The 121,896-nt window shown below is 40.0% G+C and overlaps 1 protein-coding gene and 1 long non-coding RNA gene across 2 annotated transcripts; one reads left to right on the forward strand and one right to left on the reverse strand.

The window, feature by feature from the left end:
- The first annotated feature begins 36,008 nt into the window (after positions 1-36,008).
- On the forward strand, positions 36,009-119,791 carry NR5A2 (nuclear receptor subfamily 5 group A member 2). The gene is made up of 8 exons (XM_036387867.1): positions 36,009-36,072; positions 45,693-45,830; positions 48,185-48,303; positions 49,516-49,657; positions 52,369-53,015; positions 84,342-84,461; positions 95,300-95,447; positions 119,544-119,791. Exons 1-8 carry the CDS (start codon positions 36,009-36,011, stop codon positions 119,789-119,791), a joined length of 1,626 nt encoding a protein of 541 aa, XP_036243760.1.
- LOC118689534 (uncharacterized) lies at positions 68,762-70,707 on the reverse strand. Its single transcript, XR_004980637.1, has 3 exons — positions 70,632-70,707; positions 70,050-70,083; positions 68,762-68,815 (listed from the first exon to the last, which is right to left on the reverse strand). It is a non-coding gene; the product is annotated as an uncharacterized LOC118689534 (long non-coding RNA).
- Positions 119,792-121,896: the final 2,105 nt, after the last annotated feature.

Here is a 121,896-nt window from a genome sequence, read left to right on the forward strand (position 1 = left end):
ATGTGTTAGCCCTGTGCTGATTTTTCTGTGTCTTTCTAGTTCATGTTTCTAAGACAGACATCAACAGGGCACAGTGCTCCCTTTTAAAGAGAAGTTTACCAAGTCATAATCCAATATATGTATTCTCTATATCTCCTAGTTAGCAATAATGTCTTGAGGGAATATTTCTCTTATACATTACTTTAAATTCTATACTGGGAAGCAATAAGCATTGAGCTCATTTAAAAGGTAGTATCATTTTCACAATAAAAACTTGATTGTGAAATAACTTGGCCACAGCTACCATTTCCTATCATTCTGCAGTTGTGGTGATATTTGCTTTATTGAAAGGAAAGAGCTACAAAAATATCTACAAAAAGAACCAATTGTGCTTTAATTTATACATACCCCATGCTAGCAAAAAGTAAGCCTTGAGTCCAGAAATCTTAATCTGGACTTTAAACAGTGGTACACATTTCAATGCACATGGATAAAATAAGCAACACCAATCACAGCACACCTGCTACTGCTCTATGTTTGACATATGCTGAATCTGGGGCCTAAGCTTTCAAATGTCCCTGCATGCACAGATCCTGGGACACCAGAGATGTTTGGCTGTGGGATACTAATCAGAATGAAGAAATAAAGTACAGGTTAGCCTTGCCTTTCTTTTTCTTCTTAAATTTTGTGGGCTATAATCCAAATTCCTGTTTGCATCCTGTCTCATTAAGAGACACCATCCGTCTAGAGGGATCCTTCCATCATTTCTCAGAGCAAAACCCATCTTACCCTTTGCTGTGAAAGTTCCTACTGGGTTGAACTCCCTCACCCCCCCTGTAATTAATTCCTCTCCTTTCTCATGATATTAAAAAATGGCTCACATTACTTAAAAGGATGATCACTGACAGCCTCTCCATAGCCACCCTTCTTCATTGCTTATCCTTTGAATGCACAGCTTCCAAAACATTAAAGCTAGAGCAAAGCATGAACACCTAAGGCTGCCTTTCCACACACAGAGTTCTTCAGATAACAACCAACAACTCCCACACCTTGCTGAACTACAGAACTCATTCTCCTCCTGCATTAATGTAAAGGTTTTCTGAATATCCAACAGGGAAAAATTCCTTTGTGCATTAATTTTATTGTATTATAATGTCAGTTTGAAACTGGCACTTTCTAAATAAATATACTATTTATTATCTACTCTACAAGTAGAAATCCATCTAGTTTGTCTCAGAATGAGAACAACTTTAACCTGGTGGCTAGAATCAGTTGTGTTGCTCCTGAAAGCAGAGTGGTAGCCTCTAAATCAAGACCATGGTGCAGAGTAGAGGGGGAGCAGCAAAAGTGGAAATCCTCAACTTTACAGCACATTGGGGAGGTGGAGGAAAAGGAGAAGCCGTGAGACTGGGCTCTGACAGGGATAAACCCATGCACAGGCTGCCACCACAGAGTAAGGAAGTTGCAGTGGGGGGTTGAGCTTCCTGAAGGAAAAGCTGCTCCCAAGACATCCTCTGGCAGTGCCCAGGTTTTGTAGCACTCTGCAGGGCAATAAAGAGAGTGAGCAGAGGACCCCCAGCCCCAATAAATGCTGTACTCCAAGGTGCTGTATCTCCACTTGGAATGCTTTGAATCCAATTGCTCTGCTTCCTCGCGCCAGCCAAGAAGGTTCCAAGAAGAGAGGCAGTGCAGAGGCAGCCCTCACAAGCTGCAGAAATCTGCCTGTCCCTGCCAAAGTCTGTCCTAGGCTGTGGGAGGGAAGGTGAAAGCCAAGAACCACAGCCAGAGGGCTGAGAGAGGCACTGGCAGTGAGGACAGCGGGAGCCCAGCAACACCAGAAGCACAAGCCTTGCCCTGCATCCCCCGCTCCTGGAAGAGGGTCATGCCAGGGAGTCAGAACCAGAATGACTGATGGATAGCTCTAGGAAAAATAAAATAAGTCAATAACCATGCAGGAAGCATAGACTTCCAAAGTCCACTTGATCTGTAGAAAACTAATGATATCTAATAAAATAACTTGTCTGATTCCTTCAGAAAGGTAATGGTGGTTAAAATTCTGCTTTCAGGCAATGTGGAAAATTGTTCTCCATAGTTTAAAACAGTGCTCTGGATAGCATCATCTAACTCTGCCTTGAATAATCTCTCACCAAAAGCTTTATTTCAACTGCAATCTGACAGATTCAGGCACTGAAACTCAGCTGGTCTTAACCTAGTCCTTATCTGAGCATGGGCACTGCTATTGGCAACAACAGGGGTTTTAGGCATTTCTGCTCCAGAAACGTAAGATTGGATTTTGTGTAGCATAGGCTGAGCTCAGACTACAAAAAAACCCAGATATTTAGTTATACACATTATCCCTGAAGAACAATTAGAAAAAGCCAAACTGGCAGAGTGGTTACTCATATTTGTAGATTTAACATTGATCAAATTATTTGTACCAGGAAATGATGGCACAGGATACCAACAAATGGAAATTATTTTTTAGAAACAGAAAAATATTCTGTAATTATACAAAAATAGACTGCTAACATACAGATTCAATTCAGCAATTTGCATATCAGACATTTCAAGCTATCAGCCAAATTCTTTTGACTGTTGCTAAAGAGACAAATCCTGTGTCTCAATGATTCATCCCATCTATCTTAGTGAATGACTGAATTACTGTAATTCATTTACTGAAGGTGCCTCTTTCTCCATTGACTAGAGGGGGAGTGTAGGTACTGAGGACACACCACATGCTTGACTTTAGACTGCTCAAGTTACAAAAGAGAAATCTCTATCCTTTAACCCACTAAATTATCTATAGAGCAAGCAACAAAAGGTTTTCCAGAGGTGAAATTCCCTGCTGTGGAGAAAGCCAACATATGATCAAAATTGGAATTAAGTTCATCTATAAAGTATTAGAAGTGCAACGTAATTGCACTTAGCCTGATGAGCATTAAAAAGCAGTGTAAATGCTTTAGAACACACAAAACTAAGTGTTGGCAGGGAATACTAAACAAGTACTTCATAACATTGCAATTGCAACCATAGTGGTCAATGTCCAGTAACACAAAATGAACCCCATCAAAAAGATTTCCTCATTATCAGCCAGGGAAAACCATGCTGCTAATTCTGTCACATCTTCTCCCTTGCTGTGCTGGAGATTAATATTTTCCTTTTCACCAGTCCAGCAGAAAAAATAAAAAGAAAAAGAAAAAGTTTGTTTTCAACTTTCTGGTATCAGTAGGGAAACAAAGCCACGATAAAAAGGACAAACAGGAACTCCACACCTGACAACAATGAAGAATCTTGCTTTCAAACATCACACAATTGGCTGACACTATTTTTTTATGGGCTAGCAGCTGCGTGACTCATTTATGTATGTTTTGCCTGCCTTAGCACTAAGTGGACTGATGTAAATAGGAAGTGATGAGGAAAATCAATTCAGGGCAAACACATTTTTTTCAAGGCTGTAACAGGAAGAGATAGGAAGCCCAGGAAGATACTTGATAGATATTCAACTCTGTAGAAAAGAGGAAGCAGCATGTTGAAGCACTAAGCTGGTTATTTTGAGTTGTTGAACGGAAACGGGATTCAGTGCAGAAAGGATGCAGATAGGATGCATTTTGTTGCATAGCAACCCAGGGAACAGAAGCTCCTGCACATAACTGGAGACCATCTGCTAGTATGAGAGGGAGAGAAAAAACACGTGTTTGAAAAGGGGCAAAAAGTGCAATACCAAAGAAGGAAGTTTAACTACACTACATGAAACCTGGCCAAATCACCCCTGGTAAAAGTTTAAGGGATAGAAGAACTTAAGGAGAAGTCATTGTTTGCAGCTTCCTACTACAGTATCTTTGTGTTGAGATTGTTCTCATAGAACCAGATTAGGCTTTGGTGTAATCTGACAAACTGCCAGTGAAGATGCTGCCAGTTAACTCACTTCCACCAAAGGCAGACTGCAGCTTCTTTTATTTTCTCAGCAATGTTTACAGTAAAACTGCACCAACATTTAACATCAGTATTTTCCACAGTGCTGTAGAATACTGCCTATCCCTGGAGCACCACTCAGTCATCAGGCTGCATGGGAATATTATTCAGTATAACAACTCCAGTTCTTGGCACACCACAAATATAGTTTTGCTCATGTTATTAAATGTGATCTATAAATAAAATATGTATATATTCAAATTAAAAACATTCTTAACTGATTTCATAAGATTCCTCAGTCAAAACTAATTCAGGATTTTGTCTGATGTGTTGAATTGATGAAAATGCAGATAAAACTATTTACTAAGAATAGGAAAGAAAAAAGATAAATGCATTCTGAAGTAGAGCTTTCCATCAATAAGTGATTAGGAGAGAACAAGGAAAAGAACAGGAATTGAGTCCTGCCAGATGCTGCTGAAGCTACTGCCTTTACCTAGGAGAGATGGTTCTGATCCTGGAGCAGCTAGTACCCAGAACCTTTGAGTGCTGAAGGAGACCCTTGAGGGTAGGGGACAGAAAGCAGAACAGAAAAGTGAGACTCCACAGCAGGAACATGCTGGCTATTGAAACACTGCTGCACGGAGTGCAGGGAGAAAGGCATTCTAGAACACCCAGAGAATATTAGTCTCCAGATTGGTGCTGTATTCTGCTCCTCTTGGCACAGACCTCAGACAGAAGCGCCAGTCTCTGCCTTTGTGTGTGTGGCCACGAGAAACGAAATCCTCACTTCTCCCCATCATTGTCCCCCATATGACTTTATAGAGCACCCTTGCATATAGCTCTGATACTGCAGGAGAAGGCAAAATACAAATATTCTCCTTATTTTTCTCATTCTGATTTTCCTTTAAAAAATATTTTATTATAAAGACATGTCAGATGAGCCCACTATCATTTTCAGAGTCATTCAGTGTGTAATTGTTGAGGAGAAAACTGTTATAACCTTCATATGAAATTTATGGCCATGTACTGTGCTGCACTGAATAGCTTCCAGTAACATTATGGTGTTCCCTGGACTGTGTTTTTCCTTATCTAGGAATCATTCACATGGGACTCACAGTGATCTTTCATTAAACCAAAGGTTCTCTTCTGCTTCTCATACACACCACCCTGAAACTTTAATATGTTCTCTGACCTGCTGGAAAGCTTCTTATTCTGAAGCTAAGGCAGATTTCTGTGTCCTACAGGAAAACCTCCCCTTTCTGCTGCCAGGGGACTGTAAAGTGCAAGAGAGGCACCCAGCCCAGCACAAGGAGGCAGCAGAAGACCTGAGTGGCACTAGACTGCTGTCAGACAGCCTGTGCTGCTCTTTGCTGCATTAGAAATTCAAAGCGTTTGACTATTTCCCACCTCACTCGTGGCCTGACTCTGATTCTCCCAAGCAGGGGTGATTTCCCATGAAGTTTCAGCCATGCTTTGTATGTCTCTCAATTGCCTATGATGCCTCAGATCTACTTTTATCAAGGCATAAGAGATTATGTACCAGCACACGTCCTGGTTGAAGCACTCCTGCTTATGCCACTAGCCAAGTTCATCCCTGAGGTTGCACAAGCTGATTATTGTATGCAGGTGGCAGCATAAGCATCTACTTTTGAACACATCAGCACATATAAATAAAAACCAAAATTATCAGGTGATAGCAAGTATAAGAGGTTAGAATGAAAGCAAGTATTTAAATTCAACACCAAAGCTCTCATTGATTTTCCTTTTAAAATTCTCTTTTCAATTCATATGCCTCAGAATACATAAAATGGTGTAAAATGGGTTTAGTGGTTTATTTCAGGAAAAAAACTTGCCAGTGCTTGAAAGCAAGGACGTACAAGCTTTCACTAGTTTGCTGGATTCCCCTTTAGGTCTGTAACTTAAGTTGTTTTACCTCACAAAGGGCTTTGCCAATACAGTTAAGACAGCAGAAGTCATATGCTGCTTACAGAGGCAGGACAACTTTTCATCTCCTACCATCCTCTGAAATGTTACATGCCTCGCAAGTAAACTCAACCAAGGCTGCAGTCAGGCTCCCCACAGCTGTACAGGCTGCATGTGTGCAAGCTGATCCCCAAACATGTAGCTGCCAGCAGAGAAAAGTACAAAAGCTGTGATATCTTGCTATACTAACCTCACATTTGAGTTCATATTTCCAGGAAAAAAGCTCTCCCAAACTCATTCTCTCACTCATTTTTTATTATTGCTTTTGCATTATTGGTCAATTTATAAAATGCCTGCACACTGCACAGCTTGGCTGCCAAGTACAGCCAGATGGGTGTGAAGCCGAGCTAGCAAAGAAAAAGTTACAGCAAAATTCTTGCACTGAATAAACCAAAGACATAGATAAATTTATGAGCCTTTCCAAAGACATGCAGAAAAGAGCTGGCAATACTTACAGATTTAAAATAACTGGGACTTGACCACCTACAAGTGGTCTTGTCCAGCAGTGTTACACAAAAGCACTTGCAGAAACCAGCTGGCAGGTCTGCAAGGAACATCCACACCCAGCAAGCCTGAGCACTGTTTCACCATGTGCTTTCCCCTCTCCTGTCCCCCACCGAAAATTATTGTATAACTTCAGAAAATCATTATAATCTTGATGATGCTCCCAGGATTCTTATTCAGTTGAAAAAATATTAGTACAGCTCAGTAATGACTCTGCAATGCTCAGCTGCCCTGGGGCAGTAAAATAATTCCTAGCTTCTTCTTCTGTACACTAATTCTGTAATATCAGTATATTTTTTCATCTCTAGCACACCAGAGTGCAGCTTATTCTGATGTGACTGATGGTAGCAGTCACCCCCTTGGCCAGGAGCATATGCAAATCTCCAGTGGCCCTCAGGAAAATCTTCAACTTTAGGAGTAGAAACCAGGAACTAGCCAAGGCAGAGTTTGCTGCACTCCTTTGGGGAGCAGCAGGTACTGACCACCACTGAGAGAGAGGCACTGGCCCGGACTGAAGACTGATCCAACTGCTCCTCTATCAGCTACTCATTCTTATGGAGAGGGGGAAATCACAACCCACCTGCAACACTGAAGGAAAGAGTTCTGGTGTGCTTGGCATTTCAAACATGTGGGAGGTGGAGCAGAGACATGACCAAGCCACGACAGACACATCAGTCTGTGATGTGCAGTCTCCCCTGACACCTGATGAGAGGTGGTAAGGAAGCTGATCTGAAACAAATAAAAAAAGCCATCAGTCCTTTGGCAACTTACTGGCCCTACAGGAAAAATAAAGTCTGTCTTGTAAGGAAAATGTTTTTTTCTCCTTCAGAGCTCACATGGGATACACAGAACATGCAGACAAGATTTTTCAGTACGGACCACTGTCAGATAGGCCCCATACTACCAATGCCTTTGTATTTTTATTCATCAGTGGAGGCATTCAGCTCTTTCATGAAGGACTGGAAAACCCTGCTCCATGAATTGTCAGACAAAATTAATCTTTTACCCAAATAAAGATGATAGGGCAGCAAAACATGCTAAAGCTGAAGTCATGCCAACAATAGTGACAAAGCATTACACTGGCACAATATTTTGATTGATTTTAATTGTTTTGAATTTAAAACATCAGCTCCCTGTACTTAGGACTTCTTGTGACTTTTAAGGTCAGCTCAAACTTAGGTATTTTGCTGTATCAGTCACTACAGAGACACGGATAAAGGTAACTTTTCCTACTAGCAACCGTGTCACATGACTAAAGTAGCCACAGGAAAAAGTGTGACCTAAAGCTAGACTTCCTTGCTAGGGAAATATTACCCCAAGCTGGTGCCAGGACAGTCCAAATAGGACACATTTCTAAACAGAAGAGATGGTGTTTTGGGGATGAAAAGCCACGGGTTTTAGTGAAGTTGAACTGAAAAAAAATTCTCCAAGATCTGCATTACAATGAGACATAACAGGCTCATATAGACAGTATGTAAGCACATTTTGAAGGGCTGTCAGAGTTTAAGGCTGAATTCTCATCTTCAGTAATCTCAAGGCAAATCAGGGAAACCATGTGTTATTGCTTTTTTAGTATAAACACAAAAACACATACTAAATATGTATGTTTCCACAATGGGAATGACTTGGAAATTTTGTGATCATTAAAAAACTCTTCTACAGTACCAGCAAAACAGAACCTTAGCAGAATCAAAGTTCTGCCATCAGCTCTTGTCTCTCTTGTGTCAGGTCTAGTTAAACACTAATAATTTCTGAGACTGATAGAGACAGTTCAATTTTGTCAGAGTGTCCATAGTTCATTTTGCCCCAATGGGCAATGATTTGACATTTAACCTGATTAGGGGAAGTGTCCTAATCCTCCAAAACATTTATCTACCTAAAGAACATGCCTTTGTGTGCCACAAGTGTGCATTACACTTTTCAAAACATGGGAGAATATTCCAAATGTTGAGGGAATACAGCTGCAAAATTATTGCTACTTCTGGCTTAATGAGCAAATGCATTAAACACTATTATCTGCCTAAAGTGCAGTTGTGTGGAAAAATCTGAGAAGAAGTAGTATTCACAGAAGAAGCAGGGTCTATTGAATGACTGATGTTCCACAGATGATATTACTTTTCTGTGTGTGTAGAATACATAGGAAAAAATGTAACCAGCAATATGATAGTTTGAAATGTTTTCTTGCAAGTATAAATCAATCTTAACTGCACCCAAAGTATTTGAATTTCCAGTCAGTTTTTGTTAACAGTTCTCTTGTAAGGAATTGCTGTGAAGAGTTGGATCAGTTACTCCATGAAGGAGCACCGAGTCACATCACAGAGAATAAAGTACATAATGCAAGTTTAGGTTGTTTTTAACTGAAAACTGAAGCTCTGCTAATAAAAAAAGAACTTATTGCATCATAGGATGGGAACTTTGGCATCCTGTTCTGTGCTTCTCTAAGGCAAAGCCTGAGCTAATTGTCATGTACATCCATTTGATATTTGAGAACCACACTGGTGGATGCCAGTGGGAATGTTCCAGGATTATTTTTTTCTTTATTTTAATAGATTTCCATAATATTGCACTTCATCTGAGAAGAGAAAATCTACATTGCACATTTCTCCAACATAATTAAAAATGTAACAGGGGACAACACTTAAAGTGTGTGAATATTAATTAAAATGAAAAAAGCCCCCAAAATATTCTCTTACATTTTCTTATGTATCTTAATGAATTAAAACAAGTTGGTTCTGTGCTCCATGTCAAACTGCAGTTTTCTGATACTATTTTCTGTTGTCAGGTATGTGTAGCACCCCATGTGTTCTCCTACTTCTTGCAAAAATCTCCGCCTAGTTAAATGAAGTAATTCAATTTTAATTGGATGGATCCTTTAATTGTTTCCAGACCTCTTTTCTCTCAAAAAATAACTACCAAGAGGAAGTAGCTATAGCATTTTTACATTTTTGTACACATATTTTCATATTCATACACATGTTTACATATATCAATACTGACCTTTGTATATATTAAATTCATTTTTATATCTCTACAAACATGTAAAGAACAATCACTGTTATGCATTTGGATTTAGTGTCTATATTTAGCACAAAATTTTGTAATAAAATTGTTTCCTAAGTTCCATGGCTATAAGACAATTAGCAAAAGTGAAACAAGTAAACAGCTTAATAAGTAAAACAAATTCCTGTGTTAAGACTCGACCTAAAGCACATTTCCAAAACTTACTGAATGAGTTAGATAGAGGGATTAGAAACAGGTACTAAGCTTCTTTATAGACTGCTTTGCATAGCTGAAGTTAGTGTATATTTACACACCACAGTAAACCTTATTTTAATGTATGGGAAGACCTAGGTCTCTCTCAGTTTGGGGAGATAAATCACATACCTTCATTTTATTAAAACTTATTGAATGACTAAGAACAAGTTCAGCTCCTTCATTAACACTGCCAACACTGCTGATATCCCTTTAAGACAACAGGTGGCTGAGAGTTTGTTTGCTGCAATCATTTCTCTTATGTAAGTTTACTTGCATGGTTGGGTTTTGGATTTGGTCTTGAAAATAAGTTTGTATGAATGGTTCTCTTTGGGATTGTCCAGCTTCCTTCCACTTCCTTCTCCATGGCCCCTCGTGCAGCAGGACATCCTGCATTTTAGGAATTTCAGTTCCTTATCTCAACAGCTTTAAAAGCATTGTCTGAGTCAGGAGTTTTCTTTTATGTCTTAAGTGTCTGGTATGCAGCTGGCATCTAACCTCATACATGTGTACTCTCAGATCTGTCTTTTTCAAGTTGGTATTCAACTCGGAAGGAGTATGCAGGGAAAAGCCAAACAGGACAGTGCTCCATGACAACCACACTGTCTAGAACACTCTGGTTTATTCTTTTTCCTTCCTTCTCAAAATTCCCTAATTCTCATATTGCCAAAAAAAAACCACCAACAACAATCACCAACCCTCACAAAAGTGTTCCCAATATCCTGTGCATTAATACAGACAAATATATACAAATAAATATATTTACACAGATGAATTTAATTTCACACTTTTCTTCTTTGATAGTTTGCTACCCACAGTTATCTCTGTAAGCCAACACCACAGGCTTCACTGCCTCAAAATGATCTGTTATCTTAAGTGCTGGAGATCTATCTTAAATGCTGTCTTAAAGGGCAGTTCCAGATCTGTGGCAGAGCTCAGGCACCACACCAGGGTTAGTCAATCCCGTCCTATTCTATTCAGTTTGGTCCAGAAGTTCGCACCACAGGCTGTGCACTGGGGGATCACATCTCTTTTTTGTCAGTCAGCATTCCCTCTCAATAAATTTCTCTGGATACAGAACACTGTACCTCTCTGAAAACTTTTTTCCCACAAATATCCAAAGTGCCATCAGTACAGGCTAACAGACTTGTGCCAAAATGAACTTGGAACCAAGGCTAAAAATGGATATAAGAGAGGCACTGCCTGCTTATGACACTTTTTGTCTTTATATATTGTCAAAAGTCTGTTCATCTTCCATGTTTAATAAAGGCATTTTATTTCCTTATTGAGACTTCAGCACAAATGTTCCGGGGAATGGGTCACAGGACAGGAACCAGTACTTGAGGGGGTTTTTGGCTGTGTCATAGGGTCACTTTACCATCCTAAGCAAGTCATTGGAGCACTTCACACCCTATTGCACTAGAGTCTGTGACATGACAGTAATGTGCAGGCTCTCTATGATAACTGTTCCTGTTCTACTTGGCTTAGCACAAAAAACAATGAAGCAAAGTTATTTTTCTAACTAATTCCAGCCATAGCAAATATTTCCTCCTCCTTTTGAATAAATGTTAATTCCTAGCAGTGTAAGATTTACAAGTTACAATCATCAGCTATTCATTAATGAGTTTTAAACCTACGTTAAATCTTGCCTTATATATTAATGTGATTTGACACAAAAATTTTAATTTCCTAAGGCTGTAAGTAGCAGGTTACAGGTTTTTATTGATAAAGTTTATTTTAGCTTTTATAGTCCCACCCAGAGTAGCAAGCAAGCATTCCAGTGTAATGTGGCCTTCACAGATGCTAGAAGAGTTGAATATATTTCCTTAAAAAAATCATTATAGCAAATGTTTTAAATTAACATCTCTTCCATACTACTTATTATTGTCTATTTCACTCTTTTCCTCAACAACAATCAGAGAGAGTTCTTATAGAAAGAAGAAATGCCTAGTTCACTTTTACATGCCTGTTTAGAGTTAATTTGTAATTTTTATTGATACAAATCCAGGCTTCTGCTTTGTGCATTTACTTTGGTTGCAACTCACCATGTAAAAGCCCAGTAAACAGTTCTATGAATCAAGCATTTTGTGCTTCAATCTATGGCTCCTAAAGATGCTCAGCATCATGTCACTCCAATAATAAGGTATTTAGCAATAAAGTGCCACCAAAAAAAAAAAAAACAACCAACAAAAAAAACCCCAGAATATTCAGCAGCATTTGTACCCCATTTTAATGGTTTGAGATAAACCTAATGTCATGACATTAATGCCAGTGTCATGGCACCAGCAGCAATGACATTGGAAGTTTGGTAGTAAGGTTTAATATCCTTTCCCCTGAGGAATACTTGTTCCTTAGTATATGAAATGGTGTTCAGATGAAAATTATTTTAGGTAGGTAATTTAGTTAATAGTTCATTAAAATGAGTTAGCCATGAAAAAGTTGCTTCTGATCTACTAAAAAGTGTTTTCTGCAAAGTAGAATAGCAGTACAGCAAACTATCTGTGGTGGAAACTTGTCTTCTATCTGTGGTGGAAACTTGTGTTCTGTCTGTTCAAAAAGCTCTAGGATGACTTAAGAACAAAAATACAGCTTCAATTTCTGTATTCAAACACATTATGTTGCAGATCTGTCAACCAACCACCTGTGAATAGCTACTGCTAAGTTGATATCTGACTGCTCATAAACATTTCTGTTAAAACAAAACCCTAAAAAATGTTATAGGGATGCTATTTGCACACACACCTCAATAAACAGGGAGATTATTTAAACACAAAAGCTTGATAGTGGACCACAAAGTGGATTTCACTAATAATTTGCCAGGTCCTTTGCCATTATAAGGCTCACCATTGTATTAACCAAGTCATAAAGGCAGGGTGATTCTGACTCAGAGTTCACAGTAGTAACTACACAAAAAGTGTATTTTCAAAAGTATATTGTCACAAGAAATTCCTGTTTATACGGTTTTTGAAAACTGCCAGCCCTCCTTGGGCTTAGTGGGTGCTTATGTGCTGAGATACATTTTCTGTTCATTTGGATTGCCCCATCCCATCACAGTCACCTGCATATGCTCTGCAACATGGTCCAAAATCGATGTGCAGCTAAAAACCACCAGATTATCATCAAGTCACTTCTGCTTATGTCCTCTCAAACCAGAGATGCTGTCACAAGGTGTGACAGCAAAAGTAATCCATAAACTACAGACTTCCATTGAAGGAAACGAAACCCCATTAAGTAGCAGCAGTCACAGCTAAAGACATGCAGGAAGGAAGAGTAATTTGATTGGTGAAAGCCAAGCCTGCAGCAAGAATGCCATGTGCTAGAAAACAAGGTTGGAAACATATCTGTTCTTGAAAAACTGATCCCTAAACTAGATACTTGAGGTTTGCCATACTATTCTGGTTAAAATTTTGCTGCCATCCTGAATAGGCACATCTCATCATACCAATGACCCATACAGCAAATCTCTCCACACCCGTCTGGTGATTGTTGTAGCTGTGTCACATCCAAGTGCAGAGCTCCTGAAATCCAGATAAAAGAGGCAGTATTGCCAGCATTGTTCCTTGTTGTCCTATATTTTGGAGTAATTCTTGCATTTATTTACATGGCCCCAAAATAAGACTCCTCTAGTTACTTTCTGCCTGACCTTCCATTCACGTAGCATAACAAACAAATGAGGGGAAGATGGAAAATTAGAACAAGCATTTTTACAACACAGGGCAACCTTATATAGAAAGCTCTATCCCAATACAGCTCTTGTACTGGGGAGTCCTAAGCCCAGGGATACAGAGTCTGAGACATCAGGAGGAAACTAGCTCATGTGTTGAAATGCAAATGTTTTGAAGAGGAAGCATGTGGCATTTCTGATAGAGTCAGCTTTGGGGAATGAGGATGCTGTTCCTCTCCCCTACCCTGACTGGCCATACTCTGCTGCAAATGCATTTGATCAGAGCCAAGCAATGTAAAAGTGCTGTAAGATTGCTGAATATTATCAGTCTTTCTTAACAAAATATCAGAAATACATTGTCTTCTAATAAGAATGTCTTGGTTAGAAAGGATGCTTTGGAGCCGAATCAAGCTGAGCACATGGGGATCAGAGTGACCATAATGAGCAACAGAAGGGCATCAGAATAGCTTTGTCCACTGGTAGATTAGAGACAAAACACTAGTTTACAAACAGGGAGATAAGATTTGTTCATTGTGATGCCTCTGCATAGCATTGAGGAACATGGAGTTCTCATCATTTTACATTGTAATTTCCCTCAAGGATACAGTTAAAACAGCATTTAATTTTGACTGTAAGCTACAACCTAAGTCTCCACTGCTTCATTTGTAATGTCTTAGTTTTATCTTATCAGTGTAGCCAAGTCTCAGACAGTGATTTAAAGAGAACTTGATCACATCTCCCTAATGTCCAAATACATTTTTCCCTAATCACCGACCCAGCAGATTTTGACAGCTTTCACCTCAATTGCCTCACTGGTGACTTAACGTTCTACACTGCCATCACATGGCAGAGTACTTGCTCTGTGTATACTTCAGTGAGTCTACATGAATCACTAAAACCTTTCAGATAAATGAAGGTGGAGATAAGAACAGATTCCCAAGGGTGCAGCCCTCTCTGCCCATTCACCTCTGGAAAGACAGCCCACTTAGGCTTCAAACCCTTTTGCATGCATCTGATAAGTCCTCTGGAGATTCCAGATGCCCTGGACCACTCCAAAAGTCCTGTGAGGAAAAAAGAAAAACACTCTCAGAGCATCTCTGTCCGGCCTCCCCCTCAGAGCAGCTTCAGCACTGAATCCAGAGCAGGTTTCTTAGGGCCTTTCCAATTCCAGAAAATCTCCAGGACTGATTGCACTTGTTCCACTGCTTCATTACACTCCTATTGACTTCTTTTTCCTCACACCAAACATCCAGATTCAATTTCTGACCAGTCTTTTACTTTCTTGCCATGTAGTTCAGTGAGAGCCTGGGTTCATCTTGTGCTGCTGGGTTTCTCCCTTCTTCCATGCTGCCTTCTCTCCAGGCTGAGCAAGTCTTGGGTATTCAGCCTTTCTTCACAGGGCCACTTCTCCAGCAGCCAGAAAGCTTGATGGCCTCCTTTGAACTCACCCTAGTTCAATCCTTTCTTTCCTTTACTGGGCAGGGCCCAAAAATAGATGAAATAATGAGGTGCTCATAGTCATAGCTGCTATTTCTTCACATTGAGTTATAGTAAAGATTTTAAATCCTTCAGAATCAATGAAACAGGTCAAAGTGTTATAGCCGAATATTTTGTGATGCTTAATGGACAGTGGCTCAAGACTCCATTGTGCTTATGTTTCTGCAGAGCTTAACATCAACAAAAGAGGAGTACAGGCTGCCTGTAAAGGGCTGGCATTTTGACTTAGTTGTATTTTCACATCCTCCTGTTGTAAATGACTCTACAAGGTGATGGTCAATAGCAATTCAGGCCGAGCATCACTATTGCTTTAGAAGCATCTTCTGTTCATCGCACTTGATGGCATCCAGTCTGAATGCTCTCAAAATATGTACAAATTTAATCAAACTCTTGATCGACAGCTTAAAAGAAATATTGGCTTTGTGTTTGTGGCTTGGTCATGAAAACATTACTCAGTGACAAATATTCTAAAAGTCCCATAAAAAACAATCCTCTAGTATAAATCAAAGAGGGTAAACCTTGCAAAGCAATATCACTGATGTCTATTACCCAGATATGATTGATTAGCTGCTTGCCCCAGCCTCATCTAAGTGCCAATCTGTGGTACCCAATACAACCACATTTGTTCCTAAAAACAGCAAGAAAATTTGCCCAGATAAAACCTGGCACCTTTGTCCTAATAACACTTCACATCTGAATCAGGAATTTCTCCAAAAATAATAGGATAAAAAGAACTCTCTAGCAACAGCTATGACTTCTTGCATTGCAATTTAGAATTTGATTAATATATAGGAGCACAACAACAACAGGATCGTTCCAGACACCATTCAATGGTTTCTGTACTAACAGGACATTAAGAAATCAGAACACTTAACACATCCTCATTTTATCTGCTGAAGCAAAAACAGACTTCTGACTGGAAGTTTCACAGATAGCTAATAGTATCAACATCTATTATTGGAAATGAAGTATTATCCACACATTTGATAATAATCTAGAATCCCAGCAGTTCTGAAGCTGGATCAATGTTATGCACAGTCCCATTCACTCTTGTCCTATCACTACATGACTTTGTAAATATAGGCTTAATGGAAGCAAAAAACCCAAACCAGAGTATATAATATAGTAAATAAAAATAATAGGTAAAGGCTTTTCTGGAAGTCTGACCTCAGTCAATAATACACACACATACATATATATATATATACACACATATATATAAATAACAAAAAACATGTCTGTGCACAGATTCACAAAATTTTGTATGAAATTTTCAAGCCAAATTTGAATAAAGTATATCTGAGATATACTGGTGAGAGAACCTTCTCATTCAAAAATGTTGCTATCTCATGACAAGTTAAGGGAACCTTTTTTCCAGACTAACTTTGTTGACTCCTCAAAGTGGAAGAAGAACTGTTTAAAAAAGAGCCTAATCTTTTTAGATCATGAAAACCTCAGTTATGAAGTGGTGAGACTTCAGTTAAGTGCCTCTAGTCCAGCCCCATCCTCCACAGTGGTAAAATCTGACAGGGCACTTTGGTACAGAATTACACCAGAGTTTGGCACTGCCATGTAGTCAACAGTGTATCAATCAATAGAATTTATATTTTAAAAATAATTATGCTAAAGTAATTTCTTTAATAAAAGGGGTATTATCAAAGTGTATTTTTAAAAAGTTCTTATTTTAAATTCCTATTTTACCTTCTATGTGATTTTTATCCTAATGTCTTCATAATACCTGTAAAGTGTACAGTACTTTACCAGCTTTGATACACTAAAATGTCCTCATAAATTGTATTAAAATAGGTTTGTTAAGCATTCCTAGTACCGTATAATGCTGGTAATGCCAAATGATAAGTGATAGCCTGAATCATAAATGCTTTTCTAAATATGTTAGAATTGGTTTTTAGCATTGGATGTTCTGGTCTGATAAGACACTCCTAAACTAAGGCAATCAGTGGAAATTAGCAATTGGCATGAAAATTACTGTACAAGAAATTGCATTGGGTTTTTCTCCCTGCACTCTCATTATGCCTTTGTGAACTCTGTAAAAACAGATTAAAGTGAAAATTCACCACTAGGACTGATGGAACAGTAGGAAAATATTTTCCAGAATTAACCAGAAGTATTTTAAATTTTGAGATAGGTTTGATACCTAAGAATAATGACATAAAAAGAATTCCTCTTCTTCAATCTTGTATTTCAAAACAGGTTCAGCTGTTATTCTATGCAAGTCACATGAACTCATTGAACATACCCTTTGCAATGGATCCAATCTCTACCAACCTCACTTGGGGCCCTCAATTTGCCTTTTTTTATTAATATGATACATGCAAATCTATTTACATATAGGATAATGCAGAATAAGTAAGAGTGAGCTAAGAACGAAAGTTTGGGGATTGTTTCTTTTTTTAACCAAAGCCACTTTGGTCCTGTTACTTTGAAACAACAAAACCACATACCCCAAGTGAGTTCTGAGACACTTAATGCTGCTAACCCCACCCTGAATTTATGTTATTTATTGTTTCAACCTCCTTGGGAGTTAAGTGTCATACATATTTTCTGCATCACTACAAGACCTACAGTCTGCTGAAGGCATCTGTACTGAGGTACAGTTGTGAATTGAACTATTGATGCCAAATCTAAAATCCATTTAATTTTTAATGGCCAAAATAAACTCTTTCTCCCTTGTTTTCTTTCTTAGAACAGATGCACAGTGAACTTACTCTGCATGCTGACAGGTTTTTGGCCGCTTGTAAATCCTGAAAATATTGATCAGTTAAAAATATTCGGACGCTTGCATCCCTCAATTCTGCTTACCACAGCCTTTCTTCCTGGTCAGCTAGGAGAGCACCAGCAATTTTGTTATAATGATAAATGACCCTCATAGACAGGTCACTCTTTTTTACCTAAAGCCACAATTTTCTCCTTCCTTTAGGTCACAACCTGATTTTTCAGGGTGACAGATTTATTACTTTCTTTGTGTGCTAAAAAACAAATCACCAACAATTGCTCAAAATACAGTCCTGTCACAATAACTTTGAGCACTTCCCAGCCAGAATGATGCAACACGAGGTTTTTTCCTGTTTTCAAAGCAGCAAAATCATTTGTGCATTTACCACAGCTATTGTGAAGAGCCATTTGGCTCATTTCATAATATGCAACATGTCCAGGCTACTTGCCAAAAGCCAAAGTATTAAAAACATTATTAAAAGCACCAGTAAGACTTTCATAATAAGAGATGGCACTTTTGTTTTAAGTGAGGATCATGAAAGAGTAGCTGGCCTGACTGTGAATTAAAGACTTTTGCGTGGAAGTAATGAAACAATATTTGCCAAAAACAAGTGAGCTTAAAGGGTATTTCTAGCACATCCCAAATATCTGGACCACAGGGGCAACTCAGGATTATTATCCAGTAAAATTTGTCTTTCTAGTTCTCCTGTGTCTCCAGGAAGACTTTTTTCCAATGGGTTTGGATAACACAAGGATCTTGGAATGCCAGTCCCATGCAATGTCAAAGATACTAAGACCTCTTTTGGATATGAGAAAAGACCCAAATCCTCAGTCCTCCAAACCTTGGCCCAGCTGCAGTTACCCAAATGGCAAACTCAATTTGACTGGAATAAGGAAAGAAAAGAGCACTGCAGCAGAACTGCATGAGGTTTGGTGCCTGCTTCCCACACTGCATGCTGAGGAACACTGCACTGGAAGACACCACAGCTGGCAACTCAAGGACAGTCACAAGCAGCCCTGGACCAGAGACTGACCAGAGCCTATCAACAAATTTCTATTTGCCAATATATGAGAGACATTCAGGATCCGCAGTACTCTAATGTAGAATCCACCAATGTCCTCTGCGTACAGTGAAGCCATCACACTGACAGAATTTCATTCCTTATCTTTATTCTCAAAGTATTAAGTCTTGCAATGTGAATATTATGGGGTATATATTTTATAGGAATACAGAAACAACCAGGAAGCAAGCCAGTGTTTGGCCAAAAGTAGGTTTGGGTCATATATACCTGGTACCAGGTAGACCAGCTGTGACAAAAACCAATGTTTGTGACAAAATTGATGCTGTCTAGCAAGAATCTAGGACACAGGACCATAATCAAAAGAACTGTCAGCTTCCCATCTCATATGGTCTTGGTAAATTACTTAATCACTTTGTACCTAGACCTATCCAAGATCCACAGCAATATAGCCCTTGCTTTTACCTTTGTGTCCTAGGATCACAAAAACCTCAGAGAAAATATTAATATTCCTCTTACACACTAACAGCTATCAGAACAGGGATGGATTGGCTTGCATGCCTGGATGCCAGTTCTGTGCAACCAAAACCAACAGAGAACACCAGAGGCAGACATACATCTCTATTTCCTGATGGAGCTAGCAAATAAATGCATTATTTTCTTATTAACATCCTCTTATGTATCTGCTATCAAGAACAGTTCAGTTGTGTTTCTCAGAGGTTTGTACTCCTCAGTCATATAAGAGTCATCATCTGTTTCAGCACCCCTTTATTGTGATGTTGGCAGAGGGGCTTGCTCCAAAAAGCACCAAAATATTCTTCAAACATCAACAGTTATAAAAATGTTCAAATCATTCCAAAATATGTAATTTGGCGCAGGTAAGATTCCATAGTGCTGCCCCTGAGGTCCAGCCCTACAATCCTCACACTGGAAAAGCTCCTGCAGAGCTCAAGGTGCTTCCCCTCATAAAGACAGGGGAAACAATCTGCACTGAGTACATTTTATAGTCTGTAAACTCCCAGAGCTGGTCTATCCAAACTTCACATTTCACACAGAGTTTCAAACCCTGATTAGTTCTGGTTTTCACCTCATAACAATATGCTTTTTACTAAGCTGCTGTCCTTATACGGCGCAGTATTTGTAGTAATATGCCATTAAACATGCACAGTGTAAACACATAGTGCTGGTTAATGCATAATTTAATAGAACAAGTTTTGATAACCCGTGTGTAGTACTGTAGAGTTCATAAGGTAACAGATATGAGCACAAGGAAAGAAATGAAGCAGAATTATTTCATTTAGAAACAACTACATCCTTTGGAATATCTCCAAATAGGGTCACTGGAATGAAGAGCATTGCTGACTAAAACTTACATAAAAAGATACTCTGACAGAGCAACTGATAAAATGAGGAAAGCAAGCACTGAGAAGTCCAGAGCTAAAGCAATTAAGTGAGACAAAGAAAAGATTCTTGGGCTGAAAGACCTGCTTCTGTATGTCAATTCAAATATCATTAGAAGTCCAAATACACAGAGCTAGAGAAAACCCCATGTTTGCTGGATAATTAACATGATACCTCAGTCTTTTGGGCACAAATTGAGATGTTGTGGTCCTGTATGGCTTTTTTCTATCTAACTGTGCTTAACATGCACATGGGGATCCCAAGGTATCTCATGAGATCTCACTTTGTCCTGCTACTTACTTTTAATGAAGATGTTTGCAAACATGAGTCTTTTTCACCATTCCACAATGTACTTCCCTGCTCCTGAGCTTTACCTTACACAATTTGCAATAAATGCAAGCACTATCTAGTTGCTTTTTAAGGAATTTTGATTGCACTCCCAGCTGCAATCTTGTACATACATATGGCTGCCTCCAGCTGGCAACCCTCCATTTCAGAAGAGCCACATAATCAAACAAGTTATTTACATTTCCCCCTGATGGTTCTAATGAGTTAATCTCTGAGATGTCTTCAATTAAAAACCAAAACTATATATAACAATAAATAAAATCACACAGTCCTTAGACATGCACAACTTCCACTGATTTCCAGCCTGTTCTGTGTAAGAGTACAGCTTGAGATTCAGATTCTCAGGAACAGAGAGCATCAAGCAAGTTACACACACACCATTCCTGTACTCTTTGCAGGAAAATACAGCCTGGAAAAGGCGGCTTATCTTTACTGATGTGTAATGAAGACTATTTTCTCTATGAAGCTTTCTGCATTGTCAAAAGAAATTACTACCTTTTCAAGCCTATCCCCTGAAAGAGTTGGTGATCATTAGCCAGCTTTATTCTATTTACTCAGATAAGGCTTATAGCTCTCATACAAGACAAAACTCTCTCAAACAGCTCACACTAAACTTTTAGCACAGAAATATCAAGACATTAAAAGATGCAGTCTTACCATGACAGCTGCTGAAAGATAGAGGGGCTGACTTACTAGAAGGTAGAGAGATTGACTAAATGAGCAAAATTAACTGAGCTGTGACACTGTTGAGTCAGTTTATTGTCACTGGGTCACAATACTCTTCTTGGCAGACAATATTGTTTTGCAAGCTGTAAGAAGACACGAAGTTAAAACTGCTGCTTTCATTTAACCTGTCTTGCCCATATTTGCACAGGTCACATTCTGTGACTAAATTTCTCTTTTTTCCCCCCCTCATACCTGAGAACTGGCAAAAAACAACCAGTTTATTAAATTAGATTTCTCCCTTTCTTCCCATCAGGGTAACATGTGAACCTATACAAGGTGCTTTAAACTGGTAAGTAAACAAACATTCCCACCTGGAGTCATCAGGAGAAAAATCCTAAGACTTGCAAGCTAGTTTAAACACACAAAACTGGGGGGAGCTTCTCACCAGAGTTGTTCACAAGCATCTCAAAAGCTCATCTGCCAGGCCCTCTCATGATTACAAGCCGGAACGTGCCCATTAGAGCAAAATAAAAATCATACTGTTGTACCAATACAGTGGGAAATGCTACATTTCCTTGCATGGGTGCCAGCCAGCACAGCTGCTAGAATAAAAGTTAATGTTCAGAACAAAATCACCGTGCTGTAACCTCATTCTGAACATGGCTCTTTCCAAATTGAAGGAATAGATAGACAAAAAAAAAAAAGTCAAGAGTAGCCATAGGGGCCTGCCCTGCTCCTACCTTTGCTCTGAGTGAAGCAAAAATGTGCCTGCTAATCCAGATTAATCAATGCCACTAAACATATGGACAAACTTGAAAACAGATTTTCCTCAGCTAAACTTATTCCTGTAGAATTTTAGGAATAACTATTGAAAGCAGAAATAATCCCCAGAAACTGCACATACACCAGCTTTTACCAGTTTAACTTACTTAAACAGAAACCTTGGGAAATGCTGGCATGAGAGAAAAGTGGAATTACAGAAACTTAGGGGCAAGAAAAATTATTTTGGTGCAGTTACATTTTTGTTTCCTCACAGTAAGCTTTCCCCAATATTTCTGGCTTTTCCCCTTTGACTCTAATTGAGATCACTTCCTTGTAAGGGTGACTTGGTGCCTCTTTGTCTTTAGGAATCCAAAAAAGACAAGGAAGTCCCTAGTTAAAGAAGCCTGGCAGTTAAAATCATGGGCTTCCTTCCCCAGCTTGTCTTATACATCACTTAATGTTTGACAGTCTTGTTCACTGCTTCCCTTCCTATGATGAAGTTTTCAGTGATTTAATTAAGTGTTCACCAAGCTGTTTACAATCTTCAAATCAAGGCCCAAAGATGTCAGTTAACAACTCTTAATGGTCAGGGTTGAAAAGAATTTGTTTCATCTTGCCTCTTTCAATAAAAAACTACATCAGTGCCAAGACAGGTACATTTCCATTCACCTTGCTTCGACTACATTAAAATAATCATATACATAAATACTATTTATGATACTATATGCAAATGAAACATTCCCAGAGCATGTTTTTAACTGCAGGTTTTGGTGCACCCTAGGTAAAATGAGCAATTCTGCATTTCTGCAAGAGCCTCTAACCAGTGTGAGGGATTTTCACTCAGATTCTGTTCTGACTGTATGCACAGGGTTACCTAATGCTTGTTCCATGTTCTAACAATGCCTAACAACAGCTCAGGTGCAATGAGCCACAGACATTTGCACCTACAAATATCAGCTGCTACTTTTAGCTAGAGCACACATTTCTGCCCCTGTCAATCAGCAGGAGCCAGCAGGACACACACTTGAATTGCACAAGACACCTGCACATGCCCTGTGGAGCCAGAATGGTGAAATCCCAGCAGACAGAGATAACCACCAAATGGAAACAGTAGCACATTTAAAGCCCTGCCTGCATACGATGAGGCAGCTTTATCAGGGAAAACTGAGCTTTTGCCAGGACATCCCAGAGCACAGCACTTCCCACCCCCTCATTCCCCAGTTTAACTTCTGCATGCCTACTCTTTAAGGACCTCAGTCAAAGATCACTGATGTCAATAAATTAGAAACAGAAAATTACTTTTCCATGAAGGATCAAATCACATCAGATATTGAACCACCACAGATTTGCTGTTGGCTTTGTGCACACATAAGTCACTTACCACAGATCAGCTGTTACAGTTTGCTTGTTCCTGAGGTTATGGAGTCATGTATGTCAGAAATCAGAGTTTTGGCTTTCATTTAATGGTCTCAAATACAAGTTATGCACAGTGAACTTAAGCTCCCGAGATGCAGTCCATGTAAATCAAGCAAAATTGCTCAGCTTTTTCCATACCTAAAGCATTATTCTGACACTGGCTCCTTCCACTCGGTCTCTTTCTAGCTTTCACTGTCTCCTCACATGTTACTCAAGAGCCAGTTTTCCTTTTCCCAGGCAGCACAAGCAGGCAATATTTACTCCCTCATTGGTGTAACCCTCTCAGCCTCTTCTTGCTTCAGTGTGTATAGACTAGCAAATAGAGCAAGCAAACCTCATTGGAACAACCACACAGATAAATTCACAAGTTATTAAGTAAACAAAGCATCTAAGGAAAGCTTGTCCATACCTTTAATGGCACTAGTCATTCATACCATAATAATATGGTGTTAGCCTTTATTCCTGGGCCTTTGAACTCCTTCTTACCCTGTATATCGATCAGTAAGCACTAAAAACCACCATATTGGGTAGCCCTTTTTTTTAATTTTTACCTCCTTAAATCTTCAGTTCTCATCTCTTGGTAAAACCCATTTAAACAGGGCCCACAAGTTAATGGTTAAACTTGTTGTTTGTAGTACCATTAATATAGGTCAAGCAGCACAATAGTTACAACTGCTGAGGGGGAAGGTACATAAAGACACAGTAAGCAGTTCAGGACCTTATTACAACATGTCTATCAAATGCACAGTTACAAACAATGTGCCTGATTCATCAAAAAGATAACTTCTGCTGACAGTACACACTGTTCCCTGGAGTCTCTTACACATGGCTCAAAAATTAAAATTGGAAATGTAAACTACACAGACACATTCTTGCAAACGTGAGAATGTTTCAGCACAGTGAGCGCTTCCATGCAAAATAACAGATACAGGCAATGGGATGAATTCAGCCCTCATTTGCATCACCGAACACTGGAGAAATCAGCATCAGCTATGACTTTACTCTGCATTTTCTCTCAGGTAACCAAGGGAAGAATTTGTCCCACCAGATCCAAGGACACACATTTTTTACCATAGGATGCACATGCATAATGCCTACAAGAGGGATTACCTTATGCTTTATTCAAGAGTATTCAAAAGGACAGACCTCTATGTCTCAAAAAGTTAGTATTTCAGCAGTACTGACAGTAGGTACTGTTTCAAAACTAACAGCACCTTAAAGTTTCACTTAAGCTCAACATCAGTCATTCAATCTCTGCCAGTTTAAACAGACATCATTCCTGATTTGGGTCCCAAGACCCCTGGCCAAGGTTCCCAAATTAAATTCCCAGGTACCTCATTGGGGCAAAAGCAAACAGAATAGACAAGTTTCAAGACTGACAGAACTCACCACAGGTGGCACTGAGACACCTTCCTCTTCTCAATGATTAGTGTCATTGAGAGCATGTAGAGAGATCAATCCAATTTATAACATGAGGTTAATTCCCCCCAGGAAAACCAAGCATGAAATAAACAGCTTTTCTGACCAAGAATTTGGAAAGTACAAATAGCATTTCAAACAGTTTTTCACTTTTGAACAGAAATACTTCTAATGACTAGACTGAGGCAAAAGAATTCTAAAAACCTCTAGTCATGCCCAAAATCTAGTAACTGTAATTCCAAGAGGACAAGTTTGTCTATTGTTAGTCTGGAGTGGAGGAACCAGATTAAATTTAAGCAGGATAATTTACTGTGTATAACAAATTACAGAACTGATACCACACAAATGGAAGTCATTGCATATTGATGATGTACACAGTATTTTCTTTCTGACTTCTGTGTTTTTCATTGTTGAAAATTGAAGACAATTTTTCTCCATTTATCTCACTGATGGAATACTTTGCATTTTTGTGATACCTGCTATCCCTTATTTCAATGTACTTTATGAACCTTGGACTAGATCTTCAGCAAGTGTGAATCACCGTAGCTCAATACTGAATTTCATAAAAGTGTTTTAAATCATGCTACCTGTAGAGTGATTAAGTGATGTTGCACCCTCCTGTAGACAGAGAAGGGACATATCACAATAGCGTGACATTAAAGCAGATCTCAGGCATGAGGTCAAGAATATTTTACAAAAACACCCTGTTGAATTGCAATTTTAAAGCTTAAAACTTTAAAAGATTTCAACTTAAAACTTTTAGAACTTTAAAACTGATTAAAGTTCACCAGAAGTATTTAACAACTTTGTGGATTTTATAGACAGTAACATATGTCTCATCTGGGGTGTTTTCCATTTAATCAAATCATGTCACACAGTTAAAAATGTATTTTTGGCACTTTTCAAATTAACCCCACTGCATTTTATATATACACTACGTAATAAAGACAGACCAATAAACTACTCTGCCTTCTCATTGTGTTTATGCTGGTAGGGCAGCCCAGGTTATAAAATTGTTTGCTTCAACACAAATTCCAGCATGATAAAAGGATTTTTATGCATTCATCTGGCCATCTTTTCTATTCCATATTATAGGTTCTCTCTAATAGCTTCATATGTTGCACTTCCCTCAGTGGGATGAGATGTGCTCCACTTTAGCACAGATGTACAGGAAACCCTGCTACAGAATAGTTCCTATTAACAGAGCTGAATCCTTTTTGTACAGAAATTGTTTATATTAATGAAAACACCACTGCCTCACGCTATTGTCTTTCCTGAACATCAATAAGACTTGATTGAATTCATTTGCTAATTTAAAAAAAAAAAAGGAGAAATAAAGTAATGCAAGGTAAAAAGAAAGTTCACAGAAAGCTAAGAATAAGAAATGTAAGGGTCCAGAGAATGTGATGTAATTGCCTGTAAAAACACACAACACTGTAGGAAAATGACTGCTTCCTTAGGTACTCAAGGGATCTCTGCCCAGTCAGCCAGGAAGCACAAGGCAGTTGTGCCCTACTGATGTTCAGATTCCTAAGGGAAGAAGGAAGGGGCTTTATCTTCTCCCACAAACCACCACAACTTCACCCTAAGTAGATATCTGCTGAATTTCATCCAACATTTTATTCCATTTAAAATGGGGAAATAAGGCACTCATAAATGCAGCAGAAACTAATTTAGTTAGACCAATTATATTAGCCTCTAAAACATTGTTCTGATTATGAAGATCTGTGTTATATTTCAGTGAATTTCCCCTTCTGTTATAGTATCTGTCCTGTTTAAATGCAGTTTTAGGATGGATATAACTTAAGCTGATGATATTGCTAAAGCATTTGGTAAATGTTGACAAATCAGTACAATTCCACAATAATACTTCCAATTAGGTTAGCTGGGAGGACAACAACTCACTACAGCACTAATTTAACACCATTCTTTTGTGAAACTGGTGTTAAATTCTGAAGACCATTAAGCCCTAGTAAAACCATTTAACAAAAGCTAGTACATGTACCCACTTCTGAAACAGGCAGACAGCCCTGGAAATGAGACACTTGGCTGTGAGGAAATGCAGCGTGTACTGGAGCTGCCTTACCCAAAGGCACATGCACACTGTGTGGGGAGGGTCCCAAGAAGTTGCATCTTGAAGTCACAGAGTTTAGTAAGGATTCTTCTCTTGGCTGGCATGCTTGAAATGTGAGAAACCATTCCAAAACTACAAGTAGCAAACTATCCTTTACAACACTTCAATAATATGGTAGGACAATAGGGCCTTTGTGCTACAGAGTGACTCTAGGGCTGAATCATATCATCACAGTGGTTCAAAACTCTAAATGGCTTCTCAGAACAATGGCATAAAACCATTTGAGGCTTAAGGAGAAGCACAAAGTACCACACACTGCAGATGGCTTTCAACATTGTGAGCAATGAAATCAAATAAGATAAAGTGAGGATCACCTCCTTCACTAGCCAGCCACCTGGGTCTGTCTGCTTTTAGAATGGCTCTTTTTACCTTCCACAAGCAGAAAGCTGTAGACTTTCAGGTCTCTGCCAGGTCTCAGAGTTTCCCTATATATAGAGAGGTCTTGCATGGAGGACTCCACTTTCTTGAAGGTTTCATTTTAACATGTGTAACTTGTATTTTCTAATCAGCTCATCTCAAAGATGATTTGGCAGAATCAAAAACAGCTGTGGTACTTCTGGGGTGCTTAGCTTTTGTACCGGTTGCTCAAACACGCCATTAGATGTATTGACATGGTTGTCTTAAGTTGAAGACATCCTCAACAACCTTTTGCTAAAGGATCAGGATTAGTTTCAAATCCTATAAAAATCTAATATAAAGCCCCAGAGCTAAAGCTTTCTAGCATTGCTGTGGAGTTTGAGGTTTTTACCAACCAAAAAAGTTGTTGGTTATTGTTGAAGTTTTTTTAAAGCAGGCCAGGGCCTTTCTACATTGCAAACCACTCAGGCTGTAGTGTCACAAACTGTTCTGCTCAAATAGCCCAGACCAGGAACGGGGTCCTCATACCCTCAGCATCCAGAGTAGTCAGAGGGACTTGAAAACCAGAACATTGTGGATTTCATCTTTCCAGCAGAACCAAATGCCATACTGCAATTAAAGCAACCACAGAAGGTAAAGGAATATGCTATAAATTCAAAGGTTAAAAGCAATTCTTACTTTTCCAGACTACAATGCAAGAGCTCAGACCTAGACTGCTAGTACTGCCTATTGTAGTATTGCATATATAGACTATTTACTGTACCCTTTTTTATAGAATCATTTCTAGTAACAGCAGCAGTGCTATTACTGCAAGCAGCAAAAAAGTCTAACACAGAAAATCCCCAACATCTGTACAGCAGAAGGTTCTCTGTGCAGGTACCAAGATTTCAGACATATGGGAAGCAGCAGCCAGAGCAAAGCTGTCCACAAGCAGAGATAGTGACAGGCCAGGCAAAGAGTGAAAAATAACATCTACAGCCAAAAGGGAGGGGGAATAAAATCAAACAGCAACAGAATAAAAAAGCAAAGTATTAAAATGTTTGTGTTTGAAGTAACAACCTGTGCTTTTTATTCATGCTGTGGAAACATTGTTAGCTAAAACTATTTCACTTGAATTCTGCAAGTTTCTTAAGTTTGCTGATACTACAGGAGAAATTATATAAGCATTCCACTTAACTTGCTGCCAAAATCCTAGGATCTGTTGCAAAACTACAATAATTTTGCAAACTTTTGAAATCTCAAAACAATATCTCATCTCTTCTCAATATTTTACACAATTATAGTGCCAGTGACTTGACTAAAACAGATCTTACCAGGATAAGTTAGGAAAAGGATTCTAGGTCAATATTTCTTCTCATAAAGAAAACCACAGAGTTTGTTGAACTCTCCACCAAATGAAGCCAGTGTCTATCTGTACTTGCCTAAACACTCATCTCCAATCAGAAAGAGCTTCCACTCTATTCCAGTCCTGTTCTGTTATTCATTGTTTGCCATTTCCCTCAGTGTGCTTTGGTCAAATAATTGATAAACATTTATTATGTTGAGCTTAACAGATGCTTGCTCCAAGACAAAAAAAAACAAACCAGCAGAAACATACATAAATGTTATAGTTTGGTGCTTTAATGAGAGAATCCTATACAAGGTAAGGGTCCAGGGAAGGCAACGAGACTCCTTTCACAGCCAAACAGGAATGTCTACACTAGCATCCTACCCTCACTATCTGACTCAGAGCTTGCCATGCCGTTAATTTGAAATGAAAAATCAATAGCTATTGTTCAGCCACTATCTCCCATCAACTGATGCCCGTGTCAGACATGGCAGTGGGTTAATGGTAAAACAAGGCACAGAGGTTGCTTTTCAGAAGTATGATTGAGCTGCACATTGCAAATGTCCTGGCCCTAGCTCCTCACCTAGCAAGTACTCTGTCCCCTCTTGGGACACTAGTGAGCAGCTAGGACGGGCTATGCATCCACACAGCAATCACCTGGCTTGGAGCTACTGCAAGCTTTTCATAGGAAAGATCTTGTGAGGGTCAGTGAGTGTCCTGTCCAGGCTTCACCAGAGGGAAAGAGCACAGCCATCTTAACTGCCTCTCATTGTGAGCTATCAGAGCAAAAACTTCCCCCCTTAGAAAACAAAAGCAATTAATTAAACAGAAAAAAACCCACATAACTATACATCTATAGCAAGAAGCCTAAGACAATCCAACTGCTCTGAAAAGCCTCCACATTCTAACAGAAAAGCACTTCAAGCCCCCAACAAGTCCCTGTGCTTCCTTATTGGAGTACTTATTGCTAGATTGTAGGAAGAGATGAGGAGAGTTCCCTACAAAAAGCTTCAGGGTAAAGCAAGAGCCAGTTGCACCCCAAGAGGAGGCAAACTTGGAGCTAAAGGCAGCAAGAACATAGACCGGGTAGGGAACTCACCAACAGAGCAGAGTCCCGCAGCAGGAGAGCCAGGCAAGCAGAGCAGCACCAAGTCCTATTGGTGCTCCTGTGGTCATTGTGCAGAAGCAATGAAAGCAGCCAAGGTCTGAAGTCACACCAGAAAAGCCACAGAATAATTTTGAGAACGTGTCCTCAGCCAGCACAGCTCAGAGAAGGAGCTGCATTCCCAGCCGGAGCTGAAATGAGCAGGTGGCCCCGTGGGCAGGAGCTGTGAGGGGGACCCAGGTGAAAGCGATCAGGGTCATTAAGGCCCATTAGTGACCTGCGGCCCTGACAAAATCTTCCCTTTTTTATCCCCTACTGTTGCTTTAGTAAAGATCTCTCAAGTGCATACACATCTTTGTAAAACAGTATTTTCCAGAGGCTGTGAGCAGCTCTCCCTCTTAGCCATACACGCTGTTGTCTGGGCCAGTGAAAGCTTTTCAGTCTCATTGGACTGTTGGCAGGAGTGACCAGAGGAAAGAGTAACAATTTTAGAATGAGAATAATGTAAGTTTTTGGTTAATAAGGGTACCTGAACCTCTCTTCATTTTTCTTTCTGAGATAGAAGTATCCAGAAGCCCCAGTCTGAGACACAGAACTTGGTGTAGGCACTATACAAACAAGATTTGCATGCCATTGCAAATGCATTAACAGTCTAATTTAAAGCTGGTTTCTGAAAGTCAGGACTTGTCAGAAGTCCCAGGTGCTACTGCTTTCCCCAGGATTATAGGTACTCCAATTCCAGAGCCATCTGCAATTTTTTTACTGTGATCTAAGCACATGAAATAAGTATACTGTCCCACAAACTGTGAGCATATTGTATAAAAGATACAAAAAAATTAATGTTATACTAATCTATTATTCATTTAACTGCACTGGGGAGACGATGTTCTTGAAGGAATTAGTATTTCTCAGATCTTGTCTACTTGGTCTGTTTTTTAAGAACTGCAATATTTACCAAAAGTGGTGCCTAGATGACTTGGAAGACAATAAAAAACATGTTATTTCAGTGCTATATATGCTCCTGAAATATATCCACTGGACAGAATATATACAGCCTTCTATTATGAAGTTTACATGTAAAGTAGTTTTTGTTCAGATTTCAACATGCCTCCAGAAACCAACCACCTTAAGTTTCAAATTGCCAAGAGACAGACTAGTGCTCTGTTTAATTATTAGTGCCATAAACCAGAACAATATTTACCTGCTTATAACAGAGCTTAGGAAAATCCACTTATCTCTCCTGCCAGTTGCTACATTTCTCACAGTTATTAATAAAATGATCAGAAATCCTTATTTCTGAATGGCCTTTGCCCTACTTTTCTCTCCTGCCCAGTGTCCTTCCTGATGAAAGTCAGCTTGGAAATCGGAACAAATTCTGCACGTGCTCACTGGGAAGACAGAAAGAAGTGGGAGTGCTCCTGTACACCAGATCTGAGGAGCCACTCAAGCCTTGATTTCTCCTCCCTCTGGCTGGAATGTGGCCTGTCAAGTGTATTACACGTGGTTCTGCAGTTCATCAGCCTCCTGACATCCTTCTGTTCCTGGTGCAATAAATGAGTTTCAGCAAGGAGACCCCCTCTGCTTAGACATGAAATGCCACTGAACTGCTCTCCTCTGCCAGTCTTTCACCTTTCAGTAGCATTCAGCTTGCACTTACTTCATGGTCTCAAGCAAAGCCATCTGTGTGGTGTAGCACACATGCAGCTTCCTTCAGGAGCAGAAATTAATCAGAAACTCATCAGAGCACTCAGGGTTTTTCACAAATTAGTTTCCTGATGTAAGACTCAGTATTTCCATCCCACCTCCAACTAAGGTTTTGGAAGGTTTTTGTGGTGTGGGAACAGGGGTGGAAACAGAGTTATCCCTATATCCTATGTGTGTATCTTTAAAAAAAAAATAATCTAGATACCAAGTTCAGAAGGTTTTAAGTTCCACTTCAGATTCACTTTAAGACTCCCTCGCACCTCTTTCTACTCTCCTCCTTTCAAAGTAACAAATTCCTGATATTTTATTAATAGTGTTCTAAGAAACTGTTGTCTGTTCCTGAGTGCTGTGTGAAATGATGGATGAGTTCACAACACCTGTTACTGCTACATACGTGCAAGTCATTTCCCCCTGCCTGTTTCCCTGAAATCTGTTCTTTTCTCACAAACACTCTGGTCCCATTACCAGTAAATATCTCCTAGATAAGCTTTGTAAAGGTCCATAACTATTTTTTAACTTTCTCTTTGTACACGAATAAGATAGATTAGTGGAAAAAAAAAGGTGTACAAGAAATTTAAATTGAAGCTACTTACACAGATAGACCAGCAGATGAAACTCCTCAAGCCATGAGAAAGTTTTATCTTTCAGTGCAGAGAGTTAGCACTAAATGTAAGTCCTAACAAAGCTCATGCTATTTCTATAATTAAGACTAAAAGAGAACTTTTGTGATCCACAACTGTATCCTTCCATCTGCACAGAATTGAGTTTTCCTTTTAAGAAATCCTGGAGGTCACCTGATTGCTCAATTAACCTAAAAAAAAAGTGTTCTGTACTTACCTCCTCCTCTAGACATTAATTTATCATCAGAAATAGTCACTGAAATAATTTTTGTAATTAGTAAGGAAAAATCACAGGAAGCAATTTTATAATTCTTACATTTCATTATTCATCTCCAAATATGGTTTACATTAAATTGTATTCATCTAAACAGAGAACAGAAACATGAGAGACTAATATATACTGATAAATGTAATCAAGGAAGAAAGTTCATATTTGGACATCCATAAAGAAGGCAACATGCAGAAGCTTCTGCTCTCCAGAGCTCCTTTCCAATAAGCTGAAAATCCTGAGTAAAGGAGTAGCAGACACTTAAATGCATTTTAATGCAATTGCATTCTACTGAGATGATAAACATCATGTGTAAAACACATACAAGTAAAAAACAAAACTAACAAGAAATTTTAATAGTGCAGTTGTACCATAAGACCAAACAGGAATTAAGGATCAGCTGATGAAAATGCCTTAATAAATTAAACCTTCTATTTCAGTACTGTAACTACTGAAAAATCCAAAGGGTAAAGATCATCAGATATATCAGATTCTCACAATTTCTTTTACAGAACTACTAAGGAAAAGGCATAAACCTGTATTTTAATGACTTGGTATTGCATATGTGAAATAAAATTCATGAAGGTGGAGAAAATACACTGAAGCATCCAAAATAATTTTAAATGTTTGTGATAGATATGGAGGAACATTGGAATTACTGAAATAGAGAAAAAATTTTAAAGAGTGATTTCCAGATCAAAGAACAAAGAGCTTGCAAATCTCTTCCCACCTATGCAAAGCTCCAGCTGAAACCAACTGGGCTACTCTCAGGACCAGAGAGCTCATGCCTGGAGGGCACCATGCCAAGATCAATGCCACGTTTCCCTGCACTTTAAGTAGAATGAGAATCATGTCCCTCTTTTGATGAGTGCTGAGCTGAGCACATATCTTTTCTGAGTTGTATGAATAATAAAAACAACAATACATCGAGATGGCATAGAAAAAAACAAGGAATATGCTGAATTCAGATAAGCAATATCCAAAATGTTACAGGAAAATTACAAAATCATGACTGAGCTCACTAAATTTACACTAAGTTATACAAGTCGGGGAAAAAAGCTCTTTGAAAAGGTCATTTTTAATTTCAGTCAGTCCATTTTCAAGGCTTATTTCTTAATATTCTTATGTGCCAAAGGAAATGCCACCTGTGGAAATGCCCATGACAAGAGAAACTCATTTTGACTCCATTTTTGTGGTAAATGGTTGCAAAATAATTTGATGTGCAAGAGTCAAAGGAGGGATTGTTGCCAAGCTTTTGAAATCAGGAACAGTTTCTTTGAGGGACATTTGTTAGAGGGACAAACAAGGGACAATTTCATCACACAAGAATTGGCTAAACAAGAAAGAAACTAAAAGTTTATCAATTAATTATCTTCCTGAAAGATCTGAGACAGAAAAGCATATTTGAAACAAAATTAACTCATCTCACCTTCTCAGGATGAAAACGGGAAGGAAAGAAAGGCAGAGAAAAACAGGGAAATACAAAGTGAGTCTATAATGCTCCAACCACAGCTAGGAAAAGCTGTTCTGGGTGAGGCTAGTGGCTGCCTTAGCAGGGACTTACTCGTGAAAAGTTACAGTTCCAAGCAAAGTAATGAGCCGTGAACTCAGGTACTTCACTGGCACAACTCCTAAGCCTCATTATGGATTCGTTTCACTTGGACTCCAAATGGATCACTGCTAAACACATCGAGCTGCTGGATCACAGGCTGATATAGGCTGTCCTGGAGTTTCCCTAGGAGTTTCTTTTCCCCTACTGGACTAGGTATAAAGAAAGGCAAAGTAAGTCTGTCTGGTTATGCACCTGGCATACATTCCTCTGTCCGTGGAGACAAAGTATCAGAAAGGGAAAAATAGAACATTTTTCAGTGACCCTGACATTTGATACTGATGCAAAAAAGGAAAGGAATTACAGTGTTTGAAGCCAAAAGCATGAAGTTTCTCTATATTTCCTATGATTTAATATCTCTCTCCCCCACATACGGCAGATTCCTTTATAGAAGCTCTTGAAGATGGGCCAACAGTGCTCCAGCAATGTCTCCGATGATACAATGGAAAGTTTCTAACCGCAGTATCATTTGCAGCATTTCTCATTCATTTTATCCCCAGTCCCCAAAGACATGTCTTTTCTGATGGAATAAATGTTTCTTTCCACTTTTTATGAATAAAATTGAAAATCTATTTGATAACCAAATGAAATAAAATAGAAGAGTCCCATTATTTAGGTTTATATGAAATCTGTTTTAAAAGCTGGCTTCCAGCTTTCACTCAGTCTAAACAGATAAAAAATATCAGTGACGCTTAAAAAATACAGTACCTGTTTAAGCAGATTTGTAAGTTAATTTTTTTCCAGTGATAAATATGAAGGTAAGAATTTGAGACATCAGACCTTCCCTCTACAGCTTGTCCTCCTTATTAACAGGACATCGTCTACAGGAGGGCAGTACTGTGCAGACCAAGTGATAATTCAGGGCTCCTGGCTGTAAGGCCCAGTCACTGCTTGGTTTGCCACACCAGCCCCATTTTCAGACCAGCTCTCAAGCTCTCATCCTAGCCAAGAGAAGCAGTTCAGTTTGTGCAGGAGTTAATCTGTTTGCCACTGTATTACCAAAATCTAACCACCATGACAAAGTATATAAAAAGGCACATGCTGTTTTACAGCCCTCTGCAAGTATAAAGAGAAAAAAACTCTCACTGACTTCAAGAGGCTTCAGATCTAGCCCACAGTGGAACAGCTTCACTCTATTTTTCAAGAGAAATGAAATGTAAAATATCATCTGATTATTCAGGCTTGAGTCTGATCTCACAAAAAGTATGCAGACCTGATCTATTGGGCTGGAGCTGCAGAGGCTGTCGGTGGCACTGCAGAGCAAGGCACGCTGTGCTCAGGCTGGGAGCTGGCATGCCCTGCCCTTCCTCTGGACAGGGTGAAAGCAGAACCTGACCCACTCCCAGCTGAGCTGAAACATCACCCAGTCATCTGCACAGCTGCCCACTTTTGTAAAAATTGTTTAAAGCCAAACACTTGACAGCCATTTGACATGCTGTGGGTAGGGTTTGTGCCTCACAGCCTTAGAGGTGAGTCCAATACTCTACGTATCATAATCCTGGGATATCAATGTTTAACCATGTTGTAAAGCTCTTTAGTGAGAAAGTAGTATATGCTTTCAACTAAATGGCTACAACCTGGAGCTACTCTCCAGCCTGAGGACTGGGGCAATAAAATGGTTTTGTGTGACAAACTATCGGGAGAGATTTGCTGGTGCTGTTAGTCAGAGTGTAGAATCCCCAGTGCATTCAGAAGTCTCCCTTAAGGAATTAATGCTTGATTATTTTGCCATCCAAAGAGTGTTTACAGAAGCCAAAACAACCATGCTTGCTGTCCACTGTGCAAAGAGGTGATGACATCAAGAAGACAGGTCACAAGTCTGAGTTTATAGACATTACACTCATGTTGGTATGGCTTTTCATCCACTCAGTATGATCTTATGACCCCACAACTTTACAACCTTCCCCTCTCTGGGCTTCATAGCACCTCTCCACTCTAGGTTAATCATTTCTCTGCCATTATCTGCCAACAGTTCTTATCTCTTTTGCTGTCACTTTATAACAGGGTCTCTTATCAAGCTGTACTAAATCACGTGATGGTGCCAAACCTATCACAAGTTGCAATTCTTCTGATTAGAGACTATCATGAAATGGGATACATGGTTTACAGCAGGTCACTAATGCTGGAAAAAGTACAGAGTCCACTCAAAGACATGCTTGTTACTTTCTGAATTCTTGGATATTTTTTTTGTTGTTGTTCATCACGCCGACTTTCACTGAAGGCTATCATAGCCTGGGTCTCAAGGCCAGAAAAGTTTACAGGCTGCACCTCTCCTGTACTCAATGCTGTACCCCTTGTACCCAAGGGTACGGTATATTTACACCTAATAATGTCTTCTGGTTCTCACACAGCCACCATACAGGAATCTATAAAACATGGACTTACATCAGCTGGTAAGTAACAGTTTTCTGTTTTGAAGATTCTGCATAAATATATTAGATTTCTGGGTATCCAAACTGAAAAAATCACTACAATTGGGTGAGTCTATGATTAATTTGCACATATACTTAGGCTAGAGAGAATATTACAATACCATGTAAAAAGATAAGAAAACAGATGATGATCCATAGAGTAACAATTTTCTCTAGAGATAATGCAATTATCAAATATATATCATTGGATAATTAACAGTATTTTTATCTATTATGATTGATAATAACTGTGAAATTGTGTGTATGCATGTAGAAACATTTGCAAAAATTAGATTTAAATTGCTTCTGGCCTGATAATTCATATTGAAGAAAACCACAGGAATGGTTTCATCTTTTCAGTGATACTGTGGTTTCTGTCAAATGCAGATTCTTTCTTACAGCTGAAAATTAAGGTATGTCATTCAGTGGGAGTGGGCTGGGTAATAGAAGTCAGTTAAGACTTCAGAGCAGCAAAGAAGTGAACACTCTCAGTAGCATATGGAAACAGCACCCGCTCCCTGTCAGAAAGCCATCAGGCACAGGTTGCTCTGGCTTGCAGGCACAAGGGGCGTTGCACAGCCAGATGTCCCAGGGTGTCCCAGGCTGTGGTGGCTGTGGCTGAGCCCCGGTGGGTGCATGTCCCCACCACCTCCCTGCCCTTCTGTACACACTTCCTGTCTCAGGCCATTCTGTCTCTCACCACACACCTGGACTGAGGTGTCTTTCCTTTCCCCTGTCCCACCAGGCTGTGCCCAGGCTGAAACTGGGGCCAAGCAGGACTGCAGAAGGCTTACCAGAGGAAAACTCTCCTTCATGGAGCAGAAGGTGCTCCACAAGCCAACCTAGCAGCTCTGCAGGTTCCACAGCCCAGGGTTTTGCAAGGCTGTGCCTCAGCACAGCATTTCCTGGCAGGGATGAAAGAAGGGATCTTTGGCCCACAAGTGGAATCAGGGCACGCTTTCCTCCTCTTGCCCCAAAGTGCGTCATCACAGGGCAGGTGAGGAGTTCACCCTGATGCTGGGTGTGATGTGGGCACCTTGCCATCAAGGGAGGCTTTGGGACCGTGGGGATGGAGAGCACAGCAACAGCTGCAGGAAATAGCCTCAAACATAACTGATCTTTGTCTTCTGGGTAGAGCTGCTGCTTCTCCCAGAGAAGGGCTCCCACCTTGGACCCAACTGTGTTTCACCAGATGTCCCCTCAGAGTCCCTGTGCCTCCCTACAGGTGTGGGGTACTCCTCTGCACAGCTCTGTCCCCAGAAACACATGGAAAAGGTGGCAAGTCCAGCTTCCCCTCCAGGTCTTTCTCTAACTTTTCCTCTTTCTGGTTGCCACAGAGGGACCCTCTGGCTCTCTTTCCTGAAGAATAGTAAAATACATCTCATTTATCTGAAGAGTGGTTACTCAGATAAGGTTTCTTAAGGTGAAAGGATAAAACCCTAGAAGAAGGGAAAATAAGACACTCACCTGTGATGTTTAGACCAATTGAATGCCATTTTCATGCTTTCCAGAAGACTGGCAGGTCTTTCCCAAACTCATGTGGATATGAGAAAACAGATTGCTACAAGGAGTAGCAGAGACTCTTGTCACCATACCACTTATACATGTGCTGCATCACAAAAATACCAGGACAGATTCATAAAGCATGGCCCAGAAATAAGCAGGCCTAAATCTTGGGAAACTTTCCAAAATCCTGTGCACTCTGAGTCAGGGGAAGGATTCTGTCCTTCCATGACACTGCTGAGCCAGAGCCCATGGTAGCATCCCTGAAAAACTCACCTAACAGCCTTTTGAACTGATCACCATGCACCCGTAAGGGTTAAATGGAACCCACACCAACCTGAGGGCCTCTGCTTGGAGCTGGGGGAACCAAATAGGAAGTAGCCAGATTCCGTTCTTATTTGCACTGGAGAGTAATTCTTTAGGAGAAAAAGCTGTTCTCCCAGGGTAGAAGTACAATCAGCAGCAGGGTCATATGCTCGTACGAGTAAATCCTATCCCCAGACTTTTGATTTTGTCCTGTCCCTCCTGGCCTTCTCCTCCCCTTTTCCCCTTCAAACCAAGGCAGAGTGGGTTGGTTTGTGAGGGATTGTCACAGCCACTGCACCTTCATCCCACCAGCCCCTCAAGGCAGGGACACTTGCTGCTTCCCACCACAGAGGCTGAGTTGCCCTTGTCAGGGAGCACTTTGTGCATTTCCCCACCTGGCAATAAGTTAGTTTTTGTTATAAACCACTGACATGTCACAGCTTCCTCCCAGCAAGGAGGGCATCTTCCAGCTCCCATGAATGCAAATCAGACTCCACTGATATAAATAGCAGTGCACCTCTCCCTTGGAGGGCAAACACAACCAGCTGGACTGTGAGTGGGCACTACTGGTTGTTGACACCTGCTTTTAGGTTTATAGTCATACAAACAAAGAGACAACCAGAATTCACAAAATCTTAATAGTACATCTTATCTTCCAGATGACAAACACCATATGGACTTATAAATGTTTTTATGGAAGTGCCATGATTTTTTCCTTCTACCAGATTCTGAGGCAATACAAAGATACTTGACTAGTTTTATTTTTCCTCGAATCAGCCTCTTGTCTTAGAGTCATCAGGGACAATTTGCAAATTTTTATAAGCATTAGCTATGACTATTTAACAGAAATAACTGTTTCATTTACTTTTAAAATGGTTATATAAGAGGAAAAATAATCTACTTGTAGTTTCCAACTGTGATATTTTTCAGTTTGTAAAATACTTACTGCTGTCTTCATTTTAATGTGTCCTCAGGCAACTAATCGTATTCAAATTAGGGCTCGTGAATTTGGCAAAGTTAGTTTTTATGTTTAGTAGTAATAGGAATAGTAGCATTTTCATGTGATTAACAAAGACAGTATATACTATCTTTAAAAGTTTGGATCAGGATTTTGGCCAGCATTTATGCAGGCAAAACTTTTATAGCAGTGAACAGTTTGAGCTTTGTTAGGACTGTAAGATATGCCATAGGTTATTTTCTTATATCATAGGACTTTTGCTGTTACTCTTTTATTAATTTTCTTCCCACTTTTCCTGTCTTCATTTGCTTATACTGCAAATGAGCTATCTACAAAAGGAGCAGTACTTACATTTACATCCAATTTTTTTCTGTTAGTCTGATTTTAAATACGACAATACATGAGGCAAAGGTGATGCCTGTGTGAGGGATCTCTCCACTACTGACAAAACGCCTCAAGCTTCTTGTCTGTGAGGGTAATTTAAAGGTCAGCTCTCAAACTTGTCTTATATATATAGGGTGAAAATGAAGAAGTGTCTGCAGGAGGATTTGTGTGCATCTGTCTTGTGGGGAAACCCATTAAAACTTCTCATGGCAGATCATTATTAATGTCTAGAGTTTACTCACATATTACATGAGTACATACATATATAACCTTATATATTAATATATATTAATACATTCTTATGTGCAATGAACAGACATGCAAATGTACACAATCCTTATCAAGATTTCTCAAGTGTAAACTATGCCAAGTTTATCTTCTTGTAGTTATTATTTTACATTATGTGTGGATAAATCTTGGGACAGATAGCTGTGTATGGGCTTAAACTTTTTTCATTATAAAGATCAGCTATAAAAATTATTTTTAAATAGAGTTTTCCAAGCTTTGAAACATGAAGGAAGGGGGAGGGAAGAAGCAGACCTAAACCATCTCTTTTTTCCACCAGCAGATCAAGGTCAATTGCCTCAGCAAAAGAAATTTCATTTTTAAGCCTGTCTGTGCAGGATAGAAATCAATTATCTCTTATGATACAGAGACCGGTGCTCAGCCCTGACGGGAGCCTTGCGGTATATACAAATATATTTGGAGTTCTATTCCTAGACTAAGCTCTAGCTTTTTAACTAGAGGTTCCACACTCGGCTCCAACAGGGCAGCACAGAGAGAAACAAAATCGCCTCATCAGAACCGTAATGATCAGTGCTGGGAAGGGGCGATGGGATGGCGGCGGAGGGGAGCGTGGGGATGGTCCGGGCAGTCCCTCGGCAGCCGCGGGGCAGCGGCTCCGCTCCTGGGCGCGGAAAGGAGCCCCGCTGATGGATTCGCCTCCCCGCCTCCGGTTGCGGGGGAAGCCGCCGCCCCCGCGGCAGACAGCAGCGATCAGCGAGCGCGTTTCCCCGTCGCACCATTAATGGCAACAGGTCCAGGCAGTGCTGAACTAAAGGCGTTTTCCATACAGAATTCATGTAATTTCGGGACGGGAAGGGGAGGGGGGAATTTCTGATAGAGTCCCTGCTTGCAAAACTGGATCTTTAAGTGTTGAATGAAAGAGACCTGATGATGGGATCGATCCAGGGAAGCCGTACCGCCAGCCCTGAGCACGGCTCACCCCGTCCCCAGGGGCGCCCGGGCATGCCTTAGCCCTTCCACGCCCTCCAGTCGGTTCAGCAGAATGTCGGTCGGAAAGCTGCCTTGCAGCAACAAGTGCCGGCCATCCCAGCCGCCAGGCGTGCGGGCCGCCCCGCGGGAGGGAGCGCGCCCCGAGCGGGCGATGCTCCCCGGGCCACGGCGGGGCCCCGCGCCCCGAGCCGGGCGGGACGGAGCAGACGGCGACGGGACGCGGTGAAGTGTTACGACACCTCACTGATGACTCACTTACCAATAAAAGAAAGGCAATCAGAGCGATGCTTTACCACCCACTTGGCCCTGCTCGCTCCTCTCTCCGAAGTCTCCTGTCATTCTGCATCACGCTGCTGCCAGGTGCTCATGAGAGCATGCATTCCGGCGGGCAGCAGGAGCTTGGCCGAGCTTGAAAAATAGCTTTTCGGTCAATAATTGACCGTTTGGAAATGGCTCTCTATGCCGGACCAGAGCGGAACGACGTCTCTGTAAAGCAAAAATGAATGATTAGCTGTATAAAATGAAGGCAGCAGGCACAGACGTGGTCCTCTGTGGCGTGCGTTTTACTACAAAAGTATTTCAGTCTGAGGCATCCACTCTGTTTTGCTGAGAGTGATCAAAGCCAAACTAAACTAAACAAACAAACAAAAAAGAAAAAAAAAAGGAAAAAAAGAAGAAAAATAAGAAAATGAAAAAATGAGGAGGAAGTGGGAAGTGTATTTTTGTGCTTGGAGTGGGTTGATTTTGTAAATTAGGGATTTTTCTTTTTCTGGGTTGTTTGTTGTTTTGTTCTGGTTTTTTTTAAGAAGGGACAGTTTCTTTCCCAAAGCCTGAGTTAGAGGCACTAGCAATCTCCATTTAATGAATCCCAAGGAACTGAATGCAATATCGCCTCGGCAAAATGATGAGGAGAGGAGAGGAGAGGAGAGGAGAGGAGAGGAGAGGAGAGGAGAGGAGAGGAGAGGAGAGGAGAGGAGAGGAGAGGAGAGGAGAGGAGAGGAGAGGAGAGGAGAGGAGAGGAGAGGAGAGGAGAGGAGAGGAGAGGAGAGGAGAGGAGAGGAGAGGAGAGGAGAGGAGAGGAGAGGAGAGGAGAACTATATTTGCCACGCTTTTCCTGGTGTAAATAGTCTCGTAAAGTTGGGCGTGACAGGTGTGTGAGGTCAAGCAGCAAAATCGCGTTCTGAACTTTCCCAGCTGCATAGGGATCCCGTGCCTGCCGCACGCTGCCTTCGCCGGGGCGCTTCTCGAGGCAGCGCCACTGCGTGCCCGTGGCAGTGACAGCCTGTGCCCGAGGCTGTGTCCCTATGCCGAGGACAGGATGCGTGATACTGACTCCCTCCCCGAGCCTGGCTGAAGTCACTGTTTTCAATGAGTGATCGCTCAGAGCGGTTCTGCGCCGGCGGCAAACGGGAATGTTCAGCGGGAGAGAAAGGGAGACAGGATGAGGATTTCCCTCCTTAAATACTTCCCTTTAAGTCTTTTTGATCGGTTTTGGGTTTAGACTTCCCAGAGGAAGAGTTTCAGTCCTCCCCTTATTTATCTATTTCATTTGTTTCTGGGAAGTTTTTCTTGAACATCTACCTCTCCCCCACCCTCCCCTGCTCATCCCACCCCCCAAATGTTCTCTTCGCTACTTTGCTGGGAAGGTAAATTAAACCTTCTCTGGGACACCTCCCGACACAAAGCTGGAAGAGATCATGCTATTTGTTTCTCATCGAGAGGACCACTCCACGCTGGAAATGTCTCTGCTTAGGGAAAAAGACTTGGAAATCTGCTCAGGTTCTGTGCCCTCTTATAGCCGAAGCTATAAGCAATCAGAGCTTGCCTTGAAATATCATCACACAGAAACCTCTGCCTTGGAAACAAAGAGGTGGAAAAGCTGCAGATTATTTAACATCAGAGAGTGGGGTTTTTTTAAATGTAAATGTACATACATTTAAATAGGGAAGTATAAAGTATTCCAGGTCTTGCTCCTTGTACTAATCAAGGCTGCTGGAAGCTCCCCGAGCCATCATCTTTTATAATTATAATTACACGCGTCAATCAAGACCTTCAGGCAAAGTCAGAACAAGGCAGGCAAACTCAGGAGAGAAATCGCATTAAAAAAAAGTTTGGAGAACTTGGTAAGGAATGGAGAAGAGATTAGAAGAAAGGGTAATTAAGGTTGCTCAAGGCAATCGTGAGAGCTAGAACTCCATGTTAAATTAAATGTAGCCATAAGGGACCAGGTATCATTTATAATATGTACTGCCCTAAACTGTTACTTCGGAGAAATGTGGATGTGTAATAACCACTCCAAAGTATTTTCATCCATAGCGATAGCTCGCAGAGTCACTTTGCCATGTACAGTTGGAACTCCCTCCAAACAATTCCCTGGCAGAATGACACTAAGCCCCCGAGTAGGAGGGAAGAGCCCGGGACCGGTGCTAGGGCCGCGCCCGCGGGGGAGTGCTGCCGGCTGGGGCACTTAGCCGCGGTGCCCGCGGGGGCCATAGCCCGCCTGAGCCCCGCAGGTTTCGGGCTGGTTTCGCCTGCCCTGTCCGGATGCGGCGTTTCCTTTCCCGGCTTTTCCCCAAAACGCAGCTGCCTTCCCGGAGCAGCAGTAACGAGAGCGGCAGCACGGAGCGCCCCGTCGGGGAATCGCCAAGCGGCGTGACCCACCCGGCGGCGAGAGAGAGGGAGGGGACCGGTTGTCCCCGATGGAGCCCAGCGGGCTGCAGGAGCCAGGTCCGCAGGTGTCCTGATGGTCCACTGTAAATGTGCTTGGAGCTGTGCCCTGAGGACTCTTCTCCTGCGGGGAAGGGCTGCGAGGAGATGCCGCTCCTCTGCGAGCCGCCCGTCGGGCCCGGGCAGCCCGGCCGCAGCTCGGAAGGCCGGAGGGCCGCGGCCCCGCCGAGAAGCGGAGGCCCCCGACCCGCAGCCCTCTCGGCGGGCGCCCGAGGGAGGGAGCGGAATCGGCGCTGTGCTGCTGTCGCCGCCAGTGTTGAGCCGCCCGGGATCAGCGCAAGGCGATGCTACACGGTGGCGCCTGACAGAGGGAATGTTTGTAACTAATACACCTGGGAACAACTTCCCAAGGGCCGAGACAGGGTCTTAACACGAGCTACTTCTGTCTAGAAACGGCATCATTCTCTCTAGATGGTTTTCAGCCAACCCGTCTTAGCCGTCGAACTGCTCGGTCCCGCATCTCGCCATGTTGCTGTCCTAAAACTTATTCGCAGAGGACCTGTTTAATTGTGAAATTATAACTTGAGAAATAACGTGTTGGTATCGTTCGCCCGCTCGTGCTCCCGCCCGAAGGCGAATGGCAGAAGGTGAGAGTGGAAGAGACAGAGAGGTCCGGGCCTCTCTGAGCGTTGGATCCATCCCCCAAATATCAAACGCTGCGCAGAGAAGGGAAAAAGACTTCTTCTACTCCGGTGGTGCTGATGTTGGGTTGGCTAGGAATCTGCGCTGAGTTAGCAAAGGTGTCACAGCTACTGGTTGCAAAAAGTTAAGAGCACAGCCGAGTTCGCCCTCTGCATTTGGAGCGCCTGTCCCAGCGCGGGTTCACCCTGCGATCATCAGCACTGCTGAATACATTACAACAGCCAGTTTTCACTATGACTCTCCCAGCCGATGGGAAATGCCATACTCCGCGATGGAGACACTTCCGCGCCTCACTTTCCATCGGAAGCAGTTTTCACCGCCAAACATTTTCAGCTTCTCCAACACTTTATACAGATTAAAGAGTCAGAGGAGAACGGGCAACTGAGTGCTCGGACGAAGGGCTCGGATGCTTTCCAAGGTGCAAATATCGCTCATCCCACACCATCAAACCTATAAGGCGCAGTAGGAACGGCGCGGAACCCCCGGGCCCTCCCGGAGAGCGGGGCGGAAAGGCCAACGAGGGCAGGCAGACCTCCGGCCCGGCTCGCCGGGCGGTCGGCACCCAGTTGCGCCCGGAGCCCCCGCAACGCCGCGCCGCGGGACCGCTCGGCTCTCGCCGCTGAGGCACACACTTGCGAGAAACGAGTTCTTTAGGACAACTTGGAAAATAGTGCCGCTTGCTGCACTGTGAGCCAGGGAAGGGGGGCTCAAGCGATGGCTCTGCCAGGGCTTTGGCTTCTGTGCAAGGGAAGAGACTAGCACTAACCGATTTCGCACGACACTTAGGGAAGGGAGACCCAAAAAGCCTGAATAAGCAGAGCGAGCTCCAACACGGTTCCCACTTGCTTATTTCAGACTCCAGGGCTGCGCGGCGGCAACGTGTCCACAAGGGCAGAGGTTTCCGCTGTCCACCCCCGCCCGCCCAGAGGGAAGGCCAGGGCCGGGGTCTCCGCGACCGGCGCTGGCCGGGCGGAGGCATTGCCCCACCGGCCCCAAGAGAGATTAAGCGTGGCTGCCCACTGGCAAAGAGGCACGGCCGCTGATGGCAGTGCAGGCGTAGCCCGGCTTGGCGAGGCTGGTTGCCCGTCGGGCTCCGCTGGGGCTGGAAGGGGAGGCAACAGCCCAGACCCTCACACCGCAGCCCCGTTTAAGAACCAGGGTAGGGGTGACTGCACTGGGCCACTGTGTGTGCGCGCTGGGGGTGTTGCTCATCCCGCCTCTGCCTCATTGGCTGCAGCGGCGGTGTCGGGGCCCCCCTCCGCCGGAGTCCTCGCTCCCCACAGCCCCCGGGCTCCCGGAGCGCCTCCCCGCGGGCCCGGGGCTAGAGGTCCCGACTCGGCACCTCCGCACTTGTACCGGGGGGAAAAGGGGGAGGAGGAGGGGGAGGGGAAGGAGAAGGAGGAGGGAGGGAGGAAGGGAGGAGGGGGACGGGGGTGGGAACCCTGGCCAGCAGCACCAGCGGCGGCAGAGTGCTCCTGTGCACTGTGCCGCTCCGCATGGATCGGGGAGCCGGGCTGCCGCCGTGCTGAGCCCCGGGCGGAGCTGCTGCGGGCTCCCGGGGTTCCTCCTTCCTCCCCAGCACCCCCGGTCTTCCTCCTCCTCCTTCTCTCTCCTCCGCCTCCCGCCGCCTGCAGCTCGACTACCACTCCGCGGCTCCCTTAGCCGCGGGCACCCGGCGGCTCCTCCCGGCGGCCGGGGCCGCTCGGTACTCCCGCTGCAACTGGGCAAGGGCTGGCGTGGAGCAGAGGGAGGGAAAAACAGGAAGAGGGGGAAGAGGGGAAGAGGGGAAGAGGCAGCAGCCGCCGAGCGCCCCTTGCTCCAGCTAAATCTGTGCTGCCGTGTCCAGGTGCTGGTGTCGCGGACGGACACGGAGCCCCCAGCCCGGCCCGCAGCCGCCTTGTCATGCTACCCAAAGTGGAAACGGAGGCCCTGGGACTCGCCCGGTCGAATGGGGAACAGGGGCAGATGCCGGAAAACATGCAAGGTAAGGGGGGAGACGCAGGGCGCTCCCCTTCCGCGCACGCTCGGGTTTCCCTCGGCAAAGCGCCCCTTCGTCCTGCCAAAAAGTTTGCGGCAGTTGCTTGCGAGCTGCCCCGTCACCGCCCGCTCCGCGCCTCGCCTCGCCCCTGCTTTCCCGGGCCGCCTTTCAGGGTGGCTCGATCGAGTACCGGGGGCCGGGGTGCCAGGGCCGAGGCGACGACAAAGCCCTGCTCAGAAGGTGCAAACGGGGCCGAGAAACTGCCAAGCATCTGGCCGGCGCGAGCCTACCCTAGGGTGCCGACGTGCCGTCGGACGCTGCCTGGCCCCGCTGCAGATCCAGGGGATCTCGGTCTAATCCCCATTCCGCGCAAAACTGCCTCGAAGTTTATGGCAGGTGGAGGTACGCGTGGAAGTTCTGGCGAGCACCCCGTGTGTCACACACTGTCCCGAAACGGGACCCGAGGGCTCTGTCCCGCGGGTGCGGTGCCCACAGGTACCGTGCAGGTGGTAGCGGCGGTGTCGCGAAACTTCGCAGGAGAGAGCTCCGTGGGGGATTTGCGGGGTACCCAGGAAGGCAGAGGGATGCCCGAGCTGGGATGGCGCTGGAAATGTCTATGTCGAGTGGCGGGACCGGGCTGTTCCCGGTGCCGTACTGGGGGCCGGAGCGGTGCGCGGAGGGAGGCGGCGCAGACCCCGCCGAGGATCGGCTCCCTGCCTTGGAGCCCAGTATGGCCGCCCCGCCCCGAGCGACTCTCCCGGGGCAGAAACTCCCGTCCCGGCTGCTCTTTAGAAACTGTCCCCTTCTCCTCTTGGGAGCCTGCTGGGAAGTAGAGGCAGGGTGGGCCGGGAGTTTCGGAGCTGCTGGGAGCGACCCGACCGCCCCTTTTCTCTCCTGTGGAGGATGCTCCGTGCAAGGGCGCGGCGCTCGGAAAACCCCTGCTTTCCCAGTCTTTCCTACGGGGGGGGCAATCTCGTCCCAGACCCTGGAGCCGCGACCGCGGGAGCAGAGGGGAGGGCCGGGCCCTCCTCCTCCTCCGCCTGCGGCCGCCCCGTGTCCGCCCCACGCCGCTGACAGGAGGCGATCCCTGGCTGTGCCGAGGCGGCTCAGGAGACGTTTTGCTGGCAGTGTGAGGGCGGGATAATGCTCCCGGGAGCTCTCTCGAGCGCCGGGTGCAGCCCCTTGCCTTGGCAAGCAGGGCCGGGGGCTTCGGGCCGAGTCTGACCGCCCCGTTGCCCCCGAACTGTGGCAGCCGCAGAGTTAAAAGACAAAGAGGCGACATCCTAAGCGGTCCAGCGGCGATGCCCAGCGCCTCTCGCCGTGTTCAGGAGTCCTCCGCTGCCACAGTGCTTTTCGAAAAGGTCGGCGGTTTAGCGGCAGGGAAGGGGAAGGAAACCGGCCATGCACTGAGCAGCAAGGTTTCTTCTTAGAAGTAACCGGAGCGGCTGACTGGGCTCCTTGTGAGGGTAGCCCGGCTCGAGTGGGCACGCTCCGGGCATTCATTCCGCTTATTTTAGCCCCTCTTTGCCTCCTCACCGCCGGCTTCTCCCCGAGCGGCAGAAACTTCAGGCGGCGCCGGCGTGCAGGGGTCACGCCAGCTCCCGTAGCGGGGGACGCCGGGTCCGCCGGCCGGGCAGACCCTGAGCGCATCCCCCGAGCACGGCGGTCCCGGCTCGTGTCTCTCTGCCGACACGGGAACAGCTAAAAAGCGTTTCTCCCGGATCGCGGAGCTGCCGGCTGCGACAGCCGGGGGTGCCCGCGCACAGCAATTGCCCTGGCCCGCAGGGGTGGCGGTCATCCCGAGGCGACGGGCTTGGGAGGCGCGGAGGAGGTGATTTTAACCTGGTTTTGCGAGTAACTAACCTGGATTTCTCACGCTGCAAAAGTGCTGGGTCTGTGAGATTCAGCTTTAGTCTAGCTAAAAATTTGCGGGCTGATGTTGAAAGAAAACTTTAACGGAAAATAATTACTTTCAATATACAAGTGACAATCTTTTCGTTTTGCTTTTTTAAAGTTTGCACCTGATCATTTTCGGATTTAAATGAATTCTTTCAGTTTGTGATTCCATAAAATAAGGACTAGGCTAAAGGCACTCTATAAGTATAAATACTTAGAACATAAAACTTAGAAGCTGATGCATTTTACTACACTTGCTAAGTACCATGCAGATTTGCTGATGATGGGAAGTTGAATGTCTCCATGGAATTTGTTTTTTTTAAATAAAACCTTTTTCTCCCTATTTCACTATTTTCAGTGGTGCGCTTGTTTAAGTAAGCTTTGTCTCTAGATGAGAAAGTTGCAGAATATTTGAGTTAGTAATGTAAATTCTAATTGAATATGCTATTTCTCCTTTCCCCCAGTGTCTCAGTTTAAAATGGTGAATTACTCTTATGATGAAGACCTTGAAGAGCTGTGTCCAGTCTGTGGAGACAAAGTGTCTGGGTACCATTATGGACTTCTCACCTGTGAAAGCTGCAAGGTTCTGTACTAATCAGTCCATAAAAACACAAGTACAGCAAAAATGTTTCAAATACATGCAGAAAAAAAGGATAATGAATAAACCAGATGTATAATATTTTGGGTTATTTTTGATATGTTTCTTAATATATTCACATAAAATAATTAACCACCAAAAAGCTTTAGGATGTAGAAGTCTCTTTGAGAGAGACATCTGCACAAATGCAAACAACTTGGACTGTTTTGCTTTGTAGTTTTGTCACTGTTTTTTAGTATTTTGCTATCGTGATGTAGTTCTAGAACAACTTTCGTTGCTAACTGTGCTAAATACTGGTTTTAGTTGATTTATATTTCTTTTTCTGGAAGATAAAGTAGGAAGATTATCCTTCATGCAGATCAGCTTTGTAAAATCTAATGGAGCTTTTTTAGGATTTTTGTTTTCATTCTTCACTATTGCAATGTCAATCTCTGTGATTATAATGACCATGCACTTTTTTCATGCAAACTCTAACTGTCACTTTGACACACAAAGTCAAGTAACCAATTAACACATAAAAGATGGATATACCTGTGTTGGTCTATTGTGCTATAAGGTTTAAATAATTGTGAATTTATGTCAGATTTTTCATGTAAAAATTTTTAGAGAGTTTTTACTGTTACTTAAGCAGTGCACTGTAAGCGAAGCTCCTTTGCCAGAACAATGCAATTTAAAACACTTAGTTGCATGGAAAAATTAACTAAGCCCACTATATTTTCACTAAAAAAAATAATCAATGAGAAGTGAATGACAAGCACTTACTATGCCTCCAGCATCTCCCACTGGGATGTAAAATAGCCAGAGGTACTCTGTACTACTCTTATCTTTGCAACTACTTATTTCATGTAAAACTACTTGAAAAGGAAGACTTTAATAATTCTGCAATGATTTAAGAATGCAAAAGGAAGCAGTCAGTGTCACTATTTCTGCCACTGGTGTTAGAAACACAGAAGGCTACAGCCTTCCTAAAGTCTCACCTAGCTTTGACATTAAGTCTATAAAACACAGCACTAGCACAAGAAAACCTCTGGAATCTGGTGGTTATCTCCTGGGCTCAGGTGGCTAATTTAAAATAAACTATGTAACTTTGTAAGTGCTTGAATGGCTTCTGAAAATTATCTTACAATGATTTCCATGAAATGCTAAATGAAACACACGTTCAAACAAAACAGGCTAATTTTTGTGTCTATCATACAGGGATTCTTTAAGCGAACAGTCCAGAATAACAAAAGGTACACATGTATAGAAAATCAGAATTGCCAGATTGACAAAACACAGCGAAAACGATGTCCTTACTGTCGATTTCAAAAATGTCTAAGTGTTGGAATGAAATTGGAAGGTAAGAGCTATAGTCTTGTTGATATCTTCAACTATACTATAAAATTATAGGATAAGATGTTAATGCATTGTATTTTATATTAAAAAGTTAAATAGTTATGGCTTTGAAATGTTAATAAAAGATTACTTTGTATGGTCAGTGAAATTGTTGCTTTATGAAAAAAATCTAATAAGTAAATGGTAGATCACTACTATTTCGGAAGCAGTTAAAACCATGATCCATTTTGTCATATAAGTATATAGTTTGATATTTCAGGCTTTTCAAGTTTGTGAATTCATGGATGTAGATTGAATAATTTTGCAGCTTTTAAAAAAGACTTAATTAGATTAAATATAAAACAACTGTCCAGATTAGAAAAAAAAATACTCATTTGCTATGGAGAGTGATCTGATTTTATTTGTATTTTATCTAGGGTTGGGTTGTTTTGGTTTTTTTACATATGTTCTTCTGACATCAAGGCAGAACACAAAGAAACAGATAAAATAAAGGTTTTTCTCAGACTGACTTGCCTTTGAGATTAAGGAGCCAAATAATCTCTAAAGTTGTGTCCTATATTTTTGTGATGCTACACCTGCGAGGCTGTTGTGATGGAAAGAGGATAAGGCATATTGAAGTACACTTTTTTACTTCATTTCACTTTCTCATCTACAGAGAACAATGAAAAGTGTACAATACCCTTTGAGATAACCAAATGCAAAAATATCATCAACTTGAATTTGTGAATCATGCATGGTTCATTCTAACTTTGATATATAAAATATTAAAATTCAGATTTCACAGCAGATGACATTTTTCCTTGACCAAGGACAATCTCCTAAATTCCTTACTGTTACAACCGTATGAAATTACATTCACCCTCGACACTTAACCAGAAAAAAATCAGGCCAAGGAGGAAAACTGTAAGCCATGAAGGGAACCAGAAAGGACAAGAGACAGTCACCAGGCTCTGGCAAAGGGAAGCTGTTGATATAACTGAAGATAAACAGAAAAATCAGCCTCCTGCAGTTTGATTGATTCAATAGTGTTGTATTTGCCCACAAGACTGAGCTAGCACTGACACACTGCACTAAACATCCTGAATCATTGTATGTGCTTCCAAATTCAAATAGTACAATTACAGGACATGTGGAATCCTTTTGTCATTGTTGGCATTAAGAAGAAGGATAAAATATATTTGTCTACTCCTACTTTCAAGTACTCTCACTTGCTGACAATGATACAAGACTAAACTTTGTCTTCTGTGATTACACGTAGTTCACCTTGAATTTAAGTGGGATGTATACAAAAGCACTTGCTAATCCTATTTGGCTCACAGTTTTTAATTGCAGAGTACCTGTGAGGATACTGTGTATACAGATTTAAAATTAATTACATTTACTAGTGATAAAATTAATTTAATGCATTTTGTTAAAAGTCAGCATTCAGAAGTAATATTGGCAGCTCATTTTTCCTACAAATTCCAGCAAAACACCTGTAGTTTTAAAGGGACTGCAGAAAATGTACTTTAGCTTTCTTATCTACATATCCATACAACTTCTTTTTCACTGTTTAGGAAATTGGAAGAACATGTGTTCTCCTAATTGTAAATACTTCTGACATTTATATGTGTATTTCCCTGATAGTGATATATAAAGCCTTAAAAGTCGAGTTCATAAATTACCATGGACCAAAAAATCATTAAGCGTTAAAGTCCTTACATGATAAGGTACAGTATTATGCGTATCTAGCATTCATAATAAATTTTTAATGTCCTACTAATCCCTAAGATAAAAAGCTCAAGAACTTAACCTCCAGCAATCTCAGCAGTCTCAACATGTCACCAGGCTGTCAAAGGTTCCTCTTTCAATCTAATTGCCGTTGGGCAAGGTGGGCTTGGTGAAAGCTCCTCACTAGTCCATCACATATATCCCACGGTGACAGACACTGCGGTGACAGAGACCACCAGTATGACTCCCAAGGCAGCTGTTAAGTAGGATTTGTTTTAATTATTTCTAATTCCAGAGATATTATAAGCCAGAACAGTGTCAATAGTTTCTGTTTCACTTCTATCTTCCACGTAGAAGGCAGCAAGCTGACAGCTTTCTCTCTGCACATTCCAACTGCAGCTAAACATTTCCATAGAGCTCAGCTGACTAGAAATCTCAAAGTTTTACACCAACCTGGACACAATCATCAAAAGGAAATGCTTCCCTTTTGCCAAGAGAAATGTATTCCTCTTTGTGACTACTGAACATTTCACAATTTACATTTCAGATGTTTTGCTGTGGTGGAAGGCAGTAATGGAATGATTATAATGAGACAATGTGGTCTGCTGGATACGTCTCAGACAAATTCTGGACTTCAGCCCTTGTTTCTTAATGACATAGTAGCTTGATATAAACCCAAATGTACATTGAGATTTCCACATGATCCCATAGCAGGTGTGAAATTCCTGTAGCCATCCATTGTGTTTGTCCCTGTGTCCTAATCAATGTACAGAGAAGTCCTTCTTTTTTAGTAATATATGCATGTGACATTTAAATCACTAGAAAAAAGTGACATTTGTTAAGTCAAAATAAATCCTTTTCCTTAGGAACAAAAGTGCAACTCTGAATTTGGAAAAAAAACAAATAGTTAAATTTTTACATTTCTGCTCCTTCCTAATATCTGTTTGATTACAAATGTCAATTCCAAGTGTTAGTAATGATTTACTTGCTCCTTTCCCCTGACAGCTGTGCGAGCTGACCGAATGCGTGGCGGTCGAAACAAGTTTGGACCAATGTACAAGAGAGACAGGGCATTGAAGCAGCAGAAGAAAGCTCTTATCCGAGCCAATGGACTGAAACTGGAAGCCATGACTCAGGTGATCCAAGCAATGCCAACCGACCTGACAATATCCTCTGCAATCCAGAACATCCATTCAGCTTCTAAAGGCCTACCTCTGAACCATACTGCCTTGCCTCCCACAGACTATGACAGGAGTCCCTTTGTGACCTCTCCCATCAGCATGACAATGCCGCCACACGGCAGTTTGCAAGGCTACCAAACCTATGGCCACTTTCCAAGCCGTGCTATCAAGTCCGAGTACCCTGACCCTTACACCAGCTCACCAGAGTCAATAATGGGCTACTCATACATGGATAGTTATCAAACAAGCTCACCAGCAAGTATCCCACATCTGATATTGGAACTCCTGAAATGTGAGCCTGATGAGCCACAAGTCCAAGCTAAAATCATGGCATATCTGCAGCAAGAGCAAGCCAACAGAAGCAAACATGAGAAGCTCAACACATTCGGGCTTATGTGTAAAATGGCTGACCAAACCCTCTTCTCCATTGTTGAGTGGGCGAGGAGTAGCATCTTCTTTAGAGAACTTAAGGTAGGTAATAATTTTACATTATATTATCATTCAGCCAAGAAAAAAATACTATTTCTTACAATCTTGTACTTCAAGCAGGAAAGCATGAGTTTCGTTTTCTCCCCCCCAAGCATCTCATTCTTTATTTATTTGGTTTGAAGTAGGCAGGCTATTAGAAGGGAAACTTGTTGCTGACTTCCACCTGAGCCTGTAATTAGCTGTAGCAAAGAGATTCAATATTCAGTTCAGCTTTTCTTTACTTCAATATTTATCACAACTATTTTTAACATCCATAGGGCCTCACATAATCCTACTCCTTCCCTGTCAGCATCACTCACTATCTGGCTTGTACTCAGGGCTGTAAGCACACCTGTTCCACCATTCCATATTGATTTGTGTAATTATTTCATTACCTTATTTAACATATGGGGGAGTGCCATTTCTGTCCACCTCCATTCACTTTATATAAGTCCATATTTGGAAAATTCAGTTTCTCAATGGGATATTATTTTATGCATTCCATGCCTTATTAACCATGCAGGCTGAAACCTAAGCAGGATACACACGGAACAGAAAGCAATGAGGAAGTAGATACCTCAAGGACTCCTTTTGATTCTCATCACCACTGATACGTGAGGGATTCCTTTAGTCTAGGCTGCTACAATGCTCTTATTTTTGCTGGAGCACCCAGGAAATCCTCATGCACAGCTTTCTGGTGGACAGAAATTCACCCATTTACGTTTTTCAGACTTATTGTTAAAGCAGCTTTGTGGTCTCAAATTTCAAATCAGAAATTTTAAGCCAGAAATTTGAGATCAGACAATAGGTATGGACTACAGTTTTTAACCACTGTTTCGATACAAAAATCAGCTCTGGAAAGAATAATCTTCAGTCTCAAAAAAACCCTCAAAATGGTGAACTAAACTCACATCTGAGTTTCCCTGTTACATTGCTAGTTACTGTGTCTGTCTGCTACAGAGAGATGTTTTTGCCACATTTGCTACTGACATCTGTAAAGTTCTGTGAGTGCCTGTAATTTCTGACTACTTTCAAACTAAGAGAAAATAACTCAGCTTCCAAATATAACAATTACTGTTGGATTTCACTGAGAATTGAATCTACCTGAGTTAAGAGCACAAAAGGGAGATCCATTGAAAAGCTGCACTCGGAGAGCTTGCCACAACAGCATGTTTGTCATGACCGTAAGGACATGGACACATGACATAAAGCCAGATTACAAGAAAAGCAAGCTGTATATGCTGCATATGCAACTCCAGCTTCTTGCCTTTTGGTTTTTTTTGGGTTTTTTTTTGTGAGAATGATTGCAGGAATCACTGAAAGCTCAGTCTATTCAAAGAGAAAGAAGAGAGGAAGTTTACTTAGAGAGGAAAACCAAATGCATTAAAGACAGTAAAAGACTCGCACATGTTTGCTATCTCAGTTGTATACAATTTTGTAGTCAGCTATAAGCCATGCTACTCATTTTAAATAATTTAAAACTTGAAATTAAGAACATGTTATATTTCCAGTAGACTATGTGGCAAATATCTGAGACCAGATCTTTCTCTCCATACACTGGGGAGTATTTTAGTCTAGAGTAAGGTACTCTAGAGTTAAAAGTGACTGTCCTGTATATACCTTTCAGTGTACAAACTTTTAAGTAAAAATCTGCCCTAAAATTTCATTTATGATTAAAGTGACAAATTTTATAAGCATTCAACATGCTATACTGGGAACAGTTTTAAAGATGGCCTTCACCTCCAACTTCAGCCTGGATTATGTTCTTCAACCAACCTATGTTTACTAGTACGGACACAAAATATGCAGAAATTTGTTTATGAAAATGCTGACCAACTTCTCCTGGTTCTGGATGTATTATACATTACCATGTACACACAAGCTTCTGGAAATACACATATTCTAAAAATTTTCTAGACAGTGTCTTTGGCTTATGAACTGATTTTCACACATTTCTAGAAGGCATTGCTTTCACTTTAGTGTTTGTACCCTTTGTATCTTGGAAGCTTCGAGGCCAGACAGTTTCACACCTTCTGGTATATCCAGATTTTTTTTTTTTAGATGGACAAGATCAACAAAATTGCACAGCATTCCAGAACAATAACAACTCATTAAGAAATCCATCCACATCCAAAATTTAGGGACCAGACTATACACAATGCTATGAACTTTGACCTTTTCAGTGTCAAAAGTATGTTTAGATCAGACCCAATAGCACTGGGTAACAAAATCTCTTTTCTGTTGAGAGGACAAGAACAATATTAAACAGAAGATTTCCAGACCTGTCTTGAATGCAGTTCTCTTCTATCCATTCACGATTTCAGGTTCTTCAGATCAAGGTAGCAAAAACAGCTATTTCAGATTGCTCCACAGGACATGAATACCTGTGGGGAAAAAAAAAGCCACCTAAGACTATGACATATTTTAAATGCAGAAGGAAGGGGAGACAATTGTGATAAAAATGCAATTAGATTTTCAGAACAGCTAACTTTGTTCCCTATCTATTCACAGCTGAGAAGTAGGTATTTGCTCAAAAATATATTTTACTCTTATTCCTACCTGTCTAATCAATGGAATATTGACCTGTCTTTCAGATAAGACAGGTGCATTAGCAGATTTCTGGGACTAAAAATTTAAATTATTCAAATAATTAAACAGTACAAAATTGTAAATGTGGTTTGTATGCAATTCATCTTGGCTTTGTCATGATGAGCGATGCCTCGCACAACTGGCTGTTAGTTACTAGGAGCATGTCTACAATTATTTACTGTATCTTTTCATCATAAATTTTGTCTTACACCCTTGTCTCTTCAATTAATATAAAGGAGCAATCATTTTCCTTTCTGCTAAACGTAGAGATTTGTAGTTAGCAGAATTCAGGGGGAGGATATGATAAAAAAATGCTGTCCCAGTCCATCAGTGGTTTAGACCACAATTACCCTAGAGATAATAACAAAAACCCACCACCGAGCTACAGCTTTTAACTTTCCCTTATTTCTTCCCTTTTGTCGGCAGATTTGTTTTGGGTTTTTTTTAAGAAATCTCAAATGAAAAAAAATCTGGTTTAAAATTTTATTTTCTGAAGCTTTCACCAGTTTAAGCTTTTCACAATCTTCTCACTTGTTGATCTACAGATTTTTGTTGCCTCTTTTGGAATATGTTACAATTTGAGGATGTAAAAGGGAGAAATATGGACTGTGTAGAACTACCCACAGCGTGCATTGCATTGGAATATCACCTGTGTATGGATTTGAGTATATAATTTAAGGGTAATTTTCACACTTGCTGGGGAGCAGATCCTCTCATCTTCATGTAGGATATCAGAAACAAATGGAAAAATTAAAGAAGCCAACTAGTCAGGATTAATAATAATGTCAGAGTAAGATCCAAAGCAGCCAATTGCAATCCAGTAAATTTGAATTTAACACCTGCTAAAATCTCAAACATCCCTACATGTCTTGTGAAGTCAGAATACTTTGTAAGGAATAATTAAGACATAAATTCTGGGGGTTAATGTTACATATTACTTTTTTATTCATAATGAGATATATTTCTGTTTGGTTCTTTATACACGGATGAAATAATACAGAGGTTACATCCCAAAAGACTCAGGATAATAGTAATAGTAATAACAGTAGTAGTAATAGTAATAGTAATAGTAATAGTAATAGTAATAGTAATAGTAATAGTAATAGTAATAGTAATAGTAATAGTAATAGTAAAGAAGGCCTTTGTTTGCTATTCTGGAGTTGTTGAAAGCTCAGTAAATATAAAAGTAAGATATAGCCATCTTATCCTCAGCTAAGAAAACTCAGGAATGCCCTGGGGATGCTAGATTTGTCGCCAGCTGTCTTAGTCAGGTGAAAGGTCTTTGTACAAAGCTAAAAAGAAAATATTGCAAGAGTTTCTAAAGTCCAAAGGCTGCCTGGCCCCAAGGAATGATGCAGACAGCTTCTCTGGACTGGTCTTTCCTCATCAGCCCACATCATGGAAAATTCAAAGACTGCTTCCAGAGCTAACTATTACTGAACCCATAAAAGAAAGCAGTCTCTGCCTGGAGCAGGAGAAAAACAGGACCTGCATTGAATAACAGTCCTCAGGATACTTTCTTCTGGCTGAAGATCAGAAAAAATGAACTGAATGTTAATAGTTACAAAAGGCACTAAAAGAATAGTGACTCACAAAAAAAAACTACCTTTCCTTATTTGGCTATTTTAGTGAGGATGTCATAGGTCAAAGTACCATGTGAGCACAAACCTTGTAGAGAATGATTGCAGGATGAACCAGTGCACTTCATGGTAAAGAAGCTCATCCTACAATTATTCACCGAGTTTGCAAATCTAGACTATTCACTGATGTCAGACTGTGTCAGTCCCAAGCCAGATTTCTTGCTGTAAGTGTAAATTTGCTCATGCTTACATTAGCTGTAGCCTTCAAAGAAACAGTGGTTTATCTCCAAAGGACTCTGTCTATAGAACTTGCACTATACATGGCACCACAGATATTTTGGCAGCTCATAAACTAACAAGGGCCTAGCTTTGTGTTACATATTCCCCAGAAGCGAAACTATATTATCAGAGTTTCAACTTATTTCTGTAAGTGCAAACTTAATGTGAATAGGATTAACAGAACTCCTGGAGGCTCTTAATTTCATCTGTGAAATCAATTTACATAGATGTAATAATGTAATTCTTATATACCAGCTTTAATTTCAAATTTCAGTCCATATGTAGTTGAGTACCAAGGAATGCATAGAAAGTAAGGAATTATACAATGGAAATCCAACAATTAAATGGAATTAGCACAGAATAGCAAAAAATAGTTTTGGGTTCTGTTGGAGTTTTGTTTTTTTGAGAAAAAGATCAGCACTGAAATACCTTAAAAATTTTCAGGATGATGAAAGGTTGATACGTTATTAAGACTTAAGTAATCAAGTGCAATTTGATAACTTGAAGTGCTTTTGGACTTTGTAGTGTGTGTTTATCAGGACAGGAAATGCAACTCACATAGCTGATGAAATAAAATTTCTGCAGTTTCTTTCAGTTACAGAAGCTGCCAGAAACTGAGGTGCAGGAATACACTTGATTCCAGTAATCAGATTAGTTACTATGTTGGCATGTGTAACTGCTGATTTGTAGTCTGGCTTCAGTGTGTCTGGATCTAAGAAAAATATTCCTCGAACACTCAAAAATATAGAGGAACACATTGTTAGAATAAACTTCATGATGATCTGGCTCTTCTCTGGAAAAAGGCAAATTAAACACTGTATTTCAGCATGAGGGCATGTGATTCTGTAGCCTTTCTAAACAGGTTGTTCAGTGCTGGCACTTTTTTTAGGCATAAAGAGAAAGATGACTTTCTCTTATGCCCTTCCATGTCAGAGCTGGTACTTTAATTTCACTCTGGTGTCGGATGTTATCACCTCTGATAGCAGGAGACTGAGTTTAGTCTCTCTGGATTCAGTAATTTTTTATCTAATAGCCAGTTAAGCATCATGCTGTGACTAAGAATCATGTTCCATGTAGGTGTTTTTGGAAGCACTACCACTTCTGCACCTGAGTGCACCTGCCCCCAGCACTTCACCAGCAAAGTTACTGTGAACAGCCGTGGTGCAGTAACAAAATTTTGTTACTTACAGAGAAAATTTGAGCAAGAAACCATTCAAAAAGCTGCCAGCCCCTAAGTAGAGATGTAATAGCCTGACATATGGACACCACGAATTACATAGCTACAGCCACTCCTGCTACAAATCCTGAAGCAGACACTGAGTTAATCTGAGTTTGAGGTATTGGTTACACAAAACAGAAGTTTAATATTACAGTTTAATTGTTTTCCTTCAAAATGTAAGCTTCCAATTAAAGTTTGACAATTGCCAGCAGTGACACAGAAAGATTACTTGGGTGTGTTAGCAAATGTATATCACATTGCTGTAGGGTGAGATGAAAAACCAGTGCTCTTTAGATCTTGCATGCTGAGTAGTCCAAAGGGATGTTAAAGTTAACTCCAACAATAACTCCTGTACTAAGAAACTGAACAGGGAATGCTCAGCCATGTTGACAGACTGTTGTATTTTCATATAATTTTTAGCTGTTACTTTCTGTTGTGAAGGCCTGATCATTTTGCCAAATGATGGAAAGCTTTACATGTTGACAATTAAACAATTCCAATCTCTTGGAAAAATCAGATATATTGCCTGATTTGACTTAGTAAGGTCACATTTTTATTGTCAGAATGACAGAGCTTCACTTGCAAAGTTCTCCAGTTTTTGCAAGCTTTTGCCCACAAAATAAATACCAAAAAGAGCTGTTTTTTCATCTGCAAATTATGATATTTTTACAACCAGGCTGTAGATCTTAGAGCAGGAAGAGAACTTGTTCTGTTCCAATCCAGAATTTTTGTATAGTATCTGTATCATTCAGAACCAGCACTTGTATACAATATCTCTATCATATTTCTGATCTATGAGATGGCTCTTAGTTACAGTGGAAGTTTGCCTCTATAAATTTATCAAAGCTGGTCAGATTTAAGGATATTCTTCTGTCAACCTGTGGCCTTTAGGATCACCTGCAGTAAGGATGAAATCCCAGCCATACTGAAGTCACTTACAGACTTCCTATTAAGCCCTGCTGAAGCTGCATCATATAAATGGATGCTCTTCTACATAGCCATATGAAAGCCTTGGAGAAGTACAACATCTGAACAAAATGTACCTAGGAGAGCGAGAAACTGTGTAGTTCCTCACCATAAATGTTGTTGGACCTGCCTCTAGTAGCACCACAAATATGTTTTCCACAGCACTCAGCCATCATACTCATTATTGCAGAGAAGGCCTAAAGCTGAGAGCTTTCAAACTGTGCTGCAAATCACAGGATCACTCAGAACAGGTTGGACACCTTATTCAGCTGTATTAACACAGGAACATACTAAAGGACTTAAGTATTTTCCATTCCAGCACAGTTTTATTCAGAGCTAATGTCACCTAAATCACAACACACCATCTTAGCCCATTGTGAAATGGATTTGAAACGTTTTCTCTCCACGTGCTACAGAAACCGCCGGGCACGGCAGCACCATGGCCTCAGCCTTACTGAGGGGCAGAGCCGCCATCCCCCCACAGGACTATCCCATCCCACCTCCCTCCCTCACAGAGAGCCTTGGGAGCCCCAGGGACATGGCAGAATTGGAAGGGACCGGACAAGGACACGCACCGGCAGTGAGGGAGCCCAGGGCCTTGGCTGGAGCTTGAATGCGGCCGTAGGTGGGGCCCAGGTGGGGCCATGAGGAGTGTTGGGGCTGGCAGGTGAGGGAAGGTGAGGGAAGCGCTGTGCCCAGCGCAGGCATCAGCAAATAACACGGGAGAAAAGCCGAAAAAAGCGGCTAACTCGAGCCACGGCTCTGCTCCCCTGAGGCTGCTCTGGACCGAGTGAAGGGGTCGCGGCTGGCAGCCCGAGTTGCAGCCCTCAGCTCTGCGCTCCAGCGCCGCTGCAGCGCGGGCAGGGCCGGGCGTGTGGCGGGGTTCGTGCCCAGCCCCGGGCTCCAGCCTCGAGGGGCTCCAGCGGCTCTCCCAGAGAAGGAGCCGCTCACTTCCCTGCGCCCCTCCTGCAGCGGCTGCGGCGGGCACCGTGTCCTTGGCCAGCCCAGCCAGGGGCTCCCTTGTGACGCGGGGACCGGACACGGCGGCGGCCCGGAGCCGCCAGGTGCTCTCCCTTACCTGAGCTGTGCGCGCCTGACTGCGGCCGCTTCCAGGGACGGGGAAAGCCTTGCTGCTGAAAGGTGGAACACCAGTTAGTCTTGCTCTAGCATTTCCAACTCCTGTCAAGAAAGTTGAAAGGCACGCATCAGATTTTTCCTTAAAATGTTCTTTATTTGCTATTTTGAAATAGGGACTGAAAGTTGTTGCTACTGGCATCACTACAGGCACATTTTCAGTGCAACCACACAAGAAACAAAAGGGCAGATTTAAGAAGGAATGAAGAAAAACTAAGAAAGTTATGAAATATGGTGCAGGTGGGAAAGTAAAGATGTAATTTTCTGTAGATGTTCTCAGTGTCTTTTTTCCACTTCTGTAACCTGTGGAATTTGAGTTATAGGTGGTTAGGAAAACATCAGGGTAGTCTGGAAAAAAAATATTTAACACTGTGTCTTAGAAACACCCCACTCATTAAAGCAGCCATTACTGACAAAAAAGGATAAATTAGTAAAATGAAATACCAAGTAACCATACGGCAGTGAAAAAAGAAATTTCATTTTGTCTGATTCCAGAGTTTTCTGTCATACTCATCACTTGGAGAGGGAAAGAAACTAAAATCTGTGTTCGGAAATTCAGAAATAGAAAAATGCTTTTTACATCTAAATACAGCTCTTGCATTTGTTGAAAGAACAGTTACTTTGATTTTTGTTGCTAAATAAAATCTTGGATCAAGTAAAATTAATTTTAAAAAATTAGTTAAGGCAACAATAAACACAGGAAATATACATGAATAAAGTGTTCTAAAAGTCAGGCAACTCTTTTAAGACTATAAATATCACCTAAGCAAGGCCACTATAATTAGCAAAGGGTGAACAAAAGAAGACATCCAGAAATAGATGGGGAGGGGGGAGGCTGGGAGGGTGAAATGTCTTGGTTAACCTTATTTGAGTGTTCTTTCCATAGCATAGGAAATGGTTCCAGCTAGCTCATGAGTTCTATTGGTATGAACTGATTTTAAAAGGACATTTCCATGTTGTCTCGATGCCAAGGAAATTCTTTTACTGGCGTGTTTGCTGAGTACAGGAAACATCACCCTGACTAAGTGACACTGAATGTGAGGAAGAATTGTTTCTTTATTCTGGTGTTACAGTCAACACCATCTCTTTGTTTCATCTGGATACCTTTTGGTATTTATTGGGGAATGCTTACTGCAGTCTCCCAGTTTGTCCTGAGTAATGAGCACACTGGTGGTGCTGAGTCATAATCCCTCACCACTCAAGAAGCAGTTTTCTGCATCTCTTGTGCAACTGATTAGTCTGAGGGATGATCCAGCATTTTAGGGGAGGCAGAGACAGGGCTGTCTGGTCACATCTGCTTCATCCCTCTTCAAGATATGAGCAGAAAAGACTAACAGTGATAGGAACCTTCCTCATCTCCATGCTATGGCCAGAATTCACTGTACAAGGAAACTAATATGTACCTATAACTGCTTGCTCTCCTAAATAGAGAGCTGAACAAATCAGCCTTGTATATAGAATTTTTCAGTCTAAGTCAGGCTGTACTTATGGACCCAGTCTTATATTGCATATCAAAAAAAGCTTTACTGTAACCAATGAGAATTTTGTCCAAGTAAGAAGTGCAAGATCTTGAATACTGTGCTAGTGCCATGGCCACTATATAGGCAGCAGTAACTGCAATTATTTGTGGCTTTAGGCTCCACTGACCTTTTGCTTCAATCAGTCTGTGGTTTCCGTGACAAGCCCTCAAAATCTTTGTGCACCGTTTCTGGAAAAAGTGGAAATATTTGAGAAAAAGTTTCATGGTATGTGGATCATAAAGGTCAGCTGTCATCATATTGATATTTCTAGAGCTCAATAAAACTACAAAGTTATTTAATTCTAAGTATTAACTTTCTTCATGTAACAGCTAAAACATGTAGAAAGAATAACCATTGCCCAAAGTTTCTGTTTCTGTTCCTGTTTGTCTGTGCAGTGGTTTTAGGGCAATAACAACCCTGTCCTTAGAATTGTGGGAATGGCAGGGATGTATTAGAGTGGCTGCTAGGAGACATGAAATTAAATTAGGTGGTGGTGCAAATAATCCAGTGAGCAAGTGGAAGCCAAAATTGATGTGTAGCTCATACCCAGGTCACTATAGCATAAAATAGTTTCAGTTTCTTTTTCAACAACTTCACAGTCACCGAGGTACCTTTAATCTACACATGGAGAGAAGAGCAGGACATAGAAAGCCAGCTGCTCACAAACAAATTCTACTGAGTATTGTTTGGGTTAGTACATATCATACTCATCAAAAACAAGAACAGGCAATTTTCTGCATCTGAGGCCAATATGTGTGTTCTCCTAACACTATTTGGAATATTTGCCATATTGCTAAGATTTTACCTAGAATTTCAAGTCTTTGAGAAATCCAAAATTGCTGTAAGAAGTAGCACTGCCTTTCTGATGGCAGGACTTGGAAAATAATGGTTCTTGCTTATAGAACAGTGAATAAAATGACAAGAATATTAACAACAGCAACAATAGTAACAACTTTAGCTAGAAATAAACATACAGCAATTGCTTTACATTGTCCATGGCTTGGACCCATTATTTACAAGATAGGTTCTCATTTGGCAAGTGTGGTCAAGGAAAATGCTGTCTCCTGACTAGGAATGAACTTGCAGGGAGAGTGTTCCCAGTAGGAAGGGTTAGACCTCAAAGTGTGTATTTACATGAGTATCTCATTTGGTAAAGTTGAACCACATTTATTTTTAATTTGCATGCCTCTCCTTTAAGTCATACCCTTCTCCTCTTGACTTCAGTGGGAGCTCCACATGTTTTGCCTTTGATTCCACTGCATGCTGGCAACTCTAATTAGTGTTAACAGGAGTTCAGTGGAATTTCTTGCTCTCCTTTCTCTGTAAAAAAGTTTACAGATCAGGAGTTGGAGCTTTATCAAACTGGTACATGGTGCCTATCTAGAATGTATCTTCTTTTCTTTTTCCCAGCCAAAGTGGAACTTAACCTTTTTCTAACAATGGTGGTGTAACTATTAGAAAAATGACATTGATCATTCTAACAAGCTCCCCTTAGTTTTGAAAAAAATGCTTAGTTAGGCTTTGATTTTTAAACAGGTGTAATTTCAGCTAGTTAACACAGCCTTACTGTTTCAGTTGCTATCATAGTAAATTGGTGCAGTAATTACAAGTTAGAACAGCTCAGTTCTCTGGGGCTAGAGCCTGCAATTCAAATTAAACCTCAGTCTGCTCTGCCCTATAGAAACTACTTTGAACTCCAGAGGTATTTTGTATAGGGACACTGCTACCTATTGAGCAAGACTGGGAGAATCCAGTCCTTTTTTGCAGTGCTGCTGGTTTTATTAAGAATAAACACCCCTCACCAAACCCTCACCATCAAACATCGCATCTTGAAAACAGAAATACTGATCCATGTTGAAATTTTAATCTCAGACATTCATACCCATGTGTATGAGCACACACAATGAACAGGAGCCACTTTTCCCCTTCTTCCTAAGAACTGTCGCATGCAGCTTTCTGCGCTCACATAATCCTCCTTCCAATATTTCAAAAGACACAGACCTTCCCAGCATGATGATAAAGTTTTCCTGTGTTCCAATAATAAAAGTTGAACATACCAGTAATTTCCAGTTCCTCTGTGGTTGGGCAGCCTGTGAAGACTAAATCAGAAGTAGCCAACCTGCAATATCAGTGTGGGAGTCGGAAACAGATGTTCAGCGCACAATACAATTTGTTGTCACTGTCGATACTATATGGCACTTTTCCCAACAGAAATTGTCTCTAGCTGGAAAGGAATGTAAGGAATGATTCATGCCCCAAATTATTATTATTTGTTATATTACTGTTAATGTTAAATACTTCTTGCTTTACTTTGTTTCAAATGCCTGAATCAGAGAGGCATATCCACTCAAAAATACAATTAACTGGGCTGGTAGCATGCATGTACTATGTAAACCAATTATTTTAAGGCTTTTTTCCCACAAGACAAGATATTCTGTTATATTACAACCAAGACTCAAATTCTCTTCTTTAGAATCAGCATAATTTAACCTTCAGTTTTATAAAATAGCTCAGCAGATATTTACACAAAAAGCACATGGCAGGAGGTAAATGAGACAAATTATTTCATGTGAATCTGAGTGTGTATCTATAAAAATTAAAATTTACTACATCCATATAATAGTATTTTTATACATATAATAACATTTACAGTAGTTTATGTCTTGGAAATTCTAATAGGCCATTTGGGCATTCAAAACAGATCAAACACTCAAATGAGCAAAACCCTCTATTAGCATATGATGGTAGCATATGATGCCTAGCCTTGATTTCCAGATTTCATTAATATTACAAAAGCAGATGCACTAGATCATACTTACTGTAAAAGGAAATGGATTGGGTTAGGTGCTTTTGAAATTAAATATTAATTTTTTCAGGGATACATCAAATATATTAAAAAATGCAGAAAGCCTAAGTGAAACCAAAACTAAATAAAAATTAATATATTCAGTAGAAGTGTAAAAGAGCTAAAGATTTGACTGCCAGAAAATTTTATTATAACACCTCTGTTTTACATGAAAAGTAACACTAGGTATTTTCAAAAATGAAGACATCTGGAATTTGACTTGGAGTTCAGTGAAACTGGTGACAAAACTGACCTGTAATTGCTGACTGTGGTGTCTCTGACAGACTTTCTTTAGAGATATTAAAAAGAAGAAAATGTGTGTTTAATCATGTGGCCTGAACCAGACCAAAAAATTGTAGCACTATAAAATCAAACAGCTGTCTTATTTTTACAAATGCATGTGGCAACACTTCACAGTAATCTTTTTGTAATACTAATTTTGTATTTACTGTGTTTACTGTTGCAGCATTCTGCACAGAGTGGTTTACTGCTGTACATCAGGTTTTAGTCAATGGGAAACATGAAATGATTTTCAGCTGTGTGTTTCTTTGTAACTGCTGCACAATTTAGCCTCAAAACCAATCCATTGTCAAACTTTTTTATGCTTTTAGATGTAGTGAATTTAGATATATTTCCATAGTGGAACACAACGTGATTTCGAGAAAGAGCTTGAACATTGCAAAATTTTCCAAGTCGGCATGAGATGAAGCAGGATGAAATAGCTGATAAGGTAACACTTGGCACACTTGTAATCAATGTGCTGAATTTCTCTGTGTCTGTATATTTTTATATACATTCAGGGTTAAACTGAGTTTTTCATCAAGCAGATGTTGGCAAGTGCCAAAGTGATTTAGGATTAGAGTGGGATTTAGGCTGATTTAGCTACAGTTGTATTTCTCATTTCATCATCATGCCAGGGATACTGTGACAGTTGTGGGTTTTCTTTAATTTATGAAATAGACAAAATTAAATGTCCATACCAGACATACCATTAGGTTACAGGGAGTGAAAGAGAAACACTGCATTAGGCCTTACTCTTTTGTCTGCACCCAGCAGAGAGTCCTGAATGTACAAAACAGCTGGGAGACTTCCTATGTAGCACACAGCTTGAAAAATGAATTCAAGATTTTTTTTTAAATTACTCTGATTGGGTTTATTTCAAGTGACTGTTATTCTGATTCTGTAGTATATCTCTTTGTAAAATATTAATAGGTACAGAAGTGTGCTACCTGGGTCTATTACATTATTTTTAATACTAACTCTACTCTCATTTTTACCATAATGAGAGTTGAATCACAATAAATGTTTGAACTTTGAACACTTTTTATTGCAATACTAGAGACATTATTGCTCATACAAAGTTTCAGTACTACTTAAAATTTCAAAAATTACTTGATTAAAATAGACCTGTTTACAAAGGTGACTAATCCACCCTTTTCAATCATGATGCATTTTTTCATTAATTTTTATCTGCTGAATGACACTTTGCTGTCCCTCCTTGTCAATTTAATTATCTTTTTTGAAAAAAGAGGGGCTTCAGAAGGAGACAAATGTTGATATTCAGGTTGCAAGAAAGATTTCCAAAGAGATGAGGGAAAAAGATTACTGAAATTAGCAGCAGTGTGTCTCGCCTGCTAGTGAGGGAGTGAGCAGCACTGGGAGGAGAGGAAACCCTTGGCCACTGCATAGTGTGGCTGTGTACACCAGAGTTACTTAGAGTGCTCTGAATCTCATCTTTTGATCTCAGGCGATATTTTTCTCTGTTATGTCACAGAGGTCACCTGGCTCATGTGTGACAAACTGCCTGCATAAGTCACAGTGCCAGTGGCAGAGATTTGTAACCATGTCCCTGGTCCATTGCCTTTGAATTATTTCGCAGGCCCTCTGCTTTACATTTACACTCTGTTGGAAGATGAACAGGGGAAGGGAGTAAAATCAAGGGCAGGGTCTCATCCTGAAGGACAAGGGGAAACAGGTGGAAGGTTAATGGCCCTGGAGCGTATCCACAAGCCTCTCAGGCTTGATATATGGGCCTCAGGCCTAAAACGGGCATTGGCTTTCAAAGATATATTATTTCATTTGAGGAGAGACATTCTGGAGTTCCTGCATTTGTCTGCTGATAGATGATCCTCTGTCCACAATTGGTTATGGCGTGTGAGTTTTCCTTGGGCCTGCTCCCGTACATAAAAATTCTGCTGAGCTCTCCAACCTTTTGCATGCCTGTGAGAATGGGACGTGTGCGGGCCTTTTGGCAGGCAGCTGGATTTTTGTGGCTGCTATTTTTGTAATTCCTTTTGAAGCGCCAGGCAAGTGGGGGATGAAAGGCACTTCTGTTCATTCATACACGGCCGGGCAGGGGCAGCCTCGCGGGGACAAACACGGGGCAGAAGAAGATGTCAGGGACCCTAATGCACTCATGTGTCTGCAGCCCATGCAGAAGTCCCTCCTGCTAACCCTGTATTTTATACTGACACATGCCTGCAGAAAAATGAAAATGGGGAAATAATTTGCATAATTTTTATGACCTCCCTTGGTTTATTGCATTAAAGTTCTGCTAGGGTTTTTGCATGTGCTGCAGCTTATGGGAAAAAAACTAAGATAGAAACTTCACATCTTGAAATTTTTGTGTCCTTCTCCGGAATGTTCACCTCAGGCACCTCATGAAAATGAGATGCTACTGCCCACGTCTCAGCAAAGCACCAGAGGCCCCAGAGGTGGTTCTGCTCAGTGTGACAGCACTGTGCTGTGGGCAGGGCTCAGTGCTGGTGGGACCTGGCCCTGCCCCATCTCTTGTGGCCAGCTCAGAGGGGTACCTTGGCATGCACAGAGGTGCCTGGTGGCAAAGGCCTGGGTCCAGAGAGAGAGCAAGTCCCAGATTCACTGCCACAATGGCATTCCCATGGCAACTTCTGTCATTGCATGACCATCATAAATTGTGGAAAATCTCTTTAAAAACTGAAGTGCTTAACAAAAACCCCCAAAATCTTAACATATATTTTTGTTTAACATAGCCTACATAACAGCTTGTTAAATTCTCTTAATTTTTACCTGATTGTAGTTACTGTTACAGGATTGTGTATCTAAGGCCTATTACTCCATGACAGCATGATTTTAACAAAATTTGGATATATATTTTACTATATAAAATATATTCATTTCTATTTGTTTTAATAAAAATTAACAGTTCCATTTCAGTAGATAGAATTTGCTTGAAAGAATTTACATTAATTATACTTAAATATCTCCTAGTTCTACCTGTTTTTATTTTTCCTATGCTACTAAAAAAAATCATATATCCTGCATTTACTTTGCAAGTGTCAATGAAGTTCTTTGCTTTGTTTTTGCAACAGTAAAACTTGTACTTACATAAATTGTAAAAGCATTGTATCAGTACCACGTTGTTTGAGTAATCAGGTTCTTTTTGCTGTCACTGAACTCAGTTGCTAAACTCTCAGTGCTCCAGTGTGAGCAAGATAAGGCTCATTCTGCATTTCAGTCAGTTCCTGTAGAAAACATGCTGGTGCAGTGCAATTATTCTTTCTTCCTTCAGTGTTCTGCAGAGTTTAAGTTAGACAAGTGAGCTAGAAACTTGAGAGATATTTAGTGTCTCCTGCAGCCGTAGGAAGGAAATCTGAGGACTTGTTAAAAGGAAAGATTTAGAAGCAGAAATTCTACAGAGAGAACAGAACAGAGTGTTAGCAGGCAGGAGGATCTGCTTTTCCACTTGTTGCTTTGATAACGGATAAAAGGCTGTCATGAACTGCAGGCTACCAGCTGGGAGCAGATAGAGTAATCCCAGCAGAGGGTTGGCCCCAAACTACACAGGCATTCTTTTAAATCTTCAAGACCATAGGAAAGTTGTTTTTCCCTTCCCATTGTCATCATTATTCATGATGATGTTTTCCACCCTAGTTTAAAATGTTGGTCTAGTAAATCTACCTTACAATACTTTTATGTTGGAAACATAAGCAAATATAAGCAAAAACCACATAGTCAGAAATATTTCAGCTATTTCATTCAACTGCCTGAAGATTCCCAGAATAAATTCCAGAGAACTGGATCTGGATGTGCTGTAAGAAATCTCTGTCATTTGATTGTAAAGGTATACTGTGCCCAACATGCAGATAATCATAGGAACAATTTGTAACCTATGTCTTCCTCGTAATCAACACTTGTGATAAATGAAATCCAGAGGCTGTGTTACTTGTAAGAGAATAGCAACAGAATGTCATTTGTTAGAAAAGGAGCCCGAGTGACCCCTGCCCAGTACAAACACAGGCAAACAGAGTGACAGACAGAGCCTGGCAGCCCCATGCACACATAGCCATGGTGATGTGCATTGTGCCACCAAGGTCATGTTACCAACATGCTTAGACACATGCTTGGCTGGGCCTGGGGCATTTGTAAGCATGTTACATATGCTTGACAAGATGGGGTGTTTCAACCTGCCTTATTGCAGAGAAAAAACAAAAATATTTAAGCCCTGGTTGTCCTTCTATACTGTTCATTTTAATGATATATGTAGGGGTCTAGCTCACTTTGTATTCTTATGTGTAATTACCCATATAAAAAGACACCACTCATTAGTGTTCCGTTCCACTGACTTAATTATACTCCTTAATTAAATCTTGACTAACTGGGGGTCACTGCAGTGTCAGTGGGATTTGTCACTGTTTGTCAGCAGGTGTCTGGTCACATCTATTTCTGGTTTCCCTGTTGCTGTATGCTGTTTAGGAGCATGGTCCTTTTTAAATGCAAAAGACAATTATGTATTATTTTGTCATGGATTGTGCCTTAAAGAAACATAAGTGAATCCATTCTGTAATACCAGCACTCTCCCAGTCTTTACGTACAGGAGGTGGGGAATGCAGCAAGTATAAACCTTCTCAAAACACAATTCATTACCTCACTGGTGCTCATTTTCAAAAGCTTGTTCTTCCTGCAATCAAAAGACAGGGTGTTACTAATTTATCAGATAATCTTGTGTTCAACAGGCATAAAAATATATTGCAAATATCAATCCAGAGATGCTACTCCTTTTCCCTATCTCCCAAACATGAAATGAATTTGAAACATGACCAGCAAGAACGAGCTAAATCAATATTACATGCATAACAAATACTACATGGCATGTGCTGCTATTGCTGTGCTGCTCCGAGTCAGAAGATCGAGGCTCCCGATTCACTGTTCCCTGAATAATTCAGTGGGAGCTCTGCATGTGCAATAAGGGCATAATAGTGCCGTTTCTGTCTGTTTCAAATTTACATGTTTTGGGTTTGTTATTTTACAAAGTTACTTAGGGGAAATATAATTCCCATGTTTACGCATATAATAGGCACCTAATGTTCATCTGAATAATTGATTAGTCAAGTCAGGCTTTCATAATTAGCTATTGGCTTTCCAGTATAAGCCCACAAAGCACTTGTCAATCTACAGACATTTTTAATTTATTAATATATATGTTATCAAAAGAGCTGCAGTACTTACCTAGAAAGCATTATTTATTCTATCGAGGCTGAGGAAGCATTTAGATTCTAGACATGTATTTTGAATCTATTGTGACTTTCCCAGAAGATTATTTTTCTGTTCTGAAAGTTTTCAGAATGTTCTTTGCCTATAAACTCTTGCTTGCAGCGGAAATTGGAGTGGATTTTTTTCTATCCATTCCTGTGTTACAAAGAACTTAGTAACATGTCTTACTCACTATAATATGTATTACTTATTTGCACTCAGATACATAACAAGCATCTAAATAGATGCCACTAGCAGATATCTCTAATGCAGCCACAGATTCTGTGACCAGGCAGATGCATCTGTTGATAGCACATGTGTGACAGTGATATTGCAATTACAAGTTGTGAGGCTGTATGGTAAATTGCAGAATCATAAGATAAATTGTATTTCTCGTGAACTTCACGACCTTGTTTGAACTCCACCACGATTGCAGTTTTGCTTCCGTGTATTTCTGACCAGTTTTCAAGTGGTTGTTTTTAAAGGGAAAAGACATCTGCCTTACTCAAGAAGTACATTGTGAGCCCACTGGTATGAAATTCATAAACCAAAATTTTTGATTGTGAAATCCAGAATGAAAATTGTTCTTTTCTTACTAGAGGTAGGTTAAAACAATTGGACTAGAAATTCTATGGTCATTTTATTGGGAAAAAAACTTTATGTTTCCATTGGGAGGCAGCATTTACTTCCAGCACTTGTTGAGTGTGAGGCACTGAATCTTAAAAAGATAGTGTTATTATCATCTCTGGAAAAGGTGTTTTGGTTCTGTATATGCTATAAGCTTACTTACCCTTGGCCCTGTTCGGGAGAATCACTCTCATTTTAGTGAAAATATTTAATCACCAGCTTCCCATCAGTGAGGCAAGGACAAGAGCTTTCCTGCATCAAAGTCCTTCTGAGACCTGTACTGTTGGATGTGTATTAGCTTCCTTGCTTTTTAAATGGAAAGATACAAATATAACATCAGGATTTTACACCCCTTCTAGATCTAAAACACTTCTATTATAGAATAGCATTTTAGTTTGTTTGGAAAGGACATGATGTAAAAACCATAATTTAGTGGTAGGAAAAAGTATGCCCATTTTGGTGGTGAGATTTATGTAACTGTGGCTCACCACTATGAATTATGTGGTCTCACAGAATTCAGACAAGTTCTTGAACAGCATCTTGTGCGCCACACATGTTCTGCATACTCTCAGTTTCTACTGGAAGGTAGGAAAAGTACCAGAATCATTCTCTTGAAGTTTGGTAACATACCTCCAATTGAAAAAATGCAAATATATTTCTAAGGATGTCATTATAAAGTCCCTCCTGTCCAGTATATCCTGTACTAATATAACCTTCTGTTATCTATTTTTATATCCATTCCAAAATAATCAAAAATTAAATGCTAGGTTGCAAAGATCACATATTTAGTGTCTCTGTAGGATTCAGAACCAAGTTTGCAACTGCCGCAGTTTTCTACATGACATTTGTACAGTGTTCACATTTCAATCAGTGTTATACCAATATAAGGATTTTCTACTGGGATATCTTTAAGCATAGTAGTTTCTACCTGAAAAGTGTTTAGAATTTAGGCTGGTGTGCTCATTAAAGATTTGAGCTATGCGAGCATTGAAATGTTCACATTCTCACTATTAATGTGCAGAGTTCTCACTGGTTTCCCTATCTGTTACCCTGAGTCCAGAAACATTTCCCAGTGGTATTGCATTGCTTGGTTCTTCCATTTAGACTTTGAAAGAGCATTGTTTTCAGTAAGTGTTTTACAAGTGGAAATAGATGTGTCTGCTAAAGAAATTTATATTTGCATCATTAGACAGGTGTTCTGATCACAAGGCGGAAGAGAGATCATATACATAAACAATGAATTAAAATCCTGAATAGGATTGCTAGGGCTGTTTCTCTAGGTTACACTAAATGAGGGCCATTATGTGGGCTTTCAGATAAACTCACAAAGCTCTTATCTGTATAAACCTGATAGATCTGCCATTATTTGCAGTGACTAACAGAAGTTATATCATTTAGTTTCATTAAAAATGCATTAATCCTTTTTTTAGTAACCTTTTCCTAATTCATTGATTCAATTATACAATGAACAATAAAAATGTTTGGTATAATAAAAATACAGTATTAAAAGTGTGTTATATACATAAATGTTTCATTGCAATGAAATTATTCAGAGTTTAAAAATATTAACAATACTAATATCATGCTCTGAGAAAAAAAAGTGTACTTTTTTTCAGCATCTCTGAAATTATATATGAAAAGAATGAGTCTTTAAAATGAGATGCCCGAAATGGTTTCTTATAGTATTACATGTGGTCACTTCATGTACAGACTTCCTGCAGAGTTGGTGATGTTCACCAGCACAGGTTGACTGGGAGACAGCAGAGCATCATAGAATGTATGCACATATTGCTCATGAATTCTGTGAACCAGGCTCCTCTGATCAGATCAATTCTCCCCAAAGTCACTGGCCTCTGGCCTCACTGAAAGCGGACTGACTCCCAGGGCTGGACCTCGAGTTAATGCAAGTACGGGGAACATTTTGCTTGGTGAAGGAACACTCAGTGCATGGCAGCACTCTGAGCAACTTCCACAGCAGTGGCAGCTCCTGCCATCCCACTTACACCAGCTAAATAATTCAGACCACCAGGACTCCATTCCAGCTCTCAGTCTGGCAGTTCAGCCAAGACTTTAAGTGATTTTGACAGAGCTAGTACTTGTTATCCTGTTGTATTGGTTTCTGGAGAGCACACTCTCTCAGAGGCTGTACTGAACTGTTCTCCCAAATGCCGCTAGCCCGGCCCGGCTGAGCAGGTGCCTGTGGGACACGGCCAATGCTGCCGGCTGCTGTGAAAAGCTGCCGTGATTTCTGCAAGCGTACCAAGACTAGGGGAGCAGAAAAGCACTTCATATTTTCATTAGTCATCCCTTTACAGATTTACTTTTAATTCTTTCAGCAAAGCAGATTATTAAAAGCAATGACCTGAGGTCTTCATTCAGATCTCAGACTTGCAATCCTGTATAATGTGCGCCGCAGGGCAGAGGTCACACTGACGAGTCTGTTAATGTAGTCACTCTGGGATAAGATCAATCTCCATACTTCACCATATTGATCTAATAGCTCATTGGCACTTCCCTCTTTGAATTGATTAGCTCATGTGTGAAAAGAGATTGATGGGTTTGTGACCCTGAGGAGTCTGTCAGGGGCACACCCATGGCAGGGGAAGTGCATGTTTTCACTGCTTCATTTGGGCGGCTCATTATCTGGGTGCCTCATGGGGTAGGGTCATAACGTTGTTTTATGAATTATTTACAACAAAATATCACGTTTTTCCTTCATTTGGTGCTCTGCCTGCACTGAATCCATGCTAAGCAGAACTAGAAAAAATACACATAAATGGCCAAACGTACCAAATATTTGTGTAAGGGGAACGATGACATAAAAGTGACCTTAAAAAGTAATTTTACTAATATAAAATAATCATAATAGATATGAGGGTAGGAATAGACTTCATGGGTCACCTAGTCCATTCCCCTTATGCAATGACAGAATATTGATGATATCTAGAAATTAATTACATTTTAATCGCATATTCTGGATAAGTACTTACAGTGAATCTAGTTCAGACATCTCAGAGAACTTCATATACACATTGCAGTGTAGAAAGAGGAATTTGAATGCAACATGTGAGCTACAAACTAAACTATGCACATTCTTCATTTGCTAAAAGTAACAAAAAAAAACTCTTTCAACTCCATTTATCAAATAGTCATATATTTGCAAAATGCATAAATTTGATACAGTATATTGGATTTTGGTGCAGTGTGTGCTCATGCAAGAGGAAATACAAAAGGAGCTGTCTTATGAAGCTGAACGTAGAAGTTGGTTTATGTTATGGTGTACTTTAAAAATGTGTGCATTATCAAAGGCTTTACAGATACAAAGCAATAAAAGTAAGGACTGGCTCCTTGTAGCCTTTTGTTGAAACCCAGGCATTTTTGTATTTCTGTCTGCATATGAGTTGTAGAATCAATACTGAAGATGTTCATAATGTAAGAATTTCTTGTGCATCATCCACGCTCAGGATCCTGTATAATGCCACAACTATTGGTATTTCATGGTTACATAGGATGTCAGGTTATATGATTATGCCACAGTGCAAAAATTACTGAGCAAAATATTCTCATGGTGTTGTTAAGCTAATGGTCATATTTATGTAAGGAGTCAGTGAGTTTCACTAATAATATCTTGTTGTATTATATAATTGGACATTCTGTGTTTGTTTTGGAAGCTGGCAGTTTAGATTGAAAGACTGATAATTTTATTTACAGAGTAGTGTCCATGTATGCTCCATGCAGTCAGACAACCCTTTTCTGCTATTTGATTTATGGTAACATAGGCAGATACTGCCCAAAGACAGTAATAGTCAGTCTGTCTCTAAAGACCTTATACTCTAAAAGAAACAGACCCTCAGGCAGATTAGCCAAATACAGAATTCAGTCCATTACCTGTCAGTGACACAATGCTGAATATTTGTATAATCTTGCATTCATTTATACTTTTAAATCATTCAAGCTATTCTATGTACCAGGAAAATTGCCCTGATACAGGTTTAAGTAGCCATATTTTAAAAAGTTCTAATACAGCTCAGAAAAACTTATTAGAGGCAGAGTCATCATGCACTCTACTTTGGTAAAATTGGGCTAAACCTGGGAATAAACAACAAAACTTCTTACATTTGGGTGCTATGGTAATCTTTTAGTCATGTCAAACCTTCAATAATAAAATTCATAATAAACCTAATTACAAACCAAAGTAATTGATTAATAGCAGATTGCCAGATACTTGCACATAAGCAATGCAGAAAAAGATTTTTTGAAGAAAATGTTTCCATTTTAATGGAAGCTGTAGCCCATTGGCCAAGCCTCTCCCAGTCTGAAACTTAGCTCCTGCAGTAGAGGTGTGTGGTGCACTCATGGGTGAACAGGAAGTAATTAGAGCAGCCTGATTTTGTTGTTCATCATCCCTGCTGTCATTCAGAAACAAGCTAAGGAAAACCCAATAAGTTAGATGTACATACTCTCTCAATTTTTCTGAACACACTAATCAGCTAATCTTCTATTGCATGCAGACATGTAGGAACCCAATTTAGAGACTCACAGTTTGTATACCTGTGCCTGGCTGTGACAGCAGAGAAAGTCAGGCTGACTGATTTGTGTCACAGTCTACTGTCATTTTTGCTTATAAGGTTCCTACGCATTCTATGCTCTGCACTGCAAAAGTTCCTCTCATCAACATACCAAACAACCCAAGTAAAACCAGTATCTTCAAAGATATTTTAAAAAATTAATATTAATCCTAATTGCAGAGCTAATGACAATATGGGCAGAGCTGTGACAATTGTATTTTAATGATACTTCAGAGATTTCCAAATTAGACTACAGGAAACAGGAAGTAGGAATAAATGAAACAAAGCCAAATGAAAGGATGAATGGAAAAAAAAAAAGATTTTAATACACACTTGCCTGTTCCTTAAACATTCATTCAATCAGGACTTCCTGTGATTTTTAATAACATGGCTCTCTGTCTGCTCTTTCACACTTGGCTCTGTTGGGAAAGGAGGCAATATTTTGAAGGCAGTGTTCCTAGTTGAAAGGATTTAGCTAGATGGTAGTAGCTGCGTGCTGAGAGCCTCCTGCAATGCTTCTAAGATAAAAAGAGAAGTAGAAAGTGTTTCAGATCATTCCTGTGTACCTTGTTGGATCATGCATCACTACACCTCCACAACCTTCTTGTATGACTTCAGCTTCCTTTGGTGGTGTTCTTAAGCAATTTTTTCTATCAAGTCAGATGGATACTGGTTTAATACATGACAACACCGATTCATAAGGTTGATTTTTCTTTCATTTTCTCCGTTAGCATTGGGTCTTCTTTCTCATTTAATCTCTGCCCCAGTGACTTACTGTTACTGCTGCAGCCCTCAGGATATAAGACAACATTTCTGTATTTTTTCTTCATCAGTATACCATCTCCTTTCACATCTTGACTGAAGATACCGTTTCTCATGATTTCTTACTGCTTTTGCTGTGGCTTTTTCTGGCTGTTCTACTACAAATCAGAGGAGAACACAGTGGAATACATTTGTATGGCAAGTGCAGTGTTCCACAGTAACACCAGCCTCTACTGCCAAAGTGTATTACAGGTGACTCTGTGTCCAGCCCTCAGTCTGGAGACTCTACATCCTTATTTTTCCCTGATTCAAGTATGGGCAGAAGGAAAGACTTGCCTTTCCATAGCTGGATGTCAGTCAAAAGTTTTAAGAGGACTATGAAACATAAAATATAAACCAACAAATTTTAATTCCTGAAAAATATCACAGTGCTATTCAATCAAAAGATAAGAACATTTAAATAAAAAACTACTGATTTACTGATAACTACAAATGGTGTGAAACACTAAATGTACTGGATTCTTTGTGTGGTTTGTCAGTGTCCAACCCTGACTGTCACTAATACTCACCTGGCAAATTGTTCTTCTCTTACTTATGGTGCTCTAACATTAAAGCAACTTCTTTTTAGTCATGACTTCAGAAGATTATTTGCATATTCCCATTGGTGTAATCGTGAATACAGTCCCACACTGTGTACACAAACCAACATTTGTAGGTGTCACCTGTTAAAAGGGAGTAAGATTACTCTTCAGTTATGACTTGCCTTTTTCCCATACTCCACACCCACTTAACAGTTGTACTGGAAAAAAACACTAACCCTGTTAAACAGAAGAGTAACCACACAGTGTAATTTAAATGAGAGCTGATTTAAGTAACTATTGTTAAAAACTCATGCAAAATCAGTGTTCTGAGGCATGCAACACTTGAAAGAATGGGACTCTAAGTGTGTTGAGAAATTACTCTGGTTGCCTGTTATCATATTAAAGATTGCTTTCTGAAATTAGCACGTGTCTTTTGTGACAAGTTAAAAATATTTTCTATACAATGCCTATTTGATTGAGTTTTAATAGCGTATTTATTTTGTCCAAAAAATGTTAGTTCTTACTAGAAATTTGTCTTTTAACATTAATAATGTACCCCATATATTGTATTGATCTCTGTTGAGATTTGATGTTGCTGATATCTAAACAATATTTTAAAATGAGAGCTAATATTGGAGTTTACCTGTAGACTCTTAGAATAAGTTTCAGCTGGAGCAATACACTAATTGTAACAAAAATGAAAACATAATTTAACCAATTAATCACCAAACAGGAAAGGAATATTATATAGAAATTAGACATGGATCATTATACAGACATTAGAAATCCTCTGAGGTAATGCTAAAATATATGTGGCTTGGAGAAGACCACAGAGACTTTAATCACAGGCTGCTCTACAATAGAGTGAAATTGCTGATTGAATATATTAAGAATACATTCACCAGCAGTACCATAAACTTTACTAGACTCAGTTTTGTCTTCTGATTCCCCAAGGGACATCACTGTGCAGCCTAAAAAGCAGATCAGACCCACAAGACTAACAATTCATCAGGTGGGCCTAATTCAGATTTTATTGCAAGTCAATGAACTGATATCCACGCCAGTTAAGAGTTAAGAATATGGTCCAACCAATTTTGTAGTTAGTTTGTTGACATCAGAAAAAACCAGGTGTATTTCCAGAGAAATTCAAGTGATCAACACAGGTCTAGTACCAAAATTGCTACATAAACTACATAGCTTTATCTAATTCTTTTAAAATTCTAGACCAAACTATGCATTAGCTTAGGCTGTACTAACTTCTGCAGAAATACCCACAGGAGTAGGATTTTGAAGGTAAATTCTATCAGTCCAGTGCTAAAGAAGGTACCTCTATTCTGTGAAACAGATGGCAAAAAATAATTAATTTTCCCTTTTCCTTATCTTTCTATTCATTTTGAGAGGCAAGAAACACTGCATTGTAAGCAAAATTTTCAGTTGGTACTAAAAAGAAATACTTCACTTATTTTCAGTTAAATAAAATAAAAAACACAAACCCACAACCACCCAAAAAAGAACCTAAGAAAAACACATTCATAATTCATCACAAATAATGCTGACTGTGAAATACCAAGTCATTTTCATGCAGTTTGCACTGAGATAAATGTGAGGAAAAGGAGAAGAAATAGGAGTGCTATGTGTCACATTTGATGCCCTATATAATAGATTTATATACACAGAAAACTTATTGTAACAGCCCTTTCACCTGATGCTTGTAGAAGTGAGATTGGTCATTTACCTTCTCCTTAATAGATGGGAATAGTTTCTAAATGGAGTGCAGAGATCCATAAGAGAGATCTTATTCTTTAGTAGGATAACCATCTGCTGCCCTCCCCTACTCCTTCAGCAATCTGAGGCCCCCAGACTCAGGCACCTTGTGTTCTATTCCTGCAAGAAAACAGGATGAGTGTGAGCTGATGCTCAAGGCTACTCTGTTAAAGAATTTTGACTCTCTGGAGGATCAGCAATGAAACTGGGAAATGTCTGGGCAGCGCTGCTTTGGTCCCCTCAGTCCCAGTGATCTCACAGGGAGCTGTCCAGGGCCATGTGAGTGGAGAAGCTGTGGCAAAGCCATTGCTCTCCCTGCCCGCATTTCCTAAGCAGGAAAGACTGCACACCTTTCAGAGCATGGGCACCACTCATGCACCCCTCCACAGCTTGGAAGGGTAAAACAGTGTGGGACTTTTCAAATGTTGTTTTGTGCTATAAATTCTTTGTCTATGTCCTTTAAAAAATTCCAAAGTAATTTGATATTCCAGATAATAATGGTTCCATAAGCAAGGAGCTAATGAAGCATTTTAGTCCTTTTCTCTTCCTCTTTCTTACTTCCCTGCTGTTGAATAAAGGATGAGTACATTAACCTTTCTTTCAGCGTGGTATTCAGCAGTTACTTTCCTCTGTGTCAACACTGATTCAAACAAAGCATATAGAAACTTAGTATCTTGGATAGAAAAACTTCCTGTAGAAATATTCTGGCTCTGACTGGTGGATTCAGGAGTTACTAGAGAAAGAGTTACACACAGAGGCACATTCCAAGTACAACTGCACTTGCGTAACAGCTTCTGTACAGGCTGCAAAGGAGCAGGAAAAAGGCACACACTGAAGTATTTCTCTATTTCTTTTCATTTTCAAATCAAGACAAATGTAAAGCACTACCAAACTTGAATAGATTTATACTCCCTTCATGCTAGAGCTAGATGGAAACAGGACAGTCATTTAACCAAACACAGACTTGTAAAGATCACTCCCTGCCTTCACCTAGAAATTTTTATAACCCACAGGTTTCTAGTAAAGAGCTGGAACAATTATAGTTAATATTAAATCATTTCTTCTTGAACTTTGTAGCATTTTATTACTGAGATTATAGGTAGTAATCATATTTTATTAGGGCATTCACTGATTCTGAAAGTTATGTGCATTCACTTCTAAAATCACATTGGCTGTTACGTGCTACTTTCTGACAGCAACCTTGCACAGGAGGTTTCCCACTGTTAGCAGCAAGCCATCTGGAGAGTCCAAATCCTTCCCTACCTATATAATGATTTGGAAACCATGCATGCATTCAGGAGTAAAAAATAGTCTCTGGAGTGCACTTGTCTTATAAAACTTTGATTTGGGGTGATTTGCACCACTATAACATAAGAAAATGGAGTAACAACTCAAATTATATGTCTGCAATGGCTTGTGAGTGATCTCCTAACTGCATTTGAAAGAAAGTTCAACCATTCCTTGAACCGATGTGCTTCAGGCTGAGCAGTTCAGACAGATGTTTAATCACTTCATATTCACTAGGAAATGGCTATTCAATGGCCATAGAATTTAAAAGTGGCACTATGAGATGAATGCTTCATGTTATTCCATATTTGCATTCCCTATTAGAATCATAAGTAAAAATAATTCAGCTGAATCCAGCACAGTCTTATCACATAAATTTCAATTATTGTCTTTTTTTAAAATTATTAGATACCCTTTTAAATTTTTAGTAGCAGAAAAGCCCAAAGCTACTGTGGCAAGTTGATGTAAATGAACAGAGATGAAAAAGGATTCTCCAGCTTCTGAGAAAAGTAGGTGTAAACTGGGTAAAAGGTGAACACATTGTTTAACTGAATCTGCTGCAATAATTATAAGGAAAATATTTAACTTAGAACAACACAAAAAAACCCATGACCCTGAAATTTTTAACAGGTAATTCATCAAGTTTCAGGCTGAAAATACCTCTTCAGAAGAAAAATTGCAATAAATCTGCAGTTGTTGGTTACAGCACGAAATATTGTGAAATACTTTCCTAAAAGAAAGACACAGTGTGGTTTTGATAAGATTAAGGTGAATTTCAGCAAAGCATACACATTATTCTTCATTTTACTGTTTGGCAATTTCAGTGTTGTTCTTCAGAAAAAACAAAAGTTTATAATGATTAACGTTCTGTGCTGTGGGAAGCATACACTCTACAACAATACTACTCTTGTGTCACACTAGCCTTCCTCATCTATAACATCAGCACAAATAGTTTTTCAGATGAGTAACCAGCATTTCTGAGATAAGTCCTCCCTTTAACTATAATTGATAAGGGGTGATTGTGTATTTCAGTGTCAATAGAGGCCTCAGTGAGACTTACAAACTTCCACTGAATTCCATATCAAAAGCTCAGGGCCCAGCTGAGGGGAGGCCAGGGTTTAGCAGGCAGATGTGACACTCCCATTCCTATCTTCTTCTCCTGCCAAGAGACAGTGTTGTCACCACAGTGCTCAGGGTTAGACCTTTCCTCTTCAAACTGAGAATCCATTTCCTCCACTCCCGGAAATACTCAATGTGGCTGTCTTGGAGACAGAATCTTACCTCTTCTCCTGCTTACACTGCTAATGGCAGAGCAGCCTTCTCCGGCTTTGGAGTCAGAAGACTGAAGTCCACAAGAGGATTTTCCTGCAGAGGACCTTCCTCTTCAGAAGCAAACTCGAGTCTCTTTGCCTTCAGGATCAGTTTCAGGCACATTCAGTTTAAGGCACATAATTGTTTTGGTCAAAGGCTGATTTTCTCATTTTGACAGATAACATGCTTCTGCAACACATTTATCGACATGCCACAGAAACACAATGGTGTTTATGTTCTGCAGCACTTACATACTTCATAAACTTTACCAGCTTGTTCTAACATAAGTGGTGCATTACTGGTTTTGTTCAATGTGATCTAAATGCTTTTCCTCATCTACATGGCTTTCAGAAGTAGGCTGGAACTGGTCATTTGTGCTACCTTTTAGTAATACACAATCCTCATTAAAGTCATGTTTCTTTCTTCCTTCCTAGGGCAAACTGGAGGCATCTGCTGCCCCACCATCTTTCTTAAAATGGCAAAAGCAGCTGGATCTAATAATCTTCTGCAGGCAACATTGTTTGGGATGTGATAGAGCTGGTTATGCTATCCATTTTATGGGCTTTCACTAGTTAAATTAGAGCAAACACAGAGGAGTAGATTTTGTGAACCACTAGCAGATGTTCACTGTGCTACTTTTGTTGGGCTTGTAAAACAGCAGGAACAGACTATGTGCAGAACAATTTTTTGTGATTTTGCCATCTCGCACTGTTCTCACAGCACCAGCTCAGTAATGACAGGATAGAGCTTGGGAGGTAAGCTTTGATTGTGGACTAGCTGCTGTTGGGATCTTCAGAAAGCCAGACCTCTAAAGTGTGGTTTGTTTTCAAATGCCTGTGGCTGAGACAGCTGGCTTACACTGGAAATATATAGTCATTTATAGTCCAGTCAAGTGCTTGACATCTTATTCAGGTAACAGGTGTTATGACATGGATGCTGAAGGTTTAAACTCTCTCAAAATTTGTTTTCTTTGGATGTAAGCTGTGATAGCTTTGTGTGAAATTCGAGTCACATTATCCTGTTAACATGACGTCTCTGATTTTGTGATTTTTTTCAACACCTTTTTGTTCAGAGGAGAAAATGATCAAAGAATAGTTTCATGTAAAAAACAAGAGTAACAGAATCTGTATATTTCAAATATCTTTTTCAAAGAATTAATTAAACCTGGCCCAAGTGTATCAATGTGGTGATTTCCTGTCCTCTCTTGAGCCAACAAATCAATTGGTTGAAACAGTTTTGTAGTCAAATACATGTTGTGGGCAGAGCAAGAGGTTTTAAATACCAAATCAGCCTTGTTCTGTATCTGTGTGGGAAAACATGAACAGTAGCACACAGCCTCTTGTGCCTTTGAAGGGAAGTTAAGACAAATGGAAGAAGCAAAGATTTCACTGTTTCAGATGTTGAAGTCTGAGCCATGTGGCAAATAACTGGAAAGAGAGAGGCAATAGTAGGTAACTTTCACAGGTGACATTACGAAAATCTATTCATAGAAATGTTACTTCCTTCTCTACTACACAACTAGAAAGCAAGCCTGAAAGAAAAAAATTCTAAAATTCATTAGGTCATATTTGATAAAACTTGAAAACACCTACTGCATTATCTAATTCAGCTCATGCAGGATTACTCTCTGTAGTGTGGTTTCCTGTGTATGACAAAATCTAGTTCTAAAGCAATTGAAACTAGATTTATAGCATTCATAGCATTTTTAATTTGTTCAGCAATTGCTGTCTATGCAGGTACTTAGAGTCCTTTCAATTACATAGGTGCTATTACCGCCCTGAATTTTAGCAAGACGAATTTATGCACCTCTCCATTCTTTCAGGGCACCCATTTAAAGTCAAAGACTTTGATTTTGAAAAGGAATCAGGAAGCTCAGTAAAAATAGGTTCAGAGGATATTGACGCTTACCATGACTTAATTTCATAGTCTACCTTCCACTAATTTGTGATAATTTTTTCTCCCATTTCCATGGAAATCCTAATTTTTTTCAGTCTTTAAGTGAAGAAGACTGAATACAATCTAGTTGCATTTACAGTCACTTTACAGATACATTTCTTTGTCCTCTAAGACATAGATCCCAAATAACTTCAGAAAATCTTAAAGTAGGTTCCTTGTTCTGGGTGCCCAGTATGTTCCTTCTGTTCCCAAATCCACTCATGGATGTGTCTCACTGCTCACTACTGACTTGTGCATTGCCCTTTCTTGCCCTACCAGTGACACCCAAAGCGGCTCAGCTTCTGCTTATTAAGAAGTGTTCTCTTTTCATAGCACCACAGCCATTTTTAGAGAGTTTTTTAACCTCTCTTCACTTTTTAATTTGCAAGGGACCTGTCTCTGACTTGGACCTGTTGAAGCAATAACACTTGTAGAATCTGCAGAATCCTTCTTATTTCCAGAAGCTAAGGTTTAAGATGGGGAATAGGAGAAAGTTCACATCAGCATTATTTCCTGCTCTTCTTGTTTTGGGTAAAAATAAAATCCCATTGCCATAAATATACTATTATTACTACTGAGCATAACAGTGCAAAGATCTCCTTCCTAGAATCTAATTCCTAGTTCTGCTTTCCTAGAATCCAATCAGAAGTAAATATTGAGTACATTTTACAGATAAAGGCTACAGCAGTGTTCTGTTTATTCAACTGCAAACAGCAATTTTGGGCATGAATATGTCTAGACAGCATCTCTGTTCTCCTGTCAGCCAGCTGTGTGAAGGAGGGCTGCCTCCCTAGTGTGATGTCAGACTTACTCCTAGAGTGATGTCACCAATGTTTGTGTTTCCTTTACAGGTTGATGACCAAATGAAGTTGCTTCAGAACTGCTGGAGTGAACTCTTAATCCTAGATCACATTTACCGGCAAGTGGTACATGGGAAAGAAGGCTCCATCCTTCTGGTTACTGGGCAACAAGTGAGTATGTGGTCTGAGAGAAATAGTCATCTCTTGTTTTTGTAATAATTTTCAAAATACCAGGAGTTTAACTAGATCAGAAGCACTACTGAGTTCTCAGAGATCCTTCATAAGTAGTGTAGGTAAAATCACTGGTGCATTCTGTTTCTAGTCTGCTGATTACAGATAAACCTAAAAAAGCAGATATAATCATAAGCACTTAGCTTTTCAAATACTTCAGTAATTGAAAAGCAGCAGATGAGAACTGTTTCTCAAGAAGTAGTATTTCCTTGGGGCTAAATGGTTTCTAACAACAACACTCCCAAACCTAATGCTTTAGGTTTAAGCATGTATAGTTTTCTTCCTTTCAGAATTGTGATTTACTGAAAAGAAGCAGTGTCTGGGTCAGAAATCTAGAGAACCTGCTGCTTATTACCTTAGAAATACCTTGTTTTTAGAGACATATGCACATGTGTGAGAAACTGGGCAGCTGAGACATTTAATCACAGGAAAATTATTCTGTCCATAGGCTATAAAAGCAGATAGTGTCTCAGAAACTGTCTCAGGGTAATGCACCCTGCATTTCCTGCATGGCTATCCAGGGATTATTTTCTTCATGTGTCAGATACAAGGATCTCCCAAAATGCAAGAGCTATAATGGAGTAAATATAAGAAAACTGTGAGAAAACACAGTGAGAACTTTTGTGTTCTCAGGTGGCACTGAGAACACAAAGGAAATAGAAAGTTTTGTCTCCACTATGCTTTCCAGAGCATAACGATCTTGACAGTAAAACAAGAATCTTATTTCTAAGATTGTTATTCTGCTTTTAACAGAAAAAAAAAGAAAAAAAAAAAGAGAGAGAGTATCAAAGAAAAGCAAAGTGTGCCTGTACATTATGCTTCTGTCTTGAAGTGAAAACAAATGAAGGCTCTTTGTTATTTAAGTAGCTGCAAACTGAACTGAACTGCCTCAATTTGGACACACATGGGAAAGAGCTCCTTTTCCTGTGCTACACCATTTGTGTCTGCAAGTTGTGGAATCTGCTTACAGCTTTAGCTATAATTTTAAAGACGCAGCCATTTCTTAACACTTAGAATAAATGTTTGTAAGAATCAGAAGGATTCTGATTCTCCTGTTTGCATTTATGACTAAGAGGTCTACAGTAGAAAGGAGAAATTATTGACTTGTTCAAGAAAGGAGTTGGGAAAACTCAAATTCTATCTACGGAACGGACTCCTGCACTTTATGGAATGTCATTAACCTATATCATTGTACTCCCTAATTGCATTACCAAAAGTTAGTTCAGTCGCATTACTCTTATTTATATTGGTGCAATTGAGAAAATGACTGATTCCCTTTCCATTTCATGCTCTGCAAGATAGACAATTTTACTGGAAATTATTTCATTTACCACACAGGATGCTTGTTTATCAACCTATAAGTACATTGACAGGTTTTTGTTCCTGAGAGAACTGCTAATTTAGTGTCTCCTTTGTTATGTGATTAGCACTGTTTTAAAGTTACTGAGTGCCTAAGTCCCACTGAAATCATTAGAGGTATCTAAATACCCTTAAATTCGAACCATTGTCCCCATTTTCCCACAGTAGTAATTTTTACCTCATTAGCCACTTTTATCTTTTCTTGAAAATAAAAACCCCAGCTGTACACGATCTCGAGGCAAAGCAGAGCGTTTCTTCACTGCTGGACAACAGGTAGCAGGATGCTTATTAAATGTACTGCTTGCAAATCAGCAGCTGGACTGGGAAGCTGTGCATTTGCAGGCAGTCTCCAACTAAGTTAAAACCTGGCTATGTTGGAATGACTGCATTCATTTTTGCCCATGATTGTAAACTAGTTTTAATACATCCTTCTTTAAATCCAATTTCCCTTTCCTATGTCAAAATTAGTCATTTTGAAGTTGGTGCAAGCACCCCCAGAGTCTCCCATCACCTTCTTTACTTTCCTCTTTGCACTTAGGCTAAGAGCAGGAGAGGTATCACTACAGCAACAAGAACCCTACAGCCAGTCCTTTTTCCCATTTCACAATTCCTAACAGCTGCAAAACATACTCCCATGGATGTATTAGAGATTCTCTTTGAGAAACAGGGAGACACTGGACCTGAACTACAGAGTCTCTGGCTGCTGTTTCTGAAATCTCCCCTAATGCCCCTGCTTTGTCCCAGTTTCACTCAGCTCTGGCCCCACTGGCTCCTCAGTGAAAAGCCAGATTGCTTCCAGGAGCAGCACTGGGCTGTGCACAGCACACGTTTCACACAAAGGCTGCTGCTGGTCGAGGTGCTGCAGCAATGCCAGAGCTGTGCCACTACATGGCTTGTAGGCAATTTCTGCATCAAAAGCATTTACTTTAAACCAGCATCATCTTTTCAAATTATTTTCATGGGTAAAAATAATTCTTGGAAGAAGCTCTTATTTAGATGGACAAGGCTGGGCGAGCTAAGCAGAAGTTTTAAAATATCTAGAATTGCCAGAGCTACAAATCTTAAAATCAGAGGACAATTCAGACTGGAAGGAATTTTAAGGACCAGTCCAAACCCCTGCTCAAACCAGATTTCTCAGGGCTTTGTCCAGTTGGGCTTTGAATACATCCAAGAATGGAAACTGCAAAACTTCGTGTGCAGCCAGTACCACTGCCTGACAATCTCCATGGGAAGAAAGTTCTTCCTTGGTTCTCCTATGAAGTGTTTTTTTTTTTTTTTCCAACTTACACCCAGTGCTCATAACTCCTCCTCCTTGAGCCCTGATGCAATGCACAAAGCCCAGGAGATCTTGTAAGGACAGACTGAGGCACAGGTGGCACTGAGAACCTCAGCCTGGTCTGTGCTTGCTGACACAAAATCACCATCTGAATCCAGCTGCAGTCCCACATTTCCCTGGTTTTCATTATCCCAGACTAGCAATTCAACATCCCTTGAAAGTTTCAACTACAGCTGAACCCTTTTTAACATTATCACTCCATGGCAGTGGACATGGATGGTGTTTCTGCATCACCCATCCTGAGCCACTCCTGGCTTCAACTGCTGTGCACTGCTTTTGCACATCCCTGCTCAGTAGTGAATTATTTTTTTCAGACAAGTTGATCCAATACAACTGTGTCTTTTCCTACCTGTCAAGGTAAACCATCTGGGAAGCATGGACTCAGACTCTTGCACTCTTAGACACAACATCTGTTCAAATGTATTTATGAAAAGACAATTAAACTGTGTCTGTATCCTCTGTAAAAACTGTAAAATAATTCTGGGAAGCCACACTTCTAGACCTGGGCGTTATGAGTCTTTGCTAGTGCACATGCTATTCCTGCATGCTTTCTGATTACTGTCCTGATCCTTTCAGTTCCCACAGAAGAGACAGGGAAAAATCATGCCACCATTTCATAAAAATTAGTTGATTAAGGTGTGGAAAGCACTCTGACACTTCTGATGAAAAGTGCTCTAGATGTTTTTATTTCTGCTACCAACAAAGCACTATGAGCAAAATTACAGTCAATCACCTGGCTTTCAAAGATAATAACTTTAAACTGAGGACCTGAGCTAGATTGCCAACTTTATTACCTGAGAGATCAAGCTTATTGTCACAAGTTAGCAAATTTAAGACCTGAGAAGCCTCACTCCTCGCTTTTCTTAATATATCCCTCCATAAAAGCTACTCATAAACACTGTCCTTTTTACAAATCGCCATCAAGGTGGAAGCTCTAAGGGGGGAATTTACCATCCCTTAATTAGAACATATCTGCTCTCTCTACTTAGACTGCACAGCCTCTGTTCCTCAGACACAAAAGCCAAACTTTATCCAGGTCCCCAGGGTGGTACCACTGTCAGTGCTGCACTAGGTATCTAAAAGGGGATAGTAGTTAGAAGAACACTTGATAATTTTCAAACACACTGGCTCAAAACCCATTACTTTAGGGCACTCCTATCACATTTCCATATATCTGCATTTCCCTCAAGCCACCGACTTATGGGTTTTACTCAGTGTCAATCCACTGTTCCCACTTTGATAGGGAAAAAGTGCAGTCAGCAACAAACTAGTAAGCTCTGGACTTGTATAAAAAGAGACTGTGTTTTATTTTATTTTGTTATTTATTTGGGGTTTCATAAATGAAGCTCTTTTTGTGTGTATGTGTTTCAAGAAAGCACTTTTTTCAGATCATTACAATTCCTCAGCAGTTCCTCAGAAACAAGTTCCTCCCTGTGCTGCACACTTCATTTTCTGCACTAAGTACTGCCCCTCAGCAGTAGCAATTACCATTTCAAAAGGAAATAAAGTAGCACAAATGCATTTTACAACTCTCAAAATTTCATAATAGAAAACAGCTAAGGAGTGATTTGCAGTGTGGTGGTTAATTGTAAATCATTGCCAATATGCTCTCCACATGCTGAGTTGTGTAGGCTTGCCATGTGCCATGTAATTTTAACACACCATTTCTAATTATAGAATTTTAATTCCTCCAACTTCAGCACTTCCCTCTTGTATTTTCTACAAGAGCAATACACTGCCAGCTTCTAAGACCCAGCACACATAAGGTAGATGCTAAAGCTCTGCACAGAATATTGTTACTTGTGCATTTTCCTGCAACAGTCAATGCACAACATGTGAATTGTAGCCTCATCTGCTCCTTTTGTTCATACCTGCACTCTACTGCCAAATATTCCCTCTGCTGAGCTTGGCCAAAGCCTTTCCAATTAAAAAGGCCATTTAAAAATGTGTCTAAATCTCAGATCTTTTTGAGATTGTTGAAACTACTGATTTAGTTGAAGTCACCACACAAATGCATCTTTACACCTGGATTTCTATTCTAAAGCATAGCACCAGAGAAAGAGCATGAAATCTTGATGGTGTTGTCAAGAAAGACCACCCTTGCAGAAGTATCACTAAAGTACAAAAACACAAGTGTTAGAGGAGTGGCTGCAAACGACATCCACAAGTCATAGGTATAGAAAGCTCATGGATATCTAGTGGAAACCTATTACTTATGTTTTTTGGAAACTAGTAATTATCTTTTTCCCATTCAATTTGTGTTATAGTCAGTGAGGCTTCATAGTTGTGGTGGGCACAAAAGAGGTATTGGCATTTGAGGGCCAAATCTATAAGTCCTTACATCAGCAAATAAACACAGGATTTGATTCAAGGAGGATACAAATGAGGTCAAGCAATCATTATTTCACTATTCAGTATAGTATTAGCTTTTTTGCACAGTTTCTTATTCTAGTGGTTACTGCCTAAAGGAAAGTAAGGTTGTGGTAGTTGTTAAAAGGGCCTTATGAAGATATGAAGATTTTATGCTGCCTGCTCCTTGGGGATGAACTAGATGTGCTCAGTTAAACTGGGTAAAACACATAAAAATTCAGTTATAACCATGAAGTGCCCTGAATTCAGGTTTTTCCAAATATTTGTATACATATTTTGAGCCTTTCATTTAGCTATGGACATACCCATGAACAACCTGATCCTAATTCACGTGTGCTTTGCTGTGTTGCCACAAAACCATAATAGCACTATATTTTTAAGTCTAAAATCCCTGTACCAGTAAAGGTTCATGGAGAGAGCACCTGACATGAATCCTTGAACACCAGAACTTTCATTTTCCACATGCTGACTCTGTTGTCTTCATGGGAAATACATTTATTTTGTATTTCATACACATGGCTCCTATGTGTAAGAAAGAAAACATAAGTTATTTGCCTGGAGTCTGGCAGTATTTCTCCAAGCCTGTTAGTCCTCCAAACCAGTCCCATGCTAGTGAACTAATCTGTCAACCCAAACTCAGGAAAAATCCCTTAGCTGACTTAAGCTTGCCCAGCAGGAAAAACAAAGTTGTTCAGAAACAGTTTGAAGAAAGCACCACACGAGTCTGTCCCAACTGCCTGCTGGAGTAGTGATAGTGATGGGATCCAAGGTGAGTACAGCCAGTCTTACTACATATTGTGGGAAAGGATTTAAAACAGTAGAGCAGAAATTTGGGTAAAATAAAGAGGGTCTCTTAAGGGGGAGTGAACTTACATGGTTCAAAGCTCCTAAAGAAGCAGTTTGAGTTAACACAGCCTTGTGAGATGTTACCCAGATATCTGCTTTACTGAATATCAAACACAGCAGTGATTTTGTATAATCTCATCTCAATATTACAAAAACAACAAAAGTACATTATAGCACTTCATAAAGAAATGGATTCTATTGTACTCTGCAGTACTTTGGAGTGTTACTATTTGCATATTATAGTTAATTATCAAGCACTATATTATCCTAGGGGAAAGGGCCACTGGCAACTTAATTCATTATCTTCTATTATTGTGTCTCACATTAAAATGACAAGCATCTTATGCTGCATAAGTCAACAAAATTTTAATTAATATATCCAAACCTGATTACCAGCAGATACAAGCATATCTGTGGGTTTTTTCCATTCTGAAACCTCCTCAATTTTTGTATGTAGGTGCCTCTTCAAAGTGTTTTCCATGTTTATTTGCTTAGAAATGTAACAGAAGCACTGTTTTTAATTAAAGAATTATATTAAAATTAGTCTAATAACCACTGCAGTTTCCAGTGAAACCTGTATCTCAGGAAACAGTGAAAGGTTGCAATAGTAAATGAGCTTGTTTGCTATGTACTGGATGCATGCTTCTGAGATGAGACTCATCCACTGAGCATCCCCTTGAGCAGGGTCAGGGCTCAGAGACCAAGGGCAGGTCAGTGAGGACCAGCCAGGCTCTCAGTGCTGTTTGAAGCCAAGGAGGGGGTGCTGGGGAGCAGCCCCCAGGAGCCAGAGGTGCTGGCCAGGGTCTAGAGCAGGAGGAGCAGGATGCTCCCTTTGCTGCACCTGGGCACCCACTGCCTCTGCCCTCAGACCCCAAGCTCATAGGAGTCTAATTTACTAAATCCAATATGAACCCAATTTTTTATTAACTTGGACTGCCTTAGTCTGCTAGATTATACTGAACAGAGCTACAGCAAGGGCTTAATTCCTTACTTCTGCAATTCCTGTCTGGCTGGAAGGAATGGCATTCAGGGACAGTCAGCACCTGGCAACACCATCAACAAGTAAAATCACTCTAATCATATTCTGGAGACAATTTCAAGCTTGCTGAAGCATTGAAAGGGATGGTGCAGTTCCACACAATATTTACCCATGACACCACAGTCATACTCTAGAATAATCAAATACTCTTTAATTTTAGAGGAAAAAAGGAACTTAATTCCACCATTAAGTGTTAGACTGTTTTGTGAGCATAGAGAAGAGGTGATACCAGAAGCCACCTGATTCCACCAGAAAAATTACTATCTAAGCCCTGTAATTTGTCTTCAAAAATCTTTAATTACCATGAAACACCATTTGCAAAACAGAAAAAACCCCAGGTGCTCCCTTTATTTTTGGCCTTCAGCCACAGCATTTTTTTACCCCAGGGTACAGGAGGAATTCACACTTCTGTTTGTGCAGCCATAACTTCAGCTCATTGTTATACTTCCAAATTAGGCTATGTGGATGCTCTGACAAAGCTACTGTTTTCAAAAATGCCAAATAACATCCTCAACATCAAAATCAATGTGAAAAGGAGTAGTATTAATTGGGATGCAAGAATATTTTAGTCATGGATTTGATTTTACTAAATGAAATCAATACACAATATGAAGTAAAATGTACAATATAAAGTAAATGCTCTGACTTCATTATGCAATTAAGCATTTTGCATAAAATCCAAGTTGGTTAAATCTTTGTCTTTTAAAAGTGCTTTTAATCATGTTGGAAGGTAAAAGAATTTATACACATTCAGTATCAATTTCTGCATAAAGGACCAAGCAAGCAGAACAGTATAGTCTTTAATGTGACCACTTTTTCAGAATAGACATTAACTGAGGCTTTTTCATGCACAGTTGCTTTTGTATAAACTGATTGACACCTTTGGGGGTCGTCTTTCCACTGACTCATAATTTTGCTCACTCTTGAAAAAAGCCTTCTGCACACCTACTATTCTCTAGTTAAAGCTGAAAATTCAACTCATCATATTTACACAATTAAAAAAAAAATCCATTCTGCGTTGTTTTTAATTGCAAATCCTACTCAAGGGACCAATTCTCCTGCTTAGGAGGCAGCCCTGTGCCTTCTACTAGAGAACCAACTGCAGTCAATTATGGTAATGAAATGTCAATAAATATAAAAATTTAATACAGCCTGTTCCTGGTGAGTGGCAGATGAGGACTTGCCTCCCAGACAAATTTGCTGGTGCTGCAAATATTAAATGCACCTGAAAGAGGAGCAGGCTGCCTGAGAGCTCTCCAGTAGAGGGATGCTGGGAAATCCAGGCATCTACTGGGTTTTTCCATTATGGCATAATCGCTGCACTAAGGCCACTGATATTCTTGACATTCAGACATCTTAACTTCTCCTTATGAAGTGAGTAGCATATTTTCCCCACAAACTGGAAGCTCAGTAAGGGATTTGGAGCTTCCCCCCCCTCTTAACAGTTGCAAAAGAGATATTAAGTTATGAAATTTCATATTTATATGTGACCAGCTTCTCAATACGAAGTAGTTAAACCACATCAATGCATTAAACTTATCTTTGAGTAAAAATTATTTGAGGTATGTTACTTTTTCTTATTATTTATATATATACATTTTAAAATATGCATAAATGCATCTATAGAAAGAGTGATAAACAAGAGATAAACTAGCAAGTAGTTTTTGAAAGATGGATAGGCTGGGGTTTCCAAAGATCAGATCATAGTTTTGCCACAGATTTCTTTGGCACTGATTAAGCAATTTATTGTCACTACTTCAAGTTTCCCCAGGTGTAAAAGAGAGCAATAACCCACCTCACAGGATTCTTCAGCGTAATCCATTGATTTAAGTGAAGCATGAACTCAACTCTAGCTGCTCCAACACTGCAAAGTGTTGTTATTCTTAACCTCCATTCAAAAAGTGTAACTTCATTTTCTTGTGCAGTTACCTCCAATCAGTTTATAGGGCACAATAAGAGTACACATAAATGAAATCTCTTAGTAAAAGTCAGTAACTTATTGATTATATTAAGGTCATTACCAGGAAAAGTTAATTTTCATTTCTTTTAGTCATCTATCTTTCCTTGCTGCAATTTTGTCAGGTTAGAAGTATTTCAAGTTTTACTGCTGTTTATACTTGAGCAAAATCAATTTGGTAGTTTTAAAATAAAATAATTTAAAAAAATAAAAAATCTAAATACTGGAAAACCAAAATTTTGCAGTATCTGGTTTGTTTCTTGTGGCACAAGAAATATGGGAAACCTTAGAGATGGGTTGAGAGCACTGATTCCATTAAACAAATGACTGACCCAAAGCAAGCACTTACCATTGTGCTTAGTCATAATTTACAGCCAGACTTCACTTAGATGAAGTATGATTAGCAATTTCCCTATTGTTCTGGAGGCTCCTGCAAAAGAAAGGTGATGGTATTACATTTTGAAAATGTGCCACTGACCCATTTAGGTCTCAGCCAGTTGGCCAGGAGTGGTTCTGTGGGGAGCAGCAGCACAGCAGGCCATGTCCATGGGACAGTGGCACTTGCAGGGGATGTGGAGCACTCTGGTGAGAAGTGGGCTGAGCACTGAAGCTGAAGCTGTTGCTCAGGTCACCCCAGTTCTGATCCAGCAGTTACACCCTGCTCCACACTAACCATTGCCCTGTCCTGGAGCCAGCCCACCCCAGCTCCTCCCTTCACCTTCCCATCATGGCATTCCCACAGGCTGTGTCCTACCCCACTGGTCACCACCCTGTGACAAAGCAGGCACACCTTCAGAGTGGCAGGGGCTGGGGCAGTCTCTGCATGGAAACATACCCACAATGGGACTGGCATCAGCCGGAACAGTTTCAGCTTGCTGGGCTTGGGGAGGTTGCCCAAGGTTTGAGGATCACCCAAGGATGTGTCAGCAATGGCAGACCTTAAGCATCCTGTGCTTGTGAATTTTCCCTTTTTGAATAAGTGTATTAACTCCAGCCCTCCGTTGGATCTCCGCATACAAGGAAAGCTCCCAGGCAGGTCAGCCTGCCCGAGGACAAGGGACAGCATGCCCAGGGCAGCAGAGGCCAGCACCACTCGTGGCCCCAGCCCAGGGGAGGAGCTCTGTGCACTGTGGTCACTGCTGGGGGCAGTGCGAGGGCAGCTGGGCTGTCACACACCTGCCACCCCTCCTTCCCCTGCAGGGCAGCGCTTGCCAGAACGAGCAAGTTCCAGTCAATCCCAACAAATACAGGGATTTTGTGTAGCTGAGGAGAGCTGCAACCACCCACACAATACCTCTGTTTCCTGTGGGAATACACCGACATTTCTGGGCCTGAATAGATGTTTCTGGCCAAGTTTGGACACAGGACTGTTTCCCATGAATATCATTGTGTCCCTCAGGAGCAATACAGCCAGTGTAGGCACAAAGCTCACTCCATCAGTTGTTCTCTGCAGGATCATACTATTACAATGAGAACAGGAGACACCAAAGGAACAAAACTGAAATGTGGACAACTACCAGTGTCATAGGCAGCTATTTAAAGCTTCTAAAAAAGCTAATACAGACAAACCAGCACTCACAGTGATGTCACGTACCATTAAGATACATGGTTTAATGTTATTTTCAATATAGACCATCAGGTTAAAATTGGTTTATATATAAAATAATCTTGTCTTGGTAACATCATTAAATTAAGACATGATATTAAGATATTATATATAATATCTATTATATTATTAGGATATGATATATGATATCTATTAAGATAGATATGATTTCTATATCTGGAAATATCCTGGTTGCATATTATTGCTTGAAATATCCTAAAGTGTGGGTATGACAACCAGATAGGAATACAATTCTCTTTTACAGGTGGATTATTCTGTAATAGCATCCCAAGCTGGAGCCACCCTCAACAATCTTATGAGCCATGCACAAGAACTGGTAGCAAAGCTTCGCTCGCTGCAGTTCGACCTACGAGAATTTGTCTGTCTCAAATTCCTGGTGCTGTTTAGTTTAGGTAGGTACACTCTAATCTTCATACTTACTGTTTTTTCTAAAAAACGTTGAAAATATTTTGCTTTTCTTCAATTATTCATCAAACACATGATTTTGAAATATGTTTAATGAGGTTCACAGTAATCTTAGGATAATTTTTTAATTATCAGCTGCTGGGAATTTATGTATAAGGATTAAAAGCATGTTTCCATCGAAATTACTCCGAAAAGCTATGGAATTTTGAGGAGTATTATAAACATTCTGTATTTTGATAGGTGAATACTGAATTTTCCAGAACAAGGATAAAATTCTATTAGATATCATAGAGAACAGTGGAAAATACAGATTGCCATGTTCTTCTATGCTATTAAATACAGTTATGTAAAGCACATGGAGTGGGGATATGGTTGAAATTTCCCTCTTGTTCAAGGATGTCTGCGGTAAGTATAAACAATCTTCTTTGCATATGATGGCTGTCGCACTGTAAACCATAAATCAGGAATGTATCTCATAGTTTTTTTAAAGTGAAAAGAACTCCTAAACTGCAAATTAATGATAATAGCTTTAGGAGAGATCTGGCTAGGAAATAACCTTTAAAGGGAAGATTGTTTTGTACTAGTGAGGAAGACAGAATGGGAAAGATACCTATGCAAGACAAATCAGTTAAAACAGTGCCCTCCAATAAATCAGTTGAGAAAAATCACTGGTGCCAAGAATAAAAAAGATCTTAGGGAGATGGATTCCTATTGACTTCATGGGAAGAGATTTTTCTGCCTGTCCTCTGTCTCAGGTTAGCACTTTGTTGTAAACCTGGTCTAAATGAACTTTGCCCAAGTGAGTGGCTTTTTTTTTGGCAGAGAGTTGAAAGGAGAAACTTAAAAACATAAATAAGGTCGGGCCCAGCCATTCCTCCATAGCAAAACCTCCTGTTTTACTGAAAAGGTGTTTTTGTCTACAAAGAGAGTAAGTGAGACAAGGACACAATGAAAGATATCAGCAGTGGTGACATTTAGTAATTCTTTCCTTTCATTTTTAGTTTTTAAAAAATTCTGTAAATTAATCAAATTCTAAAAATAAATTATTGTGAAACAATTGCAAGTAGACTAAAAGAGACACTTTTGGTCACACTGTAGATCTCAATTACAGTCTTAAATACGTCCCTCTAAGGTGTTACAGAATTTGAACTTGCTTGAGAAAATTTTAGATAAAGTTCCCTTTAAATGTAGGGAAGATAAAAGATCAATCCTTCAGAGGTACAGGGGACAGAACATGCAGAAGACAGAAAAGATTTTACAAATTATAATGAAATTAGAATGATGCTAACAGGAATGGATCATTCTGAGGTATGTCCATTTTGAATTCTAGGAAGAGATGATGGATTTCCTTGGTAACTATTAACATTTTGTATTCAGGGCTTCATTGCTTGAATATCTTTGATTCAGAGAAGCGAAAGCAAACCATTTGTTGCAGAAATTATGTTTTATGAATTAATCTGATGGATAACAAGAATTCATATTTCCTAATTCCTCATAAGTAGGTTTTTCAGTCATTACACAGTGGCACAAATAAAGCCTGTAGCTTTCTTCTTATAAAATATTTAGAGAATTCAAGTCAGTTCAGAAACATTTTAAATTAGCTGAATAAATGAAGTGCATTTGGAAAATGCTCATATTTAGGAGGCTTTTTATTTAATGATTTTCATCAGCTGTTCTGGTACTTTTCACTGATTTAGGAATCATTCTCACACCTCTAGCTCTTCTATTTCTGCCAGGTACTGTGCTCCTATTCTGAAGCACTTGGGCAGGAATAACCTACAAACTTGTACCAAGCCAGGTTAGCCAGTTTTTCTCTCATTTATGCTACTATAAAACAAGCTAATTTTACTGCTAACAGGAACCTTGTATTCACATCACTTGCCTGTAAAAGTGATGTAGCTAAGACAGGTCTTAGCTACACCTTTGAAATCGATTAGTTCATTATTTAGCATACTGCAAATTCCACTTGCTAATAGTCACAGCTAGATGTTACTCCGCAAAGAGCAAAATGTAAAGATGTTACCACTTGACCCACAGGACAGAAGCAAACACTTAACTAGAATGATGGCAAGACTGAAATGAAAAACACAGATACCTTTTCCAGCTTAGCACTTAAGTTTCTGCCCAAAAGAACAAATTAATCACGTAGCTGAAATTAAAGACACCTCACAGCCTAAGAGCAAGTCATGTTTAGAAGACATTGAAGTGTCTAACAATGCTAGTAGGCATTCAGCAGGGCTGTCAGAAGTAGCTAAACATCAAATTCTACACAAATAACTGGGAGCAATTATTGTGCCTAAGTATCTAGTGGATTTAGCACATATCTACATCTCTTAGGCATCTCTACAGAAAACTGGTCCTAATACCAATAATGTATCACTTAATAAAAAAAATATTTCAAAAACCTCAGCTGTTGACAATCTGGCCCTGTAATGTTTAATGGAATAAAAAGTGCTTCAAGACATAGCCTTTTTACATTTCTGAGAATGTTCATAGGAGTGTTAACCAAGCCAATGAAACCTCTTACTATTGTTCTTTAGTCCGGTGCTTGATTGAAAAGTAAATGTTAGCTATAAAGCCTCTCAAAGGCAATATGAAGTCAATAATCCACAGAATTAAATTATTGAGAAGTTGTTTGGTTTCTTATGACTGTATAGATATGAGACTGCCTTATAAAGCTGTTTGTTATTCATGGCTGGACTGTCCTGTCTGTCTGTCCAAAAGCCAGCTATCTCCTTTAGGGCAAAGAATTTGGTTCTGCCTTTTTTCTTAACATTTCAGAAGTAATTATCTTAGCAAACTAACTAAGTAAAACCATGTTCAAAACCCAAAGTACTTAGAATAATTTTTCAAAATAGAATTAAACCATATCCATTTTGCTTGCAAGATTTTAAATTAAAGAGGTAATTGTTCGTTATCTAGTCGTAAGGATTTGCAAAGGGTTTATACAGGAAAATCCTTTTGATTTTTGGCAGCATTAAAGAAGACGCTGCTGAGGCTTAGCCAGATGCATATTATGTGTAGCAGTTGTGGCTGGCAGGACACAACTCCTTCTGCAGTCACACTGCACAGCCTCACCTCGCTGTGTGGGACCCCAGGCACAGGAGCACCGGTCCCTTCCCAGGGCCACCTGCTCTGGCTGGGACCCTCTGACCAATACTGCCAACTACAGAATGGTATAGTTGACTCAACAATTATTCAGTAAGCCAGAATAGTTTGGTAAATAGTCTCTTAACTGTGATATCTCTTCAGTGCTATAAAATAGTTAAATATGAAGAACTACATAATTTTTAAATTCCCCCTCTCAGCTGTAAAAAGCAAATGTCTTTACGGGTAGCTAGTTCTTACCTCTCTGTACATAAAAGTCTTTCATTGCAGTTCCCCTTGCCAACCCTTCTTTGACTGATGTTTACATTATATTTGCAAACCCCAAAGAAAGTCTGTTTTCTAGGGCATCATTTCTGTGATTTCACATATAGAGATATTCTCCCCTTAATTCCACCTTAGGGAGTGAAGTAATCAATATGTCAAACCACAATTTAACTCAGGTATGTCTGCCAATTGTTTTTGCAATCTAAAGATAGGTGGATAACAAACAAAAAAAAATCAAAAAAAAAAAAAAAAACCAAACAAAAAAAAAACAGCAGCTCAAGAGATATGCAAGTATGGATTTCTCAACTTCTTAGTTGCATTTGACAGGTTTCCTCCAAAGAAGAAGAACCAGCATGGATACGATAATTCAGCAACTGTAGTCACACCACTGACAGGAAGTTAGTGGCCAGGCACAAATTGCAAAAATAGGAAAAAATAAAGAAATCTTTGACTGACTTGAGTGTTAAACCTACTTTTAACACTACTTGATGAGCTCATGTCCAACACATGGAATGCAAACATCTGAGAAAAACAGTTACAGAACAGTGTGATCAGCATCTATCAGATTTATTGTCTAATTCTGGCTGAAATAGATTCATATGCTCCACTGGGAGATGCAATTTTGACCTCACTAAAGCCAAGAAAATGTCACTCTTTTTTATTGGAGTCAAAATTTGCTTCCTATCACAAAAAAAAAAAATCAAAAGAAATTTTCATCAATTAAATTTGACAAATTACTAAATTTAAATGATGCTTGAATAACCAAATTAGTGCCTTAAATGGAATGTTGTCTGTCATCTTCATTTTACCATCCAGTAGCTTTACAGACTGGTCATTTTACCTGAAATCTTTGTCCATTGTTTTCCATTGTTTGTCCATTGTTTTTTACCTGAAATCCAGTCATTGTTTTCTCTTTATAAAAACTTCCCATTTGTCCTGCTAGCTTTTATTATGTGAACTCAGCAAGGATGATTTTTCAAACTCCCATCAGAGCAGTTTGTAAAGTGAAATGCCAGTAAGAAAAAGTTAGGCATAGTTTGACCCATGTCCTGGCACTTGTTGGCTGTGGAGCTCAATGCTGGACTAGGCAGCAGCTGACTGGTACTGCTTCCTTACCACTGTCAGGACACAGACAAATGTACTTCATTTGAGAAATGAAGCCTTTATCAATGGACAAATAATTGCAGAGCCACTATTGATCTCACATCCCACTTAACATGAGACAAGAGGGTCCAGTACAAAGAATAAACATTTAATTGTGGTGGATATCAAACAATGGGCTCTTGCTTAAGCAACAGGAAAAAAACTAGCAAAAAACAACTCAGTTAGGCAGAAACACTTAGGCAGAAATTCAGCAGAAGTTCATGTAGATCTGCAACACTCCATTCTCATCTCTGTTAAAATGAGAGAAATATTAGCAAGGTAAGAGGAATATTAGAAAAGGAATCTTTCCTTGCTTTTGGCCTCTGTAAAGTGTCAGAGCTGACATGGGAGGAGGTATTTGAAGTCCTAAGCCCCACCATTTGCACATATGGAAAATAAATGTGCCTGTTAAGATGCTAATGCAGATGAAAAAGGCTGAAATGAAGCATACACAAGGCAGCTCTACCCCCAGCACTCACAAGTCTAGAAGGTGTTTCCTTCAAACACGCACTCGGGGAGCAGCAGCACAAAGCCTGCCAGTGCTCTGTTCCACCTGGTGCAGCAATTCACATCAATGCAGTTACACAGCAATCTGCAACTGAAAAAAATAGCTATTGCACTTTTTAATGTACTTTATATAACATCATTTTTCTAGTGATTGTTCTATTAGATTTACAGACCAGCAGAATCTCTGCTTCAGGGAGCTTCCAGTCTAAATACACAGAAAAGATTAAAAAAATACAGCAGCAAACTATGATGAAACATGAGGTTGTCGATACTTTCACTTCCATACTTTTGCTGAGGGTTTAATATCATACTTAGGCAGACAGGAAAATAAGAGTATAAGCATCAGCTGGAGGTAATATAACAGGGAATATTGACTAAAATTTTGTACTAATTATGATAGTTAAGAGCACACAAACAAATATAATAGGAGGATGAAATGAAGGAATTAGTGAGGCAGGGGTTTTATCAAATCAAAAGGAAAACAGGAAAACAGACCAGAAAATTAGACAAGAATCAATTAATGCAGAATTATAGATAACTAAGTGTGCTACAGATATAAAGGTATAACCTGGCAAATTTTGCATTTAGATCTTGACTGCAGATAAGGATGAAGCAGGTGCGGTGAATTTGAAGTGAGAAGCATTACACAACAGTCTTCCTTGGCAAGCCAGTACAAGTCAGTAATGGAGAGCTTATCCAGGCATGGACTTGTCATTACAGATGACTTCTCTCTCATGGGGACAAACAGTACTTAGGGTTTAATGCCTTCTTCAAAGTGGTCACTCTCACTGTTTTTACTTTCAGGAGTTTGTAAATACACAACTATTTTTAGTTAAATAGTTGGGTCTTGTTAGACCTCAATAGGTCTCATTATATATGTGCTGTTTATAAAACACATGTTTGGGCTGTAATAACGAGGTGGTTTTATTTTAACCACTGGAAGTTTTCTTAGATTCACCCTTTCTGCTACCCAGGGACGCCTATACAATTGCACCTGGTAAGCACCAGGAACCAGCAGTCGAGGGGTTCTGGACAGCACTCTGGCACAGCTTTCAGGCTTCCCCACATTACGTCTGAATTTAGAAAAATACTTACTGCCTACCTATCTCATTCAGGCTGTCTCAACCCTCATGTCCACCCAGAGTATGTACAGGAGGCTAATACTGGCAGAAAAATACTTCCTAAACTTTATGTAATCATTTGGAATTCAGGAAGGACCGATTAGTATTCAAGAGTTGCAGCTGCTCAATATTTATACCACAGAGACTTGGCAGAAGCAAATAAAGGTACATAAAGCTGATGCTTGTCTTAATTAAGTGCAGTATAATAGGTGTTGGGGATATTTTTCTTAGTGAAGAGAGCAGTTTAGCAATGACCAGATATAACTCATTCTGAAGTTCAGAGTTTAAAACTAATCAATATGTATTTATAACAAGGGAAGAACTAAACATAATTTATTATTAGCTGACAACTAACTAATAGATAAAATCAAGATTTATTTAGGTACCTTTTTCCACATACCAATTTCTGACCAAAAAATTTCTCCCTTGGATTCTGATTGGGTTTTTTGCATTATTTCAAATAGACTTTTTAAAATTATTGTCTCATATGCAGAGTACCTGGGAGTGAACCCAAAAAAATGGAGAACGAGACATCTAGCAAGGATGAATTTTTCACTGTAACAAACTTAGCAATAGGAACACTTCCTAATTTTATGATGAGGGATCCTTAATGGCAGGTGACATTTTTAAATGCTCCTTTAAAGCACACAGTCTCCCTGTGTGCTGATGAACAGGTGTTGACTGGCAGACAATACAGGGATCACACGCATAGTCCCAGCACACACAGCCCAGGCTTCTCTCAGATGTCACTACAAAAACTTTTGAAAGAGAATGAGGAAGGTGGACAGATAGATCTGGCGTATTAAGCCTGAGAGGCAGAAAGGAGAAAGTGGAAAAGGACTTGGTTTGGAAAGGTGGTGGGTGGAAAATGGAGATGGCATTCTGGGCAAGTCCAGGGCAGGATGTGACCTTGTGACACCGAATGACTGATGACAGATAAGGAAGGAACAGCCACAAGGCCTTGAAACTAAATGTGGCAGGGAAAGGAAAGTTGCCAAGACAGGGAAGCAATGAGATAGGAAGGGTACCTTGGCAGCACCCTTTGCCATTGCCAAAGGATGAAATGCTGGGGCACTGAGATGTGATCTGCTAAGCAACATGTGTCTGTTAAAAAATTAATCAACTAAACAATGTTCCCTGTGCACATCCCATGGAAATCAGTGAGAATACATTTGCAAGATTAGCTCTGTAATATCAGTTTGGAATAAATTGCATTAGGAATACACAAATTTCAAGGTAAGTCTTTTGGAAAATATAATCTCTGGATATAATGAAAGCTCTGCTTCTTTGAATCTGAAGTCAAGATGGTGCTTCTCTAAATTATTATCACAGAGGTCAGTCAAAAGTTACAGACTTGATGCCCAACCATTGGGTGGGAACTTATGGCTTGCAGTGAGCAGAAGACTGAAAGAGGTAATAATGATGATTATGGGGGTCCTTTCTTGTCCCTAAATAGTCAAGCAGTTGAAATTTATCATGCCTTCTAACTTCAGGTTTTACAACTATTTCTGCATTTGAAAAATTCAAATTTGGTAGCTTTTAATGTGAACAGTTGCCAGCAATCTTACATGGTCCCTCACTGCTGTGTGTTCCACACTGCCTTGGAAACCAGGGATCCATTTCTTACTAGAGATGATGAGGGCCAGCAGAACAGTTAAACAGCCAGCCTGCTCCTGGAACACTTAACTCTTCTCTGGATCTCAGGCAAAGCAGCCAGGCTACTCCACTCTGCCATTAGAAGAGCTATTCCACTTTTCTACTTTAACCCTCTGGGAAAGTAAAGCAAATGAATATGGACAAAACCTCATTTCAGAATAATCTCATGAGGGACGTTCTCCTTTCATGGATACAGCATTGCTCAACAGAGAAATCAACCCTTTTGTCTCTAATTCTGCTTCTCACTCCATTACTTTGAAGTCCCTAAAATAATATCTCAACTGTGCAATCTGGTAAACAAAAGCAATAGTTATCTATCTTTGTAAACAGTGGTAAAATTCAAAGTATTAAAGATACTTTATATAATACAGGCAGATTGTAACAACACAGTTTGAAATCTCTACAGATTTCATAACAAACAACATTTTAAAATTAATCTGATTTAAAATATCTTGATTAAATTTTGAGAAAATTGGATCCTTTCCTTTATAAATCACTTAGCATGAAAGTAGTTCCTTGCTGCATTTTCAGGGTCTAAAACTTTGACAATTCATCTTTTGAGGGACTATTTTAGAAATGTATTTAGTACATGCAGGAAAAAGTGTTGGGTTTTTTTTTTCCCCTGGCTTTTATTTCTTTATGGAAAAACAAAAACAAAGACGTATTCATTTCTCTTACCTGTCAAAACCCATAGCAAAGCCAAACAATTAAAAATTGGTTCCTAAATTTCTTTAAGATATTAAATGATATATAGAGTGATGACTGTGACAAACAATGTTTTGCTCCTAAGAACATTATTTCAGTGAGCTGACAGGCTTTAGTCCATCCTCCTATGCAGGTTGCACACAAGTGCAGGCAGTATGAAAAAAAGTAGGACAGTGTCTATCTTCCAAGTATCTGTCTTCATGAAATCTACAATCAATGGTTTGGGGGGGAAAAGCATGTAATAGAAAAGGAATAAAATACAAATTCTGGGGTTATGAGGAACAATTCAAAATTAAACCAATATTTTTTAATAAATAAAATTTTAATCATTCATCTCAGCCCTGCATGTAGGAGTAGTGAATGATAAAATTCTTCCAGGAATCCCAGAGAAAGCCTTCTGTTTCATGGCTGATTGAGTTTTTTGAATAAACTACACTAAATTATAGAGGAAAGTTAATAATTGCTGTTGATTTGTTCCTGATTTTATTTCATTAAATGCAATGAATGCTGCAAATTCATACCTCATGTAACTGTTGAGTACAATGGCATTATTTGAGGCATGAATTTGATTCAATCTGTTCATTACTTGGTTATGTTGTCTGCTTGTCTGACAGCTGCAAGCCATGGAAAAAAGATTAACCATCTTCCGCAAGTACTTTTCCTTTTCATGTCCTTTTTTTCTAAAATGCATATTTAACAAGGTTTTGAAATAACAATAGGATTAGATGCTTGAGAGAAAATTAGGTCATATATTTGTTAGATACAAATCTTGCAAGTAATTAGAAACATGGGTATCAAGCAATATTTGTATTCTGTACTGTTGCCTTTGTGTGGAGACAGTGGGGATTTCAGAATAGCCCAATCAGTGTGCTCTGCACTTTTTCCCCATTATGTTTATAGAATAATAGTAAGGATGACTTTTAAACACCTCCTATAAGGGGGAAAATTACCTGCATGTAACCCACATTTATAGGTGTCTCTACTTTTGGAAAAATTTCACAATTCCTTACCATTTTTAGATGTTTAAGTTGCAAGTTTAAATGTAATATATAGGTAACAAAGGAAATACAGTATTACATAGAATCTTTTCAGCTGCTGTTGGCAGAAATCTTTAACATCAGTGACTACTTTTGTTAGTCAAGTACTTACCATAACATGGGAATAAATGGTTATATATTAAAATACAGATAAGTGAATAAATATCCTAAATCTTGGAGCCAGTAATACTACCCTATAGTCTTAATTTGAATATAATCATAAATGTTTCACTGAATGAAAATAACTTTGTAGTAGTAACAGACAACTTATTAAATACTTTTAAAACCAGAATACATAGACTGAAAACTGCTTCATGTATTCATAGTTAAAAAAAAAAAACATTGCAGAGGCTCTTACCTGAGTTTATACATGGGTAATGTTGGCCATTTACTGGACATGCACTGTAGACCATGGCAAATTTCCCTCTTTGTCCTGCCCCTTTGCTGCTTGTGCAAGATTGAGCACTGAATAAGAAACAAAAGCAAAGTGTGTCTCTGAGGGAATTAAAATAGAGAGGTGAAATACTCTAAAGGAACAAGGGAATTAAAATAGAGAGGGGAAATGCTGTAAAGCAACAATGAAAAGAAATCACAGGTGGAAAAAAGATTCTGCAAGAGGGATGGAAAAGGAGTGGAAGAGAAGAGGATATCTGGGCAGATCAGGAACCATGGACAACAGTGGTGAAAAGAAGGGACAACAGTGGTGTGGACCAGAGGAACAGAGAGAGACTGGAGGGCTTGAGATAGATGCCATGAAAATAGGGGGAAAAGGCCAGGAAGGAAAGAGAAACCATAGAACTGTGATCAAAGCCAAGCCAGAGGTGGAAAGAGAGGAAACAGAAGCAAACAGGAATGAAACAATGAAGGAAAATTCAGAAACAAACTTTATGGCCCAGCCTTGAACACAGCTGGAATCTTGAATTGGGAGACAGAAGGGGACTGTGCAGAAACACTCTTTCACAAGCTTGTGGCTTGGAGTGTGTCCCAGATGATTTCTGCTGACAGGAAAGGGGTGGAGAATGAAAATTGCAATTCCTTAGGTTCTGGCAATGCTGCTACCAAGACTGGATGAACCTTTCAGAGCAGGAGTTCCTAGTATTGCCCTGGTCCTGTGCAGAGCCATTTAGCATGGGACAAACTGAAAGAGTAAACCCCAAAACAGTCCATGGGGCTTGAAAAAATTTAATTTACACATCATCCTAAGAGCAGTTTAAAAGTCTTCTTTACAGGGTTATTCAAAAATTATTAAGGAAAATCCTACATTTAATATCATCTTCAGTACTAGGAGGGTTTGATGAGTATTATAAACATATTACATAAAACCTCTGCTTGCCAGGTGAAGGAAAATCTCATCTCAGCAAAGAGAAAGATTTCAACAACAGAATGGGGAAAGAGACTACAACAGCATCTTTCCTCCCCAAAACCAAAAATTGTAACAGAGATCAGCAAACTGCTTGGGACAAGAGAGACAACATTGTCCAGTCTTTCACCAGGGGAAAACCTACAGCCTTAGCAGGACAGGTGTCCTTCAAACCTGGTTGAGGCAGGTTGGATGGGTGGTACCTTGAGAAAGTCCTTTCCTCTTGTCTAGGACCATCCTATTTGGGACACATTTGTCTTTAGAGAATGGAGTCACCAGCAAAGGTGAAAAGGGCAGGTATCAAAATCACATGCTACTTTACAAGTGCTGGAAAACAATGCTGCACAATGAAAATATCTTCCAGAGAGGAACATTATGAGAGGTGACTGTGGGAGCGGTGTCATCCAGACTGCACACTGTGCTCCAGCTGGCCACTTCTTACGGGTGGCACTTCCTCACTTTCTGTTTTGAGACAGGAAAAAAAGAGCCTCACAATTAATTAAAACCATAGATGAAGCTACAGAGATGAGCCAGGGAGTAAAGAGGGAACAAAGCAATTAAGAACTTTCCTGTTAAAAATTCACTAGGCATACTGTAAAATTCAGAGATTGTTATGCCCCTCAAAAGTGCAGCAGACAGAAGCAGACACTTAAAAGAGCTTTCATTACTTACGTGCCTTTGGCTCCCTTTCAGGATACTGTGGAACTGGAAACAGCTACAGTAAATGTATTTTCTCTGCATTTGCCTTTCTTGACAAAACACCTCCAATATTTTGATCTCAAGAATAATCAGCTCTTTTGCATTTCCTTTTCAACTAACTGCAGACTTTTGCAAGTTAAAAATTAATGACAACTTCTCTTCCTCTTTTATTTTTTAAACAAAACCCTTCTATGCTCTTTTCTGGAAAAAAAAATGTCTTTTTCCTACAACCTGTAACTATTAGTCTAAATGGCATTCCCACCACTCTTTCTCCCTCCTTTGTGGTAACACACAAAATGAATTCCACCGCAACCACCTGGTTTGGGGAAACCATTATTCTGGAAATGAAACATTGTGTTGTGTCCTTTACCACTATTATGGGCAGTCAGTCTGCTAGAAGGTATTGGACAATTATAGGTTAGTCTTTTCAGAGAAAGCCATGGGTTTTGAGTTAGCAGTAACCATCTATCAATTCTTGAGATTATGCCATGATTTACTGTCAGAGCATCATGTATTCTCTGATTTTCTGCCTCCTGTGAAACATTGTGCTTTCCTTTTCTATTGATGTATCAACTATAATAGTTACAAGCAGCTACAGAAAAATCAATAGTGAACTTTCATTACTGTGCACATAAAGAGTACCATGCTGTGAGAGCACCTACTTCTTAAATAGTCACCAGCAGTAAGGTACACTACAGATATCTGTTATTTTGGTCTAAATGAAGAATGTCTGAATTGAAAACAACAAATATCTAAGATTTTTGACACAACTGGAGTCTATGTCAAGTTTTCCAGTATGTGATTTTTTTTTCCCCAAAGTATCAGGCTTGATTTTTACTTTCTGTACTCTTATCTGCGTATTTTTTCAATATAATGCTGACAGAGGAAATTAATACCAAAATAAATTGCTGGGCTCTGCTTAACTTGGTTGGACAGAAGCAGAAAGAATTGTGTAATCTTTGTGGAAGTAGTCTATCTTATTAGTCAAAGCAAGCTGACTGGTGAACAGACCAATAATCTCTGTGTTAAACACAAATAGGATAGAGTTGAAAGAGGCAGCATGGTGTTAGCACACACTCAGAGGTGCTCTTAGGACTGTGCACTAGAAAAAGCACTGAGTTGCTTTTCAACACAAGGTTTGGAAAAAAATAGGGTGATTTTTGGTTTAAAAATACTTGCCTGCCTCTGGGAACAAATTAACTTCCAATTAGCAAATGTAAATGAAGAAAGGCAAGAACAGTAAGCATGTGAGTGCACTGCCTTGAAGGAGCCCAAGACATTCAATGTTTCAGGTCATTTCCCCAGCAAATGGGCAGGAGTCCCTGCAGGGCAGGCAGGCAGCTCGGCTGCAGGAGTTAGTGGTCACTTTGGCACTTTGAGACTATGGTGATTTACAGCTGTAAATGCAGTGGTTGATGCTCAGTTACCTTAGATTTGAGAGCCTGTGGATTTCCATGAAACTAAAGCATGAGGATGCACATGTGTATGCACATCAATTGTATCCTGCCAAATGCTTATCCCACTGTCTGCCATGGCTCTAAGGCTACAGGAAAGCACAGCTTCTTGGCTAGTCTGGATCTGGAGCCCCATAATTCATGCTCCTCCTGTTAAGCCTGTGACTGTGTTGTCTATGGAAACATCTCATCCATATCTGACCAAAATATTTCAGTCTGAGCTGAGCAGTGAGCACAAATCTGCAGTTTTCCTGCTGCTATTTCTTACTGAGCGATTGAAATGTTAAAATTGTGCTGAGACAGTACCTCACTGAGAGTGTCCAGTCCTTTCTGACCAGGACTTCCTGTCAAGAAATCAGAGGCAACTGAAAAGTAAAACTCTCTCTCTCCTAAGAGCTGCATGTTTGAAATGCAGGTGTAAGAGTATTTGCTCTATTCCTCACTTCCCCACTCTGATTGATGAGTAACCATGCTGCCAGAGGGACTTTCAAGTGGGCTTTTCTTTAGCCTTCATATCTGTATGTTTAAAAGTTTAAGGAATAAGGATGAAGAACACATCTAAATCTTTGCAAAAATAGTCCAAAGGCTCTTTTGACACACACTGGGTGCCTCTCCAGTGTTTCCTACAGGCAGCACTGACACTTGCAGTTGGAGATGTCCCTATTTGGCACTTGTAGTTGGAGATGTCCCTATTTGGGCTTCAGTCGTCCCATTTGTCAAACCATTTCCACAACTAAGCTCAGACATCTGGGACAGTAAAAAGTGAAATTTGCAACTCCCTCTCAGATCAAATGTCAGAAACAATGTGTTTTGAAATAGTGCAGCAGAAAATTATCTCCCTTAGTTGTGTTCATTGTCCACAAAGGCAATACTGGCAATACTCCTTTGCACATTTGAGCGAATTCATGGGCTGCTGCAGTCAGGTGTGGCAGTGATCTGGTGACTGGTACACTCCTGTATATGACATTACCAAACTTGTTGGCTCTTTTCATCTAAGCCAGTGTGGTTTTTTGTCAGTGCTAATTTGTTAGGGGATTGAAACAGCACCAGCTTCAGTGTACCATCAATGTCTTGTTAGCTGTCTGCAGCTACATTTACATAGAAGATAACTGTAACTGCCTAGAGGAGAGTCCACCTCTCAAAAATAGCAGAATTCAAGTGTTTGGATAACAGGCATCGTATATTTGTTTCTACTGTAGTGCTTTCAGTACTGAGCAAATAAATAAAAGCATTTAATTTTATGTTATCTCAGCACAATTATAAAAGAAAATAGTTCTGTTACTGATTTCCACTTCCTGTATCTTACACAGGCAGAGGTGATTTTCTTTTTCATGTTCTTTCTAAACTAGAATCAGCTTCTACTGATGCAACTTGGTTCAGTGAAAAAAACTTCAAACTGTTAGTGCAAATATTGGCACACAGACCTAGTAAAACCATGTCTTGAAAAGTCTCAGAAAAGGGTAAAAAGAGGTTTTTGAAATCAATGACTAAAAGAAAATTAGTTCTCACACTAAGCCTTGTCTGAAAATAGTGCAAGAGGCTTAAAGCTCTGAATTAGTGGTCAATTATGTTGACAGAAAATCATCACAGAGTGCTGTACCTCTTAGATCAGCACATCACTAAAACACCTTTGCTTAATTCTCCTTCTCTCAATGAGAATATATTATAATAATTTTTGCTCCTGTGGGAATTCAGATTTAACAAAAGAATAAAGCCAAACAATATTCACCCAGTAATAAAAATCTGGTAAGAAGTTCAACCATTATCTGGAAATCACTATAATGATATAATCCAAACTGGCTGGTCTAATATTTTTAACCAAGTTGAAAAAGTTTGAAATATAATAATTAAATGCAAATACAGTTCTGATCCCAAAGACCAGAAGAATGCCTTTAAGCTAGTATTTATAACAAGAGCTATTTGACTGAGCTCTCTTGTAAATTTTATCATACCTGAGGCAGTTTTCCTCAGTCGATTAGCTGGAAAGCTGAATATATCCTGAGGCAAACCAGACATCTAGTACAGGCTAAATTCAACTACTGGAGCTTAAATTTGGCTTAATATATCCCCACTTGGATCTGCCTGTTTAATTCTCTTTCATATGATAACGTTGGTTTATTCATAGTCTGGACTTGCCACCTGAACAAACTGTACCTCATATCTTATTCTAATGGAATAGGAAAACTTTGCAAAAACCACAAAAGTTCCTGACTGAAAATCTAATGCAAATTTGGGATTAGAAACTGTTTTGTGAAGTGACTACAAGATTAGTACAGAGAGATTTTTCCCCTAAGGAGTGCTGCTTTTTATGATCATGCATTTTTTATAATCTGCAGAGACAGATGGGCTTTATAAAAGGATAGAGCCTGATACTCAAAAGGGTTTCAATGGCAGCTGCATTTCTGTGCTTTAACCTCAGTAGAAATTTATATCCTATATTTTTCCAGAAAATATTTATATTTCTTCTTTTTGGACTATATCACCCCTTGGTCAACTTCCAGTGGCAGCAGCAGAAATACCTCTGAGATTAATCTGTTCCATTATTCCTACTTTAAACAGCACTTGAGTAGCAAGAGAGGGATAGAAAGGGAAAAGACAGATAATGTGCAAGCTTCTCATGAGACCAATAAAGGCAAACATTCAGAAAAGTTACAAATGTCTAGGCAAAAGCAGAGCAAAATTTTTCTAGGTAAAAGCAAATCTCTCAAAAATTTTCATTCCTTACTTTCTAAATATTCAGCTTCTTCTCACCTAAATAATAGATTGGTTTTTGGTCTTCTTAAAATTATACCACACTATTATTTTAATTTGCATATAACACCCTTCCTGCCTCAGTTCGTAACTTCAAGGACTTGTATGATGTCCTATCACCATTCCCAGGAACTTCATAAATATTTATGACATCTTAAACTATTCACACCCTACAAATTGCAGGCATTGACAGATAATTCCCTTAAAACACCAACAGCTCTGTGTTCTATTGAAGATTCAAGTGATGTTGCAGAAATTAACTGGGGAAACTCTTTGGTTCAATAAATTTCCTACTTAGTCTCATTTTTTAGCTTATCAGAAGCCTAATTCCTGCCTTTATGAAATTTGATACTGTGATACTACTGCTCTGGCAGATTTGCCTGTATGTAAGCATATATACATATATAAAAACATGGTGATAGGAGGATAATTAGCACAGTAGTTTTGTTACCAATGCTCATTCTAACTGAATATTCAAATACAAACATTTACTGCCCAAACATATATTATGGCCCTGGGATGAGGTGAGGAGTTCCAAAAAGAATGTTTTGACTCACCTTCTTTCTTGGTTTACCTATGAGACCTTCACTAAATCATTTCTGCCCTAGTTACCAACGTGTGCTCACATACAAATATGACCATGCCTCCACAAGACAGTCGTTACCGATTTTTTTTTCCTAGAAAAGAGAGATTTAGATCGAGACATTTTTTCTAGAATTGATCTGTCATTTACCTTAAGCAGTCACTAGATCAAACACAAAACAAGCCTAGAAGCAGGAACCAGAAAGCCACATCAGCCCAGGCAGGTTCCCTTTCCACCAGCCTAGCAAGGCAGGCAGGAAATTTGGGCTTAACCACATTGGGTCAATTTATCCAATGCACCAGCAGTGCTTCAACCTAAAGACTGAAGCACACTTTCACTGAGAACAGCTTGTAGCAAGCAATAGCAGAGACCACCCATTGGCATGGTGAGAGATTCCAGTTGTTTGGGGAATTTCCTTGAAGACACAACACAGCAACTGCTCTCCAAACTCCTGTTCCTCTGTCATGTCTTCAAAGAAAGCAGCAGATACTCTTTTATATGGAAAATAATCCTATCAGTGAATGCTGAAGCTTGGACTAAAATACCTTCAGAATAAACCTTTGGGCCATGGATGGGCTCCCCTCAGTCCCAGATGAGCAAGAGACAAGAAATGTTTCACTGCTGACCCACCAGGCAGGAGCCAGGCTGGACTTCAGCAGGGGCAGAACTGCAGGCAGGGAGGGAGCTTTAGAAAGTGAAAGAAAGTGAGGTGGTAGTGGAGTTTAAGCATGGCAAAGCTGAAATGCCAGCAGTGGAACCAAACCACTGCTTGGGGCTGTGGTCTGTCCCCACATCTCCTGGGCTGGGGCATAGTTTCATCCCCACTGGCTCCCCATACCCCTGGCTGTGTAGATCTACCACCCCTGGCTTTGTGGCTGAACCTGGATATATTTTTCCCTCCCAAACTGCAGTGAGAAATGCTGGACTTTGTATTTAAGGGTGTAGCTGGCTGTGGAATTTGGGACAGGATCTGTGAGCAACTCTTCCATCAGAGGCCTGGCAGGATCTTGTTTGATTGTGTTTCAATGGCCACCATATCACATATGCTTCATGTGCAAGTAATAAGGATGTTGGTTCCTGGGGTGTCAGGACAAGAAGTGAGTGGAGATTTTGTTTGTTTAACTTCCAAGAGAGTAAATGCAGCCTGAGCTGCTGAAAGTCAAGCTGTTTTATTTTCCTGAGTGATGACTCAGTAATTACACCAGTCATAAAGATTCAAGAAATCAAATTAAGCTTTGCCCTTTGTCTTTACTGGTACTGTAAGAAAAGAAACAACTGAAATGTAGTAACCTACTTCCACATTCACACAAGGAGAGGAATCCACCTTTTTTCCCATGTCTCTCTTCCCATTGCAGAGCTAACAGTGCCAAAAGCAATTATAAAATTACTCACAAAATCAATAAACATGGTTTTTAACAGACATCAGGAGCTTCTCAGTAAGAATCCATCATTTTACAATCTTTTTAGAAAAGAAGAATAGGCTTCAATGCTTTAAATAGCAATAGAAAGAAGCCTACCACTATAAAGCAATATGAAAATGTTTTAGTTCAGTCTAAGTTCTTCTGAAACCGGAAGTCCATCAAGATTGAAAACTGAGGGAGTGAAATAGGATCCCGACTAGGAATTGCAGCTTGTTCTCCTAAGTATCTTGTTCTCACTTTAAAAGTATATACAGTCTTGCCCAATACTAGGGCATGAATGAAACATTCTGCTATAGAAGAATTTAATTAAGATTTTCAAAACAATGTGCCCTTTATCAGATGTTACGTTCAACTGAAAATGAAAATTACTTTATGACCCTAATAAATAATCAGAGATCGACTGTTGCACTGTTACAGACAGCTTAGCCACTGCCAAAAAAGAATCCTAAAGACAGGAAAATTTTTCTACACATTCAGTTTGGACTTGGGAATCTTAAGAAAAGTGCTTTTTGTTCTTACAGTATAGAGGTTTTTCAAGGTTTGGAAAGTGGTAAATATATGCAGCTTATCACTGATTAAAAAACATCTATCAAGAATTGTTTCCCATGACTTCTAAGTGAATAATATTCAGCACAGTCCTGCTGTAATAAAATTGAGGGGAATTTTGTAGTAAGGAGCTTATCTTTACCATAAATCTTCCTTCATTACAGCATTTTGTCTGTCAAGAAGGCTTAGCTATAGAATGGCATGCATCTGCCTTCATGACAGATGTGCTATATGGAACTGCTGCTGTTGCCCTTAGTTTCAGTGAAGGAGAATTGTGGGTAATTTTCAGAGATGGGCACTTTATCAACCATTAGTACACCTGCCTTCAAAATAATTTTTACCACATGTCAAAAATCTACCTGTGTTTTAAGTCCTATAATGCACAGATTTCACAGGGCTAGCAGAAAGCAGGAAAAAGTAGTACAAATCTGTTCAAGGTTTGTTATGTATCAGGTTTGATAACATCACCTCAGCCCTGGTTATTTCCCCTTCTTTGAACTATTTTGGGGTAAAAATCTTCATCAGAACTAACGTATTTCATCCTCAAGCTCAAATGGGAATTGGCCTCACCCAAAAGGCCATGATGAGAGCCCCAGCCATGTGGGGAGGCACGTTGTCTCTTTCCCTGATAAAACAGAACACTTCTAGGCAGAGGCAATGCTGCTTCTTAAGCCGTGCAGCATGGTTGGAAAGAACCAGGCAAACCTCTCAGAGGGCAAGCCTGAAGGCCATCCTGGCCAAAACCAGCCTCAGCAGAGTTTAGAAGATGTAACAGTTTATCGATGAGCTACAGTCGTTCCAAAGAGCTGCTAAGTTTAGAGGCATTGGGTTTCAATAAAGTCCTTAAATGATGGGGCTCATTAGCCCCCTCGGGTGAGGGAGCTCAGGCCAGGGCTGGTAACCAGCTCTAGAGCCCGGAGTATCCATGAGACTGGAAGCAGCCTTGTGAAAGGGAGAAATCCTCTTTCCCATGGAGAGGCCCAAAATCTTATTTTGTCCTTGCAATGGTGCAAAATGCAAAGAGGCAACTGAGCTGTGTTCACACCTCTTCATGGCTTCATGTAGAAACAGCATCGAATAAAAGACATGAGCAGTAAAATTTAAGCAGCTTTCTCTGGGAAATATTTAGTGCTCCCAAGGAGTTACTATTTTTCAAAGTTAAATCTCTCATTCTGTTTCATTTTTCTTTTCAAAATTCCCAGACCAAAGGAAACTCTCTATAGATTAGTACACCCCCAAATTTTCAGTATTTCATGTTTGGAATATGAGAGGGAGAAAATCTCTCTGAAACCTAAATATTTTTCCCCTCCAAAGACCAGACCCATTTTGGGGGAAAATATGCAAAAGTGTTCTCCTTGGGCTGAATGTTGTATGCAGTTTCAGCTTAACACACGGTTTTATGGCAGATGTGGAAAATAATCAAAATGGGGGATGTCTGGGAATACTGGCAGATCTTTACTGTGACTGCAGAGCAGATCCTGACACACTATAATACTGTTTTTGTCTTAATTGTCAAAAGTAAGCTATAGAGAACAAAAATTCTTTGTTTGACAGAAAAGCAATTGCTATTTCTTGTAAAATATATAATATATTCCAGAAGACCTAAGGGTTTACTTTTCAGTAAGGATAGAAAAAGATGCGCGCCCCACTGTGAGCTCACAGTAAGCCTGTTTCATGTAAAAAGTTGGTAATTAGTCCCTGAGTGAATAAAGTAGAAGAGCTAAGAGACTGATACTTACTGTAGAAACACAAAACACTTTTTCTAGCTGCTAGGATTTAAAGGGTGTGTGGGTGGGAGGGGGGGACCTACTCCTACTCATTTAATTTACAAGCATCTGAACTTCAGAAAATGATTTCTTGCATTAAGCTTAAACATGTGTACTTTAAATTGTTACTAACCGATGTAAAGATCGATAAGAGACATTCCAGTTTAAAAAAAAATAACAGGAATGAGGAATTATGTGAAAGGATAAGGGATGTCGCGCTGTACACATCAGTAACAGATTTCACACTCATTGTACTGTCTGCCTTCAGCAGCTACACCAGCATTGCTTGGTGTCTCACCAAGTTAACTCCTTAGCAGTCAAAGGAAATACTTGTAAAACCAAATCTGTTTGGCCAGAGTTCCATAATAAACACTGAGCACAAAACCAAACTCAAACCACAGGAAAACCATCTACTTAAACCCCAACATTATAATTTGTATCACTGTCAACCAACACTAAGTATCACCAGTGAAAACAGTACCATTTCTTGTTCTACCTGCATAATTTGAAGGTACTGGAAATAACTTAATATTCACATGTTTTCCTTTGTTACTACTAATCTTAACCAGAGCTACAGTTTATGATTCTCTCTCAAAAAAACCCACATAATTTTTATTGCAATTATGGGTTCAGCAAACGTATTTTTGACAACATATAACTATCCCAGGAGAGCTTGAGAGATGACAGTGGAGTTTTACACAGTGCTCTCAGCACATGTCCTTTGACTTCTCTCTGTTCAGATTGTCTCATTTGCTTAACTGCAACATTCACTGTTAATGGATATGAGATAAGAACACACATCAAAAGTCATATGCAGAGATCTTGGTCACTTCACAGAGACTCACCCCAAATCAGGTTGCCTCTATGTCCCTACTATGGTAATTGCAGTCCTGAAGACATCTACACACAAATGAATTATGTAGTGATATCCTAAATTGTGATAACTTGGACTGTCCCTGATTCAGTATAGAAATTCAGGAAAATCGACTTATTTTCACTGGTTAACTAATAACATCTTGTTTACAAGCACCAAGCCTCACCACAAATAGCAAGAACTTGTTTAGAGGAAAGACATTAAAAGTATTTTCCCAGGCTGAAAGTGGCACAGGAGCCCAGAACTACTTTTGTTTACTGTTAGCATAAACTGGACTTGTTTCTAAATCTTAGATGCAGTGCTTATGTTGCCACATAGAAGGAACTGTCTCAAGACGAGGAAAGAGACCAGCACAGACCTTCCCCTGCAGTTCTGCAATGCCCATGGGACACCCTGAGGCCACACTGCACCCATGCACCCACTGCCAAAAACCACTGATCCTGGGTTTGGGGGTAATATATAATATATAAAATATTATGCCTCCTCTTGACTTGGAGTATGGCATCAATACAGCTAAAAACAGAAGAATATTTGGCTCTAAAAGACATATTAAATTCGCCACTTTTGTAGAAAAAGATTAAAAGTTTGCAATTCTCTTTGTTTCTTCCTTATCTCTGTAAAAATTTATCTTGTGATTTTTCAATAAATATCTAATCCATGCAATAGCATTTAAATAGAGGGTAAAAATAATAATGAACTTGGTTTTCCAAGAAGCCAGCACAATCTCATACACAGTATGGCTCAAAATAGACAGAGAGTAACAGAAAGATGCCCTTTGAATTTAAAGGGGGTTGAATTAGATAACAGTTTGTAAAACTTTCTGACTTAGTTATTTTTACAGAGGAAAAAAGTTCCAAATACTGATTCTGAAATCATACATTTTACCTTGCTGTTAGACAGTTTAATCTCCAGCATAGTCCCTGTTTTCTGTGGGAGTTTTTATGTTCTAGCAATTCATTCATGATTATATTTTGCATCTGAAACAACCTATTTAAGCTAATTGTGATAGGTGATACTGTTTCTTTTTTAGCTTTATAAAAATATGCTTAGAACACCCAATTTTTAAACCAGGTTACACTAGGTACAAAATACCTTGGGAGTTTTCTGTAGGTACATAAAATAATAAACAGCTATATTTTATATCAGAAAATGTCCAGTGTAGTACAGGAAAACATGATTATCTAAAGATCTCCAGAGACACTGGCAAAAAGACTTTGGATAAATGAGTTTGAATAGCTAAGGGACCAGGCATAGCAGCTTTGAAGTTTCCAGTCCTCTTCACTTGGGATAATGTAAAGCTGAGACAATTCTTGTTGGACAGCCATCACAATTTCACTATTACTGGCAAGTTCCTTAAGTCAACTAGCAAAATTCGGTGGATGTTATGTCCCCAGTTCCCAAACAAGCAGCACAAACCCAGGAGTCACTCGCTTCATTTCCACAGTGAAACTGGGACAGGAAAGAGGCAGGCAATAACAAGCCCAGCAGGAAGCACTGGCCCCGGTTCACGCAAGAGGGAATCCAGCGTGCAGCTGGCAGCCAGCACATTCCAGAGGGGCTCCTGCTCACAGCCTGGAACTCGGCTCTGGAGGCTCTGTGTGCTGCCACTGGCAGCCACCGGGACCCTTGGCATCTTTCCTATTCTCTTGTTCTAAAGACAATGTTTGCCTCCCCCAACCATTTCCCTCATGTTCCAGCACAAAGTTATGTGCAGAAACCAGTATTTGCTCTGTTTAAAGCACTTCTAGGAAAAGCTGCAGTGAGACCCAATTTACCCAGCCTCCCAGGCTCCCAATGGAGTGGGTGACCAACATGTGTTCCTGTTTTGCAAAGGAAAACACTCATTTCCCCACAATCAGAGGCTGGCATTTACAATGAACCAAATTCTGCAAAATTCTCCATCTCCTGGGCTCCAAAAATATCCACAGATTAACAGATTTGTCTTTCTACAAAGTGAATAAGCAGCATAGTTGTGCCCAGTAGCACCATGCTCTAGCCTTACAAGAAAGTGCTACAGTACTCTACTGATGGTAAAAATGATCAAACACGACCAAAACAAGCTCTCCCAGCAAGTGCTCTCTAATCAGCTCCCTCTTCCTGCATTAGAGCAGCACTCTAATTTGCAAGCTTTAGAATAACTTCTGCATTCACCAGACATGTTAAAAGACAATTTCATCTGAGTGGTTTTTACACAGGGGAGCAAACAATGAGAAGATAATATACTGGCATTTATCTTTGACCAGCATTTCCAGAGCTTGTACTTGCTGTATAGGAACAGAAGATAATCAAACAAAGGCAGAGTGAACAAACTGTACCTGCCGTGCTGATGTAAATGCCCCGTTGTCCAATACCAGAAAAAAAAAAAAATCAGTGTTGGATTTCAGAAACCATATGCAGGTTAAAGGGTACCATTCTTATCTAGTATTCCACCCAAAGGACAATGATTTCATTTTATAAAGATCATTAGTCAGTGAAATATATATTTTAGAGAGTTTCTAGTAGGGAATATTATTTTGGCAGTCACTGGAGTGTACCAGATGGTTCATTAACATAGGCTAGACAAGTCAAAGGCTTTCAGAATCATTTTGAAAATGTCAAACAGAAACAAGAGCACTGTCACTTTTTATTAGAATTAACTACATCATACCCTGGACACAGATTTCACCTTGGGTCAGAAAAATTAATACAGAATTATATGAATTGTGTAACATAGTAGGTTAAAGATAGGGCTTCCTCTTGGGACTCATTTGCTAGCAATATATTATGGTCTTCTACTTTAGGAATCCTCAACCTTTCTTTTTGTTAGCTATGAAAAGAGCTGACCTTGCTCAGACTCCATTGGTGTCTAATTGATTTGAGGTATATGCAGAATTTCAACAAGACACTCCACTAAAGCTCTTTTGTGATCATTTTCCCAGGAAAGTTGGCAAAAGGGTTCACTGAATATTCAGCAGCTTGTAAAGTATGCTTTTGTCAGGAGGCAAAAAAATACATCCATTTAGTGAAACACTGACTTCATAAACAGGAATTAAAATGCAACTGAATTGTTACCTGGGTTTTTTTCTGTCTTTTTTTAATTATCATTCAGATGTCAAAAACCTCGAGAACTTCCAGCTTGTGGAAGGTGTTCAGGAACAAGTGAACGCTGCTCTGCTGGACTACACCATGTGTAATTACCCACAGCAAACAGACAAATTTGGGCAGCTTCTCCTGCGACTACCAGAAATCCGGGCTATCAGTATGCAGGCCGAAGAATACCTCTACTACAAACACCTGAACGGGGATGTGCCGTGTAATAACCTTCTCATTGAGATGCTGCATGCAAAGAGAGCATAAATTATACCCATTAGAGCTTCTGCTTTCAAGGAAAAGAAATTATTCTGAACTGCTCCAAGCAACACTAATTAAAACATGGTTTTAAGACTTTGCAAAATGGTGTAATAATCAAATACTAATAGTAAATAAGTGATGTATCAGGGTATTTGTATTGCAAACTGTGAATCATATGCTACACATCCCCAAAGGAATCTATATAGGACTTTATACCGGAGTGAACTTACCAAGTGGATACCATCACCAATGTCAACAAGAAAAAGGACAGAATGATCATTGTATATTTAACTCTGCTGATTGCCAATATGAAGAAACCTAGGTGAAGAAAAACCTGATCTGTATTATTGAGCTAAGATGGTGGGGAATTTGAGTGCACTAAATTCCTTCACTGCATAGAAGGACTCATAAAACAGTTACAACAGATGCAAAACTGCATCTACAGCATCTTCTGTCATCCTTACAGGGACCCAACGCTTACTTCTTCTGTGCTAAATGATGTGGCATCCATTGAACAAGCTGTAAGAGAGAGCTGGCCTAGGCCACGTGCTGTGGCTGTGGCCACCAAACCCTCCAAGTCTGGGCCTGCCTGTGGGGCCTGCAAACCGCTCCTAGGAAGAGTCTGGGATCCAGTTAGCTTGGCATTCTTAACTGTGCTCTGAAGTTTGTTTTGTCACGTGTTCATGTTGTTCTACCAGGCAGTATCCCTCTTCTATTGCTCTTATCAGATAGCTGTTAAGCAGCTAAGGGAATATTCCAAAATAAATTAACCAATTCAACTGCATACTCAACCAGCTGCTAAAAGATGGCTCCACTATATATTCATGCCTGTTTCCAAATAAAAAAAATAGAGATATTTTAGCCATCCCAAACAACACTTTCTTTGACAAGAAAACAGAATTAGAACACCAAATACTGATGCTAAAAATCCAAAAATAAATTTTTAAAAGAATTTTGTGATAAAAGAAGTGACAAGTGAATTGTACAACTGGATGATGCCAGGGAGCTTATTAAGAAATGATCTTTAAAATTGCCAGTAATTTGGAAACTAAATTTCAACTCAAACATCCAATATCTAACGAAACTTCCTGTTTTCAAAGTTAGGTAATATACCTATTTTACGCAAAGAAAGAAGAGTGATACTGCTGTGTCTATGTAGGCCAAAGTCTGCTGCAGAACAAATATTAGAAAAGAACAAACACTTCTCTCTCTGTCCAAATGAAGATATCAGTATTAACATGTAGTGCCACATTTATAAGTCTTGCCTTATTTCATTACCCTTAAAGGTAACTGCGCAGGTGTAGATCAACATACATTTCAAATTAAAGTATTAATCTCTAGCATTAACAAAAACATAGTGTTTACATTCTTTAGGTCCTGTGGGGAAAAACTGTGATAAAATTGCAGAGCAGTGATTTCCTTATTATTTCTTTTAAATTGGTAATTATTTTACCAGTACTTAATTACTGTATGTCGTGAGACACTAAAATCAATAGGGGTATTTCATTTTTACTTTAATTTTTGAGATTATTGGCTGCACAATCACTTGTAGAAACTGTATAAAATCCTAATACTTTACTTTTTTTCATGAAGATTGCTGGCTTTTGAATAGTTTATTTATATTGTATATGATAGTTTTCACTGTAGACAATTATGATTCTAATTTATTGTTCTTTGGTTTCATCTTTATATAAGATATAGCCAGAATGAAGAAGCCAAATATATGTGTTTACTGTAGCATGTCTTCAAGTTAGTGGAACATAGTTCAGGGACACAGAAGGGTCTTTACAAATTAAAATCATTCACTTGATTAAATGTCTGTAAATCTTCATAATCCTAAATGTAGTTTATTTAAATCTATTGTAAATTATGTGAGTTGTAACTTTTTCTGTTTCATGTGAACTTGAAAAGGTGCATTTCTCTCACTTTTGTCCAACCATTCATCCATTGTATACCAAAGACATCAGTTATTACATCTGCATTAGTACGAAGCACACTATTTAACTGCCTGTATTAATCAGCTCTAATATTCTGTCCATGCATAGGGTACCAACACAGCAAAGCCAAGTGTCTGCAACTCTTACATGCCTGTCTTGTACCACAGCACACAC

The sequence above is a fragment of the Molothrus ater genome, chromosome 9, assembly GCF_012460135.2.
Source record: "Molothrus ater isolate BHLD 08-10-18 breed brown headed cowbird chromosome 9, BPBGC_Mater_1.1, whole genome shotgun sequence".
NCBI classification, from domain to species: Eukaryota; Metazoa; Chordata; class Aves; order Passeriformes; family Icteridae; genus Molothrus; species Molothrus ater.

Coding starts and splice junctions, on each gene's coding strand:
- NR5A2 (XM_036387867.1), top strand. CDS start 36,009: ATGTCTTCTGGTTCTCACACAGCCACCATACAGGAATCTATAAAACAT. Junction 36,073..45,692: donor ACATGGACTTACATCAGCTG/GTAAGTAACAGT, acceptor TGCCGTGTCCAG/GTGCTGGTGTCGCGGACGGA. Junction 84,462..95,299: donor TTCTGGTTACTGGGCAACAA/GTGAGTATGTGG, acceptor TCTCTTTTACAG/GTGGATTATTCTGTAATAGC.